This window comes from Telmatherina bonti (genome assembly GCF_933228915.1).
Source record: "Telmatherina bonti genome assembly, chromosome: 12".
In the NCBI taxonomy this organism is placed as follows: domain Eukaryota; kingdom Metazoa; phylum Chordata; class Actinopteri; order Atheriniformes; family Telmatherinidae; genus Telmatherina; species Telmatherina bonti.
In genome coordinates, this window is record NC_136610.1 from 14,173,341 (window position 1) to 14,317,519 (window position 144,179).

The 144,179-nt window shown below is 37.9% G+C and overlaps 3 protein-coding genes across 4 annotated transcripts; all 3 read left to right on the top strand.

The window, feature by feature from the left end:
- Positions 1-29,084: 29,084 nt before the first annotated feature.
- On the top strand, positions 29,085-38,973 carry tlx2 (T cell leukemia homeobox 2; the record flags this gene model as incomplete). Its single annotated transcript, XM_079250620.1, has 4 exons — positions 29,085-29,601; positions 35,366-35,578; positions 36,098-36,335; positions 38,757-38,973. The coding sequence occupies 4 exons, from the start codon at positions 29,085-29,087 to the stop codon at positions 38,971-38,973; spliced, it is 1,185 nt and encodes a 394-aa protein (XP_079106746.1).
- A 6,155-nt stretch (positions 38,974-45,128) lies between these two features.
- On the top strand, positions 45,129-69,034 carry npm1b (nucleophosmin 1b; the record flags this gene model as incomplete). 2 transcript variants are annotated; one of them, XM_079249612.1, is made up of 11 exons in its annotated part: positions 45,129-45,177; positions 45,468-45,550; positions 46,802-46,921; positions 47,081-47,174; positions 47,548-47,639; positions 47,776-47,846; positions 53,849-53,912; positions 60,253-60,351; positions 66,890-66,985; positions 67,083-67,157; positions 68,236-69,034. In XM_079249612.1, the coding sequence occupies 11 exons, from the start codon at positions 45,129-45,131 to the stop codon at positions 68,287-68,289; spliced, it is 897 nt and encodes a 298-aa protein (XP_079105738.1). In that variant the 3' UTR covers positions 68,290-69,034. The 2 variants fall into 2 exon arrangements, with proteins under 2 accessions (XP_079105738.1, XP_079105739.1); XM_079249613.1 differs by lacking the exon at positions 60,253-60,351.
- Positions 69,035-92,265: 23,231 nt separating this feature from the next.
- On the top strand, positions 92,266-104,733 carry fgf24 (fibroblast growth factor 24; the record flags this gene model as incomplete). The annotated part of the gene is made up of 5 exons (XM_079250399.1): positions 92,266-92,297; positions 92,454-92,490; positions 96,221-96,398; positions 101,282-101,388; positions 104,455-104,733. 5 exons carry the CDS (start codon positions 92,266-92,268, stop codon positions 104,731-104,733), a joined length of 633 nt encoding a protein of 210 aa, XP_079106525.1.
- Positions 104,734-144,179: the final 39,446 nt, after the last annotated feature.

Sequence of the window (144,179 nt, forward strand, 5' to 3'; positions counted from 1 at the left end):
CGGTGTAGCGCCACCTTTGGTGACAATGAGGATATATAATTGCAGTGGTTTGGCTTGTTTCACCACAGTGCAGCATGAATGTGATCTTGGTCCTCGGGTGGATACACCCCCCTACAACTGAGCCGAATCCCCAACCAGACCAGTCTACCGAACAATCCTGATTTAAATGCACCCCAAAAGCAGCACCAGAGGGGGTTTAGAAGCAGGTATACTCTGTATACTCGCATATACCATGGATTACACCACTGCAGGCATGAGAACTTCACATCAACTTTTAAAGCATAAGTACTGACAAATCACAAACAAATTATTGTAACACATACTGATTTGGCAAAAAGCAAAGTGATCCAAACAGAATATATAATTAGAGATTAATTAAAGAGCAGGTGTTGTAATCAGCAACAAACAATTAGAGCTAACAGAGTAGCAGGAAGTTAATACAACACTATACACTGCAGGATAAACTTTAAAATAGAAAGAAAGATAACAAAGCAAGATGAAAACACAAAGGACTATTTGACTTCACATCATCTTAAACTGAAAACCAATGAATGGATTGAGAAAATCCGACACTTGAAAGAGCAAAGTAACGAGAACTCAACTCAACTGAACCAAAAACCAATAGACAATTGAATCCTCCCATTAAGAGACTTTCTTGTTTAACCTCACATATCCTCCTTGAAATGAACTGAAAATACTTCAAGGACCCTATAGATCAATGTCCTTCATCCTGTTGCTCCAGACTGTGGAGCATTTTTCAATTATGCATTTCATTTCTGACAGTTGAAGCAAAACCACTGAGGCCTGAAATGTATGAATGATGGCACTTAGTGAGAAGCTGCCATCCACACACCATTAACCACCATTGTTTATGGATTACGTTGCACGATTACAAGTCATGAGTCACATGTGCAATTTAACATGCCTTCTTTGGGCCCCTATCTCTTCTCAGTTTTTAGATTCACAGTGGCTGGAGATGTGAGACCCGGACCATGCTGGCTGCTTGACTTGATCACCACATAGGGGTCCTTCCTTCCTCAACATTGCTTCCCCTCTTATCTAGATCTTTCAGATTAGACAGTCTCAGCTATAAACAAGAGCTGAGAGGGAATAGTGTTAAGTAAGACAATCACAGTAGACTAAACTGACTGAGGTGACTTTTTTTACACCAACAAACAGTTTACAGGTCAAATCTTGATTTTCTTTTTGAGAAGTCAAACACAGTTCTACCGAAGACACTGCAGTAGCTTGTCATTTCAATGGTCAAATTACATTTTTGTTTTAGTTATCTGAAAGGTGTTCTCAGAGCTGTGACATGGCCTCTCTCCTGTTTAATACAAAGACATAATTATCAGTGCCTGCCTCTGCGTGAGCATCTGTCATACTTGACAACAATCCTGTTATGTATATACATGTGGATGACATGATGGCACCTTTGATCACTGAGGTGAGTGAGCTACAGCAGCAATAGGAAGTCCTTTTTAGCACCAGTGTAGTGATGTTTGGTGCCATCCATCCAACCATCCATCTTCTGCCGCTTATCCGGGGTCGGGTCGCAGGGGCAGCAGCCTAAGCAGGGAAGCCCAGACTTCCCTCTCCCCAGCCACATTTGCCAACTCTGCGGGGGGGATCCCGAGGCGTTCCCAGGCCAGCCGAGAGATATAATCCCTCCAGCGTGTCCTGGGTCTTCCCCGGGGTCTCCTCCCCGAGGGACGTGCCTGGAACACCTCACCAGGGAGGCGTCCAGGAGGCATCCTGACCAGATGCCCGAGCCACCTCAACTGGTTCCTCTCGATGCGAAGGAGCAGCGGCTCTACTCTGAGCCCCTCCCGGATGACTGAGCTCCTCACCCTATCTCTAAGGGAGAGCCCGGCCACCCTGCGGAGGAAACTCATTTCAGCCGCCTGTATACGAGATCTGGTTCTTTCGGTCACGACCCACAGCTCATGACCATAGGTGAGGGTAGGAACGTAGATCAACTGATAAATCGAGAGCTTTGCCTTCTGGCTCAGCTCCTTCTTCACCACGACAGACCGGCGCAGAGCCCGCATTACTGCAGACGCCGCACCGATCCGTCTGTCGATCTCACGCTCCATCCTTCCCTCACTCGTGAACAAGACCCTGAGATATTTAAACTCCTCCACTTGAGGCAGGACCTGACTCCCGACCCGGAGAGGGCAATCCACCCTATTCCGGCTGAGGACCATGGTCTCAGATTTTGAGGTGCTGATTCCCATCCCAGCCACTTCACACTCGGCCGCGAATCGCTCAAGCGAGAGCTGGAGATCATGACCAGATGAAGCCAACAGGACCACGTCATCCGCAAAAAGCAGGGACCCAATCCTGAGGCCACCAAGTCGGATCCCCTCAACCCCTCGGCTGCGCCTAGAAATTCTGTCCATATAAGTTATGAACAGAATCGGTGATAAAGGGCAGCCTTGGCGGAGTCCAACCCTCACCGGAAACGAATCCGACTTACTACCGGCAATGCGGACCAAGCTCTGACACCTGTCGTACAGGGACCGGACAGCTCGTACAAGGGGGTCCGGTACCCCATACTCTCGGACTACCCCCCACAGGAGCCCCCGGGGGACACGGTCAAATGCCTTCTCCAGGTCCACAAACACATGTAGACTGGTTGGGCAAACTCCCATGCCCCCTCCAGGACCCCAAAGAGGGTATAGAGCTGGTCCACTGTTCCGCGACCAGGACGAAAACCACACTGCTCCTCCTCAATCCGGGATTCGACTATCCGGCGGACCCTCCTCTCCAGGACCCCTGAATAGACCTTACCAGGGAGGCTGAGGAGTGTGATTCCCCTGTAATTGGAACACACCCTCCGGTCCCCCTTCTTAAAAAGGGGGACCACCACCCCAGTCTGCCAATCCAGCGGTACTGCCCCCGATGTCCACGCGATGCTGCAGAGGCGTGTCAGCCAGGACAGCCCCACAGCATCCAGAGCCTTAAGGAACTCCGGGCGGACCTCATCCACCCCCGGGGCCTTGCCGCCAAGGAGCTTTTTGACCACCTCAGCGACTTCAGCCCCAGAGATAGGAGAGTCCACCCCTGAGTCCACCAGCTCTGCTCCCTCATGCGAAGACGTGTTGGTAGGATTGAGGAGGTCTTCGAAGTATTCCCTCCACCGACCCACAACGTCCCGAGTTGAGGTCAGCAGCACCCCATCTCCACTGTACACAGTATTGATGGAGCACTGCTTCCCCCCCCTGAGCCGCCGGATGGTGGACCAGAATCTCCTCGAAGCCGCCCGGAAGTCTTTCTCCATGGCCTCGCCGAACTCCTCCCATGCCCGAGTTTTTGCCTCGGCAACGGCCGAAGCCGCATGCCGCTTAGCCCGTCGGTACCCATCAGCTGCCTCCAGAGTCCCACAGGCCAAGAAGGCCCAATAGGACTCCTTCTTCAGCTTGTTTGGTGCTTTGGTATGAACTGTAGCTCAAGGTGATAGGTGAGTCATACTTCTGTAAAGATACACATCTGTGTCCCGCAGAACCTATGCAGAGTGAAGGCATGCAGACCGACAGACTTACAGTCTTCTGAAAAACTAATAATAAAGCTAATAATAATGCTGCGCCTGTGGCGCTAATGCAATGCATTGATATAATGCTAATTGCTTAAATGTTACTTCAAGACAGAAAAACCTGGTTCCAGGCAGCAACTCTATGCATAACAAGTTGGAAAGAACCCTAAATGTCTCCCTTGTGAGTACAAACATTAACCTGTGGCAACTTTATGCATACTTTCTCCTGCAAGCTACCAACTGCTTTATATGTCAGAGCAAAAACTGAAAACAGTAAAAACCAAACCAGGAAGCATCAATGATTAAAACTGGATCATATTTTGCACACTGCCCCCATATGACCATGGAAAACTTAAAAAATAAATTAATACAATAAATGTGCTTTGTGGAAGCTGTTGAGAAGCACCAACTAAGTGTGTTGAGCAGTCTGGATTGGTTCAACATTGGCTCATTTGGGACACTGAACAGGTTGAAAAGTAATTAATACAAACTTGTATTTTTGGGTTGCAGCTATGTGTTGATCATATGTAGTGTTGGAACCTGAAAGCTAATGAGTGGAAACCTGAATCTAAATCACAGTGAAAAGTTGAGTCTAACCACAGTACCTAGATCTGTGGTTGGACGGTAGAATGGCTCATTTACACCAGGCGCAAATTATGAAGAAAAGGTTCTGCCTGTGCAGTAATCTCACAGAATGTTGCAATGTAAAAAGTCTTTTTTTTACCCTGTTACAGTGACTGTGACAAAGAAACTGAAGAAACACTCTTGTACCACATCAAAAATGTTTCATCTGTGGGAGCCATCTTTACTGTTAATAGTCATTAACCTGATCTCTGCTCTTCATCTTTGAAGTTGAGGGTAATGCAACTCATGAAGGAAGATCAGAGACAGGCTGATGAATGAATGGATATGGGCTGAAAATAAAACCGTGAGGGCAGTGTTTATATTCGTCTAAACACTCAGCTTTGTCCTGAATCATTATGAGCCAACTTCAATGGTTTGGGCCTCATATATCACCTGTTCAGCAATGGTGGCTGGGGGCTGTTTTACGTGCTGTGAAGGAGACTTTGTGGGAACTCTGATCTGTATCGAGGCTTTATAAAAGTAACCAAACTGCAATAGGTCAAACTGATTTCCCTGTTGAGTGAAGCCAATATTAATGACCCCAAACCTTTTCCTTTTCATGATGTTTCAAATATGATCTTATGAGTTTCTTAAGTTTATGTTTGACCCCTGATGCTTTACATGCTGTTTGATGGTCCTTAGAGAGTTGAAACAGATGTTTCATGCAGTTGTTTTGTGTCTAATTGTTCTTTTATATGTTGTGTTTTCACTGAGGAACCATGGTAAATACAATTTGCTGTCACCTGCAGAGAGACAGACATTAATTTTTTGCTTATTCTATTTCTAATTATTCCTACATGGAACATTTGGAATAAGACTGCCATGTAATGCAGTTTTTTCATTATCAAAGTTTTGCACCAAGGTAAATTTCGCTGTTGCAGTACTTTAACTAGGCAATATATTTCCTGGGAAAATTACGCCCAGCTGGATGTCCTGCCTGGTTGGCCTTATCATGAGATCACGACAGCCTTCTGTTCATGTCAGCCTCAATCACAAAGTGGGGGCTACAAGAGAGAAATGTGCCCCATTCTCCTTTAATTGAAATACTGCAGAACCCTATTGCCCAAATGTAATTATACATCAAAGATGGGCACAAGAGGAAACAGCAAGAAACAAATTGAAATTTAAGAGTGGAATGCAAAATGTCTCCAGCAGTGAGTAAGTGCTCATAATACCCACAAGACCGGAAAAATGTGTTAACTCTGAAACAATAAGATGAGGTGAGAGTAATTGATTTAACTTTTCTGGATAAGTTATGCACAGAAAAATACTTGTAAATGGTTGTGCGGTGTATCATAATAAATTATTTAAAAAAAAAAAAAAAAAAAGCAGCACATTCAAAGTCAGAACATGTGACTTCAATACAAAAAAAGCAGAAATAAAAGCAATTAAATAAAGATTGAATAATGATTAAATTGATAACAGAATGATGATTTGGACTCATATTGAACAGAAACTGTCTAAAAGAACAATTTAAATAAATGTATTAGCATCTCGTAAACTTTTTAAAAACTGTTTAAACAGGTCCAAACAGTTTGCAAAGGTTTTCTATACAGATGCTTATCAATGAATTGTCTTCCAAAAAGTCATGTTTCCATGAAGAATGGAAGCAAACAAATGAAATGGCGGAGAGTGAAGAGAACACTAAGAGCTGAGTGAAACTGGTCGGCTGAAATTAGCTGCTTATTATTATTATAAGTCTAAATGATAAAATATACCTGCCAATGGTTCCCAGAAGACTTATTTTTAAGTTAATATGCTAACGGGGCTCTCCATCAGTGAACTACAGTATGTAGATTCTTTCAATAGACGTATCCCGGGGCTGCTGCTGTTATGACTCCTGTCACGTTCAGAGGCTGTCAGCAGGTCAGCTACAGGGAGCATGGAGAACAGACAGGTGGAAGAGCAGAACGCCTGCATTGGAATGAAAATGGCACAGCCTGGACAGCATGGCGACAAAACGTTTCAAGAGGCTTGATAGTTCAGAGGATCCCGGCAAAAGATGCAATCCAGATGCCTCTTTTCAGCCTCGGCTGAAGTGCTCATTCCATGAATCAGCGTGTCGATCACTACAGAGAGAGGCTTCTGTTTTGTTTTTTTGTTTTTTTTTTCCTTCCTTTTTTTTTCTTTGACAATGGCAGATGGGAATGCTTCGATATTAGCAGAAGCCTTGTGCATGCTCGGACACGCCATACAAAGTTCAACAGTGTCATGCTCAGTCTCTGACTCAGTTGCCATGTGTCATTTGTATGTATATTTCTTCACTGAACCTCTGAGTAACCCGTAAGCTGTAAAAACTTGCACCAGCATGTTGCTGCATTTGCTTTTCTATAGATCTTCGACGTTAGTTTGAATAAAACATTCATTTTAGTGATAGTTCCTTTACAAAGTGCTGTTTGGAAACCAAATCATTTTGTGTTGCCAGTTGTTGTTTGCCCACACACCTGCTCCATTGTTAACATAAGAGGCAACAAAAGGCTCATTTTAAGCTCTAACATAAATTTACCTGTATCCTTCTCAGTAAAAACACAATATCTTGTTTCTGTGGGGACTACGATCCATTGGGACTAATGCATTTTCCTCCTGCTGGAAGGCCGTGCTGTCAACAACACAGCCTTTCGCTCTTTCCTAATCCAGATATTTCAATTTGACACTTTTATGGGTGGACAGTGAAAGGAGTAGAGAAGTTGCACTGCTGCGGAACACAACAATCCTCTTAGTTACAGTAGCTGGGAATTTGGCCACAGTGAAAAGACGCAGATGTGGAAGATCCTATTTCAGATGAACACTGATACACCAATAACTCCAACAAGCCTCTGCAACAGCTCTGCAAAAAAAAAAAAAAAAAAGGTATGTGCCATACTTTTCACGGATGATCGAGTTTTTGGTGACACATGAGCAAATTTCATCAATTCTTTTCTGGTCCTCTCTAAAGCAACAAAATTTTTAAATAAAGGATGCAGACAGCTGAAATCTTGGAATAGCCAACATGTGTGCTGCGGTTGTGTTGTCCTCCATCTATGGCGCCCTGCACACTAAATCTAGTCACTGCAAGTGGATTGACCTTGCTTTGTAACTGGAGACCGAGTTGTACTTTGGAATTCACAAACTTTCATCTCTGCAGTCAAAATCTTTCATCGCAAACGGCTCAGCGTCTTGATCTGCCGTCAGTTATCTGCCAAGAAAAGTAAACATGAAACAAAAGGCCCACACTTAAAGAAATACAAAGTAACAGAGACACTGAGAAACATTTTAATTATGCGAAGCTTGTGGGGTGCTTAACACGTTCAAGCGATTCACAGCTCGTGAACCTTTGCACAAGGTCCTAAATTCCCCTTTAAGCAGCATTCCCAATTTATTTGTGGTTTAGGGATGAAAGAAAAACAAAAAGGAGGTTTAAGATATTGAAAGTAAGTAATTTAGGGCTGTAAAAGTTGTGAAGCTTAGTAGAAATTTGCATAATTACAAACTAATGAGCTCAAATAAATCCAAAAGCTTGATTTCATGTTCTCTCTTTTTTTTCTTTTTGGTGATGATCAATTTCATTTCACTCAGTCATGAAACTGGACAGCCAAGCTTACTGGAATCAGTCTTCTCATCAAGATATGATTCAAATAAAATTCAATACAGTGCTGCTATAAAATCCATTATGCACACATCCATCACTCAGAGTCCATATCATTGGTAAATGTAAGAGAATACACACTTACTGAAGGGACAATATTACCAGTTTATTAGGCTGTTTTCAGAAATACACAGCATCTTCCAAGTAATACTTGTAGGCTTGCAAGATCCTTGTTTTTCATGGCAGGTTTGGGTATTCTGCATTTGAGCACTGGTTCTGGTAACCAGTAGGGGCAGTGAAATGAAAGTGTGTATATACAATTAACTAATTAGTGTTTTCAAACACTGTCTCATGCCATTGATGTTTTTATTGATTTTACTACAAAGCACTTTGTGATTTTACTGTATCTGCAAAAAGTTCTATTCAAATGAATTGAAATGCTGTAATGCTTTTTTTTTCCAGTCATCATCTCATGTATCAAATAGTAATCTCCTCAATTGTCTCCAAGTTCCTTGTTTGCATCCTGTGAATTCTCAAGTTCTCTGTTGTCTGGATTCTCTACAGTGTCCCTGAGCACAATACCCCGCTGACAGATGTTATACACAAGCAAAGATATTAACAGTTACACCAACAATGGGGGCAGCTGCCTATTCTGGTAAAATCCAGGTATGATTTTTAAAGTCAACAAAGAAATACAACAAATATTACTGGCTTATCAGGCACACTGGATTGGAGAGCAGGGACTTTTAGGGGGTTATGCGTCACCATGGAAACGATGGTGCTGCAAAAGCAAATAAGTAGCTTGCAAAGAAGTTGTACTGTACTCACAAACATAACATAATTTTAACTTTTAGGTTTTTGTAGCATTTAGAATAATTTACCTGTGTGGGGTTGGATCTGTCACACAGATACCTGCAGATGTGGACAATTACACACACTCTTCACTTTAATGACTTGTCTTCCAGGACGGCTGTGAAAGGAAGAGCAGTCGTCCACCGGAAAGTTGGTGGATTGGTCCAGGCTTTCCTTGACTACATGCCCAAGTGCCCATGGGCAAGATAAGTGTCTATTGAGGTGTGAGCAAGCGGCAACCTCCGGCGGTAAAAAGTGAAGCCAATGCAGAAGTGCATAAAACTGCAGTTCTCCCTTCATACACTAGGGGTTGGCTGCAAAACAGAGCAAATCCCCATAGACTCTCATGTTAAAAAGACCAACTTCACGCCAGAAATAAACATGTTTACAGCCTGGTTCAAAAATCCATTTTAGTTTTAATAGGTCAGGTTTACCTTCATGACAACTGTGGGGGGAGTGAATTTGTTTCTAACTCGCCCGTTCAAAAGTAATTTAATCTCAAAGTTCGGCATATTTAGGGACGTGTCCTTTTGATTGACAGGTACCAATTTCCGGCTTCAAGTAAGAAGAACGTAGAACAACCACGGTTTTTAGCCGGTTAACAACGTGACTTAGCTTTAGCCCGCTTACCTCCATTAGCTGGTTAGCTCCCGTTATCTTGTGGTTAGCTCTGTTAGCTTTTAGCGACAAAAAGCTCGGAGTTTGCTCAATGTCAATCATCCACCATGATGCTCACGGCTGCCCTCTCAGCTCCACCTCTTTGCCCAAAAATGTATTTTCTGGGCTAGATGACGCGTATGACGCTGCCAAGATGGTGATGGTAGGAACTGCCCACCGAGCTTCAATTCAGCTCTTCAGAAACCTACGGGTGACGTCACGGAGGCACCGTCCATCTCTTTATATACAGTCTATGGGTGTGAGAAAGGAGAAAGCACTTGGTATATAACCACAGAAGACCTGTGTGTGTGGGTGTCGGGGGGGGGGGACAGGTGAATGTGACTAGTAGTGTTGACTGGAAAAGTGCTATAAAAGTGGAGTCCATTTCCATTCGAGATTTTGCTTCTAAATGTGTTTCAGGATGCAAAAATCAGCAAGTGGACAAACTATACTGAAACATCTTGAGTCCCAGTTATCATGATGTCAGTTCTGGCATGCAGTGTTTGCAAAGGGGGGAGAATAGTGACTCTAATGCAAACATGAGGCAGCTGTATATGTTACAAAATAAACACTTTTTTTTTAACTGTTTGAATTAAGCCAATATATCTTCTGTCTTTTGCCAATAATGAATATTTGTTTCTTATCTCAAGGACTATTAGTTTACCAAGTTGTGTTGGTTAAATAGACATCAAGCTCAACTTGATTTCACCAACAGTAAATGTATTGTATGTTTCAACATATGTTTATATTACACCATTTCTGGACTGACTTAGCTAGGAATCAAATTTTGGGTCTTTAAGACAAAATAATAGAAGGTCATGGGTACATGACTGTGATGACACCAAACACCAGAACACATCTTCTTTCAAATCCTTTCACACCTGGAAAGCATAGTTTTGACTGTGCTATCATGAAGACAAAATCTGTCCACAGACATACAGAAAGACCTGTTAACACCTTGCTCAAATACTCCAAACTGCTGTCCGGATCATTCCTTCGGCAACAGCTTTTCCAGGACCATGTTTTTCCATGATGTCATGCCAGGGTTTTCTGCTGAACCCAAAATGTGAATTCATTGTCATGTCTTTGTACTTTGTTCCAACAGATAAGTGTACAGAAATGCCCTTATTGCCAGCCACTGGTACACAACCCAAGGGGAAAAACTCAGCAAGCTGGTTAAGCTGGTTGTGTCAGTGGCGTTAATGTTCACATTTGTTAAACAGTAACATTACTGGACTCTAAAATACAAAAAATGATGCTTGAGCTATGCGTGCCTATAAAATATCTAAATCCTCTACAACTGGTTTTAGCAGCCAAATGATTAATTTTCTCAGATTCAGCAAAACTGCAGAGATACATAAAACCTTCTGGTTGAGGAGCATTTGTATTGAGTTGTCAGAGTGTTCCCTCATTAACTTTAGTGATGTACATGTTCACAAACACCTGTCTTAATATGCTTTTAACAGATTACAGCCATGTAGAAAGCCAGTTTGGACAGCTGCATACAGCTCAGTGATGTTAGAATCCTTCTCTTCGCCTCTTCCTGTAAAGGAGCAATCATTTCTTCATTAGCCTTTTATTTGTTTCTAACTGTTCCACTTCAGGGGTAACACACACAGTTTATTTGGGTACTCTTAATTACAAAAGGGAGATCATGTGCCCTCTTCACCAAAATGAATGTGTCTCTCAGCCTCCCAAAGGGCCACCGGGCCCAGAGTTGGACTCTATCTGATTGCATTTTCAAGGATTGATGACGTTATTGAAATACTGACCAGATGGACTTAACCCATATCTTACTTGTTTAGGGCCAAGAAGTACTTAACCTATGTCTTTCACCCTTGAGGTGAGGAGAATTAAGAGGAGAACTACTTTTATTTCCTATTTGTTCGTTTCTTTGAGATTTTTTTGTCTCTCTTTCAGAGAAGAAGCCTGAGGGTTGTGAGCTCAGTCACGATAAATTACATTGCACTGCTGTTTCTCTCTCCAGATAGCCATTCAGGAGGTATGGCTACCTTCAGGAGCTTTTCATTTTTCCTGCTGTTATTAAACATAGTGATAGAATTGGCTTCCCAGAGCTGATTCAGAAATTCCAGGTTGACAACAGGAGAAGGAATGTTCTTCGTTGTTTGTACTTTAATGTAATTTTCTACATTATTTCAGAGCTAAAAAAAAGAAAAAAAACAACAAAACAGTGCAGCCAGAAAATAACGCATGTACACAAAAATATTGTTTAAATGAAAATACCTAGTAAACATGAATTCTTTTAAGAAGTGGCACTGCGATGCATCGCTGTATGTTCCTCTTACAATCCAAAGATGTACAAGTTATAGATTAGCCATGAAGTGTGCATTGTTTGTTTCTGTTGCCCCATCTCATTTGACTAATTTGTACCTCCTTATGTCCTCTCCCCTCTGACCTCCTGGCTGTGACCTGGGAATCGATCGCAGACAGATATTTTGAAGGTTTTCTGACTTCAGCAGAAGAAGAAAGAAGCGGAGTTGCAGGCTATAAGCAATAGCACAGGTGTATGCTGCATGTGAGACTGTTTGGATTCCATCTAAAAAGGTTGTGAAATATTATTTCAGTTCCTAACCTGAATTAAAAGTAATTATAAGATATTGTACTCACGAACATCAAAGCAGGTCAAAAAAGAAAGAAAACTGGACCGTTGATTTTTTTTTTTTTATCCTTTTTTATTGATTATGTATGCAACAAAGAAAGATAAAACACAATATAAGGAAATAAAATATTTTCACATGACTTTGGATTGGATTTGGAACAACGTCTTCATGTGTGTTGTGGTTGCCGTGGTGACAGCCAGTAGTCACGTGATCTGTGACAAGGTGAGCCAGCTTTATGGCCGAATAATCAACAGAAAGACCGCACTTAATAGTGTTATAGTGTAGCCCTGTGTAGTAAATGAGATGTCAGGGAACAGTGTGGATATTCAGAAAAAGCCTCACAGAGAAAACTAGTTTCATGATTTATTAGAAAAAAACTCATAAAAAGTACCAAAAGCCAAAGTAAAACTAAAGTAAAGAAGCTTAAAACATATAAAAAATAATGAAAACCTAAAGATAATGACAGGAACGATTGACGTTAACTGGAAACTTTTTGGTCCAGGAAATAATCATAAGGTAAAAGAAAAGCTTCTTTTCAACATTTAACGATGATTCCCGGCATTGCTTTTAAAAACACCCATGCTCCATTCAACAATATGAACTCTCAGACTTTTATTTTTCTCTATTAACAACTGTAAAACATCCATGAAGGAAAATAGAAAGTTTGGTTAAGGGTTTTTCTGTCTTGAACTCAGAATCAGGTTTGAACAGTGTTTCACTGATCACACGCAGCAGTTTATGTGTTTTCTTTGCTAGAAAAATCCCATCTGAGCCTCATGCAGGTCGTATGGAGCAGGATGGGATGCAAAAGAACACATCGCATTGTATTTACAATGCAGCAAACCATCAGGTTGTCTTTGACGGGGATGCTTTGTATGTTGACATGAACACAGCATGGTTTTATATGTAAGAGTAGAAGAGAAAAAAACATTTCAATACACAAAACATGACAAAAGAACATAGCTATTTAATTTTCAACCACTTGGAAGAAGAGTGACTGTGTTTTCATGTGAGAATGCCACAACACACACAGTTTCACATAGTAAACAGTTGTATGCTAAACTATAAGAATTATACATTTAAACAAAGAGACTGACAACAAAATAGCTGACTGAGGGAATATTTGTACATTGTGTTTTTTTAAGAAATTTTCCAAATGACTAAAGAAAAGAAACAGTTTTTAGGAAACCCATTTAGACCCATTTTTAATCTTGTCTTTCTCAGGAACAAGCTACTGGTTTAAAGCAGCATGAGTCTTGAGACTTAAACATAAAATATGTTGTAAAATGAACAGAATGGCATGAATTCTCTCCAGAGCTGCTGAGTTGGTAAAGACTTGATCTTTTAGATAAAAAATTCTTCTTACCATTTCATTAATATTTAATTTGAAGATGTAATGTTTGATTGAGTTTTTACCTAGATTAAAGCTGTATAAATGTTCTTTTTTCCTAAAATTTGTTCAGCCAGTGTTCAATATTAGCATGTGAACATGGTTAAGCAGATACAATGAAGTACAAAATCTTAGGAGGCAAAGCTAAAAGGCCTTAAATCTCATACACAATTGATTGTGGGCATCGAGCTGAGCATACATTAATTCAGTTTATAGCCATTAAAAGAAAAAGAATGCTTGGGCTTGCAAATGGCAAACTATGACTGTCAACAGCATGATGAATGGTAGCTTATTATATCCCCTTCATTATGATTAATAACATAGGAAGGTATCCTCCATTCTTGTCGAGATGGAAAATGTAATTAGCTGCCTTGGCTGCTGTTGCAGCCAGGCCTCTTCTTGCCTGTTTGCTTCCCAAGATAAAACACCCAGTTTACAGCAGGAGACTCGCCATCTACAGCCTGAAAAATCTGTGGTTGCATCATGTATCTTTTCACAACATCCTTTCCTAATATAATAAAAACACATAAAAAATGAAATTATTGAGAAATTTACTTTTAAGGGAGCAAAAACATGTTTTACCCCTTTACTTGAACATCTAGCCTGTTTTTATTTGTTTTGATGGCAGGCTGTTGCAGGGAACAGTGGAGTTTATAGAAATTAGCAATAGCAGAGACTAATTTGGAGGGGTTGGAGGGGGGGCAGACTTATTATATCTGCCGTTGCACCTGCATTCAGCACCTATGAGACTGATTATGCTTAACATCAATTAATGCAACAATACTCTATTAAAAGCCCTGGTTGTTCTCTTCTGGACTCAAACAAGCAGGTTCCCAGTTTAACTAATGTCCAATAAAAGATTTTTTTTTTTTCCAGTTGGCTTTGAATCTTCTTTCCCATACAAAACATTACAGATAACAAATTGCAGCAACTTAAATTTAATCTCAAAGAATGTGGTGTGACTTTGTGGAAAAGGACATTTTTCTTGCATGGCTCCTGACAGTGGTGTGTGTGAGAGAGTGTGTGTGTGTGTGTGTGTGTCCTTTTGCAGGTGAAGCCACTGATTTCTGGCAACAGGTTTTCTAACACAACTGACAATGATCATCTCATCACTGCTTCAGTATATCTCCTCTGGTTTGATCACCAGTCTCTATCAGGTTGTTGCTTTCACTCCTGTTGCAACATTGGTCTCTAAAGTGATTTTTATTTTTATCCCTTGGTAGAGTTCAGTAAAATTGTATCCATTTTGTTTCTCTCTTTCCCGAATTTCTCCTGCAAACTCACTGCCACAGTGTTCCAGTTGTTTCCTGACTGCTTGCCTGCACTGCCACTTATCCGTCAACCCCCTCAATAATCTGCTCCTATACGCCAAGGTTGCTCGTCTGCCTTTGGATCCTCTTATCAGCAGTTCAGTCCCCTGAGTTCCCTTCACACTTTGTGTGTTGATATGCTCTTTATCATTGTTGAACATAATCCTGACTTCTGCTGTTGTTTTCTCTTCAATTTGATTTCACCAAACATTCAAGTGATTGTGATCACCATCATTATCTCTTCCAAGGAGGTTATGTTTATTTGTGTTTGTTATAAACTTTGCGCAAAACTACTGGGTGGATTTTTGTGACATTTTTTGGTCTAACTTAGAATCCATCTTATTTTGAGTGATCTGGAAGGAAGTGTGAACACAGGAATTTTTTAAAGACTCCTTCAACATATGAGTGGAAATGAGCTGTTTGGAGGAGGTTTGTGGTCTTGACGTGCTTTTCCAGTTTCGGATGTTTGTTTTCCAGCTACATTTCTTCAGCAACATTGGTTGCCCACAACCCTTTTAATTATTAACAGTGCTTTGGACAGTTTTTAACTTTGTTTTAGTAGTTTTTGCAGTCTCCTTGGGATATTTCTCTGCTTCATGCATGCTGATGATTTTGCCCTAATGAAACATACTAACATCTTCCACATGGTTGTGGAAATAAGGAGCCACTGGTTGCATCAGTTGGGGTTAAATAATAACTTTTAAATAATTATAATGACAAATTCTGCTGTAAAATAATCAACCATGCAACTTTTATCTAATAGTAGACTGAAATTTGCTTGAGTGAATCCTATTGCGTTTCTCTTTTTTTTTTTTTTTTACCAGTGTATATCGTTTTGCCTTTCAATTCAACCCATTGGGGTGTTCTCACAAGGAGCCTTTGTCAAACTGGGGTTGCTGTGAAAATTTCAGGGGTCGCCATGTCATAGTAAAAGAATATAATATATTTATTCAAAATAAATTTTGAATTTTTGTAAGGACTGTCAAAACTTTTGTGTTATTTTTGGAATTAAAACATTATTGTTTATTACTTGGGTCTGGTTAACATGGAAGCCAAAAGTGTTTAGAGAAGTGGTTACAAAACTTCTTTAACAATTGTATTGTATTGCACTGTATGGTATGGTACTGTATTGTATTGTATTGTATTGTATTGTATTGTATTGTATTGTATTGTATTGTATGTACCTGCAGGATCCGCAGAGAGATATTATAACATATTAATTAAAAAAAAAAAAAAGCCTTAATTTCCTTCATTCACTGCTCAAAGCTCCACACTTGCACAATAGCTGAAAGATACATTGCATGTTGCACCAATCAGTGTTCAGTAGCTCACTGCGAAACTCTTGGAAGTCGGAAAAGTCCTAACCATGACTCTAAATGAAAACTCATCAACACCCCAAATGTTTGTTAAAACTTACTTTAAAAAAGCTTAACAGAGGATGAATAAGTGATGCATCTTTCAAGAGATGAGATGAGCTGAATCATTAGCAGCTGCTGTTCAGCATACAAGAAGTGGGACTTCAGTTTTATGGACCCACCATTTGCCAAGTCACAGACTTTTATCAAACCATTTGGGATGAAAAAGTCAGAAAATGTGGTCAGACACTCATAAGGCAGGAAAGTGCTACAGACCAGGTAAAGGAAACAACAAAAAGGTCCATTTCAGTACAAGTATTTAAGGGAAAAGAAAAGAACTGAGCTAAAACCACAAAAATAAGCAGTGTCTTGCTGCACTTAAATGGTGTTGGAGACTGAAAAGCTGAGTAGAGAATTTGTTCAATAAAACAACTGTCACCAAAATGCTCTGATGTTCAGACTTCACTCTCCAGATTTGATTCTTGTTGTCCTATAATTGTGTGTTTAAATGTTCAATTAAAATATTAAACAATTAAAAAAAAGGATAAAATAAGGTTTTTATATAAATACATTGAATAAAACAGAAACCATTTATAATTGCTAAATTAAGCTTAAAAAGCTCTGAGTGATTCTGAATTAACCATTTGTTCAGTCACAGTAATGAGCGAAGCAAATAATCTGCTAATAACATTATTCCATGAGCTAAGTGCAGCTGAATGAAGGAGAAAATTAAATGAAGAACTGGTGGTTGTTAGATGGTGTAAACAACTAGGCTGGTCAGTAACTGGTTAATCAATGACTGTTTCTGGCAGGAAAAGAGAAGTTGTTAAGCATTTAAAAGAGATAGGTAAATAGAAACTATTTAAAGAAACATGTCTAGTATCTGGATTATTTTACCAGGATGAACTCTCGGCTTGTGGAAATCCTTTTTGGATTTTTTGATTTAAAAAAAAAAAAAAAAAAAAAAAAAAAAGGCTCATTTAGAGCCCTGGTTAAACCTCTGAGTGTGAAACAGTGAATGTTTGAGCCCAAAAGGAAAATAATTATTCGTGTAATGTCAGCAGAAATGTGTCAAGGTTGTTTTTTGTTTTTTTTTTTCAAATCCCAGGTAAGAGAAAAAAGTTGTTGGAAAGTGACACCAAAAATTTGTAAATAAATAAATAAATGAATAAATCTATGTAGCCTCTTTCGATGATTCAAAGTAAAAGAGAGACAAATGGGATTTTGTTTTTGTTGTATGTGTCTAAGAGTGTGTGTTGTGTTGTACTCAACATTTCAGTTTGACAGTAGAATAATTACGTCTGTCAACCTCCGAATGTGGACTTTGTGTTGTGATGCAACAGTCATGTTGTAATATTGTACAGAAATACAGAATAGTAACACTGCGCTCCTCTGACTTGTCTTTGGGTCCAGTCACGGAAAACCCAATGGAAACTGTGTCTATAGATACTGAAATATTGTGTTTGTTTTTCTTTTTTTTCTTTTTCTTTTTTTGTTGCTGCTATAGACCTGGTTGTATCTAACATTATTGTGTGTGTGTGTGTGTGTGTGTGTGTGTGTGTGTGTGTGTGTGTGTGTGTGTGTGTGTGTGTGTGTGTGTGTGTGTGTGTGTGTGTGTGTTTGTGTGTGTTTGTGTGTGTGTGATACAAAAACTAACATGACATGCTGACCTTTTTGGTGTCTCTGCAGATGCAGAATCTGATAACATCCAAAAATAAATGTGAAGTGTTACCAAAATACCAAATAAAAATAAGGTGTAACTCAAGCAGCAATTAAAAACTGAAAAATGTTCTGCAGTGTGAACATAACTGCAATTAACACTTTGATGGCTCCACAATTACATCTGCTCATATTGGCCCAGGTTCAACTCCCAGCAGCCCCCTCGGCCCGTCTCCTCTTCTCATCCTTCCTACATCTTCAATAAAGAAAATATAAGGTGCATGTGTGAGGAACCAGGCAGCTCTCCTATTAGAGGAAAAGCAGAAAAACACCAACAGCAATAGACTAACAGCAACTTGAGATGGCGGGCTCTCATCCATCACTCTGCATGTGCACGGATGCCATATGAAAACACAAACAAGCAATCAATTGTTTCGTGCACAGCTTGGGGCCTCCTAATAGAGCACATTTATCTGATGCCATGGCGGTAGCCCGAGCAATACTTTAATTTGTGAGACATTATGTTGAGTTAATGCCTACCAGGTTGCCGTTCAACTGGGAGGACTTGGCACATTTGGCAGTGATGTAAAAGCCAGCATCATGCTGTATTGTACTGGGACACTGTGATGTAAATGATCTCACCCGCTGTATTTTTAATGACTTATGAAATGAATTTATGTGGGAATATTTGCAAAGGAATATTGCATTGTATCACGGTGTAATTAGAGCGTTGCATTGTATGGAAGCCTCCGCATGGTGGCTGGCATTGTTTGGCCTTCGACCACCCCTGTGAGTGGATGAAGTGGGTCTGGTGGAGGGGGTGGTGCGGGTGGAGGGGGTGAGATGGAAAGAAAGGGAGGGAAGCCAGGCTCTCTAATAACGATGTGCCCTCAGGCCTAATATGCCATCTTTCTCTCTCTCCTCGTGTGGTAAACAAACACACAGACACAAACGCTGGAAGTGGTTGATTCTTCATCAGATGTCTTTAATGCCAATAAAGAGTTAATTTATGTAAGCCTGTTGCAAATAAATTCCACCTTTTAAACTCAGTATTTCATTTCAGGAGCATAAACAAGGACTGAATAAATGAAACAGTTTATTTATGCATGTATTTCAACATATACACCCTTAATAAATACCCTTTATAAATGAATGAATAAATAAATAAATTATATATATATATATATATATATATATATATATATATATATATATATATATATACATATATATATATATATATATATATATATATATATATATATATTTATATATAATGTATTTAATAAGGGTTTGGTGATGGACTGGTGATCAGGGCATTCCTGGCTACAACCTGCTGGTTGCTGGGATCGGCTCCAGCTTTCCCAACATCCTGACTATGTTTATAAAATGAATGAATGAAACTTGAGGTTCTGACACCTGGCTGGTCTTTATCCAAGATGAAGGAACTTACTATTTTGCTAAATACTAAAAGAATAGTATGAACCTTTCTAACATTTTTTAGGGAAATTCAGTAATATGAAAATCCAGATCTTGATATTTCCCCAGAATTCAACAATATATTGGCTTTTGTCATCGTCTCTTATATGATTGGAGGACACGTATTTCTCCATGTTTGCTTTGTTTTGATGGAGAAAAAGGCATGTACTGAAAAGAGAAGCAAAGTCTTGCTGATCAACTTAATTAAGGATAAAAGTCTATCATCCAAAATGCTTGTTATGTTTAGAAAGATCTTTGACATTTTAATTTTTCCAAAGTATGTTGTTCTGGTGAAACTGATGCTTTCTTTGATATATGAGAATGTTTATGGGTTCATAAGCTGCTCCTTTATCACTTTAAATTATAATAATGTTTAAAAATAAACTAAGTAATTACAGGTTTAACTCTGGTTCCTAATAACCAAAATCACAATTTTATGGGCAGTAACTAAAATCTGAATTTGAAAGAAGACAGAAAGTAATTATTCACCTGGACTTTAAACTAATCAATAAGGAGCCTTTCATAAAATTTTCAGCGTTGATTAATCAGATTTAGATTAGAAATTGATGCTAGTGGGAAAACAAAGCAAGTTTCCATAATTCAAAAGCACTTCTGTGTTATAACTTTTCCCTGTAGCGATGATTTGATTAATATTTTCTTTTTTCTTTTTTCTTTTTTTTTTAAAGTGGTCATCCATTACATCCCAACATATCATTCAAATTGACTGTTATTTAGAGGCAGATGTCACTTTCACCCCCCCTCCATCTCTCCTTCACCCTCCTCCCTCTCCAGAACTGCCCGGGGCCACTTTTCTGCCCGCTGCCCGGGGTAAGACAGGCTGAGCTCGACTTGACAGGCGGCTGGTGGCCCTTCACTGCGGCGGGGGAAATTAAATTACCGCTCCTGTTGCCCTCTTTGTAAACAAGACAAAAGCCAATGATATGGCCAATTACACTTAAATACGCTGCATGTGTACAACAGGCTCTGAGAGCAGACTGTTGGATCAGGAACTTCCAACATATGAGGAAGATGAGCAAACATGTGAGACAGGTAGCGATTCAAAAAGGCTCGAAACACACATCTTGTTTAATGGATATCTAAATGTCAGCTCGTTTATGCGAACAGCCTGCAAAAGAGTTTAAAAAAAAAAAAAAAAAAAAAAACAAGTGCAAACATTAAATATCTACGTGCGTTGAATAGGAAAATCAATCGTTTGTTAATTCAAATATTTTCTTTTAAAAAGGAAACGCGAAAAGAGAGAAACCATCATAACCAAGAGAGAGAGAGTTTATTCGTGTCCAAGCCAGCAGGAGGTGTTTCTGATTTTAGTTTGTCATTTTTTCTTGCTGCAGGTTGCAGTTCTGGAAGAAGCTGATGATTTTTTATGGATGATTCCTGTAAATACAAATACAAAGGCGTGTTACATTTTCTAAAAGCATACTTAATGCGTCAAGAGTGATGATGACGAAACTAAGTGCACAGAAAAAAATAAAGAAAACATTTTTTTTTTAAAGTATAACACTTAAATAAAGATAACGATAAAGATTAGCACTGTCTGTGGAAATCATTATGAGCAACAAAAAATGCGAAATAATTCAATTCAATAAACGTAAAAAAATAAAAAATAAAAAATAAAAAAAAACAACAGCAAACAAACAAAAGATAAAAAAAATAAATAAATAAAAACAAAACGAAACGAAACTCAAATCCCAGCCTCCATTCACACAATCTCTCAATAAACTTGCGATGAAAATGGCGATCAGAGTAAATAAAATAGATGGTCTTTATCAAAGTAAATTAGATTCACATAAATAGTTCACCGGAGGGGCAGAGCAGTTCCTGTAATTCACTTTAAGGTTCACCAACTTACTCAATAAAGCCCTGGCTAGGAATCTAACTGATGTCTAATCGATAGGTTTATCTGAGGCAAACAGCAGAGAAAAGCGAAATGAAGCGAAATGAATCGTTTTGCATTTAAAGGAAGTGAGAAAAAGATGGAGTCAAGAAATCAGACTTCCAGTAATAAAAGAGCGATTTTTATTTTACCTGATAACACGATTATACAAAAAAGAAAAAGACTAAGAAAAAGAAAAAGAAAAGGACTTAAACTATAATAATAATAATAATAATAATAATAATAATACCTGGGACCCTGTGACGCTCAGTGCAGCAACATGGCATCCCTCCATCAGTCCCAAGCCTGCATTTCAGCGCTTTCTCTTCACTTTTTTTCCGCTGTTTTTACTCCCCCCACCACCTCATCCCCTCCCCTCATCTCTGTCCAGTTTCGAGTCGTCTGATACGGGCAGGAGGCGCCAGGTTTTCCCCTGAGGGAGGCGAAGAGTCAAGGACTGAACCCTCCAAATGCAGAATAATGTAATTCTACACCCTCAATAAAAAGGGTTCCACAGAACACGATGGTTCTTGATGGGTTTTATATTTATTGCAGGACTCTGGTGGTTCTACACTCTGCAGATTGGTGATTTCTCCTGAATCACGGCACTCTGTTAAACCCATACATTAATTCTTCGTGTGTTGTTCGTTTTATTTTGTTTTATCTTAAATATTGTTGCAGTTTTGGACATGATTTAAAAAAAAATGTGATATTTATTTTGAAGGTTGATCCAATTTATCAACAAAAGGTCAAGAATCAAAGCCCAAGTGGAATGAAAGTGTCTCAGGTGGACACATGTTGTGAAAACAGGTCCATTCTTAGTCCAGCTGAGAAATCTACCATTGGAAAAAAAAAAAAAAAAAAAAAAGAAATGTTAACACAAGATTGTTTTTATGGTTTATATGGATGAAGCCATTGTTTTGGTCACAGCCACACAAACCTGTTTTTTTAGATACTTCAAATATAAATGCAAAACATGCACTTTGCATTTTAATAAAAAAGTAAAACTCTGTGATTTCTGTTTTGTGGAAGAAGAATCAAGTTTAAACCAACACCTTGTGTATGATTCAGCTATCATCTTTGATAACATGCTGAAACATGTCGTCTGGTGTTTGCTCTTTGCTGACACTTTTGAGAAATGAAGACCTGCCATGAACATATCCCCTGACTAAGCATTTTTTGGGACGTTTAATGTCCAACATGACAACTAAAAAGCTTAAAATGCAATGAAATGACCATCAAAAGGTGTCTACTGGCTTGCTCGTTGTCTTACTCCCTTATATAACGTAATTGGTTTGAGATAAACCTATGGACTTTTAGGACAACTTTACCATTTTGTTTACAGAATTAAAAGATTAAATGGGATTCAAAGTGTTTTCAGTTACCTATTTTTATTTTGCAACATGTGATTTCAATTAAACTATTATTTGTATGAATGTTTTCACTTATTTTGTGATGATGCTCTTTCAAACTCAGTCACTTTCAAAAGTCACTAATTAGTTAGATAAGGTCCACAAGAGTGTCATGTATTTTCACTACTGTATATAGCTGTTGTAAGAGGACTACAGTGTGCAACACCACACAAAATGTCCCACCAAGCAACCTATGAGCAAAGAGTTTTTACAATTAGGTCAGAGACAAAGATGGGTAATAAATATATCTGGGTTTTTAAATACAAATACAGAAAGATACAAATTTGAAGCCCTGAAAACCACATAGAGCAACATGAAATCTATCATTGAAAAATGGAAAGAACATGGCAACACGACAAACCTGCCGAGAGGGATGGCCACTGAAACTCACAGACCAGGTCATTAATCAGAGATGCAACATACAGACTGATAACTCTGAAGGAGCCTGGAAGCTCCTTAGCAGAGACAGCTGCATGTGTCCACACAGATGTACATTCCACAGCACTGGACTTCAGAGACTGGTGCCCAGAAAACTAAACTAAAAAAGTAAAATTGATCATTTGACAAAATGGATTTGGAGGACTGGCAAACATAATTAAGATGATTGTGTTGAATAAAATGCCATGTTGGCAAAAACACCTCTCATCACTCAAAGAACACCATCCTCACAGTGAAGCATAGTGGTGGCACGCACCTGAGAAGCTGAGACATTAAAGCACCACCATGGAGCTTTCTGACCATTAATGTTTTTGTTTTGTTTTGATTGTACAGTGACATTTATTGTCCTGAAACTGTTGTTCACCAGTCGTGTTCGAATGCTGGAACACTTCAAAACATTTTCTTTGCTGCATCATGTAACAGCTGAGTTTCATTTTATGCACCGTGTCACATTACTTGCAACTTGCTGGTAACTTTGTTGTGAGTTTCTATGCAATTGGACTGGTGATTTTGGCAGCTTGGAGAAGGAGTTGTTCAGGAGGTTCAGCTTTGAGTGCCAATATCTACTGAAGTTAAAAAAAAATTCAGAAATGTAAATTCACAGATGAAGAAAACAAAATCTACTTCTGTCTTTGTGGTGATGTATGGGAAGGTCAGTGGATGACATGTAAAGCAGGGTGCTCGAAGCTCACATCAGTTCTGCATAAAGGCAGGAGTTTCTGTTTTCTTGTGTGTGTGTGTATGTGTGTGACAGAGAGAGAGAGTGTTCATATATAAATTTATTACATTATTGAAACAAAGTGAAAAACGCATGAGACAAAAAACACTTGGTCATAATTAGTTTTCAGTACACTGAAAGTGAACTGAATGCCACTTTTTTTTTTTTTTCCCACACATGGCCCACACTTTAACCAGTCAGACATGCCAAGCTCTTTGTGAAATACCCTAAAAAGATTGCAGTGGTGCTGCAAATATCCAGACAGCATTGCATATGTTTGTGTTTTGTCCTGAATCCTATCTGCTCTGAAATGCAGGGTAAACACAGAAGAGGACCAAACAGGACCAGGAAGAAATAAGGTTGACAGGTTTTGTTTGACTAATCTTTGACATCTAGACAGCAGAGGCAGATTTTTTTTTTCTCTTCCTCAGGCCTGGGATCAGTTCAGCTGTCAATTTAAATCAGTTTGTTATCGGACAACTTGACATGCTTTACCTGATGCTACTGTCTGCTGTAGTTTTTCTCAGTAGTTTTCCCTCTCATAATGAGAACGTAAAGGTTCATGCAATGCCCAACAGGTAGAACCTAAATGCAAGTATAAATCATGTTGTTATTTTCTAAATGGGGTTAAAATCTATTTGTCATGGTCTTTCATTAGATTTGAGGTAAATTAGAGTTGAACAATTCTATTTTTGTCCATTGGTGGTACTATATTAACACTAATGTCATCAAACCGATGTACACTGGTTACCATGGTAACATGAATCTTCTAACGACATTAAATGCTACTACGCTAACAAGCTCACTCACCTTGTCATTACAGAGCTTTACAAAAGTGGTTGAAAGTTTAAAAATGATCTGTATAAAAAAAAAATTGTTAAAATGATTACTTAAACGTTATGAGGAGCCTGGTATGCGTTCACAGCATTGAACACCTGCACGAAACCTGCCTCAAATATTCTGTGTGTCCTGCGGAGAAAACAGCACCAAAGGTCACACAGAAATGAATAATACTGCTCGTAGTACTGTTGTGTATCTATAGGCCCAGTCGGCGGTCTATATATAGCTAATCATTTAAAGTAGAAATGGATGAACCTTTCTCAATGGCTAAGGCAGGCTTATATTAGTCCGTACACGCCTAACTTTGCCCTTTTGCTTCTTATTTTCTCCGTTCATTTTAATTTGGCGCGTAGACTCCCCTCCCCACCACTTGGAAGCTAAATCAGCCGGTAGGTCACTAATATATCGAGGAGGCAACTGTGACAAATTCCTTTTGTCTCCGCTTTGCTGGTACTTTATTACCCAGGCGAGAAGCATTGCCTGGAGATAACGATTCATCACGCAGCCGGCAACCATAGACAACGCCTCTGGGCAAAAGACAGCGAGGGGATTCTCATTTTGAGCAAAGAAGAGAGAGAGAGGGAGAGAGAAAGGGAGAGAGAGATTGTGGGTGAGTACGTGCATGAGTGTGGGCGTGAGGGAAGGGACTTCTACCTTAAATGGCTATGGGGCCTTATTGCATTAGTAAAATTGCTGATTGCAATCCTGCACTGCATCATGTTACGTTTGCATTTAAAACCTATAGGCAAACATCTAATTGGCCTGTTTTATAACTTGCTTTATGAAGGCGAACCATAATAAGCCAGGGTGCTTTAAAAAAAAAAAATCAATAATGTAAAAACCCCTTAATGTTTTGGTGCTATCAATTATTAAGCGATCTTTTAATGATCATTTGGGGAAAACTGGGTCAGTGCCGCAGCTGAAGGAGCGATTTATGAAAGTAGAAGAAAACACAATTTTATAAACATCTAGAGAGCTGCGAACATTCATATAGAATAATGTCATTATTTCGGGTATAGAAATACATCAGTCAGCATCAATGTGTCATCCAGTGAGCAGTGATCTGACGGAACCGATTACATTTTTAAAAAAAAATATTTTTAAAATTTCGCACTTAAGAAAAAGCAGAACTGCACTTCATGTTTCCTGTACAAATAGAAATGCATTTTTCCAGTTTACTTGTACATTATTTAAAATAAAACTTTAAATTTACCACTTGTGGACAGGATTATGTTAAAAAATACATTTTTATGACTGCTTAAGCTCAGGAATAATATTGAATATAATGAATATTTTAGTTACTTTTTGTGTTTTGAAAAGCACATGATTTTGTTCAACCATCAAGTAAAAGGCTATGTCTCGACCACCAGATTGTTCATTCTGATCTTAAGGTCGGAATCGTGATCAGCAGTTGTTTTCAGTTTGGTATTTTGGGGTCCACAGCCCAGTAGGGTTTTATCCTCAAATTAATACGTCATTGTGCAGAATCAGATAAACTATTATATCTATATAATTTGATTCAGGTGTGTTGAAGCGGGAATAAAACCTGCTGGACTGAGGACCTATAGAACCGAACTGAAGAGGCCTAGTCCTGGCCTATGTGGGAAACACTAAACCATTATCCCAGCTCCATGTCCAGATCAAGCTTGCATGGTAACATCTCGTCCCATATAGCGTGAAATTGATTATCTTTGTAGTTTAGGCAAGTATCTAAATATGTATAACAAGATGCAAAGGGAGTTTAAATTCATTTTAATTGTTAGAAAACAAAAACATCCCTTTAATTGAAAAACAGAGAAAACCAGAAAACCAGGGCAGGAATAAACATGTTCACGTGACCATCAGTTACACAATCTATCATTAGGAGTCCCAAACTGCACATTCACAATTAGATGACTTTCATCCACCTCTTTGATTCCCTCGTGCTCCATTCCAACAGCAGACGCGAGAGCCAATCATGGCGAACAGCCTGAACTGTTGAGAATAATGAAAAGAGACACTTGGTGTCTTGTTGAGTAGGATCGTGTTGTCAGGCTCAATAAAGAGATCTCTGATATTGCTGCTGATGTTTTGAGGTTTGCAGCTTTACAGCTGAGTTCAACATGTAAGCAAATAGGCTGTAGCGTAACGATAATGTGCATTAGTCTCACGTGAACGTGGTGTCGACTATATGGGAAATTTTACGAAACGCATTTTAATGATTTAAATTTGCGGTGGTTTTTATCACTGCAAATGCAAAATCACTTAATGTTTGCAGCATACTTCTAGTTAATAGAAGGGTTTGCTAACAGTTCCTCCTTGTATTGAACTCTCAGAAACCTTTCTGTGAGTGTGCAACAACAACAACAACAAAAAGATTTCTGACACTGAAGTGCGCATAATCTTTGTTTAAAGTCATAGATGACATCATAGAGAGAGACAGATGCATCACCCCGCAGAGGCTTTTCAACATTATTTTCTGCCTTTCTGCCCATAGATCCTCTTGGTTTTGCATAAACCGCCAATTACCTTGTCAGTAAGCTGATCTGAGGCTCACTGCATCCTCTGGTCCCAATTCATTTAAGCGTAACACGTAAATATCAACAAGCCTAATAGCAGCTACGCTCGCGCCGTCCTCGTCCCCGCATCGTTATTGATATGGCTTTGAATTCAAACAATTGATTTTTATGCTTCCCCCTAGCCACCTTGTGCGGTCGAGAGATATCTTTATTTGCACGGAAAGTGAAATAAGTGCGTAATAAAACGGTGATATATTAAATTCGTTTTTCCCCGTGTCGCGCTTTTATTATGAACCATTTTTCATTTTTATTGAATTGAGGCCCTGGCGATCCACGTCGTCGCCTCAGGCGGAGAAAGGTTAAATAATTTGTGCAAATCAGGAGCTCTGCTTTTCACATCTGGCTTCATGGTATGGCAGCCCTAGCTGATATTTATTTGTTTAATTATCTATCTATCTATCTATCTATCTATCTATCTATCTATCTATCTATCTATCTATCTATCTATCTATCTATCTATCTAGGTAAGTATAGTCTACATTTTTTTAGACAAACTAAATCTGGCGCACCACTTGTGTTACGTTTCATTACGTTGTGATAATGCATGCTGAAATGGGACTATCTGTGTCTTTTAGGCAGCCCTATATTCTACACACACTTCCCGTCAATATCAGAGGATTTATGGCTTTATTTTCTGTCATAGTGCAACACATCATCGCTTCAGCTCGCTCTGCACATCAGTCTGTTCGCCACTTCTTGTATCCTGCAAAGAGTCCTGATGCAAGTGGCACTTAAACGTCACCAGATTCATTCATGATCTTCACATCTCTTCTTATATCCTGGCCCATTTTCACTTACCTGAATACAGAGGAATAATGGTTAAGCACTGGTGGGAAAAACCTCATTAAGTAAAACTGAAAAAGCCCATTTGACTGGCAGGTTTAACACAGGCCAAATATTTATTTTTCATCTGGTTATATACATCTAGATCTTTTTGGTCTATTTCTAATATATAAAGATGTTCTGAATAAAATACTGTCCAAGATCCCAGGTCCTCTTAAATCCTGCAGCTACAGTGGGTTTAGTCTGCCTTTAATGCAACATTAAAAAAATGAAAAGATAATTATAAAATCCTATTGTTTATTAAGATCAGATTAGCTAAACATAATGCAAAACTGCTCTTGTAAAACAGTTTTAATTCCCTTTAAAAACGCACGTCATACTTTATAGCCTTAAGAAAACCATTTAAATAATTTCCCAAACATTCATCTTAAAATGCATTAAAAGATAGCTGCTTGTTAAACTGAAAAGAAAACAAAACTCAGAGATTGCTTCAATTTTTACAAGTATTAACTTGAAGACAGGCCTATGGTTGTTGCTTAAAGTCCTTCTTGGCTTCATAAAAACATAAAAAACAGACTATTCAGAGCTGCGGCCTCTTTAAGACATTGAAGCCGAACTGGAGTCCTAGTGTGGATGGAGGGAGGGAGGGAAAAGAGTGAGGGATTGGAGGGAGGTGTTTGGCTGGAGGACCGAATGGCAGCTTTTACGCAGAGGGCTGTCTCACCTGCTGAAACGCGTTTCACCATTCAGCACAACAGATCCCTCTTTCACGCTCACCTCAAATTAATATCCACGCTTCGCTCCCGCTTCTTCTTCTACGGCTTTTCTCCGTTTTGCTCTCCTGCTTCGCTTTGACACGACGAGCTTGGCTGCCTTGCCATGTCTCCTGCGTATGGATTGTCTCAGCCAGAGTAGGCGAACAAAGCCAATCAAGTCTCTCCAGAGAGCCCTTCTTTCAAAATCCCGGATTTTCTTTATACATATATACTTTTTTTTATTAGGCTACAATAAGCAGGTTTCGCAGGGCAGCCACTGGGCAACGAGGGCTGTTTTTCTTTTCTTTTTATATACATATACATATGCTGCTTTGTGTTTTATTCACTTGGATAGAACGATGGATAGACTACGCTTTTTCTTAGCCCGACGGATAGGCATTTAATTTAGGAAACATCCCACTGCTGGACAAAAAATATGGCACGGTTTTGGATGGCGCTGGACACGTTACTGGTTTCCTGGGAGTAGACTTTTGTCGATGTTTGAAATCAACAAAACGATCTCAGCACAGCAGCGCATGCGAAAACATTTCATTTCCCAAAGGCGTGAATCACTGTAGGACACAAGTACATCTCTGCACTTATAAGATATACTAACAACCACATCATCGGGGGGAAAAAATGGAGCATACGGGGATCGAGGAGGTGAACCAGACGCACCAGCAGCAGCATGAACCCATCAGTTTCGGGATTGACCAGATCCTGAACAGTTCGGACCAGTCCAGTGGTTGCATGCTGCCCAACCGGACTGGGGACCCGGATTACGCGTTGGCCTCCAATGTCTACAGCAACGGCTACAACAGCGTCTACAACCCGGCCTGCTCCATGGCGGCAGCGGCGGGCTTGGCCGGCTCCTACAACGTCAACATGAACATGAACGTCAGTATGAACATGAACATGAACGTCAATGTGAACTCTGGAGGCTCAGGCGGCGTGATCAGGGTGCCGGCGCACAGACCCATGCCGCCTCCACCACCACCGCCCGCGGCTGCTGCTCCTCACCCGCCCTCCTCCACACACCCGCCGGGTATCGGACCCGGGATTCCCTCAGTACCCGGAATGGGGATGGGAAACGCAGCAAACTTCACCTTTCCGTGGATGGAGAGCAGTAGGAGGTTTGCGAAGGATAGACTAACAGGTAAATAAATGTAATGCTCTTGCAACACCTGTTCTTTCTATGTTTCCTTAGGCCAGAAAGTTACACCCTCTATATGCACTAACTCTAATTTTACATCACATTGCCTCCTTCTGAAAATGTTTTTTTTTATTCTTTTGCTTTTATCTGAATGGGCCTATAACAGATAAGTGGACTTGATGGTTTCATCTTTGGGTTTTAATCTATAACAAATCATATAACGCACACAGGGTCGCTTTTATTATGCTGGAAGGATAGTCTGATGAACGAGTGGAGAAATTGACGCGGACATGCTGATGAATCAGTATTGGACCATCACTCTCCATTTACTGCAGATGACGGATAACAACGTTCCCCGTTTTTTCATTCGGATGAATGATTTTTTTCTCCTTGTGAACCAATTGAGAAAGAAGGAAGACGATTCATAAAAGTCATTACAACTGACAGTCAATACTGCTTTAAAACATACATTATTATTATTATTATTATTATTATTATTATTATTATTATTATTATTATTATTATTATTTTTATTATTATATCCGGAAGTTTAGTAATAACAAACTTAAATAGCTTTTTATATGATTGGCAAAAAAAACAAAACAAAAAACAAGTCACTCATTCGGGTGCTGAGGTTTCTTTGTATATATGTGTGTGTGTGTGTGTGTGTGTGTGGGAAGGGGTTGAGATAAAAATATAACATCAACAAATGTTGCTTGTTTTGAACAATTTTGCTTATATTACGCCAATAACTTAAATTTACTAACACAATAAGCAACATGTTATTCCTTAATATTCGTTTGTTTAAAAGTCAAGATGCAACACAACTTCCCCTTTAAAAGCAAAAGCCACTAAAGCGACTTTTTGGCCTTCAATATTTCCATATATATATATATATACATATATATATATATATATATATATATATATATATATATATATATATATATATATATATATATATATATATATACACACACACCCATGACTTAACACATAATTTTAATCTTATCTATTTATTTTTCTTACACAGGATACATTTTAAAGTTTCACACTTTTAGTCACCTTTGCATTAATTTGTCCTTTTTCAAATTTATTTATTCATTTTTTTATACTTTATTATCCCTTTTCGGTGGTTCCAGGTTTGCATTTTTCTCCTGAGCTCGTTGTTGTAAAGATTAAAATGAGGATATAAAGGAACTGCGCACGCTCTGTCCTCCTCTCTCCGCATTAAATATTCATATCTCAGTTTCTACCAGATTAATTATTAAAAACCGGGGGACGATATGTCATGTGCAAAAAGATCCAGTGTAAATAGGCTTATCAATTTTACTCATAGCCACCGAGGGCCTCTCGTTTAATTTCTCTCAGCTTTTTGTCGCTGTAATTATTTCACAGCTTATGTCTTTCCTCTGTATCGATCAGCCAAACTTCAGCTGCAGCTACAGGAGGACGATACTGTCTTTTACGAACACACACACACACACACACACACACACACACACACACACACACATGCTCATACACACCAGTTTTAATGTTTCCTTTAAAGGGCCGTAAACTCTCGTTTATCCCCAAGACAGATCGCTGTTCTGAATGTTTCTCCCGTTTCTTAGTTTTTCTCCTTGCTTTCCAAGATGAAACTGGAGGAGGAGAAAACGGTCCAGTGCAGCTTTAAACAGCTAAACATCTTGCCAAAGGCTTCCTGCCTCTGCCATTCGTGGCATTCAGCTTGGCAGGGATGTAAAAAGAAACCTGCTAAATTGCCCAGTGGACTCTCGTTTTTCACGTTGCGTGGCAGGGCTTCACGACCATACATCACGGTGGGCCAACGCAGAATAAAAGCAGCTAAAAATATAAGATGCTAGATGTTGTTGGCTTCTATCATCCACCTGCAAAAGTCGTTTAAACACCTCTAGTGAGCATTAAAATAATCCAAAACGAATATAGGCGACTTTTTCCGTCAATAAAATAGCTGATTAGACCTCCTTGTCACATTAAACTCAGCTAATTAACTATATATATATATATATATATATATATATATATATGTATATATATATTTATATATATATATATATATATATATATATATATATATATATATATATATATATATATATATATATATATATATATACATGTTTTGTTTCTTTGTTTTTTTTTGGTTTTTTTTTTGGGTTTTTTTTTGCTTTCTCTCAAAATTTGGTTATTTTTACTTCATTTGCTTCGTTCATGTTTGATGAATCAAAAAATTCTGATATATTTTCAGCGTTTTTTTAATAAACTATAAAAACAAAACAAAAACAAAAAAACAAAAACAAAAAAAAAACAATAGCAAATTTTAAAATAACCATTATAGAAGAGTTAATAACCAGGTCGATAGAAAGTCAGAAGTGATTGTTTTTAAAGCCAAACTAATCTAGTTTATAAATGAAAACTATTAGTACTGCGCCACCATCAACATTTCCGCTAATAACGATCGTGTTGATTATGATTATTATACAGTAATAATAATGACAGAGGGTAATGTGGCTCATTGAAGCATTTTGATCATAAACACACTCATAATACAGCACGAGCACCTCTTTAGTCAACACAGCGCCAATAAAAAACATAATTAAACTCTTTCTCTCTCCAGTAAGTCTCTGTGCAGGTGTTACATGCAGCAAGATAGGAAAGAAAATGTCTGCAGTGCCCCCCCACCCCAACCTTGTGTTTCTGGAACTGATATAAAACAGAGTAATGCCTCTTTGTCCCGTACAGTGTAATAAATTGCAATGTATGTTTGTGTTATATTTCAATATTCCCCCTTTAGAATCCTTCACGGATATATTTATTAGATTCTGCAAAGATAATATCCGCAGCGGGGAAGGTGGGCGCTGTCACCGACAAGTGTTATTAAGTATAAGTGGTTTTATTATGGGAAACATATTCTCCACGGTGGCATTTTATCTTTTTTAAAATGTTTATGCTAAATTGTACCTAGGCAGCAGATTTAGTCTTTTCCCTCGTTTCCTTTTCCATTTTGTTGAGAAATAGAATAGCGTCGCTCGGTTGTTTTTCTCCCCTCTCATTTTAGTTTTGTTTAATTTAGTTTATCACGTGAAGGTTATTTTATTTAAAAAGAAAAGATTATATGCAAAAAGCGTCAAGTCCATCAGTCGGTTTGTAACTTCTCACAGTAAATCTGTTTTCCATGTTGTTCAGAGCAAACTTTTGTCTTGATTTTATTGAGTTTGAGCTTCACCAAAAAGCATTATGAAGACATAGCATATGATTGAAGTGCATACACATTTAACAGAAGTTTTACTCTTGTTGTCAGTTTTATAGGGAACCAAGTGGAATTCAGAGCCCTAAACCTTTTCTGGAGTAAAGTCAGCAGAGCTGCAAACAAACAAACTCAATGAATATGGAGAACAGGAAGCTTTTTACATTAAATTAAAATTTTACAAAAATCAAATTTTATCTAAAATTAGTATAGAAGTTGCATATTTTATGTTTTGTAAAAACAAAATTGAGATTGATTTATTTAAAAATACATTTTACACCCCTGCATAAATTTTGCCTTTGGCCTGCTTTTGCAGGTTGTAGTTATTTAAAGATGTAACCTTAAGAGTTTCCTTTAAGAGGACTTTTTTATTTGATGTAACCATCATACAATCGTTATTTATCTATCCTGTTTAGCTTTAAACCTTTTGACAAACTTTACACATGCGACATATAGGCCTATATATATATATATATATATATATATATATATATATATATATATATATATATATATATATATATATATATATATATATATATGTTAAAAATCACCATTTTGAACTCTGTAAGGCAATACATTAATGCAGTTGGCATATCCCAAGAACCCTGCTGCTTGTTGGGTTGCCTCTGAACGTGCTTGTATGCGCCTGGTCCATTAGTTAGCCCACAGATGGCCTGAAATAGCTTTCTAATGCAGTATTATTTAGCCAGACCTGCTGCTCGGAGCAACAACAGGCCTGCTTGCTCTCCTTCTGTGACCCATAGGGCTCGGCATTGATTTAGGCAATGATACAACCAAACAAAAATGATCTTTTAGTCCTTGTGGAGGCCTCATAGAATAATCATGGTAAGAATCAGTGAGTCCGGCAGAGCAATAAATTTATTGTAAGTCAGTGAGAAAGGCCATAGAGATTTTTTACAGTGCACCTATAGCAATATTCTAGAAATAACACAGGATATTTGTCATTATAAAGTCACAGTTAAATACCACAGGTCTCCGTCTCATCCCTGAAAGGAAAGTTAGAGGGCTCTAATTACCATATTGTTACTGAGCATCCAAGTAACACATTATGTTAAATTGTATTATAATGTAAGACGAATATTATAGAATATAAATTATAAGAAAGAGGGGAAAAAAAACAGGTCATAATGACTAAAAATCCATACAAAACCAATAAATTCCGCAGGTCTGCATGTTCAACACTAAATCTGTCACTAATTTACACAATAATTTAAACTTTATGTGACCTACTGAAACAGCTGCTCATCTAGCTGCTTATCTTTACTTTGCAAATCATCTGCTTGTGTGTGCCTCAATTTGCCACTCGTGTTCAGGACCATCAGGGGACACTGGCAAACTCCCTGGAAATGACTGCCGCGTGCATAATAGCGTCATGTTCCATTTTCCATCTAAATTATCGTCTCAGGAGTAGCAAATGAATTTTCAGGTTGCTGAAACTCAGAAGAGCAGCAGCAGCACGTCCCCCCAAGGGGACACCTATGCAGATGTTTTCATATTCATTTCGGCTCCTGGTGAGCTTTTCTGACAAAACAAAAACAAATAAACACCCTGTAAGACAGGAGGCAAACATCTTGCTGAGGAAGACTGACACAAAGATACAGAGGGACTTTTTTTTTTTTTTTTTTTTTTGGCTGTTGATTTCCATTCAGCGTCAAAATGAGAATGTGGCTGGGGAGTGGATCTATGGCCAACGATCTCATTACATTTATTGATCTTCTGTTTACCCATGGCTGACAAAATAGACAGAATTCATAGATATTTTATGATGCACAGGATAAGTTGTTATTAATACCCAGCAAGTGAAAGTGAACTACGAGGTGCCGAGGCACAGAAAGATTAAAAACACAATGGACACTCACACAGTGACTGTGTGTATGTTAGATTTCAGAAAAGATGCGGAAAGAAAAATAATGAAAACATTTAAAAAGAAAAAAGCCCTGTTCCCACCCTCATTTGTAATTTATTAAGATGTATTTAAATGCAAAAAAAAAAAAAAAAAACAACTGTAACAATAAATATGTCTATATAAATAACATGTAGACATTTAATATGTTAAGATAAGTTATAATAACAGTGGTATTAATGTCTGTGTGGAAGCTCTGTGTGCATCAACTTAATCTATTTAAAATGTTTTCCTCTAGAAAATATTTCATTGTACTCTGTTCATTCCCTGCAGTATTCTGGTGTATGATTGTGATTGCTTGACTCTGATTGACCGGCCAGTTTGTGCTTGATTTATCTATGTAACTCTGTTAGTTGCCACTAATTTTCTCTGAATGGCAGATATCTCATTTTGTGGCAAAACATCCCCAAACACAAACTTAGGAGCTAGCAGTAAATGACATTAAAGTAGAATCTGTTCAGCATTTAGGCCTTCTTCATGTGATTAGCTGCTATGCATTGGTGCCCGCCCGGCGGCAGCCAATGCCCTGCTCCAGATGTGGGACCTTACTGTGTCTCCCTTTCCTTTAGGGGAGCAGGCAGAGGAGAGGCGAGCCGGGGAGGCCACAGGGGGGCCAGAGGCAACCGGGTCTCTCTGTCCTCTCCCCAAGGGAGACATCAGCAGGGTCCCTGTCTGGAGCACTGTGGAGACATTAGCCAAATGCTATTACCCTGAGCTTGCTCACCTGCGAGACGGCAATGGCCTTCTAGCAGACTATCCTTTTCCAAAGGGGGCTTGCCCAGGTGAGTCACCCCCCTACTAACAGTTTCAGTTATTTGTGTGATGACTGAATTTTATGAGCATCTCTCTTGTGTTCAATCTGAAATATAAAAACTGATGTTAAACACAACTTTAAAGTTGCTGTTTTGTTTTTTAAATGATCATTTCCAAACCTTAAATGACTTTTGTATCAACGGCTCCAAGCAAAATGTGACAAAGTGTCTTAGAAAATGTTCATGTGTCAATCAAACTCACCTTGTTGTCCAAGTAAAAGTCAGTGCTCTGTTTGGTTTTAACATGCTGTAACGGATGTAATGACTGCTTCAGTTGGCAGCTTGCGGTGCCAGCTGGCTTTTCCAGCGTTAAGACACAGTGCAGCAAAAATGAGGCAAGCGAGGACTGGATGTTGCTCGATTGAAATGAATTGACACTTCAGCAACACATATTATGAGTTCAAACAATACAAATTAATTTCAGTCCTAATTTTGATAAATATTCAATTTAAAAATTGTGAAAGAAATATTTTTTTCCCTGTTTTTCAGCTGCTCTCTCACCTTTCTCTGTGACCCGTCGTATTGGACACCCATACCAGAACCGAACACCACCTAAAAGAAAAAAGCCCCGCACCTCCTTCAGCCGGGTGCAGATCTGCGAGCTGGAAAAACGTTTTCACCGGCAGAAGTACCTGGCATCTGCTGAGCGCGCCACTTTGGCAAAGGCCCTGAAGATGACGGATGCACAAGTTAAGACCTGGTTTCAGAACAGGCGGACAAAATGGCGGTAAGGCTGCAGCACCATGCTCATTCACTTTGAGTGCAAATCATTCTTTCTACCATGTGGGGATCAACTCTTGCACGTCATTACTTTTTATTTTTATTTGTTTATTTTTTTCTCTCCAATACAATTTACTAAAAAAAAACCAAAAACTAACAGGCCTTTGAGGGATTTTCTGGAAACTGTTTGGCAAGATCAGGATATTCACTCACACGACGCTGTTTTCTTATCGTATAACTTTGAGCTGCTTTACACTTGTATCCAAAATGCTTACGGCTGTCCTACTTTAAATACAGGTAAAAACTGTCTACAGGAGTTATACAACACAACACCTATTTTGCTTAGCTTAGCTGCCAGTCCAGGCCAATTCACTTGACCAAGCACAATTACTCATGATCCTCCTGAAAGGCCTTTTAGAAATCTGCTGTCCAAAGCAATACTGAAACACTCACAGGAGGAATTGACTGCCAAGTCCATATACAGCACACACACACACACACACACACACACACACACACACACACGCATGCTCTTTCACTTCATTCTAAATGTTGTTTATAGCCATTTGGAAGTAAATGAGTAGGAAATCAAATTATGATGCCCTTCCCATTGTTAAAGGAGCAGAACACATATTTCAAAAGCATATTACAAACAGCTAAATTACCTTAAACAATTACCTTAAGGGTTTTTTAATCTTTAAATTACCTTAATGCTTTTTACAATGATTTTTTTTAAAAAACAGTCCAAGTCCTGTTTTAGCTGATCGACTAGCTTATCAGCTTCTATGTCTGAGATATACAATTCTGTATCGATGATCTTTGGTAAAAAAAAATGGACAGAAAAAGCTCCAACAATTTCATTTCCACCTCAAGTTGTAATAAAATGAATCTGCTTATAATAAAACTCTCTCCTGACTGAACGGCATGTCATGAGTAACAGGGGAATTGGTTTAACTCGCTTTTCTGATTTCCTACTTTTGCTGAGATTTATGCCGCTGCCCCTGTAGTGTGCACCTGATAGGATGTGCATGAGGGATGTCTTTGCGTGACGACTACGCTAGTAACAAGAGGATGATCAAATCAACAGCCGGAGAATCGGATTATGATAATGTTGTTAACAATAATGTGTGGCTAATGGATGGAGGTTGATGTGCATGAAAGAGTGTTTTAGAGGCGTGTTTCTGCTTGTGATCCCTGTCTGCCATTTTGATTTTGCAGTTGGTTTGAATGAATTTGTTGCATATTTCTGTTTTGAAGCATATTAGCTTGTTAAACAAAATTTCTGAAAATGTGCTGTTTTGAGATGGTGATGCTTTTTTTTTTTTTATTCTTGCTAAAATTAGCACACATTGGTAAAAGGATTCTTTTATTCCTCTCAGGAAAACAAGTAACAAGAATCAATCTGAATATTGAATTCAACTAGTCTGAAATATAGATGCTGTACGACTCAGTATTTCATACTTCACCTCTGAGGACAAATAAAAGCACAATTTTATTTTTCATCGGATGCCTTCTCGAACGTAAACACTGAAGCGCCTCCATAAATGAGTCTACAGGATACAGGTTCCTGTTGTTGCGCTTAAAAGAAAAGAAAAACTGATGTAAAGTTTTACTTTGAGGCAGGAAGTTCTGGGCCCCCCCCCTTCCCTCAACACGCACACACACCTTTTTCTTTTAGCCATGTTATTCCACCATCACCTGTCCCCCAGCTTGATCAGCTGTCGTACAGCCTGAAGGTAAAGTTGGGGACACAGGTGTTGAATAAATGTTCCCACTGCAGCCAGATGGCAGGAGAGTTGGCTTTATTTGAAAAATGCTCCAAAGCTACAGAAAAGATTTTCCTTATTCCTCATTTTGTCTTTGTTTTGTTTATTTCCTCATGCATAGACTCTTACATGCTCTTTCATTTGTTTTGTAAACAACAGTGTTCTCCCAAATATGAGAAATAAGGAAGTCAACAAAAGTTCTCCACTTTTTGACATGTATTTATTTTAATTACGTCCATGTGGTTTTTTTCTTTTCACAACCATTTATTCATGACACTTCTACTGTGGTTTTTGCAGGTGCTTACAAATAATCAGTGTTAGCCAAACGTATTTTACTTGTGTCTAATGCAATGATTCAGTCTATTTCTGGCATGAAAAAAATCACAGTATGCTTTTCTATTTCTTATAGATTATTTAAAATTTATTTAAGGTATGAAAAAGTAAAATGATCAAGTAAAGGATCCAGCAATCCAAAGTATTGTGTTTTTAATTATATTTTATGTTTAAAAAGGAATAGTTCATCATGTCCTTATTAAAGATTCTGCTGAATGCAGATAAAACTCTGGCACAAGTCAAATGTGGTGTACATGCCCCCATGAATGTAAGCATCATAGCGTTGATAAATCCTCTTCTGTTCTTCTTTTGTGTTATTGTTCACACAGAAGACAAACTGCAGAGGAGAGAGAGGCTGAAAGGCAGCAGGCCAACCGGCTGATGCTGCAGCTTCAGCAGGAAGCTTTCCAGAAGACGTTGAGCCAGCCACTGCAGCCGGACCCACTCTGCCTGCATAACTCCTCCCTCTACGCCCTGCAGAACCTGCAGCCGTGGGCAGAAGACAATAAGGTGACCTCCGTCACCTCCGTGGCATCTGTGGTGTGAGCGTATGCGTGTGTGAGCGTGTGTCTAGAAGAGACGGGGAGGGAGGGAAGAGGACAGAGGGAAGAACAAAGCCGGGAATGACATGCCTTTATCAAAATGTCATCAGCATGATTGGACAAAAGAGAGGAATTTCTTCCATTTATAGCTGAAGAGGTGTAACGTTCAAAAACTGGGATTTCATAGAGACAGGAGAATTATTCTCGCTTTGAAGAAAAAAAATGAATGGACACTGTGTTTCCTCACTCATTGACCATTACCAGCAACATGATGAGGGAGTATGTGTAGACAGAGACATGCCAAGACCTACAAAACACTAAGCGGACTTCGCAGCATGGGAACCGCACTTAAAATGCTGTTTGTCAAAAATTAAGCAACTCTACAAGTGTTATCTTAAATATCTGAAGTCTGTTAAGTCATATCCTGCCTCACACCAAGTTTCCGCTTTCCCTTCAGCTGTCGGTCTAAAAGAGAAGAGGGCACTTACCCCTAAGTGCCAGGAAACAAATGGACACCTATGTACATGCCCAACTATCAAGACTGTCCCCCTTTTGCCTCTGGATCCTTCTCGAGGCGGCAGAGACTCTGCCAGAAAAGGCAAATAAAAGACTTCCTGTTTTGTTTTGTTTTTGCTGGTTTGTTTGTTTTTCTTTGCTTTTGAATTTGTACAATGTAGTAAATGCATGTTTCAACCCTTTTCTGTGTGCACTTAAAAGTACCATTGAATTCAGCTGCTGCCAAGGTGGATCTCCTCCTCCGGCTGCAGTACTCAAGTGGTAGTGGATTGGTCCGGATCATGGATTCCTCATTATGTTAAATTCTAAAGTGTTTTATATTAAATGATATTGTGACTTTTTGAAAAGATGACAATCTCCTCTCTTTTTCTTGACATATTTCACATCGTTGCGCCCCTACCTGTTTGTGATTTCGTAGCCATTATGAAAACAATGCAATAATACTTTACGATTCTGGTGGAGAGGTTAGTGTCGTGGGATTTGGCTATGATTACATATTAAAGTTTCAAACCACCCAAAGGTAAGAAAGACGCCATAGAAATGTATCAGAAAGACGGTGCGAGCCCTTTTTTTAACTGTAAAACCTGATGACTGAAGCTCCCGTGTGTGAATGTGAAGCAGGGTGTTGACAAAAACACGGGGCAACACCTTTTGTGAAAATAAAGGCTTGAAAAGCTGAGCCAACACAAACTAAAAGGAGGGGAGAAGTCAGATGAATATTTGCAATGATGCGTTCAAAGATTAATGCTTTCAGGGATAAATGTTTGCAGTTGTTGGAGCAAGAAACCAAATAAAAGTTCATACACAAATACTACAAGGTAAGCCCCTAACCGTCCACTGTTCTTTTGACTTTCTATTAAGTTGCCACAAGATTCAAACTATCAAATCTGTATTTGTTTGTTTGCTTAATTCATTCTTGCATTTGCATAATTTCTTCTTTATTCCAGATTAGCACCCATCAAATAAATCCTGAAGTCTTGCATGTATAACTATTATAAATATGTTCAGCTCATTCTCAGAGCTAAATTTTAAGATGGACAAACCAAGAAAGAAAATGTTTATGTATACAAAGATGTAAGCTCTAAACCCAAACAAGCTTTAACAAGTAAGGCATTTTCTTTTCCAACAGCAAACCTTCCTTTTCAGACCTTAGCTCCTGTGCCATTTTTGGCTTTTATTGTTGTCTGTGTGAATTGTGGCCACCTAGACACCAGACAGTCGTAAACATTTGCTATCGCCACATCCAGTCTGTCATGCAAGTGCTTATCATCCGAGTCATAACAAAAACTACCCATCTAGGAGCACAATAAACACATCATTCAGGTTCCCTGCTCGTAAATGGGTCGCCATCACCAAAAAACGTCACAGCAAATGGGTTTGCTGCGCCTCACCTCTTCCTATTCATAGGGAATCGCTTGCTATCATTGGACTGTAAGCATAATGCTGGCCTCATGTTAATCTAGGCTCTGACTTATGCTAACAAATCCCAATCATGAGCCCTGTATTTTGCTAAATTTGTTTGAATATCAGTGGCATCTGCCTTTTTATGGCCTTTTTGCACAGTGTGACGTTTAGGGTCAAAACAGCTGTCTAGAAATGCAGCAACCCCCAACGGCTGTCTGCTTTCTGTATGACATGGTGCCAATGTTAGTCAGTTTTTAGGGCGTCTCGCCTGGTTGGGATCCTGTCAGTAGCATGTAGATCTCCAGGTGACGCCTCTTCTACCCCCATTTCCTCTACTCCCTCCTTCTTTCATCTCTCTGTCTCAGAGGCCTTGAAGACGTGACTTGGCCCATTTTATAAAAATTCCTTCTCTTGCTGTTTTGAAAACCGTGCATTGTGTTTTACAACAGATGCTTAAAGATTTTTTTTAACCTCTCTTGTCATGGCTCTGTTTTGTTTTGCTGTTTTTCAGCCTCTCTTCATCACTAGAGAGCCCTGTCCAATAAAATGTCACCACACAAGACTCAGGGTTGATCAGGCTTCCTATGAAGCACTTTGTTTTGAGCTGATAAAAAAAAAAAAAAAAAAATACCAGTCACTACATACACTACTGTGCTGCTCTATGTAACACCCTGTTCTTATCAGTTGTTTACTCCCTTGCAATAAATAGTCATGCAAATGCAATGCATGATCTAAATGCAGCTTTGAAACAATGGATGTCTTTACACACACTCTTTTGTACATATTTAAATTACAGATGACGATTCAGTCCTGTAAAAGCTCATCAGCACTTCCTTTCAAACTTGAACATATTTGAGTTTAACATTTTCCCTACTACCAAATGCAATGACATCCCTCTGCAGCTCTAACAAACAGTTCCAGGTCACGACAGCTGCTTGATTTTAGAGAAAAGCAAACACTATGTGACAGTGCCAAACTCTGCTAGCTCAGTAACGCGTTGACATGTGAGACTTTGTTGACAAAAGATTTCATGGTTCTTGATAGTACAAACCCGCTACGGTCCGTTAGCTGGAGTCACTTGCAAAAATAATAAGAAAATATTTGAAGAAGGGCCATACTGAACAATAATACCAGTTCTGTTTCTTTAGAGCTAAATCTAAATGGATATATTCAGAAATATAGTTCTGTAACTGTCTGTACAATTTGTCTCTGATATCTAGTTTATGTTAATAAATTCGAGTGAAAGTAGAGTTCTTATGAAACAAATCCATTCCATTTAAACCTTCAATTGTCACCTTTTACAGTCAAGAAATCACAACTACATGAATGACAGGAGTAATGGTCCAATAAAACCAACTTTTAAGATTTATTCTTAAAATGCTTATGAGAAAAAATGACCTCTTGTATAATGCTTGCACCCTCAGAGGCTATATATTCTAATGGGACAGTTTCTGAAAGGTCTTTTTATTTTTAAAAAGAAGCTGCTATGCAAGGTTTTTTTTTTTTTTTTTTTTTTTTTTAGCTAAAACAAATTGCTAATGAGGTCACTTTAGGAGTGCTTTCATTTAAAGGACTTCTTTTCTTTTTATTGTCTAATTTTCCCATTCCCAGCTCCCATTTGAAACTGTACCACAGAGCACTGGGCAATAATGAGTTATTACATTAATATAAAATCATACTTACAAATAACTGTTTTTACAAGTTAAAAAGAACATACTTTAATAAACTGGTTTATCTTAAACTATCTTGTGAAAAAATAATAATATCAAATTAGATAGTTTAAATAAAAAGGTATGTCTTTGACAAATGAAAAAATTATATAAACTTTAGATGGTTGAAATTATAAAGAACATTTACCAATAAGTACCTGACTAAGACATTAACACTCAACTGACTAAACATTTCCAGTGTCTGGAGTAAAAAGAAATATTTCCATTAGTACTGGGCATTACGTGCTCAGGGTTTTTACACAACCATATCTAATACGCTGGGATTGAAATCCATAAGTGTCTATGTATTGCCAGCTAAGTATTGTGAGGAATTAAGACTTTTTAAAACAAACAAAGAACAGCCACAACAATAAAAACAACAAACAAACAAACAAAAAAAACAAAAGAACAATAGATTTAAGAACCAACTGATTTGACACGTTGTGACTACACCTCCTCACTTAACTGTACAGTTTAACTGAACAGTCATACTGGTGCATGGTGCACTGGTCATACTGGATTATTGTAGTGCATTTGAGGACAAAGGTCCAATTGCATATCTACATATAGAACAAAATATAATGATGGAAGTAAATAATCTAATCTCTTTTCATCAGTGTGCTAAATGTATGTAAATAAAAACAAGAGATCAAATTTTCCTCATTTTATATCTTATTGTATTTTTAAGCTGTTACTGTTGTTATAAAACATGGGAATGTTTTAGCAAATGTCATGAATGTAAAAAAGCCATTAACTGCATATCTTTCAATTCGGGAATATGTGTGACAGTTCATTGTAAATACTGTTCAATGATTAAAGTATGTATAATGCATTAACAATGAACCATGGTAGACATGTAGATATGTCATTTCATTCCATTTCCCCTTTATTTGTGTAGCGGCAGTTCACAGCCAAGTCAACGCCACACACTGTCACATGTGTAGTGACTCATAAATCTTTATCAACTATTCAGCATGCAGGAAGTTGATTCATTCTATGTAACTGCTACTGGTACAGTTGATTAGTTTCTCAACACAGGTTGACTACCTGCACTTTATGGGATAGTTACTGTTGTAAAGTTATTTGATAACTATGCAAACCGTCCACTGATTACCATCTACACAGCAGACATGAAGCCACTGATTCCTAAACTGGGGGGCGGGACCAGAGTTATAATGGGGAGGGGGCGCAGCAAGGCTAAATAAAACTTCGGACTTTTGGCACTGGACTAATTTGTAAACGGACTCATAGGAAATTATGATAAATCAACAAGAGAGACTTCTAGTAGTAAAAAACAAACAAACAAACAAACAAAAAAAAACAAACTGATGGAGCATATCTGTCCCTGCTTGACCAGTATTAGTAATAATCAATGTTGGGTAATAATGAGACCACAGTCTTTTTCATGGACCAAAATATTATCTAATATAATAAAGTATGAAGCCAAACAAGTTACACTACTGGGGACTTTTTATCCTGAACACAAAGGAAAGCCTGCAGGTTACTTTAGAAATAAACTATCCAACTATCATATATAGCAAAGTTGTTTTACTAAAGCAGCATTGTCTCATAGAAAATTCCACTCACCAAAAGTAGTTTGCAGAGAGAATAATGCTGACATTATAGTTTATATTTACATACATATAGTTTATAGTTTACATATAGTTTATAGTTACATACAATACAGCCACTAAAACTAAAGACGCATTTCTTAGTATGTTTCTTTGGTTCATGAGACGGGAGGGGGGGGGGCTTGACATTATTGTCGTCGATGAAAAGGGAGCCCTGCAGAAAGAGTTTGGAAACCACTGCATTAAGCTATTATTTGTGTTCCCTGCGATTGTTTGTTCTAGCAATAGGAATGATCTAAAGCCAAATATAATGACTCTGAGAGAGAAATAGTTTCAGACCAGAAACTGGGATAGAAAGAAAGTTGAAAAGTATTTAGTTTAAGTGCTGCCATGTCTTTCAGCAAGATATTCCATCTGCAACTAAATAAAGGGTTCAAAGGCATCAAAAGCATCTCAAGTATTGATGTGGAAAAAATACAGTGCTGAATAATGATGAAATATGAAATTAAATGAATATATGATAACATCCTTCAGTTTTTTTTTTATTTTTAAATTTAATTAATAATCAACTTTCTGACTTGTATTTTATTCTTCATCAGTTTAAATTTCAACAAAATATGTGGTTGAAAAGTTACATTTGAACAAAACTAAGAATATTTCCATGTTAAATTCTCCTTACGTTTATTCTTAGTATAGTCCTATCAGAGTAATTTTTTTTAAATTATTTTTTGTTGTATGTACAAAATGCTGTACTTAATTTAAATTACGACAGCCCCATCTAGTGTTTAACTCGTAGACTGTATGGTTTTTACTGCAAAAAAATGGTTTCAATTGTCCCGCCTTATCTTTAATATAATTGGCCAAACCTATTTGCTGAGTTAGTGACGTATTCAGTTCTCAATAGCCTGTCAAGGTGTCAATCTCACTAGTTTCCGGAAGTCTAACCACCCGCTACAAAGATGGAGGACGATCTGTTAGACTTTAGCAGACCTCATATGTACTTGTTTGGTGAGCTGGCTGGATGACAGACACATGAGACCTATGGGTTGCACAATCAGTTTTACTATTATGTTATTTTGCATACATAACTGTAAAACATTAGAAATAGGGATTTAGCTAAATAGCAGGCTAGCCTGTTTGACCGTCTCGCGCCAATTCAGTTCTTTTGTTAGCTATAGCCTGCAGAGGCGTGTAGATAACACCTCGCATCAGAGACTGCTATGTATATATATGTTTCTTTGCCCAGTGTGAGAGTTAATGTAAAGTAAATCACAAATTACACGTTTTGTTTTCCATAGGTTGTACCTTGAAATCGGATAAACGGGAGTTCAGAGTTGACATAGACGACGATGATGCAGAGCAACAGCTGTCACTCAAAGCAGTAAGAAGCTCACTTTGCCTTAATTTGGGATTGCATCTAGAATAATTAGGGCAGAACATGTCGACTATTAAGCCTCTTTCAAAGTGTCAGATGATATTTCTGTACATGGCAGTAGCGCGTTACTCTAAGACGTCAGTGTTAAAAAAACATCTTCAAGTCAGTTAACGTTAGTGGTAACGTTAATTAACGTTAGTGTTAACGTTAATTAATGGTCGTTAATATATATATATATATATATATATATATATATATATATATATATATATATATATATATTTATTTATTTTGTATATCCTAAGGTCACAACCAGAGAAACCTGAAACACGACTAATTTTTCTTTGTATCTGAACATATGTGTATTTATGTCACTTTCTGAAGGAAAACTGGTTTATAAAATCAAAATGTAGTTTTGACCATCGTATTGGGTGTCATCAAAGCAGTTTCTAAATGCTCCTGAGATCAATCACCGTGCCACAACTAATTTAAGACACATTACCCTACAACAGTGTTTTTCAACCTTTTTTGAGGCAAGGCACGCTTTTTTTCACCTAAAAGTCACAAGGCACATCACAAATCAAAATCTTTGTTTGTTTGTTTTTTTTTTGTTTGTTTTGTTTTTTTAAGTCCATATTATCAATATAAAGTCCATCTCGTCAAAGCCTTTTGAATAAAAATCAGACAAACACGAGAAGAATGAATTTTATTATCTTTCACTGGGGTCGGTTTGGATGAACACAGAGCTGCTTTTTAGACCAATTAGGTGAAATTGGGTAATTTCTCAGGGCACAACTGATAATCTCTTGCAGCACACTAGTGTGACATGGCACAGTGGTTGAAGAACATTGCCCTAGAATAAAAAAAAAAAAAAAAATCACATAAGTAACCCGATTGCCTGCTGATGACCTGAATTAAATGGTTTTTGGTGGGCTTAGTGGTGACCAGATAAATCAGATATACTAATCATTTATCAAATTTCCCTCCTTGAGCTGCACAAAGACATGGACAGATACTTAACAGCCATATATACATATATATATATATATATATATATATATACACACACCAATCTGCTATATTGTAACACTGCCTGTGTAACAATGAGTTTGCTGTGGTATCTGCCACCAGGACATTTGTAGCAACCATTTTAAGCATCATAAGATGCAAGGTGGAGCCTCAAGCAAACCAGCACTCTGCATTAACAATAGTGATTGCATCTGCCAAAACTTGCTGACAAATGTGCTGCTATTCTAGGTGTGTCTCGGAGCTGACGCTGAGGACAAATTTCATATGGTGGAAATTGAAGGGCTAACATATGATGAAAAAACCACCAAAGTGCCGCTAGTTGTCCTGAAACCTTCTGTCCTCCCTTCTGTAAGTCCTCATCAATACTGATAGTATTTTATGAAAACTTAAAAAGACTGATTATCTTAAACAGTGTTTGTGGCTGAGAAAAATATTAATTTAGCATGAACACAGGCAAATTAAATTCAAGTACTTATATTATTTAAATTGCTGTCTTTTAATGTCCAGATGAATCTAGGTGGGTTTGAGATCACGCCTCCTGTTACCTTTCGTCTCCTTTCTGGCTCTGGACCAGTTCATATCAGCGGGCAGCATTTTGTTAGTGAGTATTAAGGCTCAGGTTCAGATGCTTATTCACCACATCTCTGAAAAGAAATATATAGTAATGAAAAGCCATGTAATTGAAACTAATAAGTGAGTTCTTTCTTTTTGCATAAAAATTTTGACTTAACTTTTCAAAAACTATTGTAACCATTTCTGTACACTCTCCTTTGTAGAAAGTGTTTTAAAAGAGTTATTAACTGGAAAAGAAAAACCTTTTAATTTATTGATAAATATTACATTCATGAGTAAGATCACAGATCTACCTTTGAATCATCTTCTATTATTTATTTAAAGTATTTCACAGGTTCACTAGAATGGCACTGTTCTTAAAACAGTAGGAGTTACATTTGCACTGTTGCTTTGACTTGTAGGTGTGAAAGATTCAGACGATGAAGAAGAGGAGCACAATACGTCGCCAGTGAAGCGGCCTGCAAGCCTAACATCAGGGAAAAAGCCTACATTGGTAGAATTTTTAGTGATTTCATGGTTAATGATTTGAAAACATATGGACACAGTCTGTGTAAAATATGGTCCCTTTAATTAGTTGATACAAATATCAAATCTGATGGCATTCTGAATGATTGTTCTAAAACTTGCAGAAAAAACTAAAGATGGAGTCCGATGATGACGAAGATGATGATGAAGAAGACAGTGATGAAGAAGATGATGAGTATGAATTCTCTTTATTCTGAATTTCAGCTGCGGTTAAACTTGCATTTAAGGTTGTATTCACACCTAATTGTCTTCTTGACCAGTAGTTCCCAAACTTTTTCCATCAACAGCAATGATGCCAAGCCCCCATCCCTCCCCCGCTACCATGTGCACCACAGCACTTAACAATAAAACAAATGTAGAAATGCTAAGTGAAATATGTTTTAATGTCAGAGAAAACCTTTATCTTTAGTTTATTAGCAGCTGCTTAGGTCAAAACCCTACTAATTACTAATTCCTCTGCTATGATGTGAGGCTTTTTACACTGGGAAACTTGCACAATACTTAGTATGAGACAAATAAACATTTAACAAGACAAATGCAGATGAAGTGAAACTACTCTGCTGTTTATTGATGTTGAGTAATTTATTTCAGATGTAATCAATATGCTTTTCTTTCTGTTATCAATGAGAAGTCCCAAAGTAGCTTCATTCTTTCAGATGTTTTTAGACATATGAAACACTGGCGTCTCTTCATTACTCACAAAAGTACTGATCAATCCCAGGACAAGATGTTTTTCAGGTTGTTGCAGTGTTTGTTGTTGATTCATCATCGTTCACAAATGTGTCCATGTTTTGCTAGAGATGTTAAAACAATACATTTTACTTAGCTTGCTTTTTGTTTTTCATAACTCTGGGCCTCCCAGTTAGGGATCTGCTTTGCCAGACTCTATACATTTGGGAAAAGCTGGTCCAAGTTTGCTTTGACACTGCATTTAGTCAAGCAAACCAAAAACTTTTGGGCATATGACCTTCCTCGTGTGAGACAGGCTTCATCAATAATTCCTCAAAGAGAAGGCGCGACAAACATTGAACAAGAAAACATTACTGTACAACGAAGGGCAACTTTAATTTCCGAGTCCACTTCCTGCATTTGGTTTACTTGAAGAAAGCCGAGACCTGGACCTATGTTATAAGGCGGACCAGAGTTTGATTCTTAAATGTGCATCAGTTTGGTTGCACATACATATCTTCTTAAACAAGCCAAACTTTCCTAGAAAAATAAACCACAGTTTGCTAGAGAGAAAGTGAGAAGAATTTTAAATTTTCATTTCATTTGGAAATTTGCTTGTTGACAATGAAACATTTACTGTGAATAACTTTTATATTTCTCCATGTCAGGGTCTTTTGCTTAAATTTTCTCTTTCTTGGGAGCATATTGTATTCAGAAAAATTAAAACTAATAAAATGGAAGTACAAACTTTAAAGCTCATCAAGTTTAGTGTAAGATGCAACATTTAGATAAATGTAAGATTAAAAACTGCATTTATCTACTCTTGGTAAAGTAAATTATTAATTTCTGTCTAATTTATTTTAAGCTGTCCAGAAATATATGAAATTAAAACCGCAAGCGGTGATATAGGCCCTCGCACCATGGCGCCGCTCGGCATATGCCACCGCCTCCCCTGGCAACATCCTTCCCATGCCTCTCTCAACCTAAAGTGCAGCCAGACTGCACTTCAGGCCATTTAGGCCTTATGAAGGGTCACTTCCTGTCACCAAGGGGCGGGGCTAATTTATAATCTAATTATTGACATGCAGAAATGTGAAGGATATGCCTGGCATCATCTGTGGCAAATTTGGTGCAGGTTGGTCGTTTTTTGTGGGAGTTATGTCAGTTTTCCTTTTCGTTGCATCACATCTGCTTTGCTGCCCCGCCTCTCCTAAATGATATCCCCTATTAAAAGAAATAGCACAACTTTTAATCACACATGCCTCTTGAGCATCCTGACTCATTTGGGTTAAAGTTAGATAAAATTCTTAGCAGGACTTCCTCAAAATGCATGGCAAAGAAAATGACAGAAATGACCCCGAAAATGGCACCTTTTTCAACATGGCCGACTTCCTGTTTGATTTAGCCCATATGTCCAAGAGACTTTTTTGAAGGTGCTGGAATGGTCTACAAGTGTGCTGAATTTTATCCATGTCAGTCAATGTAGTGGGCGGGGCTGATTGATTGAAATATTGTAGGGGGCGCTATGGAGCCATTTACTATCTTTTCCACTATATTGTAATTTTACTCTATTAAGGACATAACTGTCATGACTCATGGCAAGTATGGTGAAGATGAAAGGTTTCATGGCTGTGTTACAGGTACTTCCTGGTTCATGATATCAGACACTTGTTGTTGCCAAGGGGTGGAGCTAATTCATAGTCGTATTATTGCATTGTAGATTTTGTTCATCATGGGACTGGCATCAAATGTGTCGATTCCTGTGCTGATATGTTGTTTTATGTGGGAGTTTTAGCAATAAGTCTTTGTTTATCAGACATCAAACTTTGAGGGCCCGCCCCTCCTAAACTAAATCTTCTATTAGAAAAAAGAACACAACTTTAAATCACACATGCCTCCTGAGCATCCTGTGCAAGTTGGGTGTCAGTTGGATAATATCCCTAGGAGGAGTTGTTTAAAATGCATGTCAAAGAAATGACCCCAAATATGGCACCTTTTTCAAAATGTCCGACTTCCTGTTGGTTTTGGCCCATATGTCCAAGAGACTTTTTTGAAGGTACTGGAAGGTTCTCCAACTGTGCTGAATTTTATCCATGTCGGTCCATGTAGTGGGCGGGGCTGATTGATTGAAATTTTGTAGGGGGCGCTATGGAGACATGCTCCATTTATTCCATAATGTTTCAATGGGGCTTAGTTCAGGGCCTTACTGTCATCAGTCATGGCAAGTATGGTGGCGGTCCAAGGTTCCATGGCTTGGTCACAGGTACTTCCTGTTTCATGGCGTTGGACCGCCATTCGCCATGTCCCGTTTAGCGTAGCGACTTGAGGTTTTTATTGTGGCATCATGAAAGGGTTTGACATGTTTTGGGGGAGTCTCAAGTGTTTGGGACCATTTGCTTAGAAGCATGACCCTCAAACGTGGAAAAAACCACTTCCTGTTGTAAGTGGGCGGGGCTTAGGTCTACACCAGCAATGGTCACATTAATCTGTTCAGGACTGATCCCTTATTAATCCCTATAGGTTTTAGGGTGATCAGATCAAAATTTAGAATTTTATAGTGATTTATGATGTCACGCCGCCGCATGGAACTTCGCCATGGCGTCATGGGCACGCCGTGCAGCGTAGAGCAACGTCCTTTACCAGATCTCGTCACCAACATGTTTTGTGATGCCTGAGTGAATTTGGGCCATGTGGTGTCCACCAAGCCAGAGTTCTGGGTGTGTGAGCAAAAAACAACACTTTTGACCTCCAGGGGGCGTGGCTATTTCATAATCAAAATATTGACATATAGAACTCTGTAGGAGGGGACTGCCATCATATCTAGCAAATTTGGTGCAGAAATGTTGCTTTATGTGGGAGTTATATCCGTTTAATTTTTCATGGCGAGACATCAAACTTTGAGGCCCCGCCCCTCGTAAACTAAGTCTCCTATTAGAAGAAATAACAACATTTAATCACACATGCCTCCTGAATATCCTGAGCAATTTGTGGCTCAGTGGGATAAAAGCTCTAGGACAAGTTCGTTAAAATGCGAGGTGCTAAAACGCCAAAATATTGACTTTGACCTAAAATGGCCGCCTTCCTGTCGACATTTCACCATGACATTAAGAGGATTTTTTGTTCGCCCTGTCATGTAGATCATGTGTATGAATTTTCATAAAGATTAATGACATGCAGTAGCGGGGCACCTAAAATAGGTGGCGCTCTCGTTCAGTTTCGCCCAAACATTCTGGAACACCTCAAAATATCAAATTTTTTGTATTCCCTTGGGGGGGTTCGCAAAATTTGGTGAGTTTTCGAGCACGTTCAGGCCTCCAAAAAAGCACGCGAAGTGTCCGAATAAAAATAATAATAAACACTGCAAATACAATAGGCCTTCGCACCGCCAAGGTGCTCGGGCCTAATAAAAGCCAGTAATGCTGCAGACTTGGTCTCCTGAAGCTCAGATGTTGTTTCTAATGCAGCTGTTTCATTATATAGACTGATTGATTAAATAACAGTGGTCTGTTTCGTCACAGGATTTCTTTATATTTCTGTAAGAAAGTACAGTGTTTTAAATTAATTTACTGGTCAATGGCAGAAAGCAATAATTTTTGAGAAGTTTATAAATGTTTAAACTACTGTGACTCTAATCCATAATTAAAAAAAGCTTAAATGCTCCAGTTATCTTGTTTACTTCACAATGTCCCGTATAATTTGTTTAATGTGTTGCAGAGAAAACTGCATCTAAAATGTGTAATTGCAATATGCTGGCTAATGCAATATTCTCAGAAGACATTTTAGTTTGAATGTGCAGTTATGTTACCCTTTGGACGGGTTATTGACAGAATTTGTGGAATACAAACAATTTAAGTATTTTTTAGTTTGATCTGGCAGTTATTGGTCGAGCTTAAATTCGCCCAATTCCAGTCACATGGCAAAAAAATCGATGAAGACATTTTTCTGCCTGGAAATTATCGTTGACTTAACCCTTAATAATGTTCATATTTTGTCTTTATAGTATGGCCAGGGTCAATTTGACCCAGAGCAATAAATCCATCTTGGTAGGTGTCTATATTAAACTTTCATCTGCCGATATATTGTCTAACTAGCTTTTATCACATTAATAAATGGATGATTTTTCCTTAATAAATGTTCTAGAGAATAGGGAGAGTTTATTTATAGGTTTTAAAACACTTGTTTATGGAAAGTGTCTGTTACTCCACAGTATCATGCCTTATCTTACATAAAGCCTGAAAGCCATAATAACTTTGAAATATTTCAATTCAGTTAAAATATGATATGAACTCTGGAACCATTTGAATTACCAATATCATCATGTTTTCATAGTGCAACCAGTGAACACTGTCTTAATACATATATCATAAGAAAGCATACAGATCTTTTTTCTTGGCCTCTTTTGTGACCTTTAATATCTAGTTAATGCACAGAAGAGGGGGTCAGAGAGAAAGGTTTAGATGTGCAACAGAAAGTTACCTTGTAGAAGAGCTATAATCTTTGTACATGAACTGGTCATTTAACCAGCAGAGCTAGCATTATCCCTCAGTTATTAATATTAATTAAACGCGCATCACTTGGATTGCACAACAGATAATAAAATGCTGCAGTTTTGCAGGTTTTGAATAACAGAAGTTACTTCTCATTTGCTGTGAATTGTCGACTTTTGTGTAAAAACTAACTGGTAGTGCTGTTTTTCTTTTATTAATGAATTAACTTTTTTTTTACATAAACCTCTGCTCTGCCTCCTCCTGCTCCTCATCATCAGTCATCTTAATCAAAGGGGCTGTAATCAGAGCTTCCTTCTCAGTGTCCTTCTACTTTTTCACTTTCTCCTTCAAATCCCTGTCACCCTCCTCATCTTGGAAGAAGTTTTTTTGCACAGTTTTTCTTGTTGCCATAATATCAGTGACTGAAATAACAGCCCATGCACTTTTTTTTAATGTTTACAACCCCTCACCATTATCCTCCCAACCAATGCTGATTCTACATTGTTAATACTGTTATTGTATTAGATTGAATGTGCAGATATTATGTTTGTGTCACATCACCATTTGACATTTACATGACTTATATTCCCTTTGTGAGATCACTCCTGTTCTGTGTCACTATTTAACTTTATCCAGATAACCACCATGCGTCTTGAAAAAACAGCAGGTCTGTGTCTGTGTGCACACAAGCAGACCTTGTGTGAGTGTCTAGGCCCCCCTTGGCCATCTGTCACCATTGTTCCATTAAAGGAAATGCATAGAAACATGACCTGTAGTTTTTATCAGTTTGAAGAATCCCTAAAACCATCATTTTCATTTATGTGCACCACATTGGTAAACTCTTTTTTTTTTGTTTTGTTTTGTTTTGTTTTGTTTTGTTTCTATGTTTTTTAGGCCACATTAAGAAAAACCATGACATTTCAGCCCAAAAGAATAGCATTAAGTGTAATTTTGCTGCTGTAAAATTAGACCCAAACAGTATATAAGCATTAAAGAAATGTTTTTTCTGTTTTTCATGTAGTGATGATGACAGTGATGAAGGTGATGTGAAGCCTCAGAAGAACGTGGGAAAAGTTCTCACTAAAGTAAGACTGGTCTTTTTTTCCTTTTTCTTTTTGCAAGTTGATCAATCAGCGCGCACCTCACTAAATTTATTTAAACTAACATCTATGTTGATCCAAATCTCGCATAAATTCTCATGAGAAAAGTTTTTTTTTTATGAATAAAGGGTCAGAACAAGCACTTTTTAAAATGATTATAATTTAATAAGTTTTTAAACAATTATTTAAAAACACTTAGAGGACAGTGAACACATGAAAAGACCAGGTTATGACACCTTTAAAATAAAAAAAGAAAAGACAACAACATAGTCAATATATTTGAAGTTTTATTTTATGCAGAACTTGTTCTAAAGATTTTTACAATATCATACCGAATCACTACACCTCCTCCCTGTAGTCTGTTAATTTGCTACTTTGGGGTTTTATTCATTTAATTGTTAGAATGCTACATAAACAAGATATCATCCACCAATCAGCTGGGCTTTATGATCCTAAATCACAGAATGAGCAGGAGAGAAATATCTCTGGCTGTTATGGACACAAAATTGCAAGACCTTTCCTTGCATGAGGCTCAAGCTGTGGAACTACTCCTGCAGGTTCTTTCAATAAAGGCCTCCCACAGTCCTCACTGCCTGCTGTATATGAGCAGCGGGCAGTGAGGAAGGCTAGATGCATTGTGGGAAACCAGAACCACACAAAGACTTTGAACTGCTTTCCTCTGGTCTCAGATTTAAAACCCCAAGACTGAGGACTAACGGATTTAAAAATTCCTTCGTTGGTTGTGCCATAGCATTTTTAAATCGGCTCAGATAACTTTACTCCCTTTTATGTGTTTTTTTTTTTTTTTTTTTTTTACTGTCTCTTGCAGTGTTTTTATACCCTTGAGGCATTTCTTTTATTTAAAATTTTCATGATTTATTTTTAAAATTCTTTTTAAAGGGGTTTTTTTTTTTTTAATTGTTTAAATCATGGTTGTTGTGAGTGACTGGATTTGTTGTGTGGTTTTTGTAGATCCTGTCTGTAAATGAAGTTTCCCATTGAGGACAATAAATAGATTGAATCTTGAATCTTAAAAGCGATCCCAGCCACAAAAATAATAAAGAAAAGGAGAAAAAAAAATCCCATGACCTGCCTGCACAAAATAAATATCCACCTGCATGATATTTATTGTATTTCATTTTTACCACAAAACTGTTTTTGCAGTAGTACCGCCCCGTACGAAGCAGTTGTTTTAACAGTGTGACTTAGTACAAGCTAAGCTAACATTGGAGTTATGGATACAATCCATATCAAAGGAAGGTGCGAAATATATAAAAAATCCCCTCCCAATTAAACCAAGTCACCCAAATATCCTGGTTTGAATGCCCCTCAAAATATAGCCGATCTCGTCTTCACATCCTCTTTTTAAGGTGCTGACCCTCTCACCGGTAAACTTTTGATGAAAACTGCATTCAGCATTGGCAAGAGTAACTTTTACTTCCACCCAGTTATTCTCTTTTCTGTGCTGCTGCATTCTCTTCCCACCTCTCACCAGCTGTTAGAGAGTAGATGGTAATAAGCAAGTGTGGGAAATTAAAAAAGACGCATATCAGATGGAAACATATTTGAGGCTTGGATACGGTAGAAATGTGGACTGACATTTTTTTTTTAACTCTTAAAAAGGAGATCCAAATTATTATATAGTGTGTGGATTTATAAATTGTTAGCTGTGAGTGTGAAACCTGGATCCTGGAGGTACTGTGTAATATGCCAATTAATTGTACTCTAGGCAATTTGCTAATTGCAATGTCGGTTTCAGTTTGAAATTGATTAATCATTCAGCCCTGTTTCTACCCTTATACAGTATATATATATATATATATATATATATATATATATATATATATATATATATATATGTAGGTATCATCCTAACCTCTTAATCCAATGAAGGGGAAGCTGGAGCCTATTCCAGCAGTCATTGGGCGAAAGGCGGGGTATGTGTATATACACTGATGGCACATTAATGTTAATTATATACATTTCTCAAGGTATTGTTGCCTAGTAACATCCTGAGACTTAGAAACCACACCTTACATCTTAGTTTCCGGGACGCTTTGTGACTTTAGAGCAGGCTGATTCATCAAAGAATGAACGAAAAACACTGGAAGACATTATTGAAGGCAGTAAGGACATAAAAGACAGGAATGAAGTGAGATAAGTCAACACTGGGCAGAGTAAAGATGGGATGCAAGATGGATACCAAATTTACTTTTTGGGACTTCCTCCCTGAGAAAATCTGCCAAAATTCAGTCGGGCTTTTTGAAGTGCTAAGTTAGTTTCTTTCTTTCTTTCATTCTTTTCTTTCTTTCACTTAATACTTTTATCTCATCCAGGCAGGAAAAAGAATGTTATTTGAACTTGAATGGCACTAGATAACCCCGCTAAGGAGTTTGAAAGATTAGTCTTGGCCCTTGTTCAGTTAAGTATTAACATTACAACTACCCCAACATTAAATGAAGTGGGCTGTTTGCATTTTATAGATACCAATGTTGTGACTAACCTATTATCACTAGACATGTAAGAAGCAGTGATTCTTTTCAGTTCTTTCTTCATGCAGTTTTGGCTCCAGGACAAAGAACAATAAGTTTTATAGTATACTTTTAAAACATTTCTTGCCATTTGGTAAGACTGAACTATAAAGTTAGATTTCGGTTCTTCTTCTTTTTGTCTTTTAAAGATATTTGTGGGATTCATTTTCCAATTGAGTTTGTCTTGTTTCTTTTGCATATTTCTTTCATAACTTTCTCTACAATTCTATCATTTTTAAAGTAGCGTGCATTTGTTTGTGGAGTATTTCCAGTCCTACATTGTCCACTAGGTGTCAGGGTGGATAGCTCCTTCCCGCAGTCATTTTACTGTAGGAGGAATTTGTCAGTGCTGCCGCCATCCTCCCCTTGTTTCTACCTCGACATTTGAAAATATACAGACTATACGCAATGCTAGCATTTAATTTCCACAAGCCCTTCCCATCCCTGCACCCACTGACCGTCCACTTCTTTGTATGAGAGAAAACATGGAACTTTTTCATCCTGTTTGCTCATGTACCCACCTGTTTTCAGAGAGTAAAATACAGGGTTTGTGTGGTGTAATGATCGGATTTCTTCTCTGTAATCTACTTGAATTCTCACTGTCTCACCAACAAGACCATGTTATGCACACATGCACACATATTTTAGAAGTCCAAGCTGTAGCTTTGTACATTTTAAAGTTAAGCATCTAATGCAAGCAGCATTGCAAAAATAAGCTGTACATACCTTCTTTGCACAAGGAGAGAAAGACTGCTTAGTTACACACACACACACACACACACACACACACACACACACACACACACACACACACACACACACACACACTTCCTTTAGTTATGGGAAACATCTTCTACCAGTTTTCTGAAGCTCTGCATATCTTTGTCCCTCTGTCATCCCACTGTTAATATGATTGCTCCTTTTTATCGTTTCTCATGCCATTTCAGCTGTGCACCTGGCCCTTGCCTTTGAACACTTGTTTTGCGTGTTAGCACAATCACTTGCAAGTGTGTGGGTGCATGTGTGTAACTGCCTCGTTTTTACGTCGGTGTCTGTTTGTGATTTCTTTCTTTTTTTTTTTGTCAAAGCACGCTATCCAAGTGTAAACTGTGCCAGGCAAAAGATCAAAGTAGGGCAGATGCGCATACCTGCGACGTGAGTGCCGATCCTTCCCTCAGGGTCAGATGACAGCTGAGCATTTCTGTCACCTGTTGATTTATTCTGTTGTCTTCTCATCTAAGTCCTCATGAACTCTACACCTCCTTCCCAGAATGATCTTAATCCATAGCCCATACTTTAATAATGAAAGCGCAGAGCTTTAGAAAGTAGGGCTGGGAGCAATTATTCTTTTGACTGCTAATTCAGCTGTGTTTCAGGATAAATTGTGTTTTGTTTTCCTTGTTTTCTCTTTTTGTCAAACCTCTGTGCTGTACTGTGTGGAGATCACGATGTGTCCAGAGAACCAAGTAATGGCATCAAATGCTTGTTCCAATTAATTAAAATTTTCCTTTTATTCAGAGGTTGCTTTTTTGTTTAAAATGAAACAAGGACAGGAAGTTTTACTGTAGTTGGTGTCTTTTCTGGCCTGTTGACAGTGGTAGCAAGGTTTACACTGATTATACTCTAGGTTATTTGTCTAAAATACCAGTGTTTGTCACTTTTTTTGTTTTTTTGTTTCTAAATAACAATCTTTGTTCTGATTTGGACTGAAGTTATCAGAAAAATTTGTGGAAAATAAGATTTGTTTTCAGGTGTTTCATTTGCAGATAGACAGGTTTCCCTTGATAAGTAAATGTCGCATCACTGCTTTTAGAAAGCTTCATTAATCATTAACATTGATTTACTTAGATGTAATCTACGATCTAAAGTCCTGAGTTTGTTCACACATCACTGCAGTGGATTTTCAAAATGCACAATTCCTGAACTTCTAATGAAAGTTCTAAATGCTTTTAATAAAATAAAAAATGTTTTTTTTTCTCACCTGAAATACATACAATACATTATGAAAAAAAAATTTTTTTAGTCAAGTTTTGGGCTTATGTAAAAACCAAAAAATGTAGTATCAGAAATGTTTTTCACCTCATGGTACAAGAAGGGCAGTTAAAATGTATTAATAAAAAACTACTATATTATACAGAAAGGATTACCTTGGTTCATGTAAGCACTTGAGTTATTCTGATTTCATTCTTGGGTCTCCACTGCAGCTGTGATGACAGTCAGATTTCCCTCTTGAATGAGTTTTATTAATGAAATCAATTAACTCATTGATTTGGACAAAATAAAGACAGCATAAGCATAAGCATGGTTGTAGTTTCCCTTCAGGCATGACTGAAGGCAGCTGCTTAAATAATTTCCCTCTTGCAATTGTGTCAAAGCATGCAGTCATACCTTTCGTCCAGTTTTTGATCAAACAGCATTGATTGCAGGAGAGCCAGGTACTTGCCGTGGCTGTTACAAGGTCATTACGCTGGTGACTGAAAGCCACGCAGGCCTGATGGAAAGGCCTTCAGAGTGGAGAACAATGACAGGTTATTGGGTTACTAAGTAGCTGAACGCTAAGAAATTTCCAAGCATGTCTAGTGTTTCCTCTACAACTTTTCAAGGCATTACCTCGTGGGAAACGTCCTGTTTTTAATATGGGCTTAATACACTATTAACTCTACTAATAATTTAAAATGCTTTTTCTTTTTTCTTACGGAATGACTATATGCTTGCAGCATCCTTAGTATGATAATCTCAGTTAATAACCCTTTTAATTTTCACAAAAAGACCAGAGAATATATTTCTCTGTATTATTCCTTTTGTTTAGGACAAGAATAAACAGAATTAATGTTTTTTTTTAATGCCTGAGATCTTAAAAAGAAAAGTTGATGATACTGTAACAGCAGTGATATGGTGAAAAATTGAAAGTCATGTTATTATAAACTCTTACTTTAGATTTTACATACCCAAACCAGTTAGTAAGAGATGGCTCATGCAGGATCATTTCCACAATTTTTCAAAGAAATTTGTCAAAGTCACTGCAAATTTACCTCTACTAAATAGTCAACTAGGACCTTAAAGGCTTCAAGAGACTTGACAGTCAGTCATTTACATGGCAAATTTAAAAATGTATCTACCAAAACTGCAAGAGCCCACATAAGGTACTTTTTTTTTTTTTTTTTTTTTTTTTTTTTTTTTTTTTACAACTATCCTCGGAGAATTTATTTGAAATTCACAGAATAGGAGAGAAGAAGGCCATAGTCTCACTTTGAAACTAGTACACATGGATGGAAGAATTATATAAAATACATTAATTAAAAGCTGTTAATGAACCAGTCATGAAAATGTATTCATTTATTTACACGCCAGTTAATAGTTATGTCTACTAAAAGGAGAATTTTGCTGTTTTTACATCAAAAGTAGCATGTTTTAATTTTTCTTCTTTCTTTTCTTTCAAAAACGGAACGCGAGCTTAAAAACAAGCCAGCTAAATCCTCTTCTATTTGCATTGTATTATTTGCTATGTGCTGAATGAGACACAGAAGAGAGTAGACACAGAACTGGAATCACATGAAAAGGTATTACAGTATTTTGCAGGCTGTGTAGGACCACTGTTTCAAGACAGAAAAAAATAAGTTGTGCAGCTCCTCACATGAAGATTAGCCTGGGTGCACTTGGGTTTTATGCTCCCATCAGTGCTGATCAGATGATATACAACTTCTGCTGAGTCCCCTGATGTCAGACTAAATGACAAAAATACTATTCCATCGTCTGAGATTTCTTTTTTTCATTTTAATGTTTATTTCCCCTAGAGCCCAGAGTCTACATCTAAGAAACCCAACAAGACTCCCGTGAAACAAAATGGCCCTGCAGAAAAACCATCAGGATCAGCACTTAAATCTCAGATAAAGGTATAGGAAGACTGTTTGACCTGTATATTCTCTTTTTCAATTTTTTATTTGGCTTAGGTGACAACCGTTAAATAAAGAAAACAGATTGGTGTATATTCTGTTTGTTTTTAAATGTCTGCAAAATAAGTTTTATTAAGACAGGAAACAGTTAGACACCAACTTGATTTACTACTTAACCAAAAGTATGATAATCATCAATATTATTTATTCCCTTTGATGTAATGTTCTTGATTTCTAGATTTAAAAAAAAAAAAAAAATTTAGAAAATTGTTTGTAAACTTTGTAGCCAACCAAATTATATAATGGCAGATAAAAATCAAATCTAACAACTATAGTCCTGATTAAAAGGCACTATGTTGCTTTAGACTGATACAAAAGACATTATTATTAAGATATTAATGGAAATACTTTTAAAGAAAGTCAGATGCAGTTACATTATTATTTAATGTACAAGTGCAAAAAAGAGTGACAGATTATTGTATCTTCACAACTGAAGCCCATTCAGAATAGAAAACAATCTTGAATACAAAAGGTCTTCAATTAAACATTCCCATTTTTTTAAGTAGTTTTCAAGAAAACCTGATGCAGCCATCAAGCAAAATTTATTATGTAGTCTTTGTTTAAAAAAAAAAAAAAATAGGATGAGATCAAAAATTGATTTGCGCTCAGAACATAAAAGGTGTTGTCTAAGATTCAGACCCTCGGGGTGGTTTGCATTCATTCCCATTTACAATTTAAAACATGCAGTTTAAAAAGACAAAAATAAACTTGGCAATCTTTCCCATTGTGAACTTGAGGAATGTGTTAAATGTAGGTTGCAATTATCTTAACATGATAGTTAATTTCTTGGATTGTATGCCTTGGAAGCCTGCCTCTCAAAACCCAAAGCTTAGACTCCACCTGTCTTTAAGCAAACACACCTGACCTCTAAGCAGGTTTCCTGGGGCAAGGTTTAAACCTGTGACTTCTTAGCTTGACCCTGCCATCTTAAGTTGAAACCACCTTTGATGCCCCTCACCCCTCTAAAACTTACATCCACATCAGGGAAAACAAATTGGCAAGCTTCTCTGCAAGTTTACACATTTCACAGAGTACGCTGAAGTGAAAGAAAATACTTGGAGCAAACTCTGTTTAGATAAGGTGTTATTTGTTGGCATGGTAATGCTGGCTGCGTAAGTGATAAAAACATGACTTGCACTAAAGGCACATCATCACTCAGTGCAACACTTGTGGCACATGAGAAAACTGTCATGTCTTGTCTGAGCTCATGACAGAAAGCGCTGTGATTTTTGTTGTGTGGAACACTAAGCTACAGGATCGCTAAACCCCTGAGGTTAGAAAGGGATTCCCCTTAAGGGCAGCATTCTTTCTCGGTGGGTGATTGCAGCAAACTACAATGTCTATTGTCCAGACAGAACAGAGGGTCTTGCAATGCTTTTGGGGATTACCGATGTGCAACTGAACCAGCGAAACCTTCCCGCCAGTTAAACTTTCTGGCCCGCTCTGCTTTTATTACTCCCATCCCCTCTCCACCGCTTCACAACTGCTCCCTCTCTACAACCTCTTCACACCCCTCACTTCCTGGACACACCTTCTCCCAATTGCTCTCATTATGAGCGTTTGATGTCTGGTGCAGCTTGCGCTTCCAGATGCCCCTGAGGAGCGAGGAAGCGGGCGTGGATGTCTGTTTTTTCTTTCCTAAATGCAGGTGACTGGTCATTAGATTGGCTTGTTAGATCTGTTGCCAGTACCGCAGTTCTCACCTCTCGCAGCCCAGCATGTAGCCGCACCTTCTTGTGAAAAAAGCTCAACATGAGGACCAGTTAACTTGAAGTGTGCTGATCTGAGGTAACTTAATCTTGCAGCTGGTGTTCTGTGATTGATGGGTTTGGAGAAGTTGATGCCTTCAAGCACACGTCACGGTCGTAAAGTAGATAACCAACTTACTCAGCCTTATCCCAATAGAGTGTGACTCATTGTTTTAGTGTCTGATTGACGTGTATAACAGCAAGTGCCTGTCTCATTTACTAGGAAATGTACTAATGTTTTCTACTAGACCTAATACATGTACAAAAAAAAAAATGTGCACGTACATAGATTTAATGTGCATCTACCGCATTTTTACAGATCCAGTAAGCCACTAGGTCAACAACAATGTCCACTAGTTACATTTTTTCTTTTACATTAAGTTAATAAAATGATTCTTGATTTCCTCATCTTATTACTCCTTATTAGTCACTGAATCTGATACACTCCGTTTCATCATCTGGAAGTTATAGTTTCTGAATTTCTTTATGAAATCACTACATTTAAACAACACTTAAATAAAGCAGTTTTGTTAGTCTGACTACAGTCATATGGGATGAAGCTGTCAGAGCCAGACTAAAACCTAGAAAACTTGTTTAGAGCAAGAATATCTCCTTTACTCACTCAAATACCTGGAAATTTCCTTTTTTTCCTGGAAAAACATTAAACCCCTAAGTGTATTTTATTTCAGCCAAATTCCAAATAAAGCTGCTCCCAATCAAAATTTTGTGAGATTTTGAAACATGTCAGAAACTTTTTAACTGCTAACGGGGCCAAGATCGACATTCAGACAATATCTGTGATTAGGCTGTACTGATACCTAACTAGTATGAGAAACAAAATCACTTTAACATCAACAGATAAGATCCCCTTATCAGCAACGGGAAGCCACCGTCTAACGTCATGAGCTGCTCATATAATCTTCATCCAAACTTGATATAGATCACATGCTGCATATCTATTAGATTTTTTTTTGCAAAATAAAAGCAAACAAACAAAAGTTGTGACATTTGAAATTTTTCGAAACGTAGTTGTTTCTATGTGCTTGTTTTTTTATTACAATATTTAGTTTTTGTGCAATTCTAGGTGTAATGGACTAAAATGGACAGCTACAGTTACATTAGCATTAGGTGATTGTTCAGTCATTGCCTTAATGATGTTAAAGGTTGACAACATCCTCATCGAGAAGCATCATAGGATCAGAAAATTTCTGCAACTTTTGTCAGCTGTGTTTGGGAGCCTTGTGTGCTGCTCCTTTATGACTGCCTTTTGGTTAGTTTCAGGGTGAGAAAATACTCTGCATCAATTTTTACACTGTGATTTTTACAGTTGCTCCAACTTCACAATCTGTGTGTTTACATGGGAGTTTTAATTCCTGTTTAATTTCGAATAAAAGTTAATTCCGCTTTAAACTGATGAAAAACTACTTAATTCCTAATGCTAATTTTTATTCGGAATTAAACATAATTCCGATGTAAGTGGCTGGTTTATTCGCATTTTAATTCCCATCTATTTAATTCGTCTGTCATGTAAACCTTAATTCCACACTAAGTTAATTCCAGTCGTTCTGCACATGCTCGTTACCTTGTCCTGTCCCGATGACGTGTGTTGTTTTGCCTTCCGTGTTCGGTCTATCTTTCTTCTTCTTCTCAGTTGCTGCAAAAAGCGAAGTAGTATGCTCCTGTTGAGCTGGTACTTCAAAATTATAATAAAAATAGCGGCAAAACTGGTACTTATTGTGTAGTTTTTACAAGTTACGACTGAAAAGACGAGAAGCAGGGAGCAAACTTTGTCTATTTCCGGTATACGTCATACATTACGTGCACGCTCTGTCCAATCCCTTTTCCAAACACGCCACTCTAAAGAGGAATTAAGTGAGGACGTGTTTCATGTAAACGTTTATTCAGAATTATTGTCTTCATGTAAACTCGTAAGAGAATTAAGTTGATTCCGAATTATTTAATTCCGAATTATTAATTCCGAATTAAAAAACACCACGTAACTGTACCCACTGTTTCAATAAGTTTGTAAATGTCACAGATCAAAACAAGGGAGGAAAGGTGAATGTCATGTTGAGCTGACGGTGCTTTATTAATTTTTCAACATTTTAACAGATTTTGACAAATCATAAAGATAGATCCTAGTTTTAACTGCCCGAAAAATATCAGAAAATGTGAACTTTGCTATTGCAGAGACACACACCACCAAGCTCTAGCTGTCTCTGACAGAAAACACTTATAAGACTCATAGAAGGATGGTCACAGTTCACAGTGATCCGGCAGTTTCCCCAAAACATGAGGCCCCAAGTTTCTCATTCCACCAAAATGACAATTACTATCCCTGGACAGACTCGATGAGCAAATGTGTCACAACCATGTGTTTGCTCTGGATTGAAGATGAGGGATTGCATCAAATGATAGTGTGCTTGTGATTAAGTTCCATGTCTTGTGGCATCTGTAATCATTGTCTGGCCCAGATGAAAAAGCTTGCCGGCTTTGTGTGTTTATCAGCTGTTTCAGGTCCACAGCTGTCCTTTGGAAGTAGAGTGCTGCCCGTAAATAATAAATATGAGGTGCATTTGAATGGCAATGAGCCAGCAGCATATGTGTTTTTTCTTGCAGTTTGTTGTGTTTGTGTTAAGGTTTTGTTCATTTTATGTCTTTTGATCTTTGCTGTAAAATGCAGATTTCTCATGGATGGGGACAAATTATTGCATTTTTTTCCACTTATTAGTCACTAACTTTATAGAACTTATTTTCTTAAAATTATCCCACCTGTGTTTGACCATTTAAAGTCACAGCTTGAGGTTGTTAAAGTTTTTAAGGTTTGTTTTTTCTAAAGAATTGCGCAGCAACATATGACGCGTTTCATAGCATTTGTAAAAGAGCTTAAGTCTTCATGTTTTGCTTGGAGTTCAAGAACAATGTTGTATTTCTAGTGTGTTGGAAAAGCGTTTATTTTTGTCCAGATGTTACAGATGTGATATTAACTAAATGTTTGATAATAGTTCCTTACAATCTGGCTGCACATGCTTCCAATTACTTGGAAGCATGTGCAGCCAGATCAATGCAACTCTTTCAATGTTTTATAAATATTTGTTTTTGTATGTGTATATATGATATGATATGATTTGATATTATATTATATTGTATTGTATTGTATTGTATTGTATTGTATTGTATTGTATTATATTATTATGTATACTCCTTAACCAGTGTAAAATCAGTGCATAAAAAGTGACCATTCTCAGTAGAAATGAATTATCTTTAATATTCTCTACTAACTGAGCTACTGAAACAGTGTAAAAAAAATGTTTATTTTGTAATGTTTTGAATTGGTGTTCAACTGAGCAGAGACTTTTCTCTCTCTGTTGCTTTCAGCGGTGCTTCTGTTGCCTGTCAAATGTGTCTATCAATGAGACCCTGCAATTTCACAGGATTCCACTCTGACTTTGCATGTAGAAACAAGCTCTGTGGCTTGTGTAACATGCAGTCGCATTGTATGGCGTATGTGTGTTAGCCATATTCAGACACTTCCTAATTGAGGATGAGGCCTTGGCTTGCCCGGGTGTGGACAAACCAACAGGCCGCCAAGCACAATGCTAATGCCGCTCTCCTCTCCCAAGAAAAGAAGGACATCATTTTTAAAAGCATCTTTTAATGTCACTAAACGCACAAGGAGAAACCGCTTGTGTCAGTGTTGCCCCATTCATTTCTGTTGGGGGAAAAAAAAGCCATTTGAAGAGGTCCTGCATTTCAGATAAACATGATTGCAATAATTGCACAGCAAAATATTGAATTTGACAGTTTGTATTGTTCATGTGAGAGTCAAGGTTAGGTTTCTCTTTGCAAACAATAATTTGTCCCTTATGTATTTAAAAGAAATGGATTAAAAAAAAAAAATGTAATTAGGCTCGAATGAGTTGTCCTTTCTAATGCTTTCATCTTCTTCCAGCTGCTTGCCCACGCCAAGCCTGTAAACACAGAACAAGAATAAATGGGTCATGATAGGGCTGCAGCCCAGACAGGCTTATTGGTCAGCAAAAGAATTCCCTGTCAATGATAACAGAATGAAACAAACTCCCAACAGAGCTAAAAAATATGCCAACACTTTACAACTTTTTGCATGGAAAGAAAAAAACAAAAAACTAACTGCATAAAGAAAACAGAAACGTGTCAACATTAAGTTTTGCATGGCATGTTTCAATTTACTAGGAAAAAGGAAATAAAGAATGCCAGGTGTCCCGTTTTGTAATACCGAACTTTATAGGACAGTGAGGGAAGTATGGAAGTAAAGTCACTCACTGTTATCAGTCAATAATGCCTTTTTTTTATTGTACTTTCTACATTGTTTTACTGTATTTTTACTATGCAATGTACTTTTACTGTATGTGCTCTATGTTCGTTATATATGTGTAATGTATTTGTGGATTTTACAAATGAACTCAGAGAGCTACAGTCTGTTAGAAAGCAGGTTTTTATTTGTGTGATTACTGCTGCTGTACACGGTCTGTGTTAAATAAACTAAACATAGTTTGAATTTAACATTTCAAGTTCAAATGAGAAACAGAAAACAATGTACAAAAACTTGAGTTAAAAAAGGAAATATTATGGCATAATTAGAAGCTATCACATTATCTTCAACATGTATGACTCTTTTAATTGGCAAACAAGCCAATGATGTGCGTTTTTTTTTTTTTTTTTTTTAACCCCACTCTTCTGCATTGTTTTAGACCAATGCTCCAGAAAAAGTCAAACCTCAGGCTGGATCATCTAAATCTCCATCTCTGACTGAGGTTAAGAACAAGTTGTCAGCAGCAGCCAAGGAGGTAATACGGCCAATCTTTTTTTAGACAAAATATCATTTTTAGATGATTATCTCACTGACCATTAACTCAAGACCATTCCTTATTTCTTTTCTTTCAGGGAAAACCACTACCAAAGACAGAGCAGAAGTTTGAGAACTTTGTTAAGAGTAGTTTTAAGATCACAGACAAAAAAGTAAGTTACCTTGAATATAAGCTTTTTCTTTTTCTGCTTTGCTCTGATATGACACAAATAAATGTAATTAATTCTCTCTGGTATTACTGTGGATAAATTCAGTGTAATGAACATCAAGCCACAGGAATTTTTTCTTACCAGTTTTTTAGAAATATGTCTTCATTTATTGTGTATTAGTAGCCATGAGAACATTTACCCACGCTTCACTTTGGTTTGAAGAGCTCCTTGCAGTGGTAGGTCCTCAGGAACGCTCCTCACACTGTCCCTTATACCTCAGACATCTCTCCAGCACAGTGTGTATCTTTTGAAATATACGCATGTTGTGTTGGCAGGCTCTTATAAAACAGAATGGGAGTACACCTGCCAAGCAAACTTGCTCCCTGTGATTTAGTGGAGTTTTTCTTTTGTAGCCTTAATAAAGGGACGGGTGGTATGTGAATGGTACCGGTCTTTTTCAACTTCAAGGCAATTGACCAAGTGCAGGACTTAAATCTAGAAGAGGAAAAAAAAAAAAAATTTTGCAAAGCATGGATTAATCACCTCTAAACCACTGAATGATTACTGCAGACTAAAGTGTGGGATAGTAAAGCTGCATCAAAGCTTTTTTTAGGTTTCAATCATGCTGTTTGAACGCTTATTTGTAATTGTGCTGCACTGTTAAAAATGTTAAATGTAGTTATGAGAGCAGGTGGAAACTCTTTAGAGCGACAAGGGCTGGGTGGACAGGGAAAAGAGTGGGGGTGGAGTCGTGTCGGGGAGAGCTTGTTGATCCCAGTGTGTAGAAACATCTGTGAAAGTGCTTTGGTTTCATCAGCCAAGGCTGAGATCTGTCAGACCTGGAGCACCTAGTCATATACTCTGGTATGTACTGCTGCCCCCACCCAACCCCTCGTCGTTCTCCAACAGCCCCGTCCAAACTCAGCATTCCCACAGGCAAAGCGCACGAAAAAAAAGTCATGTTGTAGTAAAAGTGAGTCATATGTGTCATGCTGCGTAGCACTTCATTTGAATGATTTATAATTTTGCTTTCTTTCTCTCTGGTTCTGGTGTTATCCTTTTCTCCCCTCACCTTCCTCAGGTGGTCAAAGATCTCTGGAGTTTTATGCAAACACTGAAGACGGAGAAGAAGTAACACACATTTATGTTGAAGCATTTGTATGTTTTCCTGACAGACATTTAAAGGCACAGTCAGCGAGATTTCCTCCTTAGCCTCGTCCTGTCAGCACTGCAGGAATATGTTCAGAAGGACTAAAATTTGGGATATTTGTGAAAACCGTTAATGCATAGATTCAGGTATCTTTTTTTTTTCTTCTTTGTTTTTTCCTTTCGATGCAAAGCACCAATTGAGCTGGCTCACTCACAAATTCAGCCTTGATTAGCAGCGTGTGAATTTTCCCAGAAGGAAAACTTGTATAGCGATGGCACCAGTCTGCACTAACCCCACTGATGAAAAGCATAAGGACTACTTGTCAGGTTTTGCAGATACAGCTCATTCTAGAAACAGTCCATCTAAAATTTGTGCCATCTTTTGGCCATAAATGTACCTAATCTTTTCTGAATGCAACCAGCAAATAAAGAAATAAGTAATTGTCTAAAATTAAAGACCATAGCTAAACTAAAACTAAAGCTTAAAATCTGATGAAGCCAAAAATGTTAGGTAAGGTTTTTTGCACACCAATATCATCAAACTATCTTATTTTCTCTGCAAGACTTCATCAAAGACAGATTACACAAGAAATAAAAGCAGCTACAGTTGTAACACTTATTGGCCAGGTAGCTGCAGAGAGTGAGATTCCATCACCTTACATGCTTCACATGTTGACGGTGCGGTTTGCTTTGGGATTGCAGATCCAGAACAACTGGCTTCAGGTGCTTTGTATTTCTGACACTGTGTGTCCATGATAAGTGAATAATGCAATAGGAGATGTTGCAGAATGTGCCTTTAAATATCTTCTCTGTCACCACCAGAGGTAAACCAGTCCTAATAAGTTAGAGTTTGAGCAGTGAATACAAGTTTGTTCAAGGCAGGTGGTTATTTTTTATATCATCAACCAGTTTCTTTTGCTTGTCTTTTAGCTTGTTGATATGATGTACATGAAGATTTGTCTGATATATTTCAACAATTCAAGTTGTAAAAGCATTAATTTACTCTATTAAGTTCAGTGTTGTATCTCAGTGTGCAGCAACTATGTCTTGCCAGCAGCAGAAGGGTTCCTTTTTGTTTCCATCAGAGACAAAACAAATACTAAAAATTAAGTTTATCTAAAATGGCTAATTTAGGAAAACTTAATGCATTATATATGCATATCAAAACAAACAAAACTGTAAAATAATGTGATTGGAATGTCAAGTCGAGGATTGCATTGACCAAAACAGCTCTTGCACTGTTTAAAGTGTATTTCAGTGTACCACATGGAACTAAAAACTGATTATAAGCATATTATTGGTGCAGATTTTGTTTTAAATGCAATACTTTTAAAGGTACATGAAAAAAACATCAGGGGAACATCATAGTTTGCACCCTGGTGTGCCATTGGTTTGATGTTAGACAGCATGCACTCAGTCTGAGCTTACAACATCTGTAATCCTCTATAATTCCTTTAAGAACCAAATGTTTGTTGGTTTCTACCATCCTTAACCAGTGAGATGCTTTGGTTCCAGTTTAACATCATCTGTGAACAGTTTTTCTTTTTAGCTGTAAACATCTAATCATTCGTATTGTGTAATTTGTCCTTATAATTTACATAGAGCAACATTTTTATTGTTAGCAATTTCCTTTGTTTTTTGGTTTGTCCATATCATCTTTTTTTCCATTGTTGCACAAATTCATAACAGAGCCCTTTTTTTTTTTTTTTTTTTTTTTTTTTGTGATCTTTAGTAATTCCATCCCATCAGACCTATTGGGTGTTTTATGGTAATGAGTTGCTTTTATTTACAAATGTGGCAGCTGAGCAGTTGTGTTTTAAATAGATACTTAATCTACCTTTGTTGAAAGCTTGTTATGCGGCTTTTCTATTTGGCTTTGTGTTGATTTAAAATGTCATACTCTGTTATTAAAGTCTTTTTAGTTAACCCCCACCCCCCCACCCCCCTTCCCCCTTTTATACCTATTTTAACTACTGTACTATTTGAGGTTTTTTTTGTTTTTTTTTTTACTTGTCATCCATTGATTCTTTATTCAAAAATATCAGGCAATACGTCCAAACATATGTCCGTATGGCAGAAATGGCACAAAACTTGGTTTGTAATGATGCTTTTAAATACAGTTTGCTGCACTTTGCAGTTCATGTATTATTCTTGTTTTGCAGTTAGCTTTATAGATATATGATATTTGATCTAGGTCTATTTGCATGCTACTTAAAATGTTAAAAGATTAAATATGAAATGGCACTGTTAAGTTGTCATTACATTTTTTTGACGTTTATGTTTTTGTAACCACCCAAGTCTTGAGATTTATCTATTTTGTCTTCCTTATCTGACTGATAATTCCCACTGTTTTTTTTTTCTTTCGTTTAATTGTATCTCTAGTCTACACTGTCATCCAGACAACAAAAACCACATGGATTGTAATAAACTTTGTACTGTAGTTGAGAAATAGAATGAGTGTTTCATGGCAGGATGGACCCAGCGTGTGGTTAACAAAGCTGTATTTTGTCCATTTTTTTCCGCGTAGATTTGTTGATGATGGTTGATGACAGGTAATAATTTGTTTGTTGTTGAGAAGAATGTGCCCATATGCTTGTTCCATGACCAACCTTTACTATTACCTGAATAAACTGTAAAATATATTTTCAGTCTCTGAGTCACATATACAGCCCTCTGTACTAATAACCAGGATTTACACCTTTCATATGTTACGTGTCAAGTTTTCCTCGCGCTTAGCACTACTATAGAGAAAGTACAAGTTCATTCTTTTTTTTTCTTTTTTTTTTTTTTTAGTGATATTGAATATGAAGATAGGGATGTTTATTGACATAAAGCCACCAAAGACATGGATGTCATGGCAGTACTGGACATTCCTTAATTTGGGGGATTGAACAATTTTAACATAAAATGTACAAGAATCTGGAATGAGGGTCACAATCACAATATACGTTAAAAAATAAAAAGTCTTTAAAATGTTGAAGCCAGGTTAGATTTTTCTGTAACGACATTTGTTTTTTCTGCCGAACAACAAATCGAAATTTAATATCAGTGACCATGACTTAACACAGTTGGTAATTTCTCTGATGCCAACATAAAAAAAAAAAAAAAAAAAATTGTTGGATTGAGTAACATGGAGTAATATAATGTGGAATTCATGGTAACGCAGTAGGATTGCAGAGTTAATGGAGTCATGACTCAGTGTTTATTTTTTATTATTTTGTTTAATCGTTGCTGTTACAGCTACAGACTTTTTATTGGCTAAACTGTGAGAGAATGGAGTGAACCAGTTGACCCCACTTCAACCCATATACCTAGAACATAACAAAAGTGTTATGCAAAGTTTATGCTCACTACTTTCAAGCTTGACATAATGATAAAGTTGATGCCACAAGTTAAAGGTAAAGGGAGACTTCTGCTGCAGTAAGCTAGACATATATTCTCTTCCATCTAACAAAAATGAGTTATCTTAGTCTCTAACAAGACAGTGCTTCGTCCCTGGCTGGATTAGCAAAGCATAACAGCTGACCACATAAATGCAACCTGAGGACGTCTAGTGAAAACATTTAGTATGTTTACTGGACTCGAGAAACAAAGCCTCATCTGCTTTTCACGTACAAAAGGAAATGGGTACAAATGTAAGAGATTGATTACCATAAAGCTGTTTTCTGAAGTGATAACCTTTGGAAAATATGCTGTTTACCTGCAGCGTAACCATTTGTTACAACCTGAGTGCAAGTGGGAACCAAAGAGTGCTTGCAGGTCCCCAATCCACTTTAAGTCAGAGGTTTTGTAAAAAAAAGTTTTATTTCCACTGATCCACTTGGCTCAAAAGGAAAACTACAAAGAACAACAAGCATTAAGATCAAGTCACACGAAGGGGCAGACTGTCTCATCAAAGGTCTTAGTCTATGGACTCCTTTTTGGAAAAGAAAAAAAAAATGACTGGAGGAAGAATGCTTGACGCCACTCCATCAAAACCACCACGGTTGGGGGCAGGCCCTTTGCGATTAAACTAGACCTCTCAACATTTAAGCTTTCTCTCAAAAGAGGACTCACCCTTGAGAGCAGATTTGCTCCCAAATTCAGGGTCCAGGTCATGTGAGACCTTACCACAGCAACAGAATGAGACAGGTGTACCAGTGCAGGTGAACAGGTTTCCATCTTGTCTGGTTAAACTGCTACCTTTTGATTCTGACCAAAAAAAGTGGAAAAAACATCATGTAGTTGATGTGAAACTTGGACTGTGCAGGCTCTGTCCATGCTTTCCAGGCATGGATGATTCTTAGACAGACTGGACATACATCATTTTGATCCTTGTCATTCTGTTTTGGTTCGGTGCTCATGATGAGACCCAAAAATCCAGAATGAAGCCCCAAAATCAACTCTGTGGATCAGCAGCCTCACCAGTAGACACCAATGGCTCACACCAGCAATGGCAATTAAACTCCTTTCAGATTGCCTGACTCTGCAAAGATGTTCTTGGTGAAATGACTGTCTATATATGTACATGTGGAGGCTGATACTTAAAGGGTGCTGTTGTAGACTACATGTGCATTTTGTTTGAAGCTCATGGCAGAAATTGATTTGAAACTTTGGGGGATCATGTTATGCTTTGAACAGTTACCATGTAAACAGTCTTTGTCTCAGTCATGTAGACAGTATGTTAGCTATTCCTAAAATGTTCCGCAATTAAGGTACCGCAAAACAACCAGCAGTTTTGCAGAGAAAAACTGTCAAACCTCAATTCTGCCAGTAAATGAAGCTGCAACCTGCTTTTCAATCATGTCATCTATAGGAGTGCTTCAAGCTATACATTCTCAGCATCAAGGGGGCTATTCATCATTTATACTTATGTGAATGAGGTAAATGTTGACTCGATTCATATGTCAATGAAACTGCCTCTTAACCTAACCAGAGGCCAAGGACAAATGTCAGTGATAGATAGTTGATAAGATGGTTTTGGTCTATCACAACATGAAATGATGAACTACATGGGTCATTAACTTTGGTAAGTTGTTTTCCATTTCAATTCAATTCAATTCAACTTCATTTATATAGCGTCAAATCACGGCAATGCCATCTGAAGACGCTTTAGAAGACAGGAAAAAAACATAATGAAAGCCAATTCATAATAGCTTATATAAGGAAACCAGAAACCACATTTAGCTGCAGTATGTTGTGAAAGCAGCCTGCTTGTTTGTTTTCTGGGCTGAATGCACAACTGGTGCTTTCCATTTTGTTCGCTATTTGACTGCAACAATCTGGTTTCAATGTGGACAAGTTAATGATAACTGAAATATGCATGAAGAAACATTTGCCATGTTTCCTTTGGACTTAGTGCATGAGTAATAACTTTAATAACAATTATTATGTGTCTTCTGATGCTTCCAAATCTTAAAATTTCATAAAAGCTTCTTGTCATATTTTTACTTAATCTGACAAACGTTTTCCTAAACATCATGAATGAATTGTACAGGGATTAAAACATTTGGACATTGATGCTGGAAACACTAAATACATATACACTGGTTCCTCTCCCTGCAGTGTACCTGCGAATCTATTTATTGATTAAATAATCACGATTAATCATTGACGCCACCACTGGGTGGCACTGAAGTCCAGGTGCTTTAAAGCCAGACTGTATAATGGCATAAATTAATTACACTTTTATCCTAAGAGTGTGGGCCAAGTATTACTTCACCCCAAGCTAAAGAGTTTTTTTTTTCTTTTCAGTTTTTTTTCTTTTCACTTTTTCATTCTTTGCCCTGAAGCCACAAGGAAGTGAGCGGATGCATCCATGGCATGACGCACTTTTTTTTTTTTTTTTGTTTAATCTTCCAAGCACAACGATTGAGCAGCACGTGGAAATCCCCCCATTGTGGCTGACTTAAATTCCAGTTCAGGGTTTGACTGAACGAGCCTGGAGGTATTGATACCAAAGCACATTCATAGATATAAAGAATAGTAGGCCGACATGTTTCTGTCTTGCTCCAGCAGAGAAGAAGTAGCATTCCCACTTGAGGTTTTTAATTGTGCTTCAGCTGCCAGTTTAGTATCTGCACTGTTGTACAAATAATAACCAATAAAAAAAAAGCTATCCCTACAGCACTAGAACTAAAACAAAGTATATTTCTGAACTAATTTGGATGAACTGACTTTTTAATTCTTTCTTTGGTAGTATCTGTGCCTTAATAGATGTAAACCACCAGACACAAGGCAGGTGTGCTTTACATGTGAGAGTACCTAATATGTGCCAGCCAAACACAACATTAGGGAAATATTGCCCTTTTCTTTAATCCAGGTGTCACACGATAGGGGACAGGACAGTCGTGGCAGTTTGTTCCTGGTCTTAGATGCTTCCATCTGAGGACATGACCACATCCTGTCTGGGCACTTATCCACTCAGGAGAACAGGTGTACTTTGTTTGTGGGTGTAAGCATAGCACTGGACATGCAAATTGTACAGTGTACCTTATAAACAGCCTCTGTGTGTGTGTTTGTGGTTGCACAAGGAGACCATTTAAGTTTTCATCCACTGGTTCATTTGCATTGTCGAAGTGATTTGAAATAAGAGCATTTGTGGCTGCAGAGATTGGCGTGCACAAACAAATGGAGAAATCGAAGCAAATAGGAGGAGGGGCCGCTGATAACATCTACTCAGCTCTGGATGTCCATGTGCATTTAAAGACTCGCATACAAATCTCAGAAAAACTTTATTTAAAACAACAAACATTTGGTTGTTTACAACCCTTCATAGAGCTTCTGGAGGAACTGAATCCTTGTGTAAACTGGAAATGGCCATGTTGTACTTGAGTTGAAACAGAATTCAACCACAAACACTGAGCAAGATTGAAATGAAAAATCTAAGACTGAAAACCATTACACAAATTTAATTTTCATCATAATGTGCAATGCAACCTGAAAGACACAATATTTAGTTATTATATTGGCCATAATGTTTCAAATGTATGTAAATGAGAAAAAACAGGAATTTGGGTTCACATGTATTTGAAGCACAGATGTGCTTTGCTGTTGGAAGATTGTTCTGTCACATGATCCAACGTCACTGTAAGCTTTTGCTTACAGACAAAATATGCCACAGTTGAATAATTTGCTTTGCAGAAGTGTGCAGGTACTATATTTTTTTAAACAAACCCAAATCCTCAGCCTTCCAACACCATGTTTGACATCAGGGATGAAATTTTCATGCTGATAGGGTAAGCTGTTTGACACATTTTTTTTTCATTTTGTTTCCTTAAATATAAATTGGTTTATTGAAATGCAGATTTGTTTTCAACTTTGAAAATGTGTTTTATGAATATACATTCTTTTTTTTTTTTTAAATGTTGTTTTGATTTCAAATTTGCTAAATGGGGCTGCGCGGAGACATAGTGGTTCACCCTGTGGCCTCACAGCAAGAAGGTCACTGGTTCGATCCATCCTTGACTGGGGCACCTTGCTGGCCTTTCTGTGTGGAGTTTGCATGTTCTCCCTGTGTATGTGTGGGTTCTCACCAGGTACTCTGGCTTCCTCCCACCATCCGTGGGAATGAGTGTGAACATGGTTGTTTGTCTCTGTGTGGCCCTGCAATAGACTGGCAAGCTGTCCAGGGTGTACCCTGTCTTTCACCCAAAGACTGCTGGGATAGGCTCCAGCTTCCCTGCAACCCTTCATTGAATTAAACAGTTAGGAGAATGAATGAAGAAAATTTCCAAATGTACTTTTTGAAATGTAAATGTGTTTTATAAAAATGTGCAGGGCAGTTGCCCTCACGAAATGGCTTTGGACACCGCTTTTGTATTTTTTTTTATTTTTTTTTTAGAAAATAAAGGTTACAACCCCAACAAGCCATGCTTGCTCAGTCTTTCCTGACAGTACTGTTGTGAAATGAACTTCGACATTTAACATGTTTACTGAAATTAACTGTAACATTTAGCCTGCCATCTAAGGTCTGCAGCATTTAAGGGGGAAGCTTTTGAATTTTTTGTTGCATGTGTGAAATCGCTGTGACATCAAATCCCAGCTAAAATGTCCGCTGTCTTGAATATTTGGGGAATTTTTCATTTTTAAATAGTTTGAAAATAACAAATGAAATTAAATGAAAAATGAAAAAAAAAAAACTTCCTTTGGAGGTAAATAAAAATTGTAAATAAAATTAAAAACAAAATAAAATTAAATTCAGTTTAAATTAATTTCATTTTAATAGTTTTCCACATCTGATGAGAAGCAACATTTTTTTCTTTAAAATCATTGCTGTTAATTATTATAATTAGTACTACTTTTACATATTCTGGTGTGTAAAACCCGAGAGAGGAAATAAATCATACATGTTTTTTTGCATAACAGTATGTATTTTTAATTAATACATGTCCTGTCAACTTCTCCTTGCTTTCTGTGTTGGTACGGCTTGTAGAAAACTAGTATCAATTAAGCTACAAATTCTCATTTGATACAATCATCTGTGTTTGCTGCCAAGAGTGTTACTCCACATACATCTTTCCAGACATCTTGGAAATGTCAAAAAAAAAAAAATCCCTCTCCAGCTTTTCTTTTCCATGAATCTCAGGCATAGATTATGCAACCTCACTCTACTCTGTTCCTAAAACTGCCCTCAGGGAACGTTAACACCACCGTCTGACTACATCACTCTACTTAAAGAGCCTGTTCTTTCACAGCTATAACAGCAGAGATGATAAAGTGTTGCAACTTTATCATCTCTGACTATTGTGCCATTTTAAGTTATTTATTTATATTTCCAATATATTTCCAATATTATGACTGTGGCGTTAAACTGAGGGATTTCTTATTAAGATTTTTAAACTCCATCTCTAGTGGAAAGAAATGTAAGGTCATGTCTCTGCAGGCATGTACATTTCCGCTCTCTTTTTTCTCACGACCCAAAGTGATATATGAATCTGTAGACACCTCTGTGTTTAGTTTGGAAAAATGGAAGAATATGAATCAATTAATTCATTTTAAATTAAAATAAAATAAAAAAAAAAAAATACACCAAAACAACAAATGTCACCATGCTCCAATTCTGTATAATAATTCTAATGTTCAGACACAAGATCAGTTGTGTAATCAGCAGTAAGTACTACTAAAAAGGTGAAGTTTAAAATTGTGAAGCAACTCCGTTTTGTTGTTCAAATGCAGGAAATGTAAATATGTCAGAAAACAATACAGATATATATATATATCAAACTACACTGTTTCAGGGGCAGTTTGGCGACCCCGTGTGGCAGTGACATATAACTGATCTAATCAAATTAATTTTCTTTAATAAATGTCAGTTCTTTCACACATTTATTTTCTATATCCAGTCCAACTCAGGCTCGCGGGGAAGCCGAAACCTATCCCAGTAATTTCCAGGTGAGAGGAAGGATACACCCTGGTCAACCCGTCCATTGGAGTCTTCCACACAAAAAACATTAAAGTCTAATTTAGGATAATTTGCATAGGTTTTTTTTTTTTTTGTCCACATATTTCATATTTGTTTTATTTGCCTCTAAGTCCTTCAATAGCCTTGCTCCAGCCGACCTCTTTGAGCTTCTGCAGCCTTATTTACCCACTCGCTCCTTCTTCTGCTCCTGACATTGCCAAAAACCAAGTGGAAGCTAAGGAGGGATCACGCTTTCTCTGTTGTAGCACCTAAACTGTGGAATGATTTCCCCTTCCACATCAGACAGGCCTCTACATGGTCAGATGTGAAATCTCTTCTTAAAAACCCCAGCTTTTCCATTTAGCTGTAAACATAATGTAAGATGTTATTATTTATTTATTATTGTTTTGGTTTTTAAGTTGATTTTGTTTTCATTTTGTAATGTAGGTTTTTATTTTATTTTTTATTTTTTTTACAAGTTTTATCTTATATACACTTATTCTCTTTTATTTTCAGTAACACGTCTGCTCCGACTGGTTTATAAATGGCTGGTATTTTACTTTTCTCTACAGCACTTTGGTTCTGGTGTGGTTACTTTAAAGTGCTACAAAAAAAGCTGGATTGGATTTAATGGGAATTTTACATTTCACACATAAATCATGCATCTCCCCAAATACTTCTTTTGAGAGGTCAACATCTGTCACAGACATGTTTGACTGAGCATGTTCTTGACACATTTGTTTCCGCAGGTAGTATTTACTTCACACGTCAAGCTAAAACTACCGAGTGTGGTCCCCCCCCCCCCCCCCCCCCCCCCCCCCCCCCTTCCTAGCCCCCTCACCGTCACACACCCGTCCTTCCTGTGACGATTGTTTTGACCTCTGCTCTGAGGAAATAAGTCCGTCTGTGTTTGATGTGACAGGTTGGCACATCACCTGGATCCAAGCAAATAACGAGCAGAGAGAAAAATATATCAGGCGAACATTTCAAGCATCCACGGAGAGCCTTCAAACTGGAACAATGACTTTGCCCCAGGGGGAAAAAGTGATCATGCTGGTATGTTTATGTTAGACAGAAAGGAAGCCATCATTGTCATCACCAGTGATTTTCTTTTTCTTTCACAGCACGATTTTGACAGTTGAGTGTATCTTAATAACAATACCGTCGATGTATAAGTCAATTGTCAAGGATGATGAGCTTATATAAACATTTTTTTTCACTTCAATTGAAAAAAAAAAAAAAGACTCCTTTCCTGTCAGGATTCGTGAACTCTTTGGCTTTATCACTGGATACTCTAAAAGCTAGACAGATCTATTTTTACTCAGTTCTGCTGGGCTCAAAACATCTTTGTTGTCAGTCACAAATCACTCATTTTAATTAATTAATTTATTCATTTAATATATCACTTTTTTTTTTTTTTCTCCACAGTCTATAATCAGCATTGGTAACTTGTGGGGGACGACAAGGTGGGGGGTTATGTAAAGATGATAGTTCATTCATAAACTGGGAATACCTCAGCAAAACAGGCATCATGGGGAAGTAATTGTCTAGATTAGAGGATGAGGTGCGGGAGTTCATAATTTATCTTCCCGTAAGCAAAGCCAGTCCCAGTAAAAACCCAGCCCAGTTGGTACAGCAACAGGACATGCGGTTATTAATACAGAAGAGGGAGGTGCGCTCGCCTCGACAAGCGCCAACACGCGAGTGCATTACCTCTACGGCTGCTATGGCAGAGATGTGAGCTGCATTCCTCTGCCCACAAACTCAGTGCTTCTTCCCCCCCTGATGAAAAGAGAGGTGCCTGAGAGTTACTCCTCTCAGATCTGAAGGAATTTGAGTGCTTGGGCACTGTGAAAAAGAAGTCACTCACACATTGTATTTTGACTTTATATCTCTTTTTTTATTTTATTATTTTTCTATAATAACAGATTATTATTTCAACTTTTTGTGTTGTAAAACATTCATCTGTACTGCAAGAAGTAAAAAAATGAAAGGGACAACTTATAAGATATGATTAGCAGAAACAGATCAGTGTTTCTTAAAATCCACTAGTGATTTTGCACTTTCTATATGACCCAGTGTTATGTTTTCTTTTGAATAGTCTGGACATGTCACCCCGACGCAAAAGTCATCATAAGAGCATAAGATGTTTTGACTAGTGATATCTGAGCAAAGTAAATTCCATTTTGGTTATGTGCAGATTGGAAAGAACTGAGGGGTGTTGCAATGTATGTGTCTTGACAAATCACCCTGTCTGAAAATGTTCACCTGTGTTTCTCAGCTCATGTCAGCATGTTTCAGTGGAACATACAAGCCCTGTTTCAGGATCATGCATTCTGAGAGATGTCACTTATAAATCAAGTTTTTTTCATGTGAAAACATTTATTCAAACAAACTGTTTGAATAAATTTTTTAAACCAGTTGTCACTGTAAAAAAAAAAAAAAACTTGGTTTACTTTGAATGATTCTGCAATCCAGATCCTTGGGTCACAAACCGGAGAAGATTGCCACTTTGTTTTCCCATTAAAATCTTTCAGTCTTTCAGATTTCCTCTTGAAATCCTTCAGGAAGTTTTCTTGTCCAATTATTAACTGTTCCAAATTTTCTGATTGTGTCCACTACTGGAAGAATACCCTTATTAGGTTTTCTTTTATGAAAAGCTGTACACAACATCCTGCTCTAAGTAGTCCAGCATAAAAAAAAAAAACTTGGAGACTAAGCTGATTTATCAGACTGACAGCTGAAAAGCATGCATTCTGAACAGGTTAAAAGATACTGAACACATACATTTGAGATTGGGCTTGAAATGTCTCAGTCCGTCTCGGAAGAACATTTTTAATCCATCTTGATTTTTGAATATAACACTAAGTTCAATTGTTTGATATAACACTAGGTTCTATTGTTTGTTTATTGAAAATAAACAATGTATAAATATGGGCCAACTGACCAAAAATGACCTGATTGAATCTAAAATAAATACGAAAGAACACAGAAATCTGGACCCCTGGCTAATCTCAGACAGGAATCTACTTAGTGTAGAAGACACAGTTGGAATTAATGTTTAATTACTGTTTAATGCAACACCACAAACGTTTCCATCCGTAAAACTTGTTTATGACTAGTTTTGATAGCACACTGACACTTATTATGCACAATCCTGTAGTTATAATCACTTCCAACATCATGTGGCTGAGAAACCGTACTTTACAACTTTATGTTCCAGCCTGGAGAGTCACGTTACTGCTGGATTTTGCTTTATGACATTGCGTCAGTACTGGCAACTGGATATCAACACAGCGGCCGACATGAATGCCCACCAAAGCTGATTCAGTACAGAAGCTCAACAGCATAATATGAGAGGAGAAAGATAGAAAATGATAGAGCAAGAGATAAGTCAAAGAATCAAAAGGGAACTGATTTTTAGTTGCTGGAGAGAGCTCAGAGAAGAGACAGGATGCGGGATAAAAGTCAGTCTACGTTTTTTTGCGCTCTCATCTTATAGTGAATTCTTTTTATTGATAATCAGCTCGCTAAAGGGACCAATAAAACCACAGTTATGGATTCGAATACAAACTGGGATGGAAGGGAAGGCTTCTGGTTTGACACTCCCTGGAAGATGAAAGGACTCAGACTGCTATTAACTTATTGGCTGCCAGAGCAGCATTGTTGTGGCAGAGAGTCCTGTGTGTTTTGGAGAATTTTGGCTCATCTGTGAGGACTGCAGAATGTGGGGAGCCCAACCCAATGCACCCCCCCCCCCCCCCCCCCCATTTGGCATGGGGTACATTGGGTTGTCTTTAGGGTGTGCATTCACAACATGTTGGGTGCGCGCTCAGGGAGGCATTTTGAAGGCAGTCCTACAAGTGTTCGGACTTTCCGTGCTGCAACACACTTGACCCAAAATCAATGGACAATTAGCAGACTTAGCCAAACTCTGCACAAGTCTGCTTATTAAGTCTGATAGGTATCAGGATGTGTTGCAACAGGAAAACTCATAACACTTGCTGGACTGCAGCCCTCGGGGGCTGGAGTTACCCCTGATTTAAAAAAAAAATCATTAACAGATGATTTTTTGTTTAATCACTTGTATGGATGTGATGTCATATCTGCCTCTTTAGCTATGCATAGCGTAAACTGGTGATCAACGTGGCTCATTGTAAACCATAGTGTGTCGCAAACGCATTATTAATTGCTGGAAAATGCTTTTATTTGTCCTATTTCTCGCCATTTCAGAATTTTAAATGGTAAAACCCTATGAAGTCTCTTGAAGTCACAAAGGAGAGTGCACCAATGATTTTAGGAAAAGACGTAAAAAAAAGGTCTTTGCAAACCTTTAAAGGATATCAGCAGAAGCTGAATCAAAGCATGCTAGTTTGCCATGATACTTGGTGAAAGATTCATAAATTACATTAATGAGTTAGTGATTCTCTATTAGGTTGTGCTTTGTGGGGAAACAGAAGCGCACAGTGTGATAAGAGCTACAGCTGCTCCCTTCTTTTACTCACTATGATTGTAGTTGCTAAAGCAAAGAGCTGACAGCAACATGTGGGTTGCTAATTTTAACATGGAGATAATGTTTTCGCTTCATTCCCAGGATGTTTTAGCAATTTTATGATGTTGACATAGACTGGGCTCCTATGAAGAATGTAGTTGATGCTAAATGATCGGTCATAGTTTGTTTACAATGCGAGATTTGTCATTTCAAGTCTTAACCCCACGTGTTTTCACCCATTCAGACACAAAGAAGTTCGAGCCGTCTAAACGTTTCTATGCCTCAACCCTCAGAAGCTCATATGACATGCCAGATAATTCTAGATACTGGGGAACTGAACTGACAAATATTTCTCCAATTTAACTCTTTCTTGGACTACATAGAAAGATCTGTGTTATGATTAAATTAAAGTAAAGACTCGCTTTAACTCAACTAAAGCAGGTTCAAGGACTCAGGAAAAAAAACGGAAAACCTTAGGAATTAAAAGCATCTCGCTACAAAACATGTTCTCTTTACTGCATTTACATTTATGTTTCTACTTATCTGTCCAAGATCAGTCCATCATCAGCTGCAGGCAGTTTTTTTTTATTTGTATCAGATATTTGACAGATATACCTTACTCAGAATTCTGTGGTTCAACAAGGTAATTTGTCAGTCCCCAAACTTCAAAAAGCTGATATCTGTAATGACTTCAGCCCCGGAGCTCTGTGAGGCTGCTGCACAACTTGTATGTTGTCTCACCTAATATCTCTCCCAACTTCCTCGACATGTTTTTTGACTGGCTTCAGCAAGGTAAGAGCTTCCATGTTTTTTTTCTCTCTTTTTTAGCGCTAGTTGCTCAAAGGATGTAGAATTAGAAAACTATTAATATATATATATATATATATATATATATATATATATATATATATATATATATATATATATATATATATATATATATATATATATATATATATATATATATATATGTTTATATGTCAATTACACCTAATGAAATTTGTTGACAAAACCAACTCTTCATAACATACAGTCACAACTAAAAACAAGCTGTAAGCAGGGAAACTCTAAAATTAAACATACATAAGTAATAGGAGCTATACACCCAGAAGCAGTTACTAATAAAAAATACTCCTCATATTTATTTAAAAGGTCATAGTTTAGATCTACGACACATTTTTCCCAACAGTATAACAAAATTTGAGTTGATTTATTAATTTAACTTCCTTTATTTACGCTTAGCTACTTCTCCAAATAAGTAAAGATAAAATTAGCCAGAGCTGAGAGACTGTTAATTGACCTTTAACTTTATTCATGCATATATCACTTCCAGAACACAGAAAGCACAGTTATTAAGTGAACTAGGTTATGTAGCGTTACCTAAATAATGCATTACTGTAACACTTATATTTGTCACATAATAATACCGTAAACCATGACTCTTTAAATAAAGAAACTCAAGTTAGGATGACTTTATGGTGTATTTGTACATTACAAGCTAAATCAGTCATTTTTTTTTTGCCAGCAGCTGTGTGTTTTTTTCCTGTTTCTTCTTCCTGTGGAGAATTGGGGTCATCTAACAGTTTGTTGTCTTTCTATTTGGCATGTGGCTGTTTATTATGAACAGAGCTTCGTGATGCCTTTTTAAACAGAGATTTAATCAACAAAAGGAAAATTAGGTTCTCTAAACAAGGTGCACTTCCTGCTTTGCTTTTATGCCAAGCTGCATGAGAAGTAGCTTTTTTCTTTCAACCAATCAAAAGATTACAGTGTGTCAAGCTCCACCTTCTAAGTCGGATCAGTTAGAATGAGGCTATGGACGCTGGATAAAGTGATCTGATCAGTTGTGTGTTACTATTCTATTCTATTCTATTCTATTCTATTCTATTCTATTCTGCTATCATTTAGCAGAGGCTTTCATCCAAAGCAACTAATGAGAGTGAGAACAACACAAGCATGAAATCAAACAGCAGAGGACATCACAGGTAGGTACCAGTTGGACTGCCGTAAGTGTTTACATGATGGAGAGCTTTAACATGATTGTAATGCAAAATTGTCAACATTCAGTGTAAAAAACTATAAATGAAATCCACTTGTGGATTGTTGGTGCTGTTTCACCCTGAATGATTTTCTCTGCTAGCAAGACGAGATGGTTGTAATGTTCAGATCAAGCCATCAGACTGAGCCATTTATTACTGATGGTCATAAGATGGCGCAGAGGTTTTACGTCATCACGTTGGTGTGGTCGCAAGAGGAAGGTATGTACGTTTGGTTGTAAAAAAAAAGGCAGTACAAGTTTTTCAGCAATAAAGAGAACGTACGTGAAGCTCCATCTCTCGATTCATTTCAGGTTTAGCAGACATCCTAAGGAAATGTCACAATAGTTTAGCCATCAAAATCACACAAAGCTTTTGCCAGCTTGTTATATGCGCTACCAGTCAAAAGTTTGGACACACTTTTCCATCATAGCCAATAGGAAAGTGTGTCCAAACTTTCGACTGGTAGTGTAGCTCAGAATAACTTGTCAAGCTCTTCTCTTTTAATTCAGATTCTTCTGATCTGCCTCTTTACAGAGAGTTTTACTTTTGTTTTATAAGATGATATGTGCTGATCCGGTATGGAACAGCATGCAAAAAGCTTTTCTTTGCCCTGCAGATGTAATTATGAGCAGACATGCTAAGATGTTTACATTAATTATGAAAATCTCCTATTTTTACTGTTGAACATGTTGAATTTTTCTGTGGTGAAGGTAAGACCATGTTGATGAAATATGAGAGGTAAAATTAAGATTTACGCATTGACTTGTTGATGAAAATAAATGATACTGATATGTGTCGGGGCAACAGACTAATAAAGTTTAAATGTATTCTCATTTAGTACATTTGGACTATAAAACATTATCAGCATTTTTTCAGTCAACACATTTCATGTAGTTTCCAAGAAAATCCTTCCCACCACAACACTCATGTTAATCTGTCTTACCATTTTTACCTGTATAAATGACCCAGAAATGTCAGCATTGACTGATTTCATATGACTTTAGCTTACTTTGACGACATCAATCATAATCTATTTTATCTTCTCTTTCAGTTAGAGGTGATGCAATTCATCACATATTTGTTTGAAGGAAGCAAAAGAAGCAGAAGCAGAAACATCATCAGCAATATCAAAGATGGATGGGTGTGGAAGAGTCTGGCCTCTTTTTTTATTTTTTTTCTTCTGTGGTTGGAGGTACCAGCCTGCCTTCCTTTTGTACATCATACATCTGGAACGGGCACATTTTTTCACCTCTTTTCCAAATAACATCTGCAGCTAAAAAGCCAGACAGGTAGTTAGAGTTGATTGGTCATGGATGGATTTTCTCTCTCTCCTCTTTTTCTATGTGACTCTCTGTTTCCCTCCCCTTTTTTTCTATTCCACAAAGCCCAGAGGCTAGTATTTCACTGATTACAGAGTCCCTCCATTTGAATGGTCGTTTGTGTATTGTCAGAACAAAGGGGCAAGCGGCCTCTGAAGAGGTGCTAGACAGGGGAATGGATTGGGCTCAGCGATTAGGATGAGTGGAACTGCAGGTTCAGGCTAGCTTACCAGGGCAGGGACAGCTCAAGTAAAAAAAACTGCACTCCAAATGCTGAGGGTTCTTTCGTGACTAGGAAAAGAGGACTAGTAAGCAGAAGCCGCACTTCAGTGCAACACATCATAAAGCTTTGCTTGTAACAGACTTCGGTATTAATCAGATTTACTGCTAACAGCGTTGTTGAGTTTTGTCATTGTTGTGTTTCCATGCTGCAAAGCTGAAACTTGAGTTTTGGTCCAAATACTACAGTTTGGATTTTCACTTATAATGTTAACAGCTGACAAGTGTGAGTTTAAGACTGATTGTAATGTGAGCGCTAGTTTAAAGCCTCAACCTGCATAAATGTGAGATTTTAGCCATTAAACATTCCATTTACTAAGCTTTTAGGTGCTATTCTGTGGGGGGACAGTGAAATATGCAATCAAGTTAAAAACTGTCTTAACCGATTCACACTTACACTCCCTGGTGTAGGAGTTGCTACATCATATGTTACGGGCAGATTGTACACCAGTGGTTAAGGTGGATTATGAAGCACGATGTTTCCAGTTTTGTTCTTTTTAAAAAAATTTTCAAATAGTCTATTTGCATTGTGAAAGCACACACACACACACACACACACACACACACACACACACACACACACACACACACACACACACACACACACACACACACACACACACACACATACACACACAACCTCTGGTCTTTAGTATGTGAATCTTTATTCATGATGGTGCTTTTTAACACAAAAAAAAAAGTAATTATCACTTAAAAGTTCCTGAATCTGACCCAACAAGGCCACATCAGACCAGTTGCACCTACAGAAGCGCTTCACAGACAGCATTGTAATCAGATAAATGCTAGCCTGACAGGTTTCGGCTTTGAACACTCACTTAGTACTTCTCACCCCTAACGTAGAGGTATAATGACTTAAAATCAAAGTCCTCATCAAATTCTGTGGGCGAGTTCAGGTCACACTCATGGTGGGCTTCAACATCCTTTTGATTCCAAAGCATCACCTTATCAAAGCTGTTTTCAAGCTAATTTTTAATTTACTTTGGGCCTTTGTCTCATTAATGGCATCTATAAAGTGCCATTCATCAAAGGGGTCAGGGTATGTTTAAGCACAGCAGGGTGGCTAAATGTTTTTAATAACTATCAAATAATCACATATATTGTGTGAATGAGTCAAACTTTTTGGCCAGTTTGTGAGTCTCAAAGCAATTTCATGCCACATTACAAACAACCAGCACTGTTATTTGGTAATGCTGGCCATCCAAGAAAACAATTACGGGGTTGTTCTTGTTCAAGAACGAAAAAAAAAATTAAAGAGCTGACAAAAATACACTGACATCATATTACTTCCCAGACTTTCACCACTAATCCACCCAAGTCTAAAGGCTTATTATGTCATTAAAGCACTCATATTGTTCCACATGTCTGTGAATAGAAACAAAACTCTTTCGATTACCTCTGTTTGTCCAAGGGAGTTGACATTTATCTGTCAAATGCTGGCCAAAACCTCAGAACACACAAGGTTTGTCTGCCTTTTGTTATTCAATTGTAACACTGTGACACATTTTGGCATGTTCCCTTGTACTTAGCAACAGCCAAGGCATTTATCCAAGCATGGATAGTTTAGTGAGGGCTTTCAAAATGCATGTAGTCACATAAAGTTATTGCATATGTTAGCAACTAGCAACTAGGGAGCTTCAATTGTTGTTTATGTTTTTGGACAACTTCAAACTCCTTGTTGGATGGAGATGGAGCAAATCATCATTAATGTCAAACAAGCAAGTAAAGCTAATGGAAACATTAATATGTTTGACATGGACTGTAGTGCTGAGAAATGATTTGTTGAAGAGTAATGATTTAATTTTCACCCTTCACTCCCACAGCCTGCACTCAAATTCTCTGGCATTCACCCTTCAAGGCATAACCTAAATGGTTTTTAATGACTCCATGCAAACAATGTGTGACGGAGGACAAATTGCTAAAGCACTTCCTGTATCTCTCTTCTTCAGGTGATACTTGAAAGGTCTGTAGGTAGCTGACTCGCTGCTCCCTCCCTCCTCTGGCTCCTTTCTCTGTCACCCTCCACAATGTCAAGGTGTCGCGACCCCATTACGACCCGGACCCATGTTAGTTATTGTACTTTGGGTAACCAGCAGAAGGGCCTGATCAGCAGTGTGAAAACGGATGTGTGTGTTCGTGTTTGAAGCGGCGGGGGTAGGGTCCGCGTATACTAATGGGGTGAACCTAAGTTTTAGGAAGATGAGAGGAAGAGGGTCGTCCCATTTAGGTCTCACATGCTTGCCAGCCTGTGACTTCTGGTTTTTTTTTTTTTTAAAGGCTTCTGGGTGGCTTATATGAGTCAGTGGTCACCCCTCCGCATCAATCGCCTCACCTCGGGAAGTGAATGGGACATATGCACCCCCTCAACACACACCACGGCTACCGACCCCTCCTTTGTGGCCCAGGCACCCCTCCTTCCCTTTAAGTCAATATGTCCGTGTCAGAGATGAAAGTGCAAAGTGGGAGGGACGCGGAGGGGGTCCTGACACTAATGTAGTACATTGGGCTTCACTTACTGATCTGCCAAGTTCTTTTGTCAAGCCTTAAATGCCTGCTAGGGTCCTTTGAACTGCTGAGCGCTCGCCCGCCCTCGGATGCCTCCTCCCTTAGCTTCAATGAGATATCCTCGGTGACATTCCCACAGTCCGGTCGCTGAAGACAGACACGCATAGCTGCACAGAAGCGGTTCAAATTCAAAGGCTTGAAAGGATTCTCAGAGTAACATCATTCACCACTTCGCAGCTCCTGACTTAAATTTGTTTTCCTGAAATTTGAAATGAAATTGGCGAACGTGGAAGCAGGGGATCATTTGAGACGCCATTTGATTCTGTGTCTTGAAAACACTTTCATTGGCTGCCAAACAAAGCAAGTCAGGTAAACTAAGACCTTTAACTTGCTAGCTTGTTTTTGTCACTCCCCTACTCTTGTCAGCTAATCTGAGTGGGTAACCTTATCCCAACTCCTGAGAGCCCCCCCCACCCCCACCCCGAAAAAAAACCCCATCAGCCCTCTCCGAGCCTCTGGAACAGCTCTCCTTATTCACAAAGCTCTTTCTTGTTACGCTTCTCCAGTGGCATCCAGCATTTGATGGATTCTCAGTAATTCATCAGGTTTTTTTTTTGTGTTTCTCTCTTTTTTTTTCTTTCACTTTTTCAAATAGAGTTGGCATGCAGCAAAAAGAATGGCTGCGATTTGTAGGTGCATAAACTGTTCACTGGCAGTGGGAAAACAAACATGGGTCATCTTTCATTTCAAAGGCCCACTTTAACCTGCCGTTCAATTTTTGGTTGCATCTTCTTGGTCAGATGAATTCATTTTTAGTAACTGGGGGGAATTTTTTACCCTAAAACAACACAATAATGGAAATCCTGCTGCTTAAAAGCGATGAAAAATAATCTATTTACAAATAAAAGAGCAGAAGTTTTATTCCATTTACTCTGGATAATCAGCAGATTATCATTTTTTAATAACATTAAGCTACATTGTTCAGTAAATTAGGTTTTAAAAAACTGACAGTAAATAGTTCATGTCTAAATTGAAGGCGACACAGTAGCAGTAAAGTAATTAGCATATTCATTTCTCATGCATTTTCCCAGTCAAACTGTGTTTAGACAGGTCTGACAAGTATTTGTTTTAGTCTTTCCTTAACTGTTTTTGTATCACATGTTGGTTTAAAACTGTGGAGTAAATATTTTCCTCTAAATCCAAATTGGTCAGCTGCGTAAGAAAATTGTTAAACCAGAAGTATTTTCATATAAAACTGATCAAACGAAACAAGTTCTTTGTAAAACCAGACGTCTTCTGTCTGCCACGAGCAGGGATACACTTCCTCCTTTCTGTGACTCACACGGGGCCATTTCCAAACCAGATGCTTTGTATTTTTCTCAGTTGTGGATTTCCAATCATGCTCTGACATATTTGTCACAAGTGTGTGGCCAAGACATGATGAGTGATGCCTTTATGCCTGCACTATGGTAGCTGTTCAGTGTTATCTTGCCGTTAATCAGAACCCTTATAGCGACTGTCAGAAAAATATTTGTCAGCAGTAGCCCTTGTGAGCATTATTCCATCAAATAATCCCAAAGCCTTGTATTTGAAAAGAGATAAAAAAAAAAAAAAAGATCTTTCTGGATAATTACTGTTTGCTTCATTTTGCTGTGATTTCCCCCCCTAAAGGCAGACAAGGGTAAATTAGTCATGCTTTATATGACATTTTACATCACTTGTGTTACAGGGATTATATTACTGTGCCCTATGTGGTTAAAAGGATCAAGGGTTCCTGTTAGGCTTTAAGCTATGAATCACATGGATAAACCCACATTAAACCTCTTCTCATTGCAGAAAAGACCGACTTTCTGATTATACTTATTAATAGTTTTAAGAGTTTCATACATGAGTTTCATACATTTATTAACATTTCCCTAAAAACATCCAGGTTTTTGTTGCTGATTTGCTCTTACCTCATGTTGATTAACAGCTAGAGCTCTTGGTTCAACACTCCACTTCATTTCCCACTAAACTAGCAGCAGGAGACCCTTTGAAATCCCCAGCATGGGAAGTTATGTATATAGTCATTTAGAAACATTTTGAATATCAATGGAGAAAGAATCCCGAGGATCCAGTTTTAATGGGACAATAAAAACGAACCACAAAGGTTTTCTCAGCTCTTTTTTTTTTCTCTGTTTCTAAATGGCAACAGGGATGTGGGCTCACTTTACAGCTGCCAGCTCTGATGCACTCGTAAACACATTCGCACCTCTCTTTAATTTAAATGCAAAATAAGTTATGGCACATTACTGAAAAAAAAAAAAAAAAAAAAATGAGGACAGCAACCTGCATATGAATGCTGTCTGGGAAACAGAGGCCAATCCACAAACTGGCACCAGTTTTAGTCTAACAAGATGCAGTTTCTGCAGAACGCAATTAGCGCTGCTTCTTTCTTTCTACTGATGGAAACAAAGCAACCTATCAGTTCAGTTAGTAGAGGTAGAGTAAAAAAATTGAAAACCCTAACACAGATAAATTGACTAAGAAAATTTAAACTTATTTATTTTTTGTAGCCTATCATTCCAACTCAGGGTCGCAGTGAAGCTGGACCAATCCGAGCGTTAAGCTGGTGGGAGGTCTGGTCAGGTCACCAGTCCATCACAGAGCCAAAAAAAAAAAAAAAAAAGAAGAAAAAAATTAACGTAATTCATTTCTTCTTTTTATTTTTTCTACTTCCTTTATCATAACCAGTGACGAAGAAAAAATAATCTCCAGTTCGATTGTCTGGATAACCTAGATTTATTAGATACATTACTAAAAGTAAGAATAATTTCGTTGTTTTTAATTACTAAAAGTAAAAACAAAACAAAACAAAAAAAAACCCAAAACAAAACAATGAAAGCACTTTTTTTTAATAGCTAAAAGAGGTTTAATAACTTTTACTACTAAAAGCAATCAAAACAAGTCGATAAAAACAACCGAATCAGAAAGTAATCCCTGTCGTTTTCAAGTTCTTTGCACTTTGCCAACCATTAAACGGGAGAAGAGGAGAGAGAGAGAGAGAGAAACAAAAAAGAAAAAAACTCTCCGAGTTGATGGTCTCTCCACCATTACCCTATCAGGTGCAAACCGCTGACATGTTTCCACCCACCACCAACAAAAAAGCCTCTCTGTGCCCAAATCTCCAGCCGCAGACGCACAAACACCACTGACAGGCAGTGCTGCGCCATCATCAGCTCCAAAACCTTTCCAGGGTTCTGCTGCTCCTGCTACCGGTGCGATTTCAACACCACCTTTTCTCCTTCTTCTTTAAAAAAAAAAAAAAAAAACCTGGACAAGTTGCTTGTCTGTATTATTGTAGTCTTCCTTTTCGTGGACGATAGATTTTTTTTTAATGAACTTTTCATTCTCCACCGCAGGACTGGGAAGAATAAAATGACCCCTGTAAGGTGTAGAAACCCCCCACAGGTACGGACGGAGTTCAGGAGCCTGTAATCTCAGGAAGAACAGAAGAAGGTCTTGTGGTAATTTAGCTACAAGTGCGCAGAACTCGAAGGGATATTTTTTTTCTCTGTTTTCTTTAAGGAGGGGAATATTTGGACTTCTTTGCTTTTTAAACTTTCCACGTTTGTCGGAAACTTGTTTTATTTCGAGAAGCGAAGGAGACTGAGCTGAGAGAAATAAAAAGTCTTCTGGATAGTTCACCCAACAAGGAAGCACCCAATGTTGCACTCTGTAACTCTGCTGCTGCTCTCCCGTCATCTATCCTCACACTGGAATTCAATCTCCTGCTTACCTCCGGAGCTGTGTGCGTAAAAGACGCGCAAGGAAGCGAGAGCTACCGCGCGTGCGAGAGAGAAAGGGGGGCGCTTTTGCCAACCTTTCCCGTGGCTCAAAAAAAATCTGTGGAAGCAGGTGTATTTCAGCTGCATTCGTGAAAGGCAAGATGTCTCTGCTGCCTTCGAGGTCCATATACCTGTAAGTGCTCTGCATAAAGTCTCGCATTCTTACCAATAGAAGTCGCCAAAAACTTCATATTTGTACATTGCTGTCATCCAGGTGGGCTGCATTTATTTTCCATGTAATTGCTTGTGATTCACGCCTCCTCCCTTTTCTTCTCTTCTCTCCCCATAGGTGTTTACATTTTCTGGTCCTCTATTTTCAGCTCCAGGTATGTTTACCTTCTTATCATCTTTTTTTTCTTCCTTTTGCATGTCTATATTTAGATTTTTTTTCATGCAAATGAGGACACAAGAAGGGATAAAGGTTGCTTTCAGAGTCACTTATTGTTTGGGAGATTAAAATTAAGCATAGTATTGATAAATTTGGCAAGTGGTTTTAAACGATTACTTTGTGCCACGGCAAAAAGCGAGTATGAAATTATAAAGTACACTTAAAATATGCTTTAAAATATTAACCTCGCAGTAAAAAGTCAGTTTACACACACACACACACACACACACACACATTCCAACACACATACACATACAGACACACACACACACACACACACACACAGTTCATATTAGAATCACGCTGATTCAAAATGAGGAAACGCATTGGTGCCATTTAGTGGCCTAAAACAGCACGATTAAATAAATTTAAAAAAAGTTGTTTTAAGTCGCGTTTAAAGTGTTTTACAACTGAATTATGCAGTAAATATTTAGATCCCTGGGGTTGAATCTTTCTCTTTGAACAGATGCCTCGTTTGGCGTTTGTTGCTTCAGTTTTTATTAGTTGCGTCTCACTTTGAACAGTAATGATTTGCAGGCATCCACGCAGCTAATTGACTGTTCAGCTGCAGCACGCTCCTTCTCTCATAAAGCTATCTGAGCACTTTGTTAGTGTTTGATCGCAACACTCCTCTTAATTGTTTTTTAAAGGAATACATCGGTGTCATTATGGCTTTAGATCTTCCAAAGGGCATGACAAAAACGAGCAGGTTGAGTCTGGTGTGCATTTGTTTCACATATAAACTCCACTGTTGGGTACATTTACTTTTAATGCAATTGCAATCATACATTTTTATAAAAAGGAATTGTACTTTATTATAAGTACACATTGATGGCACCCTGCAGGAGGGCTTTTTTTAAAAAAAAAAAAAATTTTTTTGTTACACATACAGGATAAGAATAGGGCTATGTTCTTTTTTATTCAATGCTGAAATATTAAGAATTTAAAAAGCAGCGCTTAGCTCCCTTTCTAACTTTTCAAGACATAAAATGTAAAACTCCATAAACTACAAACTGAATCATATTTAATCAGATTATTTTAACACAGAAGAATATAACATATAACAGGATTATGTTCCAGCAGAATATAACTCATGTTTTGTTTTGCTCATTTTCAACTGTGAGCTACATGTTGATTCTGATTTTAGAAAGGTTTTTATCATAGATAAAGATATTTACTAAACAAATGAAGTGTGTTGTAGTGCTTTAGTTTGTACCAGTTCAATCATCTTGAGCAAAAAAAAAAAAAAAAAAAAAAAAAAAAAAGCTGGAATAGCCCTTCTTTGGTCCTGTCAGATTGCTTCACCATATTGGCCATTTCTTTCCTGCACTGCTGCTACATGCTGCTAATGATCCATACATGTCATGCTGTGGTTGTGATTTTACGAGGAAAAACAGAAGAAGAAACCACAGCAGGAAGTTGACTGAATGCACTGCCAACACGTCAGCCTCTTCGGCATTAGTGTGATTGAGCAGACTGTGTTTGTCTTTATGACCTTGCCTAATTGTGTCAAGCAGATAGAAAGATGCATCTTAAATGGATAGATCAACTGAGCTTCCACGGGGAAGAAGAGTGCCAGTCTTTTGAAGTCAAAACCATATCCGTTTTCCATTTTCTTTGAAGACTCTGCAGTGTGTTAAAAAAACAAAAACTATTGTTGCTAGCATTCACCTCAGCCATGTGCTTAGGCTTGCCTCTCCCCTGAGATGAAATGCAACTATCCACCAAACACACCTTTATGTTTGTTTAGAGATGAGGAGATTTGGGGATAAATCCCTCAGCGGCTCAGAGGAGCTATGTTTTGTATGTGGCCGTTTCTCCTTTTTTTTTTCTCCCTTATCTGCTTTGAGGTCCGTGTTTGACAGCAGACGATGCTGATGAACAGCTTTGTACGCATTTGCAGATAGTTTGGCATGAAGTATTTGCTGTTGGAAACATGTCTGATTTGAAACTGGTGTGCATTTTGTGGTAATCCTGCTTCTTCCTGCTTTTAGTAACATAGTTCCTGTAGCTGTGACACCTCTTCATTTGCTGGAACAGCAGGCACGAAAGCTCTTGCATATATCTATTGAGAGGAAAAAAAAAAACCCAAAACAAAACAGTGTTTTAGTGAAGTTATGAGATATGTGACAACGGAGGAATTATATCAAAATTATACTGTCAGTCCTGATGTGAGCATGCTTTGTTTCATAGTAAAAGTGAAGAACTCTTAAGTGAGTCCTGGCCCAAACCGAGGTTTGGATTCAGGTTATCTTCACAGCTCCAGAGAGCGAACTGGCCTCGGTTCATTTTGTTGTCATGTTGTGTCAACTGTAGTCTAGGAGGAAAAAAAAGACCTATAGCACAGGGCCAATCCAGACAGCTGTGAATAATTATTTGTTTTCTAATAGAAACTCTGTTCAGCAGGTAGAAAGGTCACAAATCTCAACACGTTGTTTTGCATACTAACTTGAGTTTGCATATTTGATGCATTAGACTAAATCGTCATTAGCCTGAAAAGTTATAAAGGTGAACTCCAGGTTGTGGATCTTCTGATCTCTACATTGCTGAATATCCTGTAAAAGCACTTCTTTTGTCAAACGATGAATAAAGAATGTTTCCTCATGCTGCATTCAACAACTTGTTGGGCTTTTGTGGCTTTGCGGACCATAGTTCAACTTGAATGACACCAGGTTTCGAGGAACTGAACAGAAATACACTCAGATTTGTCGAAATTTCCTCTTTGATTTAAAAAATTCGTTGTCCGCAATTTCCCATGTCATTAATTTGCAAAAGTCAGAATAACAAGAACTCTGGGTATGTAATGTGTATATAATTAGCCACCTGAGAACAGCCACATAAAAAGCCATTACTGTGCAATTACCTCTCCATACAGCTGGGGAAATGGGATCTTGGCGTGAACCGAGATTCCAGGGCTTCTGAAAGTATACGTTTCCCCTTGTTCTTCCACACGTTGCCTTTCTGAGATGCCGCTAAAAATACAACTTCTCCTGTCTTCATGTTACATCCAGGCCGACTCATAAACATCAGGCTGATGTGACGTGAAAGCTGAATTTGTATGATTTGATTCTCTTTAATTATCCCCCAAAAAAATAAAAAGAAAGTGGTTTTTGATGCTTTTTTCTATCTCAGTCTTATCCTCCGTCTACTGCATTTTCTAATTTATGGATCCTATATGGCCCGCAGGCAGATATTTGTTTGATGATAGTGCAACAGGTCTGGATGCTTCAGGTGTATAATTGCTAGTGGCTTGCTTGCTTGTGGAAATGGAGTACAGGTTTCCCAATATTGCCAGAGGCACATAATATACTGTGTCTCAATGTTAACCAACACGTGGATTCTTTGCAGACTTTTAACTTGTTCCATTGGATCTTTACTCAAACTGACTTCATTAACGTGTCTTGTGACATAGTTAGCGCCTTGTAAATGCATTGCATATAAAATGAACCACTTGAAAGCAAGGGGAGAAACACTAAAATGGCACAGCCACAACTTCCAAGCTGTTATCTAAGTTTTTAGGCCCGGAGCACAATTTCTTTTTTGACACAGAGCCCATAAAACCAACAGCACACATTATTGTCAACACCTGTGTCGTGCCGATCTTGCTGTCTCGCTCCTGTTGTTCACGTTTCTTCATTTTCTTGTCCATGTTTTGCTCTTGTGTGCAGGAATCCCAGCAGAGCTCTGCTGATTTCAGGTTTTACATTGAAAACCACACAAGAAACCCAGATGACCTGAGCCGAAAGCAGGTCCGGATATATCAGCTCTATAGCAGAACTACAGGCAAACATGTCCAGATCTTGGGAAAGAAAGTCAACGCCAATGGAGATGATGGGGGCAAGTATGGTATGGGAGATCTCCTGTGCTTTTCACTTGACACATTAGCTCATATATTAGAAAAAGCTGACTACTCCAACCTGCCTTTGTTATTTTTAGAGACTCTTTCTTGGCCCCGCAGCCAGTTTGTCTGTGTGCAACGCAGTGAGGTGGTTTTCTGTACTCTGTTGCAATAGCGGATGGTAACTTTGAGGGATGAAACCAGGTTGAAAATACCGATCTTGCAGCCAATCTTTAATGCAGGGTATTCAGAGACTTCTTATCAGTCAACATTAATGCTGTCTTTTTCTAAATTTATTTAAAAGATCTGTAAGAAAGTCTGTAAACTGGTCTTTTCTGCTGGTTTTTCAGACGTGGAGCTTGTGAGGTCATGTGGAATTCAGCTATGTGGCATTTGGAAAAGCTTATCAGTTTTGTTTACAGCTGCCTCATGCTAACAGGAAAATGTTATGTATGAAAAATATTATGGCTGATTTTCTTTATTAAATTTCAGAAACAATTTAAAGCAGTTTTCCATTATGACTCCATCCGCTGGCTTTTTCGATACTTCAGACGCGTGAATAAATTGATGGTCACTTAAGCGCTCTTTGATGTTGTGTGTTCTGTGCTTCCCTGCAGATATTTTGCTCATAACAGCTGACTCACAGCTCTAAAATTGCTGGTCTTGAATACCTCTGAGTGAGTGTGTTCAGTCACAGATGCGCCGAGGCGAAGTTTCCTTACTGCTTGTTAGAGCTTGAGTGGAAGCAGATCCAATTTTTCCCATGAGCCTTTGCCAATTCTACCCTCCTCCTGTCCCCCACCACCTCCTCCTCCCATACAGCTGCAGTACCTGGCACCTGTGAACTCCTTTGCACTCACTAGTAATGCTTATTTTCAATGACGGCAGCTTTAAGACAAAAGGCCAAAACAGCAAAGAAGAAAATTTGTTTTTTTGGTGTTGAGCTTCATGGCTGCACAGTCCTGTGCAGCTAAAGAGGGGGGGCATTATAATGCGTCTCAGCTACAACTGGAGCATATTCATTACTTATAAACTTTTAAGAGACCAGAATAATCCTCCTCCAGAACTTTGCATTGTAATTGATGCGCCCTGTCCATCCAAAGCATCTAAAAAGGCTTTTTAGCTGAAAAAAAAGCTGCAATATGGAATTAAGGGCAGAGTTTTCAGTTTATTTGACAGATGGCCTCTTGCTTAGGTGAATAAATGAAAGTGACCCACATTATTCAGCTTGTACCAGTGCACTAAAAGGAGGTGTGAAGCACTTTCTTGCAGTTGCACTTCTTTTAAAAGTACAAATGAAGCTTTTCTGATCAAGTGGTTTGATTCTTATTTCAGATTTGTCTGTTTTTTTGGGCTGTTCAGCATAATGTTGCAGTGCTCACTGTAACTTTTGCATTGTTTTTTTTCTGATCAAATGAAAGTTCTTAATGTTTTTTCAACAAAAAGCTTTGAGAGGCGTTGAGAACTGCATTTTCATTGTTAGTAAAATATGTCAGTTCTCTACTTGCACATCACATTTCATCATTTTTAATATTATGGTTTGAGAATATTAAAGTTTGGAAGCAATTATTGTATCAAACAAAAATACGTTGTATTGGTTGTATTCATCGCAGCAGTCTTTTTTAGAAAGACTTTCTTTGGTGGATTTTTTGGAGCTTCTCAAAGAAATAGGATTTAAATGTTATCACAGAAAAATGATCTTTGATGAAATATGAAGGAAAAATATAATTTTATGTGATGCTGTGTGTTTTGGTTTCATACCCACTTCTGTTTTATTTTTGTCTTGCAGTTTTAAACATCCAGCTTAAAATAAAAAGGCTGTTTATCTGAATAATTAATGAACGTACAATATTTCCATAAATATGCCAAGTTTAGCAAGTTGCTAATTTCCATCTATAGTCCCATAAAGGAAACATATAACATTGACAACAAAACTGCAGCAGTACCACACTATAATTTTTAAAAAAAACAAACAACGATAACAGGACTAAATCAGTTTGGGAGAGCGATATAGTGTACTGTAAACAAAACTTGCTATAAAGGCCCAGTAAAAGTGCTTCCGGATGTCATTAAATTGTAAAAAGCAAAGTGATACATACATACAAATATATGCATACATATAGATATACATGCACACTCGTGCAAATACAGACCCATATGCATGTACAAATACACACACACTTATATTCTCACACATACCTTGAATACAATGAATTTTCATATTTGAGATGAGAAACAGAAATCCCTTTTAAAACATTATTTACTTTGTGTGTAAACCAATCTTCTTGGATTTTGTTCCTTCTCAGTGACCCAGAAAGGGTTCAGACTAATCTATCCAATGATAAAACCAAGTCAGTACAAACAGACATCTCTCAGAACAGGAGAAGGAATTACAATCCCCTCCCACACCTTTAAGACGAGTCACCTACTTCCCACTTTTCTACCAAGGTTTGATTTTAGGGTGGGAGGTTACTTCTGCCCCCAAGCCCATCCCGTCTTCTTCCACTATTCTTCCTCTGCCCCCTTGAGTGCTACTGAATGGGACCTGTGTGTTAAACAAATGGATCATCTTAACTTTTTGATTGAGTGAGCACAGACTAAAGGGAACTTGAAACCTAATCCTGAGGGGCACATAACCGCTGCACAAATGTTTGGAAGATCTCTTTGCTGGTCTAAGGGTGAGTGAAGACAAAGGTGACCTCGCAGGGGTTAACATTTGGTATGGGAGATGGAGTGGGGTGTTGGGCACAGAACAATAAAAGAGCCGCCAGGATACATCTTTAGAGTGGATTATTGCTGTGTCTGCTTGAAGTGGCATGTGGTTCTGCATAAAGGATCTTTAAGTAAAAAGAATAAAATGACTTCCTCTGGCAACCCATAATTAATCTTTTGTTAGATGACAGGCTTTCAGTAAATTAACTTGAGAAAGTAGGATTGTAATTTAATTTTTATTTTCCCTCGTTACTATTTTTCCCCATAAAAAAAATATTAGAAATGATGGTGAAATTCTGTCAGCAGGAGTGCCTTTTGTCTTTTAATGTTTACCGAGGGAAATTCGCTTGTGTGATAATATTGAAATGTCGAGTAAATATAGTTAAAATCTTCAATAATATAAAGAATGTGGCCGAAAATGGTAATTTTCAAACCAAAAATGAGGGTGATTATATACCAAAATTAGAAAAGCACCAGAAGAGCACAGACCTCCACCAAGCAGCTCATTTCCACCCATATTGTGAGTTACAGCCTATGTTTTTGTCCTACATTCATTTTATTTATATATTATTCGACTAGATTACTAGATTAATTGATAATGAATCAGTTATATTGTGTGCTTGTTGCATGTTTTTATCTTAATTTGTTCTGTTGTAATGATACAAAATGCCATCGATTCCCCATTTTTTCTGTTCTGGATTGTATTATGGGAATTTTGCTGCAGTCAGGATCTATCTTTAATATCTTGTAAAACCTTTTGGGGACTTTTGTTTTGGTTATTTTTTTGCCCAACACCTTAAACATTTATTGTAGAGTTATATGCATATATACTGAAAATGCCCCAAGCTAGCAATGCTAAATAATCCTTCAAAAAATACCAGGATCCTGATCAACTGGTGCCCAAGATGTTCAATCTGCCTCTTGTAAGAAGATATAGATAGCCAGTGTAGGAGGTGGCAGGAGAACAGATGTTCTCAAAAGCGAAGGACTGCAACTGCATTGTGTTTTCATTAGTCTCGCATTGAGTTTGAATCATGATTATCAGCAGATCTTCTCACCCAAATGGTCACTTTGTTGTGAAAAGAGCTGTTTAATAGAAAATAAGGATAGAAAATAGTGGGTAACATGTAAAGATGGCTATTAGATGTTTCTCTTCTTGTGCGATCATCTAACATACTGAAAAACAGATGAGTGTCAGTTAAAGTTGGGGGTAGGTAATGTTGGGGAGCAAGCAAGATTTGAAAGTAGCATCCTGTCTTGGCTCCTCCCCCTCTCTGGTTTTGCTCCTTGCGTGATCCAAGGTTTTATTTGCAGCTTTTTCCACCAAGGATTTTCTTTCTCGGCTGTTTAGCGGAAGGAGGCAAATAAATCGAGCCGGGTCGGGAAATCCTTCCTGCATTTTCAGCCACGTTTGCCTTCTAAGTTTCTTCTTCACTACTTTGTATTTTCATCCTAACAGTCTATTTATATGCAGGGCGTGGCTATCAGGTATGTGCTCAGACTTTGGGTCTCACCATTTCGGTCTGAACATTTTGATTGGTCAGAGTTTTTCTAGATTTACAGTAAACTGAGGGGTCTAACTATATTTCTTATTATTCACAATCACAAAATGTATAGACTATCATGACGAGGAACCACTTCACCCAGCGTAAAAACAAAAAAATTGTCTGAGCAAGATTATCCAACCTAGTTTTAAAATTCACACACTGAAAATACAAAAGTCAGATGTTCACCAGTCAGCCAGTTTGTGTATAAGGTTTCATACAACTGAGCATTGTGTCAATATCTACATGAGATTGATGGGCAGTCAAAATCTTGGATAGTAGAAATAAACAAAAGCTCTTAGGTACATACTGCAGCAATACAATATCAATTCTAATATTTATAATACTCAGAAACTCATTACATTTCTGCAATAAATTATACAGAACTAATCTCAAAGTACCTGACACTTAACAGTTACTTTTTATGCAAAACAAATGAAAAAAGGACAAAAAAAAACAACAAACAGTTCAGATATTTAGAGTGTACTTCTGTGTTCCTGTCAATATTTTCACGTGCTGTAATTTTTTTTAAAGTCCTGTGATGTTGACAATGTACGGCAATTCCTCATATGAGTTTGTGTAGACTACAAGACCTGAAGACAACCTTAACTGAGTATTTTTTCTTTCTTTTCCAGCTCTTCTTGTTGTTGAGACAGAAACCTTCGGGAGCCACATTCGAATAAAAGGAAAAGAAAGTGAACATTACATTTGCATGAATGAGAAGGGCAAAGTAGTCGGGAGGGTAAGTAAACCTCAATTTATATCTTGTCAGTATATGTGTAAATGTATTTTTTCTAAAGGCAATTAAAGATGATTTTTGGCAGATATCAAAACGCATATTTCAAAGAGAGCTCTTAATCCTGGTTGAGCTTGGCGTAGCCACAGATCTGTTTTCTCCTGCTGTTTTTGTACAACCTAACAAAACCCCTTTGATAACTCACAGCCATTCTTCCATTACGTAATCAGCCAACTCCTTTGACACTCGATCAGTCAATTACGGACTGCAATCACCACAATGCATTGAGAGACTAATGGTCACTTAGGAGGAATGCCATTGCAATTATGTCACTTAGTCACACCAGGTGGCCGCCGGCACAGGATGCCTCTCGGTAGACAACTAATTTGATATGAAAAAGAAGTTAATATTTGAAAACATTGACTGTACTTTTGAGTCATGCACGTGATTTAGTCACAATGATAGCTCACGTTGTTGACACGGTGAGGCTGCAGTATTTCTCAGTTCTCTCTCTTATTGCTGTTATCTACTGGAAATGATACATTTTGAGTTTTTGGGCAGGGTTTTGTTTAAAAAAGGATTTTTTTAAAGAAGTCCTAATCCTAAATTAAACAAAATCACAGTGACCGTGTAGCGTAAATACCACCCACCATTTAAAATGGAAGAAAAACCAAAAGTGCTTTCTTTTTCTAGAAAGTGACTTTGTTGTGAATATTTTCACTCAAACTGAGCTAAAGCTGTGCACTAATGCTAATGCCATTGCAAGTTGTAATATTTAGAAATATGATGGACGTGCTTGGCATCTAAGCTTTAAATGGAAACAAAAGCTGTTAATCACTTTTAATAGAGATAAATAATGAGATAACTGAAAGTAAACTCTTCAGAGAGTATGAATAAATGAGTAGAAAACTACATATTAGAATGAAACTGCGACATCCTGGCAAATGCACTTGTTCATTTATAACTGTATATTTAACTACCCACCAGATTTGGCAGCATAAAGTATAAAAACTGTACGGAGAAGGGACAGTACTAAATTTCAAGAAGTCTTTCTGATTTCATGAAGCAACTATAGGTCTTATAAGCACCATTAGCTGGGAGACAGTTTGCTAACCTTCGGTAAAGTCAGACTTCAAAATTGTTTTAGTCTTTAATTATTCATTCATTCAATTTCTATACAACTTAATCTAATTAAGGATCACAGGAGACTGGAACTTATCCCAGCAATCATCAGGTGACAGGCAAGGTACACTTTGGATACTTTGATTAACTCATCAAGGTTTAACTGGAGCTCAATGGGTGCATGTATGGTAGGCTAACTTTTTACCAGGCTAACTTTGTACCCTTCATAGCTGGGCCCCAATTTGGGAATGCATGCTTCAAAGTCTGCATTTGAACCAATTAAATCACATCACATTACATTCAAGGCTGTTCCATTTTAAATGCTCCTCTGGATGTGGCCTATAGATGTATCCTATTTTCCTAGGCTCAGCTGGATGTTGAACCTTTGTGGCCGAGCAGGTCCCAGGCTTCATGCAAACTTTGCTGCAGAGAGGTTCAAACAGTAGCCTTTCAGTGCAGAGTTTGCATGTTTGGTCCATGCGTGGGCTCTCTCAGGTACTCTGGCTTCCTCTCACAGTCCAAAGACATGCATGTTAGTGGTTGAGTGGTTGTTTGTCTTTCTGTGTTGGACCTGCAATGGACTGGTGGACTGGTACCCTGCGTCTCGCCCAATGATTGCGGGGATAGGCTCCAGCTTTCCTGTGACCCTGAATTGAACTAAACATTATAGAAAATTAATGAATAGATGTGCAAGTGAAAACTATTGCCCTTAATGATATTATGGTATAGAAGTGGTAGTAGTGATGCAATTAAAAAGTGCTCTGAAGGTAATGCTGCCTTATTTCACAGAGCTTGGTTTAACCTCAATGGCTTTCAAGTGGCACACATTCCTTGTCTGCTACCATAGAATTTAGCCCCTGAATTGAGAAACAACTGATGGAAAAGTGTAGCAAAAAAGTCAAAACCTTCAGCTTACAGACACAGAACTACTTAACTTTAGCTGGGAAGTGAATCAGCGTATTACATATTAGCTGTATTATGCTATATTATATATAACATAACATAAAATGATATATAACTTGCAGTATACTGCAAGTTTGCTTTGTGTGAAATAAAGACTGATGATTTTTTAAGAGGCAAAACTAAAGTGCTAATAATTGAATAGAAAAGGGACAATAAAAAAATAAAGGTAAAAGGAAAAGAAAAATCATAATACAAAAATTTCAGTTTAAATTTTGTTTTACTGTGATGGATTGGCAACCTGTCCACGATGCACCCTGCCTCTCACCAGTAATTGCTTGGATAGGTTCCAGCTTTCCCATGAGCCAGAAATGAACTAAGAAGTTTAGAAAATGACTGAAATAAATGAATTATGTTCTATGAAAATTTCATTGCTCTAAACCAGTGGCCACCAACTCCGGTCCTTGAGATCTACCATTCTGTAGGTTTCAGTGTTTTTCTATTGCCACACACTTGATGACCTAAGTTGTTGATCACTGGTCTGAACTGTCTCCCAGTAATGTGTTACTTTTCAAAAACACTATTAGGTTAATATTTTCAAATAAATATGTCACAATCCCATCTTAGTCATCCCAGAGCAAAAAATACTTTTTTTTTTTTCAGATTTTAGCTTGTTTTATAGAAATATGAATTAGATGTTCTGTGGCAGGGGGTATTATTGCACAGACCACAGGTAAATTGGCAAACTGAGTAAACATTATTCTTGAGAAACTGCATATGAACAGGCATGTTCCTCATAAGGTGATCTGAGGAGAGAAGTGACAGACATTTACATTTTGTTGACATGTTATTAAATCAGATGTTTGCATATGCTATGATTGTATAGGATTGAGAACCAGCTCCGGTTGTAAGCACATAAACTGTCGAAGAGAAAAGGAAATGTAGGTGTAGAATACACAGGTGCAAAGGAAATAAGCAACAATTGAGCTAAATAGGAGGTAACACTGCCAAGTTAATAATTAATGCCATATCTAATTCTTCCCTCCCCAGCCCGATGGAAGGAAGCAGGAATGCGTGTTTGTCGAGGAATTCCTGGAAAACAACTACACGGCTCTCATGTCGGCAAAGTACAAAGGATGGTACCTCGGCTTCAACCGGAAGGGACGACCCAAGAAAGGCTCGCGAACCACACAGAGGCAACAGGAAGTCCATTTCATGAAGCGCCAGCCGAAGGGCAGGGTGGATCCGTTGGAGGAGTTCCGTTTCACCACAGTAACTAAGAGGACACGAAGGGCTCGGCGATTAAAACCCAACTCTAAGAGGAACTAATGGGACCAATAGGACAGCACTAGATATCCTCATGGGAGGGGAGGAAATGTAATTGAAAAATCTCAAGCGTCTTTAAAGAAAATCACCTTAAAGACTTCACCTCTGTAAAAGAAAGACAGACGAAAAGAACAAAAACAAAATCAAAGATGTTTATTTTTGTATTCCAGGAAGACTGAATATTTCCTGACTCTTGGATTCTTCTGGGTTGATGCCATTGTGCTAATGTGCCTGTCATGTTATTTATACTGGATACACTAAAGGACCTCTGAGAGAACTTCTGTCAGCGATGTCCTCAGCTACGTTTGAACTGCAAGCTGAAGGCACACGTTCTTTTTGACGGTGGAAGCTGAAGCAGGAGCTGAAGCAATGTTATAAAAATCAGCCAACTAGGGATTTATTGGAATACCCGTCGGTTTTTGTTTGTGTTGCCCCTGACAACGTGGATCCCATACTTTCCACTGGAATTAGACACCATGGAGATGAAATGGAGAAAGGTGGCAGGTGACACTGTGCTGCCAGGATAACTGCGTAGCTTTGAGTGCAATATTTTACAGGTCTCTCTTTCCCTTCCTCCTTCTTTCCACATTTCTCTCACCTCCTCAGATTCTCTCATGGCACCTGGAATCTGCTGACATCTCTGAGTCCTGAGTGTGATTTCTGGGGCTTTTTTAAGCAGCCTGGGAATCAGCTAAAATGCAACTTACTTTGACTTGTTAGGTACCCCCCTTTGTTTTAGCCTTGAGGAAAAACAATGCAAACATGATAGCAGCTGATGTGATTCATAATTCCACAGTCTTCCATCATCATCAGACTTAGGGGTGTGGGGGGGACTTCCTTTTCCCCTTGGTGTTCACTTCTGCTCTTTCTCTCATTAATTAAAGGTGTTTTAGTAAAGGATGCCTTGGTTCTTAAAGTGAGAGTTTGCTGTCTTTTTGAGGCTGGTGATGATTTCCTCTACCTCCTTGTGCTTATGTTTGTGTTTACCTATTCTGATGGATATTGTTCAATTTATCCCCAGAATCTTTCAATCTATTCTGAACTTGAACTAGGCTTTTAAATTTATTTTTTTATTTTTTACTTTTTTTTTTTTTTAACTGTAATCTCTCGCTGCTCTTTCACTCTCACTGGAAGATTTTATAGGGGAAACTAAGCCTTGTGCCGTTTTGTCACATCAGTCATTCACAGGAATAATCGACAAAAAACAAGATTATTCATTACCCATCAGGATTACTTAAAAATCCCATTTTTTTAAATGTAAAACTACTTCTCAAAACCTAGATGATGAGATTTAGAAAACATTGCTGATGATATTGAGTTTGTAACTGAATCCTGAAAGGAAAAGATTTTTGCTTTTCACTGACAAAGTCTCAAGCCTGTTTTCACCAGTAGCATGTATTTACCCATTTGCTGGCAGGTTCTTGTATGAGTTGCTACTAACAACTTGACACATTTATGTTTTTTTCCCTGTTTGTTTTCTTTTTTAAACAAATGTAAGCAAAAAATAATTTTATGACTATTATTAAGATATTTATTGCCTCCCTTTGTAAATAAAATGTGATGAGTTTTATTTGGCCTCTGTTAATAAAATGAGGACTATATTTTAAAGAGGTTTATTTCATGTGTTTATTGCAGGGTAGCATTTCCCTTCTAACTCAGTTTTGGGTGGATCATGCCCACTGTCTGAAAAAGAAATGCTGCAGGTAGGGATTGGTAAGACATAGAGAACGTTCCCTCCTCAGCTTTCTGCCAAGGTATGCATTTTTATATACAAACCCAAAGTGTGAGTTCTGCTTTGAAGGTCAATGATGAGAAAGGCCGATTGCAACATCTGTAATGGCCTTTTATATCAAGACAAAGGATTTAAAAATTAAACATTTGGTGCTTTTTTGAATTGGAAACCATCCTATTATTGTGAAAGGTATGTTTTGAAGCGAAATGTTATTAGTCATTTTTATTTTCATTGTTAGTCAAACAAAAATAAACTTTTGGTTTTGAGTGTGAAACATGATCAGAAATGAGCCCTTAGATGACTCAAAAGCACTTAAAATATTACTTTGATGTAAATTCTCTGTCCTTCAAACACAATATTTTCTAGATTTTTTTTTTTTTTTTAACCATGTTTAAAGGTGCTAAAGGAATGCAGAGTTGCATGTCTTAAAATGCTGCGTGCAGGAATGATGTTTATAGTAACCGTCAGGCTGAAAGATGGCAGCTTTGAAGGAGAAAAATACTTTTGTTTAAATTCCTTGCAGTACTATCTATTCCACTGCAGTAGTCACCTCAAATAGACCCACAAGTTCCCATTCTGTCATGGGATTTGGAATGTCTAGCTTGCTTTTAAAGGTGGAAATAAAGTGCTTGATGTGCGACCCAGAGATGTCCCATTAATGTAATGGATCAGCAATGAAGTACCTTTTAATCTAGGGAGGATTTGTTGTGGGAGAAATTGTTCATTGCAAGAGTTAAAAGAATGTTTTATGCCCCTTTATCTTGTTTCTGTTACTTTCAGCTGGTTATGAACTCCTCCGTTTCAGAATGATGCCATTATTTAACAGATAAGTGACTTGAAGAAATATTAGCTTATATATCATATATGTGCTGCATCAATGTGGTATCTGAATAAAAACCTAGTGTGTTTTTTTTTTACCCTGTATAAAAAATAAGGTTTTGTTCTTCTGTGCATTTAACATTGAGTTATATTTTGCCTTTACACTTGGTTGAGGAATTTAATCAATGTAACTTTTGAAACCCTCCGAATTCTATTAATGTGAGCAACAGGCATTTCTTTTTTTCTATTCGCATACTTCAAACTTGACCAAGCACATCAAAACTGCATTGGGGTATATTGACATTTAAACCAGCAGCCATGGTTTCCAACATGTCAGCCCATTTGCTATAAGGACACGACATTTTTGCATAAGCCTCCTGCTAGGCTATTCTTTGACTCAACCTTTGATCGTTGGAGGCTACATGGTTTTGGAAGTGAACCAATAACTTCAAAATGAATCACAGAATTCCCTTTTCCAAAGCCAAGCCTCCTTTCAAAGAAGGTGGAATCTTTAAATGCAGCCTAGCGTGCCAAGTAGTTTATATTTTATTAATCTCAGCACAAACTTTGCACAATGGATACAGTATGACCAGAGAGCACTGTCAATGTGGAGACAAACTTTGTGGTTCTGAATAAGTTATTCCAATTTTACTGCAACAACCAAAAGTGGTTATTTGCACTGGAGATCAGAAACCACACACTTTACAATTATCCTCGTCAACAGAAATGTAATCTGTTTGAGACATAAAACAAGTTTGGCCTCTGAATATTGCTAGAATGGTCCCATAAGGTCAGTAAAAAACAAAATTCCAAAGCCAAACAAAACAAAGTTGAAGCTATTCCACACTTTATTCCATTAAATGTAGTTTCAGATCATGTCATTTACTGTCAAAACAACCTTGCTGCGACCGCCCGTCTAGCTCACCCTAAATGCTAACCACAGTCGACTGGTCGCCCTTTATGACTATGAAATCCACAGGGGAAACAGTGTGATTCTCAGAGTACTTTTGAATAAATGGCTGAGTTATGTTTTTCCAGGATCATAAATGTGCCTACTGTACTGTCAGTTTCTGAAAAGTCAGACTTTTTTTTGTTAAGAGAATGTGGCCAGCATGTTTTGAAAAGAAGTCAGACACAAAGGTCAGGTCAGGCCTTATTTTGCTATTAGTGTCATGAATGCTGATATTTCAAATTTATACTGAATTGTTGAAGGTGCTGTCCACATTTTTATGAAGAATTTTGAACTGAAGAAAAGACTTTTCACTTAAAAAAATACAAATGAATGTAAATAAGACTGCATTTCAATGCAAACACAATAGCAAGTTTTACTTAACCTTGGTGTCTCGGTTGCACAAATGTTGCTGTTAAACCTTAGAATTAAAAAAATTTCGCCACAACAATTTAAAAAAAACGTTTGCATATTCATGCATGCCTGGGTTCCTTCACCGTGCAAAGACATGCGAGTTATGTTAATTGATTACTCTAAATTGTCCCTAGGAGTGATTGTGAGCATGAATGGTTATTTGTCTTCCTGTGTGGCTCTGTGATGGAGGGGCCACCCGTATAGGATGTACCCTGCCTCTCACCCTATGATTGCTGGGATAGGCTCCAACTTCCCACGTCCTTGAGTTTGATGAACCGCTTAAAAAAATTGGATGGATAAAAATGAAACAAAATAGCATCTGTAATGCTGTAAAATACTTTAAAGCCAATCTTGTCACAACCTTGTCTACGAGACTCTTTCTTAAAGCCTACTGTGAGAAACAAAAAGTTACAAAAGACTATGCGATTGGGCACTACCCGCAAAAAATCCAAAATGGTTTAACAATGAAAAAACAGTGGAACCATGCAATAAATGGTTGTACAAGTTTATAAGTTGTACAGGACATCACCAGCAAAAACAAAATAAAGAAAATTCATTTTATGTAGGCAAAAATGAATGAATTGCAATTTTCTGTTGGTCATTTTACCTTCGCCAAGGAGGTTCTGTTTGATGTCCTAATTTATCTGTGTGCCTGTGTGTTTTTCAGCAACTTCACTCAGAAATTACATGGTGGCTGTTTTGTTTTTCTGAGAATGGGTTTTGGTCCCAATTAAACTCCACTATGTTTGAGAATGATATGGAAGGAATTAAGGAATTGTGAATACAGAAATTTTCAAAAGGATTCTTCAAAAGATGGGTCGAAATGGGCTGCTTGGTGGGGGTCTGCAGCCCCTGAGAGTTTCTGAGTTTTAAGAATGGATTGGTGCAGCTTTTTTCTTGTTCAGTGCACCTGCACAACCTTTACAAAGAGCACATATATTTATTTATTTAGTCAGGAGTTGTGATATTTGATGACTGCAACTTACTATCAAGCACTTTAGTAAGATTTTTGGATTTTCATTCACCAATAACTTTCCTGGATAATTTTCTGGATAACCTTAACCAGACACACTACTGTCTTTATCACTATCAGCTTTACTGTAGTTTTTGTTGGATTAGTGTTGAAAACTGTTCCTTAGTTTTTTAACTTGATCATCTTTAAATATTCTGAGTTGTATAGTTTTCTGTTTCATTTTGTGGAGTACACCCCTTTGTGTATTCGGGTTACTTCCGGTTCACTACACACCTGGTCCTCATTTGCTGATTACCAAACCTGCTCTTTGTTTGGTTAATCTTCCCTCACTGTCACGCCTTGATTTCTTTAGTTCGTTGTTGGGTCCTTGTTGTTATGCCTAGTGGTCCCAAGCATTAGTCTGTTTCTTAGTTTTACATTTTTTGTTCTTGTATATATATATATATATATATATATATATATATATATATATATATATATATATATATATATATACATATATATAAATATATATCCCTGCGATGGACTGGCGAGCTGTCCAGGGTGTACCCTGCCTGTCGCCCAAAGCCGGCTGGGATAGGCTCCAGCTTCCCCGCGACCCTGAATTGGAATAAGCGGTTCAGAAAATGAATGAATGAATGAATGAATATATATATATATATATATGTATACATATATATATATATATATATATATATATATATATATATATATATATATATATATATATATATATATATATATATATATATATATATTAATTTTATATATATATATATATATATATATATAAATTTCCAGGCATTAATAGAGCTTAAATTTACTATTTTAATATCTTTTACTATTATTTGATTTAGTCATCCCATAAAATCGATTGTTATAAAAAATGTTGATTTTTGGGAAAATATTGTGATTAAAATGCAATGAATTAAGATCAATTAATTACAAAGCCTGTAAGTAGATACTTTTTTTAATGGAGTCCCACCCCATTAGTTCTGCACAAGGCATTATGCAGATGTTATCTGCAAGTCATGTAAAAATAAAAACACTACTGATGATTCTATCCTAAGAAAGCATAAAGAAAACAACGTGGGACTTAAACCAGGACACCAGCAAATGGTTTGGGTTGAGGTTGCAACCCGATTTCACAGAAATATGTGAAATAATCACTTATAAACACTTATTTACGTATTCTAAATGTTCAAAACGACATTGCACCTCTTCTTCTGAACATATTACCCCTGTCCTTCAACAGCTCCACTGGTTCCCAATGAAACACAGAATCAACTTCAAGATCCTGCTCCTCCCCTTTAAATGCATCCATAATCTGGCCCCTCTCTACTTGTCTGACCTGCTCCCCATCGTTACTCCCTCCCATACCCTCAGGTCTTCATCCTCCATTCATTTCAAAAGTTCTTTCTTTTTGTCTCACCACCATAGGGAACAGCCTCCAGTCACTCTGCTCCCCTGCTCTGGAACTTACTCCCATCTGACGCTCTTCCTAACTTAAAACTCATCAGTTTAACCTGGCCTACTCTTTTTTTTTAACCCTTATTATCCATCCGCTTTGTTTGTCTTGCCCGAATGTTTTAAATTTTTATGTGATTTGTTTTTCTGTTTGTAATGCAACCTTGGGTAAAGAAAGGCACCAAGAAATATAAAGTGTATTATTATGACATGATGAGACTATGGAAATCAGTGCATAAAAATAATGGTGGAACTTTGTTGTAGTATTTTTTTTCTGGACCCAAAACAAAAGGTAAAGGCACAAGTTACATTTTCTAATAGTGAAAAGCCAATGATTTTAATGTCTTTAAATGAACTGTGACACATTATAAAAGCTTTTTTCTTCTCAATAATAACTTTCTCTTCTAGTGTGAGTGTGAGAAATTGTCTGGATCTTTCATTTTTAAATTTCCTCATTTTGAGGGAAATCTGGCTACGAACTCTTGACATGTTTCATTTACCTGGCTTAAAGGATCATTATCAGTCGAATTCCAGAACTAATAGTAATAAGTAACAGTAGGACATTAAACAACATTTTCTCATTACATGCGTTTATTTTTTTACAAAAAGCTTTGAACAGTTTATGGATTAGCTCTATATTTTCAGCAACACAAGAGATCAGTGCACCTTCAAAACCTATATATTCCTCCATCCTTTCTCTGGTTTCAGTCAGAAAACAGTTTTAACAATGACAGCCCACTATGGATGATATGTATTCACTTGATGAAAAATATGAGAAATAAACTTGGCATTTTGCTCTCTAATATTATGTGTGTGCGCGCGTGTGTTTCAATTCACCATAAAATCCATCCACTTTTCCATTTTCTTCTGCTGATCTGGGGTCAGGTAGTGGGGGCGGGAGCCAAAACATGGAAGCCCAGACTTTCCTTTTCCACAGCCATTTCTTCCAGCTCGCCTGGGGGGATCCCGAGGCATTCCCACACAATGTCATCCCTCCCGTGTGTGCAGGGTCTTCCCTGAACCCCCCTCCCAGTGAGACATGCCAGGAGGCATTCAATTCTTTCTCCTCTTCCTGTATCAAATGTTCTTGGTTTCCATCGTAGACGGGATGTGGAACATGAGTTGTTACATCTCAGCTCAGGTAAAAACCTCTCTATAACCGTTGGTCCACGTTTTTTAAATAAGGAGTCAAAAAAAGTGTTCATACTGACATGTTATTCTCCAGAATAAGACCTTTCAAATTTAGATTAGTGAAAGGCAAAATTTTTATTTTTCTCACTTCACTGAGAGAGTAAGCTTTATAGTTTCAGAAAGCACTTAAAAACCCAGTGCTATAAGAGATTAAGCTTTTTTTCTCCTTACAGTATTTTGTGTATATTCCAAAATAATTCCGTTTTAGAATGATAATACAATATTGGCATGAAACCTCGAAATAGGGCCATGTTGGATTTATGGTCTAAAGGCCAGAGTCGGGGTTACAGCACAGGATACCATTTTAATGACCTTTAAAAAGTCATGAGAAAAAAAATTTTTTCTTTTAGAAATTTCAAAGTGAAATTGGAATTTAAAAGGCATTTACAGGAGGAAGAAAAGTGCAGACTTTAATTTTTGAAGAATAAATAAGACCATTACAGTACACAGGTAATTAAATAATGCACCACTGAGGTTTTAATGCTATGCAGGATATAATGAGAGCTGCAGTCTGTTAAGATCTGTGTAATCCTATGGTCCTGTTCTTACAGAATAAGTTTTGATCTGCACACATACAGTTTTTAAACTATCCCTTTGTGTAATTTCGTTTCACCATTGTGTCATTAAAACTTGGCCAAAACATTGAACTGCTTTATTGGATGGCATTGCTATAAAATTGGATGGCATTGCTATAAAATTCTACTGTATATAATACTCATAATACTGCTGACTGATGGTCATTTGATGTGGAATGCAGCTGATTGATGGCAAACAACCCAAAACAGGATGGGAATGTGCCATGCATGTTAACAGTGTCTATGGCCCACTCTCCCATATTAATGGGCTGATAACCAGTGATAATGTCGAAGTTAAGTGAGAAAGTCTGAATATAGGGCCTATTCAATGAAACGACCTAATTGTTTAGCATCTTACTATACGCTTTGTTATTACCAATATTAGTAGCAATATAATAATAGGGGGATAAATGAAACAATCCAGAAATGAGTGGTCAGATGGCATTCAAAATGATCTGATGACATAAAAAAACACACTTACACATAATAAAATAGCATTATTAGAAATTAAAACTTTCATTGTGTACCATAGTTAAATAATAAATCATAATAAATAATGATGATGATAATAAAAATGTTCTTTTTTATTTTTTTAATTTTCTGTAATTTTCTTTTTGCAGACAAAACAGAACCACCGATTATATATCCTTGCCCTGATGGGTTCATATCTGTGATTTATTTTTATGAGAAATCACGCAAACTATTTGTGAAAGCAGATAATTTAGTGAACTTTTGATGACATTAATACACAAGTTTTTCTAAATTAGAAAATGTGACTAGTGCCTTTATTTAGTTGTTCCTGAGCCCGAAAAGTTGTGCAGACACCATGATAAAGCTCAACTACTGTCTAAATATTTCTCTGATTCCCATAGTCCCTGCACGTAATTTTGAACAATCATGAGCCTCGAATACATAAGTGTTAATACTTAGTAGTTTTTTTCAAGTATTTCTGTGAGATTAGATTGCTAGTTGGGACAAGGCAGTTAAATGACTGTCATCAGTTCATGTCAAAAAAGTGCACTTTAATTAGAGTTATCCTTGTGATTTTCTTAAATGGTCATAGTTTAAATCTAACAGGTTTTGCTGGTTTAGGCATCTTGTAAAGGTCTAGGATACTCATAACTTAATGTCTTTTGTTTATTTTAGATGAATTAGTATTTGAATAGGAAAATTGTCATGTTGTAATAGGTAGTCTTCACTTGTCCTTGCATTTTTCATACCCTCTGAGGCTGAATTTATACTTGTGAAGCATCTCTGTATGGTAGTGTCAACATAGCAGAAGCTGGGGAAGTGTTGTCTTGAACTCGAGTGTGTGGTTACAGCATTGCGTTGCTATTTCATTTCTGTGATTACTTCACAAATTTAGTTGGAACCTTCAGAAATCTGCAGGTATGTAATCATAAACCAAACGGGAGTTCATCCTCGTAACTGCGCTGCAAGCAGGTGTGCATGTTGGGTTTGGAAGCGGTGTATGTCAAGCCTCCGCACACCTATGGGGAACATATGACAGTGACACCATAACCTATCTCACCCAGATGCTGCACAAGCATAAATCCAGGTAATTTCCAAAGCAACACTGCAGGAGGCTGGAGTCTATCCCAGCTGCTACCACATGAGAAGCAGATAGCAGCTCACTGTCAGGGCTGGTTACTGGTGAATGCTTTTTTGTGTAATCTCATTCATTCTGAAATCCTAGAGGTCATAAAAATAAACTAAACAAAACAAAGCAGAAATTAAAACAACTTTATGATTTTATCAGTTAAATTTCTGTCTGTGCCTGGTGTTACCGAAGCCCAAAAAATGCTCTGAAAGACACATAATTTCAACTTAAAGTCCTTTATACATTAATAGTCCTCGTTGCACCCATTGAAGAGAACCCAGGCTCATTGTTAACTATCATATTTATATAAACCCTTTTGTTTATGCCATCTCATCTAATTTAAATTTAATTTGTTTTAATATTTTATAATTGTTTCCATAAGAAAGTATAAAAGCTGCTTTGTTCCCTAGTTTAGTCCACCACATCTCAAAGAAATGCATAAAAAAACCGCAGAAATTGCTGTGAAAAGCCCAACTTGCAGTGAAGATACCGTAAATGGCAACATTTTACTGAGGCCAAAACGTTCTCATCTAAACTCTTCCCTTACTGTTTGGTAAAGAGACATTTGAATCAGTTTTTAATCATTTACTATCATTTCTGATGTACAAGAAACTTGTAAATCTGTAATAGAAAAAGAAAAATGGACCGCAAAGAGTGCTGAACATGTCTAAGATATGGTTAAGGGAAGCATTTTAATTACTGGCTGACCAGTCAACTTAAAATCAATTGCTTTTAGAAGATTTATTTGGTGTTTGCCATTTGTCACCTTGACCTCGACTCATTCTACAAACACAGGTTTGGTTTGAAAGGTACATACTCTAATGTGTGTATGTGTGTGCATACCTGTATTTCTCAAGATGTGAGGATATAAATCTTCATTGTGACACCACAAGTCCTGATAATTCAACTCATCAAATGTTTACGTGAAGATTTGGTTTGGGATTTTTAAAGTTATACAACCAGTATGATTCATTTAAAAAAAACAAAAACATTCAGATCAATCTAGTTTCCTCCAAAGCAACTGAAACTGGAGACCCTGTGTGTGTTTATGCGTGTACCTTTTCCGACAGAGGTCAACCAGTCAACAAGGTGCTGAAGGAACGATTTTTCACAGGCTTTGATTTGGCTGTGAGTAAGTTGGCAAGTATGCTTTCAAAGTCCAGTAGTCTGCGGTCCCAGCAGACTGCCACAAAGGAGTTAATCCCCTCTATCACAGCCAGCACAAACACATTAGCCACACAACATCAACATTGCACTCAAGAGCCTCATTGACAAGTTCCCCTTGCTTTCTCAATGAAATTCAGACAAGGACCCACAATGTTCCTTTCCCAGCAAAACAAGGAACTTGAATGTTTAAGTTCAAGATGCTGTGAAGAATTAATGAACTAAACTGTGGTTTTAATCTGAGGGTGACTTTTTTGCTCACCTGGATCTTGTTATCCAGAGTGGAGTTGGTTTATTAAAAGTCTTCTGCTGAGTCATTTGATACAAGTGTGAATGGTGATAAAAAACACTGCACAGCATTAAAGAGCAAGATGTAAAGAAATGGTAGTAGCTTTCTTGACCAGCATACAATGCTTTCAAGATTCACTTCATTTTTGGAGTTGGAGCCCTAGCTAGTTATTGAAAACAGAAAACAGAAATCGTTGCTGTTCCTTGTCTGATAGGACACCTTTGCACCTTTATGTAATAGCCAGTCATGACCAGAACTGCATGGCGTTCAGCCTCTCAGTGACTCTGCTGGGTCCACACCCTGCAACCAGGCCACTGAAAAACTGAACACCCATGTGATAACTAGCAGCGTGAACACATAATTTTTTTAAAAAGATATCATCAGAGGCACAATGATGGGTGTGCAACAGGACCTTGGGCCCCTGTCGGGGTTACAGGCTCCCAAGTGAGAGCCTTGTGGACTCCCAGCTGTTCTATGCAACATGCTGAACAGTAGGGGGTCACCCTGTGTTTGTTTAAAACTAACAGGAGTCCCATTAAAGCCCTGACTCCCCTCATTTAGGACTGCCATCAGGACACAAAGGACAGCCCTGGGAAGCGGCACGTTGCAAGGGACACCAATTATTGAGGCGAGGACACAGGCCAGCTTGTTCGTGCTCAGGGACATGTCAACTCATTGGACGACCCCCTCCGTCAAACCCATTGACCAGAGCGCACAGAGAGGCATCTTAATTGGTGTTGGGCAAACAGATTTTGTCACAAAGTTGCAAAGGAAGCTAAGTAGCTGAATGTTCACATTGTCTAACCCCTGACCTGGGCTTCAGGGGCCGTTCAGAGACATCATTATGCTCCATTACTTTGAGTAATCGTCTCAGACTCGTCCTATACCACAGCAGGGAATCCAGGACAGCAATTAAAAGCAATATTCTGGCAATAAAGACAGCGTAAATACAAAGTGAGCCCTTTTCTCTGTGTACAATGATATGATAGTGGCGAGGGGTAAGATTTGGCACAAACAGTAGCTAGTAGAGCCTTTTAACTGGACCAAATTTAGTTTTTGACAATTAGGGGAGGGGTCATCATCATGTTCTTCTTTGCATCAACCTGTCCCTTTCTCTTCAACTCTACCCCCTTGCTGGACCCCCAGAGTCCCCTTACTTCCCACCCCCTCTGCCTCTTTCATTCTGCTTTAAAAGGGATTTTGTTAGAGGGAATCACTTGACATCATTAGTTTTGGAGAGCGGCCACCATGGCAGGGTTGCTTGTCTTGGCTCATGAAAACATATGTCAGATTAGCAGCAGAGGACCTGTGTTTCGACCTCAGGTGAAAGGTCTGAAGCTCTTGTTTTTTTGTTTTGTTTCGTTTTAATTTTCCTTTCAGTTAAGCAAAGTGTTTTGTGTTTAGCATGGGCTGTTTATTTTTTTTGTCACCTATGGGTTTATCATCAGTATTCAATAATTTATTATTATTTAGCTGTACATGGAATGTTATTAATGATACTGAACACAACTAGATCCAAAAATCTTCCCACATTGGTAGTTCAGAACACACAGTTAATCATACGAAGTGACTCCTCCAAAAGTAAAAACAATCTATGCCTATGTCAGTTTGAAAACCATTTTTACCTTAATTGTTCAAATTAAGCCCTGTAATGGACTGGCAGCCTGTCCAGGTTATACCCTTCGCTTGCTAATTGCTGGGATAGCCTCCAGTTTCCCCATGAACCTGAATTGGACCCGAAAGTGGTATAGGTAAAGGATAGATGGGTGGATGTTCAAATTAAATCTTAAAGACACACTACAGAACTTTTGCTATTTTTCCAGTGTTGCACCCTCTACTGACGGCTAAGTCGGCATTCATCTTTCATTCTACCTGACCTGTTACAGTGTGTTCAGACCAAATGTGTTTTGAGCGTTTTTTGGCGCTCAAAATGCTGAACGCTCGACGCTGGTCACTAAACTGTCACTTTTGTGTCCAACGCCCAAAACGCTCCTGCTGCTTGTCGGGAGTGAGGGGCAAATGCAGCGAAAAAGAGAAGGGGAAAGGTGAAGGCTTTCCTTCCACGGCATGGCTTTATTTAATAAATAAAGCTAGAGAGCATTGTCGTAGGGCAGTAATAGTCACTGTTAATGCAACAAGAGCTGGACTCAGCAGAGAGCTGAGAAGAGTTTCCACGCTACGTGTCCTGCTACGTTGCAAAATCAGTGACATTCAGCTTTTTAGCAAGGAATCGTTATCCTAAATATTGCATGGAGTAATGGCATTCTTATGCAACAGTATATGCAGAAAATACAATAATGCCTCCGGAATGTGGGTGTTTCCTTTTCAATATAAATACGGAGCTACCGACGGAGCAGCACTTTGGTGGAGTTCGGTGCAGCTGAAATTAGCCAAAACTGCCAACTCTGACAGGGTCAGTTAGGGCCGTAACGACAGTAACGTTTTAGCAAGCCGCCTGCAGCTCTTGTTTGTGGAGAGAACTGCATCGTTGAGGATCATTATGACTTGTTTAGATAGCATTTTCAGAAACCCAGTGGCTGCTTCACGAGCCGCAAGTCAAGAATCAGTGCGATGAGGAACACTGTTGTAGGGGGTCTCAGCCCTGTGTCTGGGTTCACCAGATAAATCGTAGTCGTACTCCAGGAGCTGTGAGCTGATCGCTATGATTGGTTGTTTCCCTGTGTCAAGCGGCAAAAGTTCAGATTTTCCATCTTTGGCTTTTGCGGCCCATTCTGCGCGTAACACACGTCTAGCTTATAAAACTTTTTAAATTTTCGGTCCGTGACGCGCATCACACCGACGTTCAAAAACGCTCAAAACGCGACGCGACAATCTTACAATGACTCTTGTTTTGCCCTTGTTTTCTCTCTTTTAATCTTTTTGTGTTTTTCAGCTAAATCAGTTATAGTGCACATTTAAAACAGCCACTGTGTTTATATCTGTATTCAAGCATGTGGATCAAAACTCTTCTGCAACATCACGAAGTGTCCCGGATAAAAAGTTGTATAGTGCAGTTTCTCAGCCTTGGGATGCTGCTGGGCAGCATTGGCTCCAGAAATACACATGATAAATATCACTGTAGGGGTTTTTTCGACTGAGCTGGTTCCAGAGCTAGTTCAGAACCAAAGCCAGGCTTAGCACTGGTTCTGTGGTTTTCGACCGCCTAAGCACTGGCTCTTGGTTCTCAAAACCAGTTCTATCCTGGCACCAACTCTTTGCTGGGCCAAAGTTAAGAACCACTTAGTGTTGTGTGCATCAGGAGCTGGGGGAGGGGTTACCTGGCCAAAATTAGAGCATCGAAACATGGACTAACATCTACATGCAAACAAAGAAATGGATGCTAAAAGTAAGCAGAATTGGTCCAAGGAGGAGATCCAGTGTTTTCTTGCTCTGTGGTCTTTCACAGAAGTACAGCAAAAACTGGACAAAGCCTGTGTTTGAGATGTTGCACAGGGAGATGTCTGCCACTGGCTACGACCAGAGCATCGACCAACTGGTTAACAATTAAAAAAACTTTTAAAAAAAAGATTTCATGGACCAGAAGAGGGAGCTTGGATGCAGCGGCAATGGGCGGCCCAGAAGGAACCCACACTTTGACATTATGAACTCCGTTCTTGGTGACCGGCCAATGAATCAAACCAGCGATGCCATGGTTAATTAAATCTCCCAGCCCATGGTGGATGATACATTGAAGCCTAGCAACACAACATTTACACAATCTAGTAAATGTAGCCCTTGTGGCACATATGCAACAGGGGGATGTCTTGCGGCATTAGATGTGGAGGGAATCGATTTCAACAAGTTTAAAACTCCTGTCTTTTGTTCGTGAAGCTAACATGCTAACAAACAAATGGGTCACGTGACTCACGTTCGCCAGTAACAAACGTGACTGTCCCTAGATATGCAAGCGTTATGGTAAGTGTGGCTGTTTCACATTGTTACACTTATGTAACAGGGGGATTTTCTCCAGCATTAGATGTGGAGTGAATAAATTTTGACCCATTTAAAACTGCTGTCTTTTGTTAGCAAAGCTAACATGCTAACAAACAAATGGGTCATGTGACTAACGTTCGCTGGTAATAAACACAACTGTCCCTAGATATCCAAGTGTTATCCTTATTATGTATAATATGGCATATTAAAACTTTTTCCCTATATATGCTACAGAACCAGCATCAGTGGAGTTGCAGCATACACTCTGGCCAGTGGCATGCAGCTCACCTTCTCCTAGAATATATTTTTTGCCATCCTCTACATCCACATCACAGTCTTGCAAACCAGGCAAACAAGTTGTTAACTGCACAAATTCCTTCAACGGAGTAGTTTAAAGCAGTTATGCACTGTTTGAGAATGCTCTGGTGACCCATTTTTTGTCCGGTGAACAGGTAAACGAAAGCGGGACACCGATGCAGACCTGCTGAGTTACCAGGAAAGGTCAGAGGACAGGGTACAGCCAGACAAGGAGAGTGATGAGCAATTTACCGTTAGCTTACTGGAAAGCCTGAGAAGGAAGGAGGACTACAGCAGCACCATGTTTCGACTGATGGGGTGCATGGTGTCCGTAATGGAAGGACTCTCTAAAAAATAAGCAACTTTTTGGATAAACATATATTTTTTGTCTCTTTTTATCCAATAAAACCTTTCATTGTTCAAGTGGTGTTTCTGTTTATATTAATTCTGTGGGTTCTGTGCTATCGCTGTTTTTTTTTATTTGGTAGTTATGACACGTACAGAAGCTTGTACCTTTAAACAATCCTTAAACTATTAAACAAAGTTCAACAGATAATGTAAGAGCAAGTAAAAAGTATTCAAGTCAAGGTCAGAGTGAATGCATTATGTTTTTAGCTCACAATGTTGAGGAGGTGTGAGACAATCAGAACAAATGTCCTCCACAGAGGTCTAATGTGTACAGGATACTCATAACAAAACTTCAGACAAAAGCCATGTTGAATAGTTCAAGTTAATTTTCGTTGATCAGTGGTGTTAGTTTTGCACCATGCAACCGTGTGTGACCAATATATGGACATGCACAACAGTTATTGTTCTTTACTACTGAAATACTCTCTTAAAGTTGACCTGATGTCAGACCCTTCAGCATTGGCATTGTCAGGTATTGTTGGAACAGGAGGCTGGTTGTGATTGTGGATGTCTGGGGCCAGCTCAAAGTAGTCACTCTGCTCCTTACAAATATTGTAAAGTACACAGCAGATCAGCACCATGTTCTTACACAACTCCAGTTTAAAGTAATTTCTTTTTAGAAGTGATCTCCATCGCCCTTTCAACCATCCAAAAGCCATTTCCACAACTTAATGTGCACGGTTCAACCGGTAGCAATAGGTTGGGTGTTCATGACTGAGTCTGCCGGTGCCTGAGAAGGGTTTCACCAGTTACTTCTGCATAGGGTAAGCAGGATCACCAATGAGGTAATGTCCCATTTCACAACCAGATATCGAGATCTTGTTTGACTCCATGAACTGACCATCGCTGAAAATTTCTCATAAAGCAGACTGATGCAGGACTCTGGCATCATGCACATGCCTGGAAAACCCACACACACATCCCAAGAGTCCTTTCCCATCCACCACTGCTTGCAGAACTATTGAATGCCATCCTTTGTGGTTGTAGTAGTCCCTGGGATAGTTCTCTGGTGCAATAATTGGGGTATGACTGCCATCTATTGCACAAACACACGGCGGGCTCTCCAGCGGTTATTAAAAATATCGCCATCCCCAATAATTTTAAAGCGTCTGGAGTGACGATGTGCATCGGAAGGAGCACTTTAATAACAGCATCACAAAAATCCTGAACACAGTTATACACAGTGCTCAGGCCTACTCCAAAAAGATGGCTTATTGTCCTGTGTTCGCCACTGGTGGCAAGCTTCAAGAGGGCAATTGCAACACGTTTTTGGGTAGGGATACTCAGCCGACAATTAGTATCCTCTTTTGAAAGGCTGACTTTGGTTTGATTGCAGATGTACTGGAAAGATTCCCTTGATACACTGAAGTTTTGCACACACTGCTGCGCTGTAAAATCTGGAACAATGAAGTCCCACCAGTATGTTGACCATGGATGTGCCCAGACAACAGGAGACCTCCTCATCCCAATCTGTCTTAATATTATCTGAAAATGGACATAAGTGTCACTTGTTTGCTTAGTAAGTATGTCATCTAAATTGTTTACTTTTTCTGCCAGAGCACTTCTTCCTCTTTAGCGGGGTGGATCCAAAACATTTTAGATGACGCGCAGCAAGGACACAGAGCCGACCAGACTCATTTGGTCGAAACCAAAATCGGTTCTTTGAAGCTGAACCACCTAAGCACTGGCTCTAGCACCAGCATCGGTTCTTCATTGGTCGAAAAGCCCTATGTGTCATCCAACAAGTCTGGAACGTGGAGTTTTAAGTTAAAAAAGTGAGATTATGCATATCTAACTAAAACTATTTAAAAAACCTAAGGTTTATTGGAATTTTACTATAAACTAAGGGTGCTTATGCAGTAATATGCAATATGGGGGCAACCATCTATGCAAATGTCAGAAAAGCTACTGCTTTGTGTTGTTACTGTTACAAAGCCAGTCCTGATGAGTGTGGGAGCAGGAGTCTCACTATAGGTGTGTATTCACATAAGGCAGATATACTGTTTGATATGCAGAGATGCCTATATAAAATACCGGTATCTGGTTGTACATTTAAGTGCTGTCTCATAACACTTCAGTCAGCAATGTTTATTTCAAAGAATAGAAAACTAAGGTTGGTTCCTTAAGTCCACACAGTTTCTGTAAATGTCAGTTAATTTTGTTAATTATAAATGGTGTGGTTCTGCCACTTTGCATATTTTTATGCTTTTATTTTGAAGAGCGTCATTCTTCTTATCCTATTTTCGTTTATCGTTGCCACTTCCTGTTATTGCCAGATTCCCACGCAGCATTAAAACAGCAGCTCTCATTGCTCCAGAGTTGGTAAAATATTCAAAATTTTATTTACTTGTTTTCTGTTGAAACATGTAAGGATTTATTTAATAATGGTTCATTTCTGGGTCTTTGTTGTATGTTATATTTCACATGTAAGGACTGCCACTGTGAGATGTGTGTGAGGACAGAATGCTAGAGCTCCAACTTAGCGCTCTTGGAAGCAGAAGGAGGTAGGAAAAGTCACATGTCAGTACCTCTGCATTGTAAAAGAGAATTGTTAATTTATTTTTGGTTTAATTCATAAGTTAAACCCTAATTTCATGCGAATATTACTTATTTGGGTTTACTGAGGTGATTTGCATCAAGTTTAAGATGCAGACATGATTTACATGTATTGTTTGTTGAAATATGACACAATGGCCTTTGTATTATGTCCATTTTATAGTTTTCACGGTGCCATGTGTCAGAATGCCAGGAGAAAAGAAGGAGAGAAATAAAGTTGCACCAGTCGAAGCTCTCTGTGTTTTTGTGGTTAAGCGGCTGCTACAGTTTCTCTAAATTATTTTCTCTGACTGTTGGGGAGGTGTGTGTGTTTGTGATTCCAAAATTAGACACATTACTGCACCTGCTTGTCCTGTTGCTATTAAATCAAAATATTCCTTTTGTCAGAAATAGACACAAACTCAGGGCTTTAAATTGATTTCTGAATCAGATAAGCATTAGAATAGTCAGACTTCACAAACAAAAAGTTGCATTAAATATTTTCTTTAACGATGTGTGGTGAAGGGGCAGCAAAACACGATGATGTAATCTTTGCCATCCTCCTTACTTTGTGTGCTTTTTATTAGAAGTTAAAAACACCCATCACCTTCTGAGTTTAGGATGAAAACAAAAATAGAAACAGAAATGAATGAAGACAGCACTGGAGTCAATAGCTGTGTTTCCATTACACTTCGAGTTGCACAAAACCTAAATATCACAATTAAAAGTGCTAATGGAAACACCTAGATTTCAAAAGAACCTTAAAATATAGGTAAAAAGCTTTTACTCTCTCATCAGGTGGTTTTCAGATGTCTCGATTTAGAAATATGTTGTAAAAGTAAAATTGAAATACTTTTCCCGCATTTACATGTCCATGAATGTTCTGTAAGGGGTGATGTGACCAGTTCATTTCCAGTAAAGATGGCTTAGTATGGAACCAAACATAGGTATTTTTAGCCCATTTTTGGGGGTGCGGAAGCACCCCTAGACTGAAGCAAAGCACCCCTAAAATATGATTTGTTTTTTCCTTTAGTGTATGCGTTTTTAAAAAAAAACCCAAACAAACTATAAAAGTGTAGAAACTATGCACTACCTGGTTTAAAAAGTAATACTGTAACACAAACACACAAACACACAAACACACACACACACACACCACCCCTCCTGGCCGACATAATGGTTCAATCTATTGATCTAATGTCCTACCTTCCCCGACTCGGACAGGGAGAAATTTTAGTGCTTTCTGCTGATTGATATGCTGCCTGAGTTGTTGAACCATGATAGTATTGTGTAAGTGTCTGACTTTAACCAGGATTTGTTAAACAATGCTTAACTTCCACTTCATACCAAGACATTTTTATGATTACTAGTCCTCCGGATTACTCCTTCGCATAAACTTAGTTTACTCTTTATGTGTGTTGAGGTAGGAGTTAGCCGACGTTTTTCTAGCTGACGTTGCAGGTGTTAAGTACCGCTGTCTTGTTTGAACGAATGAGAGAAGCTAGTTTCTGTGTCAATTGCATGGGTTTATAAAAGACAATGTGCAAATAATGGCAAGCTAACTAGATGCCGATTAACATTACAGATATTGCTGCTGCCTGCGCATGTGTATATATGTATATGTGTGTATATATATATATATATATGTGTATATATATATATATATATATATATATATATATATATATATATATATATATATATATATATATATATATATATATATATATATAGGTAGGTGGGCTAAAGTTAAGTCATGTTGTTAACCGGCTAAAAACTGCGGTTGTTCTACATTCTTCTTAATTGAATCGGGAGATCAGGTACCTGTCAATCAAAAGGACACGACGCTAAATATGCCTTTATATATATATATATATATATATATATATATATATATAATGGAGGTTTCCATATAAACCTCCATTTGAAATGATTTTTTCCATGTAAAATCATAGGATTATACTTTTAATCAATTCCAAATTAAAAAAAAAAAACATCATGTAACTGTAGCCATTGTCCCTGGGAGTGAGCGTGAGCATGAATGTTTGTCTTTCTGTGTTGGCCCTGCAATGGACTGTCCAGGGTGTATCCTGCCTCTTGCCTAATGATTGCTGGGATAGGCTCCAGCTTCCCTCCAACCCTTAATTGGACTAATCGGTTCAGAAAATGACTGACTGAATTCTGGTGACCAGAAAACTCACACCAATGCATAAACCACAAGCTTTAATGCAGATTATTGGTCAACAAGTATTTAAGCAATATATGTGCGTGAAACAGGAAACAGCATGAAGTGTATGACTAATTGTAAGATTAATTGTGTGTTGTTTGGTTGCAGGACCTAAAGTATTTTGGCACCATAGCAGCTCCATGGTATGCAAAGGTATTGCAGTGGAAAAAGAGATGATTGAAAAACTAGATGCTTCTGCCAATGCAATCCAATTTGTATTACCGCATGAATTCATCTACCAATTATCTAAAAAATAAGATTTGCTCTCACTTTTTTTTTTTTTTGGAAGAGGCAGAGAGATGTGGATGCCTTCCGCAAACTTTGGAAAGCACAATCAGCAATAATGACTTTTTTTGTGTTCATATTTATGTAATAATAAGCAGTATTTACGGATAACAAACAGACAGCAGAAGAGAGCATGAAACCATAATCGACACACAGTTCATCACTTCTCTGGAAAATTACCTGCTATTACAAAAATCATCTCAGTCAGAGATTTTTGGGACTAAATATCAGTGCTGACTAGAGAAGCCACAAACTAGCATTCAGCTGATAGCTACAGGATTAGAAGAATATTAATTTAAATTGACCTGTACTTTAACATTGAATAAGGTAGTTGTGTCCAACTTGAGGCTCAACAAATATATCAGATAAACACTAGTAAGTAACATTGGCTGTCAAACATTTTGCAACAGGTTAAAAAGTAACAGATACCAACAATTGTAGGGAGTCATACATTAAATTTAGCTTAAAATAGAACATCATATTGACTTACCCTGCAATGCATAAATATTGTTGTTCCTTTATCAGTTTGTTCTGTACATGATAGTCAAGATGTGGGGAGGCTGAGTGTTACATTGGCTATGTTTACATGGGAGTTTTAATTTGGATTAAAAGTTAATTCTGCTTTAAACTCATTAAAAAAAAAGGCCATGTAAACACTTAATTCCTAATGCAAATTTCTATTCAGAATTAAACTTAATTCTGATGTAAGTGGCTGGTTTATTTGCATTCTAATTCCGAACTGTTGAATTCCTCTGTAATGTAAACCTTAATTCTGCTCTAATTTAATTCCGGTCATTCTGCGCATGCTTATTACCTTGTCCTGTCCTGATGATGTGCGTTATTTTGCCTCCGGTGTTCGGTGGTCTATCTTTCTTCCCCTTTCTCTGCAAAAAGTGATGTAGTATTGTCATGTTGAGCTGGTACTTCAAAATTATAATCAAAATAGTGGCAAAACTGGTACTTACATTGTACTTCTAAAGAGGAATTAAGTGAGGACGTGTTTTCACGTAAACCTTCATTCGGAATTATTATTTTCATGTAAAATCGTAGGAGAATATGTTATTTCCAAATTATTTAATTCCAAATGATTAATTCCAAATTAAAAAGTATCATGTAACCGTAGCCAAAATGAACAGTGAGCCTTTGTGTTGATATGTCTTTTTTTTCGACATTGCTCTACCGATAAATGATGTTCTGAATGTATATCTGAAAACCATATTTCAGTCCTTTCTGTCTACTTATCTCTGCTATTTCTGAACTATTACTCAAGAAATGCCCCTCCCTGAGCCACCACTTTATTGTGGTGGAGGGGTTTGTGTGTCCTGAAGATCCTAGCTGCTATGTTGTTGTGGGCTTTATGCCCCCGGTAGGGTCACCCATAGCAAACAGGTTTTCGGGTCATCCAACTCAAAACCCTTAGGTCCTATCCTTCACCCATTTCATCAGGTGTGCCCCAGGGTTCAGTCCTCGGACCGCTTCTTTTCATAATCTATCTCCTTCCTCTTGGTTAAATTTAATAAATTTAATATTCATTTTCACTGCTTTGCAGATGACACCCAGCTCTACCTCGCCATCAAACCAAACTCCACACTTCCTCCCTCTTCCCTCACTGCCTATCTGAAATTAAATCCCAGTTCACCTCCAATTTCCTTAAATTAAACAGCGATAAAACAGAAATTCTTCTCATTGGAACGAAATCTACACTTTCGAAAGTTAACAGTTTCTCCTTGTGACAACATCCCTGTGCCCCCCTCCCTCCAAGCTAAGAGTCTGAGTGTCATCCTCGACAGCACATTATCATTTCATGCCCACATCAATAACATCACTCATTCTACATATTTCCATTTACAGAACATTCCTCATCTCCGCCCTTCCCTCATCTCTTGCACTACATCTGTTCTTGTCCACAGTCTTGTTACTTCCTGTATTGACTATTGCAGTTCACTTCTCTTCAGTCTCCCACAGAAATATCTTCATAAGCTTCAAATGGTTCAAAATTCAGCCGCACGGATCATCATCAAAACTCTCTCATTTCACCACATCACCCCTATCTGACAGCAACTGTACTGGCTACCGGTTCAATCAAGAATAGAATTCATAATTCTTCTGCACACTTTCAAGGCCATCCACAACCTCACCCCCCCGATCTGTCAAACCTCATTCATATTGTCACCCCCTCACGCTCCCTCAGGTCATCCTTCTCCATCCGCCTCAATGTTCCCTCCTGCCATCTCAGCACCATGGGGAGGAGAGCATTCAGTCACTCAGCTCCTCACCTGTGGAATGCCCTCCCACCAGACATCTGTAACACTGACTGTTTACAGCTGTTCAAATCCATCCACAAAACATACCTGTTCAAGAAAGCATACTCCCTGTAATTACCCTGTCCCACAGTTCTATGTTGTTTTTATTGTTTCTTATTGTTTTAATGCCTGTTTTTATTGTACAGTGTCCGTGAGTGACTTGAAAGGCACTTTTAAATAAAATGCATTATTATTATTATTATTATTATTATTATTATTATTATTATTATTATTATTATTATTATTATTATTATTATTATTATAGGGGAGGGACCAGACTAAGTGTGGCTCAGCGACCACTGGCAGAAGTGTTCCCTTGTCCGGACGAAGGTCACCAGGGTCCCCCTCTGGAGCCAGGCCCAGGGGTGGGGCACGAAAACGAGCATCTGGTGGCTGGGCTTTCACCCGTGGGGCCCGGTCGGGCTTAGCCTGAAAGGGTTACCTGGGCCCCACCTCCCTTGGGCTAACCAACTAAGGGAGGAGCCGTAGGGGTTGGGTCCAATGTGATTTGAGCAAGAGGCGGGGACCCTAGCGGTCCGATCTTAGGCTGCAGAAACTGGCTCTAGGGACATGGAACGTCACCTCTCTGGTGGGGAAGGAGCCTGAGCTTGTGTGGAAGGTTGAGTGGTTCTGTCTAGATATAGCTGAACTCACCTCGACACATGGCTTGGGCTCTGGAACCAGTTCCCTCGAGAGGGGCAGGACATTCTTCCACTCTGGAGTTGCTCATGGTGAGAGGTGCCAAGCGGGTGTGGGCATTCTCATTGGTCTCCGGCTTGGTGGACGAGAGGGTAGCTTCCATCCACCTTTGGGTGGGGATACAGGTCCTGACAGTTGTCTGTGCTTATGCACTAGAGTATCTACCCTTTCTGGAGTCAGTGGAGGGTGATCCTTCTGGGACCTCCCTTGTTCTGCTGGGGGACTTCAATACTCACGTGGGCAATGACAGTGAGACCTGGAAGGGAGAGATTGGGAGGCATGGTCCCCTCCCTCTGAACCCAAATGGTGTTTTGTTGTTGGACTTCTGTGCTTGTCATGGATCGTCCATAATTAACACCATGTTTAAGCATAAGAGTGTTCATATGTACACCTGGTATCTCTTGGCCGCTGTTTGATGATCGACTTTTTAATTATATTGTCAGAGCTGTGGCCACATGCCTTGGACACTCGGGGGAAGAGAGGGGTGGAGCTGTCAACTGATCACCACCTGGTGGTGAGTTGGCTCAGATGGTGGGGGAGGAAGCCGGTCAGAGCTGGCAGGCCCAAACGTGTTGTGAGGGTCTGCTGGGAACGTCTGGCTGAGTCCCCTGTCAGAGCGAGCTTCAACTCCCACCTTCAGCAGAGCTTCGAACATGTCCCGGGTGAGGCGGGGGACATTGAGTCCGAATGGGCTGTGTTCCAGCCAGAGCTGTGGCCGTAAGGCCGTTGGTGGCTGTTGCGGTGGAAATCCCAGAACTCGTTGGTGGACACCTGCAGTGAGGGATGCCGTCAAGCTGAAGAAAGAGTCCTATTGGGCCTTCATGGCCTGTGGGACTCTGTAGGCAGCTGATAGGTACGGGCTAAGTGGGATGCAGCTTCGGCTGTTGCCAAGGCAAAAAGTCTGGCATGGGAGGAGTTCGGCGAGGCCATGGAGAACGAGTTTCGAGGCAATTCTGGTCCACTATCCAGTGACTCAGGAGGGGGAAGCAGTACTCCGTCAGCGCTGTGTACAGTGGAGATGGGGAGCTGCTGACTTCTACTCAGGACATTGTGGGTCGGTGGAGGGAATACTTCAAAGACCTCCTCAATCCTATCAACATGACTTCCAATTAGGAAGCAGAGTTGGGGGAGTGGACTCTCTTTTTTCTGAGGCTGAGGCTCTGTATGCTGTGGGGCTGTCCTGGCTGACACGTCTCTGCAGCATCGTGTTGATATCGGGGACAGTGCCTCTGGACTGGCAGACTGGGATGGTGGTCCCCTTTTTTAAGAAGGGGAACCAGAGGGTGTGTTCCAAATACAAGGGGATCACACTCCTCAGCCTCCCAGGAAAGGTCTGGAGGTATTATGTCTCACGGCTGGCCTGGGAACACCTTGGGATCCCAAAACCGCATACAGGGGTACCACCAGGAATTTTTGGCCATATGAAAGACTATGATGTAGACCCCACCACTTGATTACAAAGTTTAGAGCTTTGCTTTTGCTGCAACTGCTTCAAGTTGAACAAATAAATTGTTTAGCATGGGAATAATAAGGATCTTTGGCGGTATTTAAATCCTAATGTACATGTCTAACTAGGCTATAATATTGGCAGTCACCTTAATGTACGCATCTGTTAGATATTTAGTTTTTTTAATCAACTACCCAGTCTCCAGTAAAACGGTTACAATTATACTGATTATTATTTAATAAAAATACATGCTGCAGTTTAATCAAAAACTGTTTTATTTTATATTTCTGAATGATAAAAAGAAAGATATTCTCACAGACTCTCTGTAATGATGCTAAAGGCCTGTCCCTGAAGACCGTAATGCTCACCCTCATCACTGGGATAGGAAGGGATACTAGGACAAGGAGGGCCACTGGGACAGGTAGGGGACTGGGGCTGCAGCTGGCTCATCAGCATTTATGTGAAAAAGAGATAAGGGGAATTAATTTAGTATAAATATATGGTTGAACATTTACTAGCACTGATCAAATGTTGGCTAACTCTGAGGTTTGTGGTGTTTTCCTCTTACCTGGTTGTGAATTCTCAGGCTTTAAGGCTCTGCCTCTAAATTAGATACAGACACATGATGGGGTTATTACAAAAACAGGAGATTCTAGATTTTTGCTATTTATAATAAATAAATAAATATGGTGTGTTTACATGGTCATTTTCCATCTCTTTAAAGTGGATTTTAATTTTATTCAGAGTAAAAGATTAATAAAAACTAATGTAAATGTAGCCATTGTGTGATGAACTTGCCACCTGTTCAAGGTGTACCTTTTTTGTTGCCTGATGGTAATTGGGATGGACTTCAGTCCCCTTTTTGACACTGAATAGAGAATGTGAATTCACATTTGTTTGTTTATATTGCATTTCCACCTAAAAATAGTTTGTCCTTTAAAAGCAAAGACTTTGAATTTTGGTGGTCTGCTTTGCTAAGAATGGTTGCAACCACTTTCTAAACGTGGTTGCAACCATTGTCAGAAGTTACATGCTGATTATTACCACTTTTAAATTGGTTAAAAAATGTTGCAACTGGCCCTGCGATGGACTGGCGAGCTGTCCAGGGTGTACCCTGCCTGTCGCCCAAAGCCAGCTGGGATAGGCTCCAGCTTCCCCGTGACCCTGAATTGGAATAAGCGGTTCAGAAAATGAATGAATGAATGAATGTTGCAACTGCTTGAAGAATGATGGATGGACATTGCTGCACCATTCAGAGATGTATATAAGAGATGCTATCACATTTAGAAGTTTGCAGCTTTTGTGGAGTTAGAGAATTCCCACCACGGCCACTTTTCCTTTTCGTGAGTTGCAACCGCTGTTCACAGCCATTGTCAGAACGGTTGCACACTGGCTGTTACCACTTTCAGAATTGTTTATACAACACACCACTACAATGTCTGCAGCCACTTTGGACTTCAAGGATCCAGGCCAGTATACCCAGCCCCTAGCTGTTTTGGGATTTATGTGCCATAATATACCAAGACGCCCTGCAATGGACTGGCAAACTGTCCAGGGTGTACCCTGCCTCTTGCCTGAAGGCTGCTGGGATAGGCTCCAGCTCCCCCACGGCCCTTACTTGGATTAAGCGGAGAATGAATGAATGAATATACCAAGATGAGTACAAAGATGTTTCCCAAGCCATGGATCAACTTTTTTTTAAACACCAGTCTCTCCTCAACTGATCCATAGACTCCTTTTTATAAGACTGGCAATCTTTTAACAATCCGGCAGACAAGATAACTCAAACTACCAATGTTAAAGCTGGGGTACAGAGTTTGAATCATGATTATCAGTAGGTTTTGTCACCCACATGATCACTTTTTTGTGAAAAAAAGATGTTTGTTAAAAGAAAATAAAAACAGAAAATTGTGGGTGATGTGTAAAGATGGGTATTTCCCTTCTTGTGCAGTCATCAAACATGCTCAAAACAGATGAGTGTCAGTTAAAGTTGGGGGTAGGTAATGTTGGGGAGCTGGCAAGATTTGAAAGTAGTGCCCTGTCTTGGCTCCTCCCCGTCTGGTTTTGCTCCTTGAGTGATCCAAGGCTTTTTTATCCACAGCTTTTTCCACCAATGATTTTCTCTCTCGGCTGTTCAGTGGGAGGAGGCAAATAAACTGAGTCGGGTCAGAGAAATCCTTCCTGCATTTTCTCAGCCATGTTTGCCTTTCGAGTTTCTTCTTCACTACTTTGTATTTTCATCCTAACACGCTGTTAATATGCAGGGTGTGGCTATCAGGTATCAGCTGCAGGAGGGGGAGGAGGGAAGGAAGCTTACAAAATATAAGAAATGAACAACTTCAATTCAGCCCAAATGTTTTGATTGGTCAGAGTTTTTGCAGATTTCCAGTAAACTGAAGGGCCTAACTATATTTCTTATTATTTATGATTTCAAAATGTATAGACTACTATCAGAATGAAGAACCACTTCACCAAGAGTAAAATAAAATGTCTCTGAGCAAGATTACCTACCCCAGCTTTAATGTTGATAGCTTTATGTTAGTCTTTGTTTTTCTTTTTCTGTTTATTTTTGTATTTGCAGTTTTAACAACTGTTATATGTCATGAACCAATTTTTTTTATGACATCTCCTGTTGGTTATGTATAAACTAAACTCTCCACCAAGTTAATTAAAATTTGGTTTGATTTCTTTCTTTCTTTCTCTCTTTTTTTGTAATTCATTGATATATCTATGCCAACCACATAATTATCATTGATTTAAAAAAAAAAAAAAAAAGACTACTACTTTATAAGTAACAGACAAACAGACAAAAACACACAGTAAAAGATCTCACCACCTGCATTTTTCTCTGTATTTGGTAATACTACAGAAACTCCATGACAATACACACAAACTTTTTCTCACATGTCCACAAATCAGTCAGTCCTTGTCCCAGCATCAACAGATGCCAGGTGACACAGCTCATTAACTTCTCCTTTCTCCTATTCTTTTGGTTTCTCATTGTCTTGAGATATGAGATGAGCCTTTGTTGAGAGTTTTGTCCCCTTTTCTCTCAGCCAGGCATGGCCCGTAATTAGTGCTTTGCGCTGGGCGTACTTTCTCACAGGGCTACGAAACAATTAATCAGCACTTTCCCACCAATGGGCAGAATCTCTTGATTCTATCAAGGCCACATTATCAAGTTGAGACGCCTTTTTTCCAGTAATGGTAATGTCAGGACACAACAACACATTTAAATAGTTAATAAGATAATGAAATATATAAAATATTTATAAGATTTGAAATTCACAGATGTTTAAGCCTTGTAGAAATTTCAGTAATATAGTTCAAGTCTTTTTTTTTTTTTTCCTAGATTACATGATCAGCATAGCTACATGTTGTATTATTATTATTATTATTATTATTATTATTAATAATAATAATAATAATAATAATAATAATAATAATAATAATACATTTTATTTATAACATGCTTAGGCTTTTTTTTATATATAATCTCAAAGTGCTCAAAATCTCAAACTTAAACAAAAATAAAAACGCAATTTTATTTTATTATGACTATGTTGGTATAAACTTAGCAAACTAAGCAATGGTTTGTTATTTTTCTTTTTTTTTTTATTGTACTTTATAAAGTCAGTTGAATTGCTTTGGTTTTATCAGTATGTAACTTTTCTAACCCTTTTGCCCGCGTATTATATCTTATCTTTATTTATTCTTTCTTATATGTAATCTTCTCCACTAGCGGTCAAAAGCACTGAACTTTCATCAAAATTAAAAATTGTTATAAGCAGCACAGTGAGTTTTGTGGTTGAGTGTGGGCTTTACTAAATAAATAAATAAATAAAATATAGTTAAGGTTCTGCGATGGACTGGCGAGCTGTCCAGGGTGTACCCTGCCTGTCGCCCAAAGCCGGCTGGGATAGGCTCCAGCTTCCCCGCGACCCTGAATTGGAATAAGCGGTTCGGAAAATGAATGAATGAATGAATGAATAGTTAAGGTTATTGAATGGTCACAGTCCCTTATGTTAATATTTTGACATTCAGCCTTGTATTTGTACTTAGAAAAAAAGGTAAAAGTAGTAATATGACTTTGATCTCATTTGCAAAAAATGAAAAAAAGAGCATTTTAGTATGGTAATTCAAAACTTTGCAAAATTAGCAAATAAATTTAATCATAAACATCCTTAATCTTTTTGTTGGGAAAATCCCTCATGTCTTCACATTTTCTTGCCCTCTGTTTTTAGTTTTCTTTATTTGTATCAAATGTTGCATGACAATACCATAACTAGCAAATGAGGTTGCCAGTGTTATACAATGAGAGCATATTTATGCTAATGGGAAGCTGTCTGACCGAAGTTCATACATAAATTGGACAAGGTTTTGCCATCTACATTGTCACCAAACAAGACAGGTGACTTTCACACTTTGTTAAATCTTTGAATATTCATATTGCCTCTTTGTTACAGAGGATCTGTTGTAACAATCTGCTGAAACCTATCTTTGGATGATTAGGCTTCATTGGAGGTTCTGTAATGAATTTATCTCAATTAATTAAATTTTATTCACATAACAATATTTACTCCTAAAAGCAATGTGCAATTCTTTAATTTAAACACATTTTATGGGCGAGTTTATCAAAAAATAAACGACAATAATACTACAAAGTCAAGCTTTGGTAATGTATGGAAAATGCATTTAACTGCATTTCAGTTCAAAACAGGAGATAAAGAAACAGAAAATAACGCTGGCCAAAACTTAACGGACCTAACGTCAATTTACATTTTAAGTACTAACAGCTCCAGCTGTCCTTTATTTCAAATACTACAGCTTGTTATACTAATTTAATTTTAGTTTATATATGACGATGAGCCAGTGGCAACTTTACACGTTTCATTTTCAGTCAAGTCAGGTAGCTTTGGGATGCAACTAGGAGTTGGCAGTTGCTAGCTGCATCCAGACCACAGCTGTAGTAAGTGCTTTTGGATAGGTATGGACTGTGTTAGTACATGGAAACTGACTCACTGCATAAAAAATATCGATCCAAAAGTTTTGTAATTTTTTATCTTCAGATTTCTGTTCATTCCTAATTCTGTCTACAACCTAACTCTATGAGCCCTGCAACAAAAGCCTCCACACCTAAACAGTCATATGTGACCTCTGTGACACCCCTGCCAGTGTGTTTACAGTAAACTGAACCTGTCCTAAGTGTACCCCACAAAGGACCCTGCTGCCTTTGTTTAGTAACACACTCTCAGGAGGTTCTGTGAGGATGAAACGAAGATATGAGCGGCTAGAGTTACCTCTTAATGAAACGTATCAACAGCACCAATCACAGCGACACACAGCCAATAGCACTTTGCCATGGCTGGATGAACACTGGGAGATCTCAAATGAAGGGAGACTGCTTTCATCTGCAATAATCAGTCCTGAGTGTTTCAGAAGAAAAGTGTGTTTTTGTGCTACATTGGTAGGTATGGCAGATATCTGTAACACTAGACAACTTTTTGAGAGTGAAAGACAATCAGGGCAGACTGTGCACTCCATAGCAGATAGAAGCCTTTTTTTTTTTTTTTTTTTTTTACTGTGTTGTTTCCTCTTTTTTTAAATGTTTTAATTGTAAACATGAGCACAGCTGATTCCTACAATGACTGCCTAAATGGCAATGTGATGTTAATGTTGGGCATGTTACTTTAAATATGTAATTAATTATAGTTGCTGACTACTTCTTCCATAAAGTAATTGACATAGTAACACAGTGACAGCATTACAAGAGTAATTAATTACTTAGAAAAGTATCTTTTCTCTTGCTTTTTTCTTTCTTTTTTTTTTTTTAAAAAAAGGATAAAATAAGTTCCCTTTAACTGAACTTGAAATTCATCTGCATGTGCAAATATTTATATTATAATTAAAGTGAATATCAGATCTCACTAATGAATGAAATGAAAACTTGATGAAATAAATTAATAAGAGAAAAATAATTGACTCAAATCTGAGTCTACTGGATGTCATGGCTTCATTTTCTCCTCAGAAGGAGATTTGTGTAATTCTGAATGCTTACAGCCAACTTGAAGAAAGTCTTTTTTTCTGGTCATGATGAGCATTTCTCGTGATGCTCTTGTCTTTTATCTCTGTGAGCAAGGAGTGATGCCTGTGATTAGCTGCGTGCATCTTCTGATTGCACGTGTGTTGGGCTGCACACGATCACAAACCCAAGCCTGACATGACAATTTACTCTTTATCAGTCAGTCATCATCAGTTAAGCTGTTTGCTTGTTTCTGCCCCTGGTCAGATGAAGACAGATTCAGTGAGCTAAATTAAAGTGTAACACTATTCAGGTCTTCAACATTACCTAAATTGGGGTTGTGGATAAGATAAATAACATGCAGGCATTTTCTGGCTTGAACATATTATATTGCTTTATGTTCAGCTTGTACCCAGTCACAACAGCACTCCAACTCTTCTAGTTATACATCGAGTGTGTTGTCCATTTTCACCTGTATCACTTCACCTCATATCCACTATAGCATTAGCAATACACTTTAGTCCCAACAAATGCAAAACTTATGTTTACCTAAAGCAAAAATGAATCTCATATTACAGTAGTAACATGCTGTTGATGACATTGTATTACAAATAACACTGTTTAATTTAACGTTGTTTATTTTAACGACTTTGCTCCCATTACTGGGTAGTTGTACCCACAGAAATGTAACACGCAGACAAAATTAGTACTAAACTGTTTGACATCCTGAATCTCCCAGGTGAAAACCCTCATATATCCAGAAATATATATATAATTTTTGCATTAGAAATCAGCTAGTTCCTTGAGTTTTATCGTTTTTTTTTTTTGTTTGTTTGCTTTGTGATCACACAGACTGTAGCTTGTTACATTCAGTCTTCCAGTTAATTATGGACTCATACAGAACTTTGAGTATTGACCAATTAAAACTATATTTAAAGGACAAAATGAGTTTGGGAAGTTCATAAAAGTATTGCCCACTCTGTTTTATTAGCACAGTTAACATGTACAAGGTCACTTTCCTGCCTTGCAACTTCAGTAAGGTATATTAAAAATGAAAGGGGTAATAAGTACGTAATGGGTTCAAGATGTTTAATCAGTTGCTCACTGAAATTTCCAGCAAGAAAAAATTTTCAACACTGAAGAAGCTTAAGTTCAGCTTAAAATTAAACAATGACACACAAAACTTCAGAAACTAGAATATTTTTTAAAATATATCTAAACAAATTAAACTGGTTATTTTGACTTTAAGTTTAAAGCATATTTTTAAGAAATCTAGTGCATTATAAAAAACTTAACAGTCGCTTAATTTCCCTAACAATGAAAAAAAAAAATGTCATGGTCCCAGACTCAAAGCTCCCAGCCTAAACTGGTCCAACTTCTGTCTTGCTACCCTTTCAGTCCATTTGTATGTCATGATTGTATGTCATTAACCTTGTTTCTGGCTCTGCCATGGTGTATGCTTTTTTTTTTTCTTTTCACTCCCTGGACGTTTCTGCTGCTTGTCTATGGCTCTGGAACTGCATGTTTTTGATCAGTGGTTACTGATCCAACTAGGCTGCCTAGCATCCATTGTTTGTTATTGTTGTCTCCCTTTTCCCTCTTTATTAAAGTTCCCTTCACCCCAACTGAAGGCAGCTGGTCTCTCTATCTCTCTCCCTGTGTCTGGTTCTTTCCTTTTTTTTAATTCCGTTTTGAAGAGAGCTTGTTTTGATTGTTTTCTTAAATAACTTTCTATCACTGATGATTACAATCAGTAAGTAAATTGAATAGATTTAAATAAACTATTAACTTTGTTAGATGAACACATTGTGATCTAGAGCTACAACACATGAAAAACTAACTTAAATACAATAATTCACTATAAAATAAGAACTAAAAAATATTCTGGTTGATTTATTAAGATTGAGTGATGAAAAGAGCAATAAATGTGCTGGATGCCATTACATATCAGATTAAATGCACAGTTAAAGCAGTTAAATCTGTACTTTAGCACCCCCTAAAGATTGCTATTTTGGCATCCATCTTGCATCCTTGCTCTTCTCTGAGCTCCCCCAGCCAGTTAAGATCAGTCCAATGTTTAGTCCAGACTTGTCACTTGCAATATTTTGATCTTTTTTTTCTTTCCTTTATATTGAATTGTCGGAATATGATGTGGTGCAAAAACCTGTTTTTGATCAGGTGTTACTGGTCCATACATACACACACACACACACACACACACACATATATATATATATATATATATATATATATATATATATATATATATATATATATATATATATATATATATATATATATATATACACACACAGGCCAGTAACCACCAGAAACATATATAGTCTAAACAAAAATATCTAAAAAAAATCTTAACAACACCCCTTAAAATTTACTGATGACCTAAAAATATACTTACTACAACTGAAAAATAGCTTCTCCATTTCTATTAAGTGGTTTTAATATCACATGCCAATATCTTACAAATTATTTGTGCTTTAATAACAAACTGGAAAGTAAAGGTCAAGAGCATAGTGTCATGATAATAAATATTCTTGTATACAATCGAAGAATAACATCTTGCTTATATTGGCTACATATGTGTAATCTCAGATCGCGAGATAAAGGAGGGAATGCCAGTGTTTATTATTGCAGCAGCTGAGCCATTTGAAGAACAGTCTCTACCTTTTCTGTAGCCCAAGACTTTGTGCGGTCTCAATAATATTCTGCAGTGTTAGGCTTCTGCGGGGAAATTCCCAAACAATGGTGAAATCACACAGTCTCTTGTGATGGGACAACAGTCATTACAGCTATTTTGCAGCTGTGAGACAAAACCACAAGTAGAGGAATGAAAAGAATTTTCTGATAGACAGCCAGGAGTTTTGCAATGAACACAGAGGCACTTAAGTAACCTTTAGAAAGCAGAGGGTGGCAATCCAGTTCAGATAATAATTTTTCATTCACATTAAACTAATGAATAAATTAATAGATTAATAATACATAAATGCATGAAAGTAGATAATGCAAAAATATAATGATATTAATATTTTGTAAATTATTTGTTCCTTGTATGACAGAATTAAAAATTCTAAGTCTTTCTACTCTGTATAATTTTTTATGTGTCAGGAAAGAAATACAAGGGCTAGTGCAGAAATTAATTTAATTCTTTCTATATATTTTACATTGTTTAATTCTAATTATATTTCAGAATATTTTATTATCTCTAGTATGGCGAATGCAGTGGCTGTTACGTATCTGAGTTACTTTTGATTAAATGTTATTTATCTATATATGACCTATATTTTATGCAAATTGTGATCCATTCATGTTATGCTAATATTTATTTGTAAGAGCACTGGAATTCACTCCCTCAACTTTTAATTGAGAGCTTGAAGGCTGGAATTTTTGCCATACATATAAATCATTGAGTTTTCTGCGTCTTGAAAAAGCCCAGTCCCAAAAGAAAATTTGTTTTTCATGTGCACATGTGGAAAATAAAATAGCATCATAATCAGATAAGAAAAATTATGAGATTTTTGTGTTATTATGGGGTACGGTCAGTGCCATGTGACTGTAACTGTGTATTCAAATATAAAGAAATGTGTACTTTATAATTTTTGAACATACATACATAAATTATAAACCCATATAACTAATACATACATACTGAATTTGAATCATTGCCCAAATTGTTCATGAAAAATTAATAATTTTAAAAACAAAATATGAGGGGAACATGCAATGGACTGGTGAGCTGTCCAGGGTGTACCCTTGGTGGAGATAGGCTCCAGCTTCCCTGAATTGGATTAAGCGGTTAGGAAAATGAATGAATGAATGAAAATATGAGGGGGTGACATAAAAAGGTAAAAAATGGAAAAGAAAAATAAACTGAAAAGGACAGTGGAAACAGTTGCTTTCTTATATTTCTCTGAATCTGTTGTGTTATTCAAACCTCTCAATTATGGTTTGCAGTTTTTTTCCTCTTCTTTCTTAAGGTACTTCCAAGTTCATCAAGAATCTATTTACCATGCTCTTATATTATCATTGACCAATTAGCAATAGGCTACTGTAGACTGCTTAACTAACCCTTGCCAAGTTTCAGGATTAGAGGCTACAGTTTGATCATTGAGGTCATAATCTCAGTAATCTCATATTCAATGTCACTACTTGCATTTTTTAATTTAAATAAAAATGATTAACTTTTGTTGTGTAATTTAAAGTTATAAGTAACAAAATGGTTTGGGCAAAAGTAGGGAATTTGCTCATAGTTCATAGCATAAACCTTTTTTGTTTTGGTTTTGCCCAAGTGAATGCATTACGTTGTTACCATGCATTGTAGATTTTTTTTCTTTCTTCATTAAAACTTTTTGTTATAAGATACTTATTATTTTTATGCTTTTCTGGATCAATCAACCACTCTGTATGAAAAAAATACTGTGTGTTCTGATTGAGCATATTAGCCTTAGTAAGCACGGACAATGGCTCTGGAGGTATGACAGGTATGATAAACTTTTCCCTAAATATAGTCCAGCAGGAATGCATAGCTCAATAAAACAGAGATGAACATGTTCCTACAGGTGACAAATAGAATAAACTTGCAGAAAAGGTTATTTTCAAATGGTTTTATATGAAGTCATAACTACTCTCATTGGCAGCGGCACCAGAAATAACAGCAACCTTTTAATGTTTAAGAATGCGTTTTTATTTAGCTGTAATAAATCTTCATCTATAAAATATCCAGAAAACTTTTAAGCCATGTCTCTCTGTGTGGTGATGCTGTGAAACAACACAGAGACTTTCACATTCCTGTTTTTCAAATGACTTTGTCACTGTAATTTCCAGTTTCACATTCTGACCTATAATATTTAAGTATTATAGGCCTAGCTATTGTGTGTATGTGGACGGGCTCCCCCTACGGAAATGTTTCTTAGTCCTCCTCTCGTGTGTTTCCCCCACAGCACGGCTGAGACCCAGGCAGACGATTGTGTCGGTACTGGGCACTTGAAGGAGGACATGCCCCCTTCCTCACCTGCAGCATATCTCCATCCAGTTCTAGCTCTACTTTTAGCTTTGTTTTAAAGCACTTTTACAAAGGATTGTTTTATTGGGGAGGACAATTTTCAATTCAGTTACTTTTTGTAAAAAAGGTAGGGGTAGGGGACTTTGGTAGGGGAATGGATGTTTCTTTAGCAGCAGTTTTGGGCTGGAATCGAAAGAATCCCGTGTGACACAGTCATTAAAGGGGGGTGGGGGTGGGGGTGGGGGGGGGGGGGGTGATCTTGCTCAGAGACATTTTTTTATACTCTGGGTGAAGTGGTTCCTTGTCCTGATAGTAGTCTATACATTTTGTAATCATGAACAATAAGAAATATAATTAGACCCCCCCCCCCAGTTTAATGTAAAAACTCTGGCCAATAAAAATGTTTGGGCCGAAATGAAGTTGTTCATTTCTTATATTCCGTAAGCTTCTTCACGGCTGAGAAAGTGCAGGAAGGATTTCCTGACTCGGCTCAGTTTATTTGCCTCCTCCTGCTAAACAGCAGAGAAAGAGAAAATCATTGTTGGAAAAAGCTGCAAACTAGAAAAGCACTTGGAGAGCACAACCCTCTGCCATGGCTTTTAAAAAATTCCTGGATACAAACAGTGATCCGGATCCCCATCAAAATTAAATCTGTTCTTCCTTTTCACATTTCCCAATTTGCAAAAATTGAATTAAAACCCATCTTAACTTTTTGAGTTATCTTGGGCACAAACAGATAAACGCCAGTAAACACATAACCTCCTTGGCGGAGGTAAGAAAAAAGCCTTGGATCACGCAAGGAGCAAAACAAGGGGGGGGGAGTCAAGACAGGGTGCTACTTTCACATCTTGCTAGCCCCCCAACATTACTTACCCCAGCTTTAATTGAGACCAAAGAAGCCTTTTTCTTTGCAGTACCTGGATTTCCCAGAGTAATAGGATCAAATGACTGTGCACATGTGCAGCTTATGCTCACAGACACTGAGCATGTGTACAGAAATTGCACGCTCATTCACTTATAGTGCAGTGTGTTTGTGATGTCAAAAGCATAATCAACATAGTTGTAAAACATCTTGGGTCAGTGCATGATTCTTGTTTGGATAAACAGTTTTCTGTTCTCCAAGTTGCGATCTGGTTTGTTGAAAGGGGCTGGCTTGTAGGTGGGTCAATTTATGAAATTCTTAGTAAAAATAAATTAAAACAGTAAATTAGGAATTTACTGTTTTACACTCTTTTTTGAATACATAAATTTGGCAGCTTTGGTTATTTGTTACTTTAACATGGTTTATTTTTAAATTGAACAACATGAAAAAAAAAGTATTTAAAATCTGTCAAACCATCTTGTTCAATAATATATTAGAAAAATAACTGACTATTCAGGGTCACTCCCAAAGTTGATATATCCATGTATTTAATCAATTTGTGAAGATGTCAAATGTGTCTGCAAAACAAGACAGTTTTAGCATTTGCAGTAGGTCAGCTTTAAGCATTTCATGGGGTAAAAGGAGCACAAAAAAGCTGTAAAAATGAGTTGACAAAGACTTCTTACTGACAATGACACATATCACAGGTTGTAGTTAATCACTCATGACAGCTCCAGTCCTCTGAGCACTAAGAAAACCGGAAATGAGGCAAATCAAGGTCCTGAAGATGTAAAATTTTGGATGAAAAGTGTGCAGCATTTTGTTGTCTTTTGCCTCTTTTCCATTAGTATCAGCTTGTCTCAACTTAACTCGACTCAACTCGTCTCGGCTTGGTCTTGTTTCTTTTCCATTGCAATTTAGCACCAGGTCTGAAATGGGCGTGCTTTGTGTAAAATTGCTGTGACGTCAGTGTTGTGCGCGACCAACAACAAACACAAGATGGAGGACCTAGAGGCAATGGTATATCTGTTACTTAGTCTGTGGCTAGTTTTCAGAAACAAAATAAAAAAAGAGAGCGAGCGGCGGCTGCAAGCGGCAAGAAAAAATACCTTGGAGAAGCACAGGAGAGTTTTAGAAGCCCTGCAGTTTTACCAAGCGGAAGACAATCGCAAACTTCGAAGGAGGGTAAGTTTTACTTGGTGTTTTATAATATAATGTAATACCACGTTTATTAGTACCCTATTTGCATACCTAAACCAAATAAATGATTAAATAACTATGATTTCTGAAAAGATATAACGTATTCATTCTGTGTGATGAGAGGAGGTTAAGAGAAATGGCCACCTATACCGAGAATAAATGGGGGATGCCGCATTGTGTGGGTTCAGTTGATGGCTCCCACATACCCATAATAGCACCACGGGACTACCATTCTGATTATTTTAACAGGAAAGGCTGGCACTCCAATCATTCTTCAAGGTGTTGTAGATGGAAAAGGGATGTTCTGGAACGTATTCACCGGACTGCCAGGGAGCTTGCATGATGTGAGGGTCCTGAGACTGTCAAGTTTGTGGCAACTAGCCAGCCTAGAAAACCTCTTCCCAGCCAACTACAGAAACATTGGTGGGGTGCAGGTTGGTTACTACATCCTCGGAGACTCTGCATATCCCTTGCAGAAATGGCTCATTAAACCATTCCAAGACACCGGACGCCTGACAGTGGACCAGCAAATGTTTAATAGAAGATTCAGCCGGGCACGGGTCATTGTTGAAAATGCTTTTGGCAGGCTGAAGGGAAGGTGGCGTTGCCTCCTTAAAAGGAAGGACTGTGATGTACAACTGGTGAAAAGTATGGTGCTGACATGCTGTGCTCTGCACAACCTGTGTGAAGATCATGGGGAGACATATGAAAATTCATGGAACATACCTGCAGCTGAACCAGCTCAACCTGGGGTAGCAGGAGCACCGGGTATAGAGGAGCAGGGGAGGGATGTAAGAGATGCTCTCATGCATTACTTGTTGGCCAGTACTAAAAGATTTTACTTAACAGCCAATGCCATGTTCATAGTTTCATTCATAGTTAATAGTTTGTTCATATGAGGTTGTCTTTACATCCAGTTTTGAGTGATAATATTCAATTCAATGTTTTACTTTATGAAACTGTCTTTTTTTGTTTTTAGACCCAATTTGAAAAGAATAATAAAAACTGAAGAACTGACAAAGCCACTGTACTGGGATGTTT